Source organism: Condylostylus longicornis, unplaced genomic scaffold, assembly GCF_029603195.1.
Source record: "Condylostylus longicornis isolate FDR11 unplaced genomic scaffold, ASM2960319v2 ptg000004l, whole genome shotgun sequence".
Taxonomy (NCBI): Eukaryota; Metazoa; Arthropoda; class Insecta; order Diptera; family Dolichopodidae; genus Condylostylus; species Condylostylus longicornis.
The window spans coordinates 25,348,425-25,473,880 of record NW_026577973.1 but is presented as its reverse complement, the minus strand read 5'-3'; the positions used below and the strand labels follow the sequence as shown (position 1 = coordinate 25,473,880).

Sequence of the window (125,456 nt, the reverse complement as noted above, 5' to 3'; positions counted from 1 at the left end):
AATAATATTAATAATAATAATAATAATAATAATAATAATAATAATAATAATAATAATAATAATAATAATAATAATAATAATAATAATAATAATAATAATAATAATAATAATATAATAATAATAATAATAATAATAATAATAATAATAATAATAATAATAATAATAATAATAATAATAATAATAATAATAATAATAATAATAATAATAATAATAATAATAATAATAATAATAATAATAATAATAATAATAATAATAATAATAATAATAATAATAATAATAATAATAATAATAATAATAATAATAATAATAATAATAATAATAATAATAATAATAATAATAATAATAATAATAATAATAATAATAATAATAATAATAATAATAATAATAATAATAATAATAATAATAATAATAATAATAATAATAATAATAATAATAATAATAATAATAATAATAATAATAATAATAATAATAATAATAATAATAATAATAATAATAATAATAATAATAATAATAATAATAATAATAATAATAATAATAATAATAATAATAATAATAATAATAATAATAATAATAATAATAATAATAATAATAATAATAATAATAATAATAATAATAATAATAATAATAATAATAATAATAATAATAATAATAATAATAATAATAATAATAATAATAATAATAATAATAATAATAATAATAATAATAATAATAATAATAATAATAATAATAATAATAATAATAATAATAATAATAATAATAATAATAATAATAATAATAATAATAATAATAATAATAATAATAATAATAATAATAATAATAATAATAATAATAATAATAATAATAATAATAATAATAATAATAATAATAATAATAATAATAATAATAATAATAATAATAATAATAATAATAATAATAATAATAATAATAATAATAATAATAATAATAATAATAATAATAATAATAATAATAATAATAATAATAATAATAATAATAATAATAATAATAATAATAATAATAATAATAATAATAATAATAATAATAATAATAATAATAATAATAATAATAATAATAATAATAATAATAATAATAATAATAATAATAATAATAATAATAATAATAATAATAATAATAATAATAATAATAATAATAATAATAATAATAATAATAATAATAATAATAATAATAATAATAATAATAATAATAATAATAATAATAATAATAATAATAATAATAATAATAATAATAATAATAATAATAATAATAATAATAATAATAATAATAATAATAATAATAATAATAATAATAATAATAATAATAATAATAATAATAATAATAATAATAATAATAATAATAATAATAATAATAATAATAATAATAATAATAATAATAATAATAATAATAATAATAATAATAATAATAATAATAATAATAATAATAATAATAATAATAATAATAATAATAATAATAATAATAATAATAATAATAATAATAATAATAATAATAATAATAATAATAATAATAATAATAATAATAATAATAATAATAATAATAATGATAATAATAATAATAATAATAATAATAATAATAATAATAATAATAATAATAATAATAATAATAATAATAATAATAATAATAATAATAATAATAGTAATAATAATAATAATAATAATAATAATAATAAAAATAATAATAATAATAATAATAATAATAATAATAATAATAATAATAATAATGATAATAATAATACTAATTATATCAATAATAATAAATAATTATAATAATAATACGAAAAATAAGAAGAATAATCACAATAATCATAATAATAGTAATAGTAATACGTAATAATAATCATACATCACGAGTTTGACGTAGCTGTAATGTCATTCGTAATCTCTAGATGTGGGATGCTAGTCAGAGTTTTTGTTATCGACGGAAGTTGCCGTCAGATTGTCCATCAGATTTTACCGACGGTAGACTTTGTGTGGATCTTTGTCGTTTCTTAGCCCTCCAATTCGACCTGCCTCTTTTCCGGCACGGTTTTCGCCTACCTATAGATGTACTCATACAGTACCATGAAGGATGGTATTAGCTTTGTTGGAATTAAAATATCTCGTGATCAATAAATAAAGCGAAATACAACCATTATAAATAATTCTGTTCACCAACGTATTATGCCCAGTGCCTTAAAAGTCAATAAAGTTATGCCAACAGCTGTGGAAAAATGATGTAGCTCATAAAATACTTTTAAAATAAAAATCTTATGAATCGCCACCAATACGGTTTTACCACGAATTTAAATAAAAATTCTGCATTTTATGTAATTTCCGAGACACAGAGGGCTGTGACTGAAAACAAGAAGGTATGTGTAATATTTTTTGATTTGTCAAAAGCTTCTGATTCGGTGGACAGATCCATTCTTCTAAGAAAATTATTTTAATATGAAGTAAGAGGTGAAGAGTACTGCTTGTTTGGAAGCTACCTAAGTAACAGAAAAAATTTCGTTGAATGCGATTCTGTTATAAGTCAAACACGTGACATAAATTATGGTGTGATACAGGGTAGCTCTCTCGTCCCAGAACTATTCTCATGTTAAATTAGTACCTTTCAAAACATAAAACTTAGCGGCAAACCTTACATATGTATGTATATGCGGATGATTTGGTTGTAGTTTTCAGTGACACCGAGATTAACCTGGAACTTGCAGTTGAAAAAGATTTAGAAGAAATAATTAATTGGTGAGTTTACATAAGTTGGCGGTAAATTAATTAAAAAAAAATATATGATGATAAAATCGAAGAAACCCCCTATGCCCTCTACCATAATAACAAAAAATTTGAAAAAGTAACCGATTAACTTGAAGTAATACTTAATGCAGATTTGTATTGGAATGTACATGTAATAGATGTAATAACTAAGGCAAGGAGAGTTGCTGGAATTTTTAAGAAAATAGGTCCTCGTAGCCTCTTTAATAGCATTGTTATATACAAACTAGCAATATGGGGGAATATTTATGAAAACAACTTGAACACCATTCAAACAATCCAAAATAAATCGATAAAAAATCTATTCGTAATGCATAAAAGAACTCCCATTAACCTAATATGCAGCAACTTTAATATGCTAAAATTGAGAGATTACAGAGAAATGATTCAAGTAGTGCATGTGCATAATATTGTAAAATTTGCGCATAAAACTAGCTTAAAATTAGACAAAAACGAAGACTTCAACAAATACAATACCACAACGAAAACACATATAAGATCACATCAAAATTTCAATTTAAACGAAATAGAATCAACTTACAACTCCGGCATCAAATTACTTGTATTCAACGTGTTACTAGCTGAGATAAAAAACTTACCAGTGGCGAATTTAAAAGGTAGTATAGGATTAAGGATGGACAGATGCAAAGCAATATAATACATATGGATATATGTACATATAATGCATGTATATATATATATATATATATATTTTTTTTTTTTTGCATTGTTTTCTGTCTCTTTTTATATTCTCTTTCTTTAATGTATTACTTAAAATTTCTAATTCATAAGCATAACTTATTTTTTATTAGCATAATAAATTTTATAATTATTTAATATTAGATAATGATTGTTTTATATCCTTTGTTTGACATTAAGATCTCAGTTGATATTGTTTTTCTTGTTTTTATCTTTGCTTGCCTTAATTCTTATTAAATCGTTGTTAAAGTTTTTTAAAAAATTTTTCAGCGGTGTGTTTTGGTATCGACATAGTCATATTATTTTTCGGTTTTTGGTGAGTACCGAATTGGTTTTGTATGTTATACAAAATTAGCTTCTCCATTTCTGTTTCCACCTATTCTTCCTGCGAAGAATAGATATCCACCAAAGCAGAAATCCGATGTACCTAAACAAGGCTAAAGAATTTGGAGGGGGTCAGGTATAGGAATGCTAAGCATCCAGAATATCGTCGCGGATTATGGGGGAAAAAATGAAGGAAAATTACAAAAGAAGCATAGTTATTTTAAGATCCTAAATTTTTCCAGACTGTCATTTCTTACTTTTTACGATTTCACAAGAACGAAAATACAAAATTATAGTGCCCCTCTTCGCTGGCAAAAAATTGTTTTTTGTTACAAAAAATGTGAATTATGCTCAAGGAGCACTATAGTTAAACCCAAAAAAAAATAATAAATCAACTTTATTTTTATTTAAATAATTTATATTTCCTTAAATGGAACTTTGACAAATATTTATTACATTTATTCTTCTTTTTAAAAAGTTTTTTAATATTTTTTTTTTGTGTTCAAATATACATACGTAATATAGGTATTTTTTTATATTTCATAAGACTTAATTATAAATAAATCACAAATGCAATAGTTGATGAATTTATTTGTTTCGTTTAATTAATTATTTCATTTTTAAAATTAGCAACAAATATAGCTTGAAGAAAGTCAAAAACTTACGGTAAATATATGAACTTTTCTGTACATTGATTAATTTTTGGTTAAATTTTGATAAATTATTCGGAAAGTAGATTTTCAAAATAAAAAAGTTCTATAGTTTTAACATGTAAATGTATTGCCGCAAAAAAAGGGAAATACTGCTTTACTGTCAACTAGTGAACGAATAACGAAAAAATTTTCAGCAAAATTTTCTTGTACATAATAGACTAGGTACATAAAATAAAAAATCGATGGGATTAAAAAAATCGATTTCCAAGGTCAGACAAAAAATTTAATTGTCAAAATGAAGAAAAAAATTTTAGTAGAAATTTACTTCGGAAAAAAGTTTAAAACGAGGGAAACGACGTTATGTAATATTAATTTACATTATTAACATTTATATAACACTAATTTACGGTATTAAAAATTAAAAGAGCGTAAATCGAAATGTCGTATATCGAGGGGGCGTAAATTAAGAATTAACCGCCACTTTGCCTCATTCTATCCACTAGCATTGTTAAAAAAAGGGAGGTATGTGTATGTGCATGTGTATGTGTCCGTAACTTCAATAATGTGCTTACGACGTAAACTTTACAAAGTATCACATTCCAAAATGTTTAATAAAAGCTCTTGACGTTGTACACTTTTCCAAAATGCGTTCTATACATAGTGGATACATAAAATAAAAGTAAATTGGGTATCGAACAAATTGAGCACGCTTTTCTTATACATGTCATATAAATGTTGCCAGAAATAACCATTTAAATAAAGTAGCATTTATTTTCAGCAATAAAGTGCTAAAATTATTATTTTTTTTTTTATTGGTATGAAAATAAAATACTTTATTATTTCTCTAGAGAAGAAAATCAGCTTTGATAAAGTGCGTATGTAGCGCACGAAATATATTAGCAAAAAATAAAATAAAGTATTTTATTCCAAATAAAAGGAAGTTTTCTTTTCATACCAATAAAAAAAAAAAAAAGAATTATATTTCGGAAAAAAAATTTTTTGCTAAAATTAGTTTTTTTCCTAAATTGCAGCATAAAAATGCTATGTTTTTAAAGATGTGGTAACGTTTGTTGAAAATTAACATTTGCACAGAACATTAAATTGAAATTTTCAAACAAACGTCAAAGTATGTTTCAATATTGTAAAAATTGTATTACTGAAATTGTAGGCGTATTAATCCCGTATTTAAACTTTTTATAACATTATTGAAGTCACGGTATGTAATAAAAAATGTTCTTCCATTTTAAAATTTATATATGTATGTACAGAAACAGAATTCATTTCTGTATAGCGGAATTGATATTTACTAAGTTTCATCTGATGAGCAAAAAAGAAGATAGAATAAAGCTTCCATTAGGAATAAGCCGCTTGAGTTTAAATTTGATCTAAATCAAAGTGTCTTCGTCTTGAGCTTCAAATAACATTAACAAAGAATGCTGCGAAGGCGAGCGACCTAATGTTAAACCGCCCAAAGAGCCATCTGGAGATAAAAGACCTGTTTGCAAGCTATTATTTTCACGATAACCAGAGGTTGACGATGTCTGAGATACAGAATCCCACGATATTTCAGCTAGCGGGTTTGGCCTCTCTACAGGAGGCGGGTGGTCAACTGAATGGTTTATTACCTAAAATTCGAAGACAAATTTAATAATTTAATTTTCTAAGTATAAATATAAAGGTTACATCTATTTGAGTGTGTCGACCTCTTTTCATTCTAAACGTCTTCCGACTTGAAGCTTTGTTTGATCTTTGTAATCGTGGGCGTGAATGCTCGCCCGAGCTGTCTTCGGCAGGGCTTTCTGGCGAAAGTGGTGTTGTGGAAGTTTCACCTGATGAATGCTTAAACTCAACTGAAGAAACAAACCTCAGTTTTGGTGGTTGCACTTTATAACTGTGACTCTGTTGTAAGGACTGTGAATGCGACAAATGTGGCATAGACCCTGCAGTAGGTCCATGACGACTACTTATGTGCTGAGAATGCAAACCATCGCTGGGTACGCCACTAATGCTGCCAGTTCCCTGACTTCCACCTAATGTTTGGCTGCTGTCCATATGATATTGGGTGGTTGCTTCCACACTATGAGTTTCACTAGACAAGTGTTCTCTTACGCCACCGGAACCGCTTGAAGACGATTCACGTGGTGGATGTAATGTTTGTTGTGATAAAGTATCACTTGGGGTACAAATTCCACCAGATCCACTACGCGAATCTATTGGAGCAGCTGAAATGTGAGAATGTGGTTGTTGGCCTGTAAAAATTGATATAAGCGATGGTCGTTGTTGTTGGTGCTTTTGTGCATCTGTTGGTTGCGGTATAACTGTCGTATCACGACGATTTGGCTCTATAGAAATGAATTGTTTATAACTGTGATAAAAAACAAAATTTAAAAATATTAAAGGCACCATATCTTTTTTCTTCCAATTCTTCTCGCAAATCCCGTAACTCGCGGGCTAATTCTAACAAAAGGGCGCCTTTAGACTTCACTCCACCCGGGGGTGAACATCCACTCAATCTTTCTCTAATGACAAATTGCATACTTCTTTCGTGATCTCCAATTGGAGGTTGTGCGATCTAAAGCAAAATATGTCACAATACGTAATTTAAAATAGTGTTTTAAAATACTTTACTTTGTGCAATATAAAAGGCATTAGAACAATATAAAGAGGAGTTCTATGGGTGACTACGAATTCCAAAAAACTCCATAAATCTGGAGCAGCTTCATTTCGTCTACCTAAGTCTCTCATCACACGAACAATTCTAGGCCATTCATTACTCAATCTAGTCTCAAAGCATATGCATACAATTTTTAGTGCTAAAAATATAAATTAATGAAAAATATTGTCAATTAATAATAAGCATTAATCTTTTACCAAGAAAAGCTGCTTGATATAAAGAACCAGCTATACGAGCAGGTCTTTTTGCGTCCCTGCTACCAGTAAAAGTTAGTGACCCAGCTCTTAAATCGCCTGTTGCTCGATTTATTTGTATAACTTGTCCCGTTCTACCAGCCGGGGGGCTCATTGCATTTAAAACTGCTGTTACTAAATAATTGATATCATGTTGTTTTAATTCGCCGATGTCTAGTACACCTCGACCTGAGCAAACTTTTAAACACAAAGGCATTAACAAATGCATTAAAAATCCTTCTGCTTTTTCTTGAGTGGCGAACTCACTACTTCCGCCGCATATTTGTTCCAACGTAAAACAATCAACCGGACTTACAACTTGTAAAGCTACTAATCTAACAACAGTTGAACAGAAAAATGCTGGAGGACTTTGTGACATTAATGCAGCTCCCGCGCTGGATACTCCAGGCTCTGCAGATCCAGGTTCATTAACTATTAAATTTTGTACAGTATTTAGCAGACTTTTTATTTGTGCCCAATGTAAAACGTATGGATGTCGGACTATAGTTTCATGAACTCCTTTCAAAAGACCAGCTGCAGCTTCCCAGTCTGTATTACGTCTTATTGATGGCTTTTTTGATATTTTTAAGAAAACTTTGTCTAATCGCCGTAATATTGTAACCATAGCATTACGCAAACCATCATTTGACCATTCGGCTCTTGGCAAAATGCATTGCATATACCTTTGTAGACCTCTACATGCCATAGATTCAGGATCGTATGGTGAAACTTTCAACAATGAATGAGCAATATCAGCTAATCTAATATGGCATTTCAAGTCTAGTAACTCCACTGGTTTTCCATCATTTCCCTGTTTTTTGGATAATTCTGAGAGTCGAGTTGATGCTTTACTTAAAAAATCGCCCACAACTGATAGCAAAACATCTCTCGGTCGTCTGTATTCAGTTCGCACAACTTCAGAATCTTCAGCAGAGTCTAACAAATTTTTGTTTCTAGTATCTGTAACGTATTTGGAATGTGATTCATCTTCGAACTCCAATCCTGGGGAGCATGGTGGCCCGCGACTACAATTTCTTTGACTTGAACCTTTGTGCTCTGGACTGTTTCTAAATGGACCATTGTAGCTCTTTGCTAGTCCTTCACAATTGTGGGTCATTGTACGGATTGCCACAGCTAATTGAAGTATAATTTCACGTTCTGATTTTCCATGAAGGTGAATGTAGTGAGGTGATTGAATTTGTTGCAAATAACAAGGTAAAATAGCCTCCAAAATTATCTGGAAAGTAGTTTATATAAATTATTATAAATTAAGTTCCTGATATTTTTGTACTAGCATCTGATAGCCTCTTGTACTCTCTGCTGAGTAAGAAACGACCATCACGCATAGCGTTATACAATCAAGAACAGTGACATCGCCATCTTCATCATGGTAGCAGAAATCGATAGCTTTTAATGGTTTGGGTTCTTTAACCAGCTCGGCTATATTCAAGGGGTCTGGAGATGGATCTTCCAAACTAAGTAATAAGTTAAAAAGACAACTTGATTGCACCTAAAAGTTTGTTGTATTGCAATTTTTAAATTTCACTAAACAGAGATATTTAGCAGACCTTGTGCGCTTCTCCATATGTACCTTCTTCATCCGTATCTAGGATAGCTGATACGGATCCAAACATTTGCAATATAAACGGTTTTCGATTAAGTAAATAAAATTGTTTAACAGCGTACTCAATCGTAGTTGTAATTAGTTTGTTAGTCTGATGGAGAGAATAAACTTGCAATAAGGTTGGCATTATCATAAAATAGCTGGTGTAAAAAAAATAGGTTTTTTTCTAGTACAAATGATATTATTTCAATTCCCAACTTACCCATTGGTAGAAAAAATATTTTTGAAATTAAAAGCAGCATTAATAAATGTAGCCATAACATATCTCATTATACAAGAATCTTCAGAATGCAAAATTGCAGCTCCCGATAAAACATTTAAAAATAATTGAATATCAGCTGAGTATGCGAAATTTCCAGCCATAGCTTCGAACATTCTAGCAATTAATCTTACCCACATAAATTTGTGCAAAACGTCCAAGCCAAGTAATTCTTTACCGAATTCACCACCTTTAAACAAATCTAAATCTGCTTCCAAAGCTTTTCTTGGAAATGCAGGTAATTTCATTAGCTCTTCATGTAAAAATACAACTCGCTGAACTACCATGTCAACATTTTTTAAAATAGCCCATGTTAGATGAACTTTACCAATTTCAACAAACTTGCGAATAAGTTCTTGTTTTTGTAAAGCTAAAAATGTTTCCTCAGACTTCATTTGTATTAGACGTACTTGTGGATATTGCGATCGTTTGAAAAAATATAGATCCCTTATATGGTAGTTGGGGTTTAATACTCGTTCTAAAAAAATGTAATTTAAAATTGTAGTACATAAGTTTTGTTGAAAAATATTATGTTTTAACTCACGAGTTTTGTAGTCAACAAGACAATAATTAAGATAATTTTTTTCTTCAATTGGATAAAAATCCAATGCTTCTTTCAGTAATTGCCCGAACAAGGTATCTTCTTGCACAGGAAATTGTGACGGTATATGTCCATCATCTTCGAACGGTCCATGCACTATAATTTTTTTTGCTGCTGGGACATTGGCCGTCAATAAAATTGATGCATCGCATTGTTCTTTTCGTAAGATTTGTTTTAAATCTTTAAACATAATTCCATGTACACTATGAACAACCATCCAAAGAATAGAAAGCGCGGAGCCCACCAGCTCTTGGGCATGTTCATGGGATGATCTTACATAAAACATTACATATCCAATAATATAATTGTACAAAGCAAATGCAGCTTGCTGTGGTAATCTCGGAACAAATCTGATTAAATGTCTAAGCAACTTGAACATTTGATCTTGGCGATCGCGTGTCAAACGTTCAAGCACATATCTAAGGAAAAGAGCTGAATCCTCTACTAAACATATCCATATAACCTTGAATATCAATCAACAGTCAAAATAATGTTATCAAATGTTTATTTTAAACTACTATACTTGATATGCTATCTCGCAAACGGCATTACCATCAGAACCTACGGCCGCATCATCTAAGCAAGCGACTATTTGCATAACAGACGAGCATAAAACAGATGGAAAAAGTGAATGAGCAGCATGTAAGTGAGGTGCAACTCGAGTTCCTTCTGTATCTTCTTCTCCTTCGACATGATCTTCACCTGGTTGATGATCCAAACCTGGTTCATGGGATGCTTGTTGATTTATAGGAATTGTTGTCAGCAGAAAGCTCTGTCTTTCCGATTTCTGTTTATCTTCTTTTTGCTGAATTGCATGACGTATTGCTTCTGTTTGTTGCTTTTTACGTGTTTTTGTTGCAGTTACTAAAGCTCTCTGAAAATAAATTTTCTTGTGTTTTAGAAATGCAAAAAAAACTTAATAGACACCTTCTTACATGACGTTCTTGATTCAAAGTTACTTCCATGTCCTTAACTTGCGTAAGTGGACTCCAAGGTGGGTCAACCACTGGTAAGCTTTCGATACCGATTTTTGGTGATGGTAAAGTAAATTCAATCCCAGGAGGTGGTACTTTAAATGATATGTGAGCCCCTTCTTCCATACGAGGCCAAACTTGAAAACGTGATTTCCACAGCACTTGATACCTTCAAAGTCACATTATTAATAAAATATCAAATTAAATAGAAATATATATTACCTTAGTATGGCTCCAATTCTTATATTTGGATCTTTGTTTTTCAGTGATCTTTGCATTATATCTGAAGCAAAAGTTGGTGCCTTAATTGAACCAATTATGAAAAATGATGCAGCTAGTGCAGCTGTTTCCTATATGCATTTATCAAATATTATTCAGTATTACAATTTCCAAATTTAGAAAGGAGAATAACCTAACCTGACTAGATTCCAGAAGAAGTTCCCAAGCTGCAGGAAGTGCCTCAATCACAGTATCTTCACTTAAAACTACGGCACCTTTAACTAACACTGAAAACGGATAATGAAACAAATCTCTGACCCGATTTTTTATGAATTTCAGCATAGGGGAGACATCTTGCCTTTTTTGTTCTATTTCATTTTTTAGGACTTGGGTTAGTTTTCCAGCTATTTCTTGACCTTCAATTATTCTAAAGTTGTTATATAAATACATAGGCTGCTCTAACTTCGGGTTATTTTATTATAATTAAAGACGTGTTTTTACCTATCCTTTTTAGGAATACTATCTTTTCTTTTTGGAGAGTTTTGTGTCGAACTTTGTTCAGACACCTTTCGATACGATTTTAATTTCGGTTGTATTTTCACTGCATTTGAATTTCCGGTGTAATGATCGTCAGTATAGGCTGAAAATCCGAATGTTTCGCCATAGACCTTGCAGGAACAGTAAACATATTTATAGTATGACAAAATCAAATTGTTAAAACGAGTTGATAAATACCTTTCGTACAGCCTTTATTAAACGACAAGATGCCCTCATATGCCTTTTGTAACAATATGGATGACAATAACCTCTATGTGTGCAATAAAAATTATACGAATTTACTAAATCCACTACTGCTTTCATCCAAGGCATATTTTTAGCGGTCTCGTCCGTTTCATTCGAGTCAGTGGGCGATTCCGGGGGCTGATCATCACTATTTGTTTTTGACAAAAATGTGCCGAAATAGATTTATAAGTACATAATGTACAAATTTTGGCATATTATTTTTAATACCTTAAAATTCCTGGAGATTCCTCACCCCCACTCACAACGCCTGCTTCTGAAGTATCGCTTCGATCTGAGAGAGATGACACCTTTCTTCTTGATTGAATTGAGTCTGCTCTTTTAACTAAAAAACAAAATCAGATTTATCATAATGAAAATTAATAAAGAAAATTTTTCCAAATAATTGAGGACAGATGCATGAAGAAGGAATCAAGTCAGAAAAGTGAAAAATTATTGTAAATTAATTTTTAATAGAATTTGTAATATAAATAACCAACTATCCATGTGTTGAAATTTTGAATTTGAACTTATGTATGTATGTTGTTACATAATATATGAAATTGTACGATTTTTTTAAGAACTCACAATCAGCTTCTAAATCTTTCCCATCTTTTGTACCACGTCGCAGTTTAAGAGACCGTCTTTTGAAAGAGCCACCTGTGGTTTGTCCAACAGCGGTTCCGCGTCTTAATAAAAATGGCCTGACTGTCACGGGTCTCCTTGGCATAGCTGCGCATACAATTACATATATAGAATTGTACATAAAATAAATTTTAACAGAAAATAAGTTAAATTCAAAATATATGCATATATGTATGTGTCTCTTCTTAAACTGTTCATATATTTACCATCCTCTCCTTGTATTGTTACCGTTGTATTACTGCTATTTTCCGACTCATTGTCAGGTTCATGTAAAACAAAAGATATTTTTCTCTCAGTCTGAGCGCCTGTTACAGGAATAAAACCTTAAATTCCAAAAATATATATAGCACTTGATTTTATGAATTAATATTAAGATTCTAAGATAAATTTTAAAATATTAATTTACTTCCATCACCTCCAGCAATAGATTGTAAACTTTGAGCTGATGTTTGGGAATGACCCATTGAACTCAATGCCATCGACCATCTTCTATTTGCTTCTCTATAAACTTTTTCCCACGGAGGAACCGGTTTTTCTTTTTGAAAGTGTTTTGAAGCTTTGGGTAACGTTTGATAAGTTTCTCTTAAAAAGGTTGTTATTTCAAAAAGGAGAACACATGCTATTAATTTCAAAGCATGTGGGCAATCATTACCTTTTGAATTAACGCTCGCTAAAGTTAAAATAATTTAAATGGATTTATTCAAAAATTGAAAACTTAAAATAAAGTTACATTCGTCTAAATAATCTTCCTCCTCGTCTTGTTGCAAAAGATCCTTTTGCTTATCTAAATCATTTATACTGTTGTTAATGTTTTCAAAATGTAATTTTTCTTCAAATAGTAATTCTTCTAATCGAGATCCAAGAAGTTCAGCCCACTGAATTTATTTCAGAAAACAAGTGTATTATTTATGTATGTATCTAAGTAATAGGAATTAAAATGGACCCACATTCTGTTAGACTTATTGCGTGAAGCGAATAAATGATGTTTTTCTATTCTCATCATAGAATTTTTCAAAATTTGAAAATTTGAAAAGTATAATCATAAACAAATGAAATTTTTATTTATTCATGATATGGGCATTAGGAATAAAATTTTATATTGATTGAAAAATTAAATTTGATGCAATATAGTAAAGTATGTATCCAAAATAAGTATGTATATTCATTTTGCAAAAACTGGTGATTTTTTTTTGCTAAACCTCTCAAAATTTACATTATGTATATTTCCATAAGTTTCAAGAAGAAGATGATAATAAGATTTCTATAATATGTAAGGAAAAGGTATGATATTGCAAGCGAATGATTGCAAGAAAAATAATGAGAAAACAAAAAATCAAAAAGTTGCATCACTTTTTAAACTTTTTTTGTAATATTTAAATATATATTGTTATATTCTTTAGCAAAATCCTCGAATACCTTTTTTGAATCATATCTGTTAAAGTTCGTGTTTCTGAGATATAATTGGGGTTTTTTTTTTTCATAAAAGTGGCTATAATATAATATAATAAATAAATAAATATAACAGAGAAGGTAATTCTTTATAATGTTGTTTGAACAAACTAAAAATAAAGCAAAAAGTTTAGTATTCGTCTTGTTTCGAGCAACACTTGTTTGGTTACGATATCTTGTCTTTTCCTTACATATGAAATCTTATTACTTTAGCTAGGAAGTGTAAAAAAAATCAAAGGTTTTTAGAAAGTGAATACATATGTATATATGTATATCATTACTTTATGTATAATCACTTTAACAAATTCTATCGTGAGATTTTAAGTTTTTCACATAAATTCATTTTAATATATAATTCATGCATATATGCATTTTCAAATGTGAATACTAACAATCCGAAGCCTCTCTTTTCAATTTTAAAATACAATCGGAAATTTTTTAATGTCTTGTATGTATGCAAGTATGTACATACAAATATATATAGTTGAAAGAATGCATCATCGCTTTCATCGTATTCTACAATAAATATCTTTTTATTCGATAATAGCCTACAAATATTGCCTTGCAAAGCCTCCTAGCAGAATGTGAGTAGTAGCTGTAGTTAGTTTTTCACAATAAAATGTATACGTAATATGTACATACATATATTCATCGACATATACCTATAATAGACATATCAAGCCTAGTGTTTAAGTATAAATTTTAAAATTATAATGTAGATCAAATAATATATTGTCAATTTTACTGTAAATTTAAAATTGTTCAAAAGATAAAGTCAAAAAGAAACCAAATAAAAGAAATAAATTTATATGTACCGCAATAAAATATTTCATGATTGTTAAATTGATATTCGTAAATAATAAAAATAAATACAGCAATCCCTCCTATAACGTAATTTTTGGGACCGAAAAATTTTTTACGTTAAGTGAAATTACATTATAGGAGGTCCAACTAAACTAATATGACTAATATGTATGTACATACATATGTATGTATGTACTTGATATTTGCCTAAAATTTTAGTTGTCTGTTGGTAAAGAAAGAAATTTAAATGAAAAAAAAAATAGATTGTTGCATATTAAATTATTTTAAAATTACGTAAAACGAGGTAAAAATTACATTAAGTGAAAATAGGTAGGAAAAATAAAATTTACATACTTATATCGAAATTATATAGTAAGAGGTTACGTTATAGGAGGGATTGCTGTATTTATAAGCATTTTATTTTTTATGCATAATATTCAAACTGAAAATACATTTTTACCATAACATTTAAACTGAAACTTAAATAACTATTCAAATTTAAATTGTTGTCATACAAAAATACATGGTGTGAATTTCTACTTCTTGTATTTTTGAAGAAGTATTTTCATAATCTTCTTCCTTGTTTTCTTTTTGTTGCTTTTACAAGTTATTTTTGTGTAAAGTAGGCGGCAATAAAATGCTGAACATTGATAATTTTATGTGTTTATGATTAATAGGAATTTTTACAACTAACAATCATGTAGTAAATTATCAGTTTGTGTTGTAAATTAGTTAATTTTAAGTAGGGATAATATTTTAAGAACTTGATTATATAAAGAAGAACTTTTTGTATAATAAAATTATTAAGGTTAAAAAGCAGAGGAAGAAAGTCAAATTAAATAAGTTTTTTTATTTTCTGCTTTGATTTTAATCAATTTTGTCGTTAAAATACTGAATACAATACTGAGGGGTAGGCGTGTAGTAATCCAGGTCTACCCTATCGTGTTGTAGTATTTTAACAAAGGCTAAAGCAAAACGTAATAAACAAAAGGGTTATTACGAAGCCAATTTTATGAAGTATAGTTAAGTTCCATTTCCTTAATTGCAAGGAAATAACGAGGACTATACATTTTGGTGACCTCGACTTGAAATAGCATCAGTTTGGTTAACTTATCGTGATCATAGGAGTGGTCAAACTTCAAATCATACGCAATCATTATAGCAAGCAGCTGACGAATACACATTCGTATCAGTAACAATCAAGGCACATCCGAAATCAGGAAATCTAAGATGGATAAGCTAGTGGAAGAACAGGTGGAGAGATCAAAGTAACTCAAGAGATTGAAAACATCATACGATGAGTTGGCAGAAGAACGCAAAACCTTAAGATTAGTGGAAGAAAAAATTGTTAAAATAGATCAAATATGGAAAGAGTTCGAGTTAGGCGATTGGACGATAAGAGAACAGTATGGCACTGTGAAAAATTATCTATATTTCACACAATATTTGTTCGCAAACACTAAGTTTATGTTACATACAAAGTTTTAAAAGACTTTGACAACAAAAAAAAGACGAAATTTCAGAAATAAGAAAGGTTGATGTTAGACAAAGTACAGAAGACATTTCCAGAAGTATCGATGATGTACAAAATAAAATTAAACTCAAGAAGATGTACATAATAAAATTAAAAGATGTCATAAAATCTTAACCAAATTGAAAAAAAATGGTTTGAAATAAAAGAAGATGATCGTGAAATTTCAAACAGTATGGAAATTTCCGATTCAATAAAAGAAATAACAGAAGAAATTGATGAACTGGAGTATAGAGTTGACAATATGGTTATCAACTTAAAAGAAGAGCTTGAAGCGGTACCACCAATAAATATAGTCAACCAAGCTACTCAAGCAATAAAAGCGAACGCAATTAGCAAGCTGCCTACAATCACAAATCCGAAATTTTACAATCACCACGCGTTTGGTTTTATTTATTCAACTGATTGATATGCAGTCGTTAGAAAAAGTTGAAAAATGTGGTGTCTCAAATCAAATTTAACTGAAAAACCAGAAAAATTAATAAGATATCTGCCAGTAACAGAAAATAATTATGCAGTGGCATGGACAATTTTAAATGATTGATACAACAATGAAGGTAACCACATTTCACACTAAAAACAAATGCATCATTTGAACACTTATTGTTTAGTTGTCAAAAAATTATTAAAATGTCGCCTCAAGATAGAGAATAGCACATTAGAAAAAAAATTTATGTCTGAATTGTTTACGCAGCGGACATAGTGTAAAAACATGTTCATTAGTCGGATGTAAAAAATGTAACCAGAAACATAGCACCTGGTTGCATACAGAAAAGGTTATAACAAACAAGCCAGAAAGAAATAATGCAGGTCCTCATACACAAAAAGAAACTGAAAGATCTAATGTTCATTTAGGGTTAGTGAACGAGATATCAGAAAATTATGTTTTTCTGGGTACAGCAAATGCAACAGTAGTTCAGATAAACAAAAAGATTGTTGTATATTATTGGATCCAGGATCTTAAGTGAATTTAATATCAGAGCGACTACAACGAAAAATTGAAACTAGATACGAAATATCGAAAAATAGATATACAAGGCATTGCGGATACACAGTTTATACCTACTACAGGACAAATAAACATAAACATTAAGTCAAAGGATAAAGAATTTGAAATGAATGTTGAAGGTTTAGTTATTAAGGAAATAACAAGAATAGTGTCTCATAAATTTGTCGATGTTGAAACATGAAATATTCTCAGTCATATAAAATTGGCAGATCCACAATTTAATGAGCCACGAAATATCGATATTCTATTAGGTGCAGAAACGTTTGCTGAAATATTTCAGTATAAAAGGTTGCAGTTAAGGCCTAATCTATGTGACACTGTATTTGATGGGGTAGTACTTCGTAAATTGCAATACTTCGGAAAAGGAATCAAGTTTTTTAAATATGTCAAACCTCCAGTTGAATGATGAATTACTTAAATTTTGTCAAACCGCTTTTGACAAAGTCCGAATTAAAATGAGAGGAATTTTTTGCTCCTACAACTTATAGATCAGAAAATGGAAGATTTATAGTTAATTTGCCATTTTAGGGTCATTTAACGTATTGGGGGGCTCTAAAAATATTGCTTTAATAAGATTTCTCAATTAAGAAAGAAAACTTTCATCAAACAGAGGGTTAAGAAACCAGTATTCAGCATTCATGAGAGAATATATTGAACTTGGGCATATGTCAAAAATAAAAGATAAGAAAATTTCGCAGCCACACTATTTCTTACCGCATTATTTTGTGATTAAACAAGAAAGTAGCTCCACTTAATTAAGATTAGTATTCGATGCGTCATGCAAAACCAGTACTAACCTTTCATTAAACGATAAGATGATGAAAGGGCCCAAAATTCAGGACGATTCATTCGAGATTTTGATAAAATTCAGAACGTATAAATATATGATAACCACCGACATCAAGCAGATGTATAGACAAATTGAAATAGCAGAAGAAAGAAGAGATTTCCAATTAATCATGTGGAGATTTAATCTATCAGAAGATATTCAGTATTATAAATCCGTTAGTTGTTATAGCGAACATATTAATTCAAAAATTATCGAAGCTTCAATTAGATTGGGATGAAGAATTAAATGAAAATTTAACGAAAGATTGGATTAGACATGGATTTATACATGTTAAGAAGAATTGAAATTCCAAGATATGTTTTTAATAAAGAAATTTTCATTACAACAGAATTACATGCGTTTGGAGACGCTAGTGAAAAGGCTTATGGGGCAGCAATATACTTACGAAGTATCAACGTAAAAAATGAAATCATGTGTGAGCTTTCATGTTCAAAATCTCGGGTGGCTCCAATTAAAATTCTGAAGGCATCGGAGCTACAATTATGTGCAACACTTTTAGCAATTATACTTATGGCTAAAGTCAAACAATCATTTTCAATTAAGATTGACGAAGTTTATTTTTGGAGCGATTCCAAAAATGTATTAGCATGGATAAAGGGTGCCCTTGCATCGTATAAATGATATGTCGACAAATAAACTCCAATTCATGACAAAAGTACATCAAGTTAGTGGAATTACGTAGAATCTACGAAAAATCCAGCTGACATATTGACAAGAGATGCATCTCCAGAGTACATTCATAACTTGGAACTGTAGGATTTATGGCTCAATATATAAAAAAGAAACACTATTTTTAAATGTAAAAAAAATTAGTCTTTAATTTAATTATTAAATTATAATGAAATATATATATAATATTATTTAATTCGATCGCGCACGTCTGCTATGTATTTTACGTCTAACCGTCAAGGATGCTTATAAGCGAAGAAAAAAAATAATAGAAGCGTACGTTAAGCTGATCTTGATATATATGGCAGGTAAGTTACACGAATATAGGCGCATAATAGTTGTCTAAAGTTATGTAGTAGAACGATTAGTGTTGAGCTGTCACTTTCAATTCCTACATTCGGCCATTCTGATAATCAGGGCTCAGCACTGCCAAATGGTTTGATGTATTCGGCGCAAGTTGATGTTATATTTGGACCTTCATGGCTGCCTACCTTAGCGACATCACAAGAACCATTCGATTTCACCAGAGTAATTCTATAAGGTCCCTAATATTTGGACTTCAATTTACTTCCAGGACCCACTTGAATTCGTTTAATAGCGACAAAGTTACCTTCTTTTTCCTCTTGCACTTTCAAAATGTTTTCTCGAGCTTGTAGTCCGGATTCATCACGTTGTTGCATAAAAGTTAATTGGAATTCTTCTTCAACTATGCTTTTTAAACGAATATCCTCGGGATTTTTCATTGTAACACCAAACATTATTTCGAAAGGAGTGCTATTAATACTGCGATTATATGTGGAATTTATGACACGTTGAAGATTGTCTACATACTTGAACCATTTACTTGAATTTTCAGATGACAATTTCTCGTGGAAGTCCGATTGTTACGCAATGATGGGTAATTGATTCTTGCTTACAATATTCTTGAAATTCATGACTTGTGAAAGCAGTGCCTCTATCAGATATAATTTTCTCAGGATTACCAAAAGATTTTTTCTGGAGATCTAATTTTGTTATAACTTCTTTTAAACTAGTTGAATTCGTGGGATACAACCACACAAACTTAGAAAAATCATCCACAACTGCGAATATATGATTATACATTTTGCTAGTGCTTTTCAAAGGGCCAAGACGATCCACATGATAACAGCTCAATGGCTGCGAACTTTTCTTGATATTATATAAAAAACCTTCTTGCTTTCCGGATTTACGATTTTTTAAAATACATTCAATACAAATTTGCACGTAGCTCTCCACTTTGTCCTCATGTGTTCGAAATAATAATGTTGTTTTAATTATAACTTCTTGTTCCATAACAGCTGGTAACGAATTTATAAAGTACACCATTCCTCAATAAATATTCATCAAAAGATTCTTTTTGTACTATTTGCTTTATTGCACGAAGATGATCGTCTAACTCTTGTGCCTTAATAACTCTACATATTACCTCTTCATTTCTATTTTCTTCAATATTGAGAACCACTGGGGTAATAGGGTGCCTACTTAGAGCGTCTACATGTTTTAACCTAGTTCCAACTCTATGCTCAATCGTATAATCGAAGTCTAGCAACTCTCGGCGTCAAATCTTTTTTATTTATCGTCATGGTGAAAGCAGCGCAGTCTGTTATGATCTTAAAATGATGTCCAGCTAGATAAATTCTTAATTTTTTTAAAGCGTATATTATTGCTAGCACCTCTAGCTCATAGCTTGTATACTTTTGTTCCGCCTCAGTAGTTTTTTTACTGGCGTAATAAATAGGATGCATCAAATTGTCCTCACTCGAATGTTGAACTAAAGTGGCACCAAAACCATCTTTGCAAGCGTCTGTGTGGAGTTCTGTTACAGCACCGCGTTTAAAAATCTGTAAAACTGGGTCTGATGTCAACATAAACTTTAATTTATTGAAAGCTGCTTTTTCTTTATCTAAAAATTGAAATTTTATATTTTTCTTAATTAAATTAGTAAGAGGAAGTGCTATGATGGAGTAATTAGGGATGAACCTTCGAAAGTATCTACTCAATCCCAAGAAGCTTTGTAATTCCCTTATGTTTCTTGGTTCAGGATACGACAAAACTGTATTATTATCTGTTGACGGAAAAATTTTATTATTTTCAATTATATGTCCCAAATATTCTATCTTTTGTTTCAGAAACTGGCACTTATTAAAAATAATTTCTAAACCATACTTAGATAAAACTTCAAATACTTTTTCCAAATTACAAAGGGCTTCTTCTTCAGTTTTCGCCGCAACAACCACATCATCAAGATAAACAGAAACTATGCCTTCATTGTACAACTCCCAAAAAATTATATTCAAAAAACGTTGAAATACTGCCGGCGAATTACAGAATCCAAAAGGTACTTTTAAAAATTGATAATGACCTTTATGTGCAACAAATGCTGTGTACTTTTTCTTTCTTCTTCTATTGCAACATGAAAAAATCCATTTTTGAGATCTATGGTTGAGAATACTTGATAGCCTTGTATGATGGGTAATGGATATTTATCTTTACATACTTGCTTATTAATTTCTCGGTAATCGATACAAATTCTGTGTTGCGCGTTTTTCTTTTTCACTACAACAACTGGACTAGCGAATTCTGACACACTTGATCTTATAATTCCATCTCGTAACCATTCCTCTACTTGTTTGTCAACAATATCTCTTTCGGTGTAGGGAAGCCGTCTAGGTCTTTGAAATATAGGACTTTCATCTTTTAAAATAATTTTTATTTTAATGTCTGCTTGTTTGGTTTTCATTGGTTTGTAATTATAAACTAAAGCCTGAATTTTTTTGTTACAAATATCGTTACCAATATGATGCAAATCGATTTCATTTTTATCATTAACAGAATTTATTTGAAAAATATCTGCCTTGTTGCAGCCGTCATTAGTAAGACGTTGAATTGAAATACCATTCGCTGTAATTTTTAATTCAATAGATGATATAAATTCAATACCCAAAATTGCTTGATGTTTAGTAGAATTGGTTGGTACAACATACCAATGTACATTATAATCTTCATTATCTATTTTTGTCGTCAACATAAAAGAACTAAGAGTATGCACCTGCAAATTATTTTAACCAAATCCATTTAGCATTATACGGGAAGATTTCATGTCCAAATTTCTTATATTTTTAACAACATCCTCTTTTATAATATTCAATTCACAGCCGGTGTCAATCAATACTTCAATTTCTAACTCCTTTATTTTTATTAATTTACACATTTTTCTCATTTTTGTAGATACAATATTGTTCACATATTTATTAACTTTAGATACGCCAGAAATTTCTTCGCACTCTGTTGATTTGTGCCCAAACTTCTTACATCGGAAACATTTTAAACCCAAAGAACGTGAGCTGCAATCAACCGACTTATGTCCTTGTTCGCCACAGTTAAAACATCTAAATTTTTTTACTTCTCTTTCATCTACCTTTTTAGCACTTGTATGTGTACTAAAATTTCTAAAATTTTGTGGTGCATATCGTCTTGTGTTTTTATCAGAATTTTTTTCAAATTGACGTGTTGATTTTTTAAAGTTTTCGTAGTCCTTAATTTTCAACTTAAACTCTTTTATATTTTTTGATCCAAACAATAAAACTTTTTTTGTAGGTAAATCGCCTATTCCTTCAATAACTTTGCATTTTACGAGACGCTAACATTCGATGTAAATCCGCTAAATTCACTTTTTTTGTAAATTCACCTAACAAAGCAGATCTCAAACTTTCCCAAGAATTCAATCCGCTTTCTCCAAGAACAAATTTCTTTGCATTTCCGTCAAAATTTCTGCAATTTATTCCAATCCATTAATTGTGCAACGTCTTGAAAATCATCTACCCAAGTCTTAATGGGATAATCGTTCTTCCCATTGAACTTCCTAATAGAATCCTCTACATCACGAAACGTAATGCCAAAATTATTCGAATTGTAATTTCTCGTTATTCTTTCAACGTTTGAGTAATTCCCAGACTGTACAGAATTGAATTCGTCTTTATCTTCAACTTGGTCATCATCGTCATCACTATCGTAAAAAGCAATATCTATGTTTAGTTCTTCTATATTTATTAATTTTTGCAGTATGTGAGTTTTCAATTGGTCAGTATCTGCAATTTCAGTTTCAATTTTCAAAATATCGCATACAGCCTGCAGTTGAACATCATCAAAATTATCCTTAACAAAATTAAATTTTCTTTTATACACATCGTCATTAATTTCAAAAGTAAAACCGCTAAATTTTCGCAAATTATCCCTATTCTTACGACCAGAATCCTCTTTGAAAATATAAATGTGCAACCACTGGATTCTCTTTACCATAAATGTACTCAAATTATGTCGAATATGTTGTATATCTCCCAATTTAATTTTATTTAACTCCATGTTTGAGAACAATTGTATATTTAGTTTACCAAATTTATTATAATAATATGTCAAGTGTTATATGTATTTATATCAACATAGGTAACGTAAAATTTCTCACCATTCAGTAGAATTGTATTTTATCTAAAAAAATGCTTACACTACCAAATAAAAGCAAAACTTTTGACAAGAATATACATGAAATTTTGAATACAAATTTCACACAAACACAAACTATATATGTTATGCGTCTATAAAAATAAAATTGAAACAAATTTTAAATGTGTTTACGCGTAAAATAGAAACCAATATTATATTTGACTATTGCAAGAAAGAGTTAACCGTATGTATACATGTATATAAAAAAATATGTGTGTATGTATTAGCTTTTAAATTCTAACTGTAAACTGAAATTTTGCAAATCTAAAATTTTGTAACTCTGGTTTTATATTTTATATGCAAATATTTTCACACTATACTAATTTAAAAATTCACAATTCTTATGTTTTATCCTTTTTACCGACCGTATTGTGTATACAATAGGTAGGTTATGTGATGGCAACAAATTTTGCATATCGAGTTTTCGGTGGGAATGCACTTCTCCATAGTAGGGAAGTGTAAGTAGACTATTTTTAGCAACCTGTCGGTCTGTCGGTCTGTCGGTCTGTCCGTCTGTCGGTCTGTCGGTCTGTGTGTGCACGCGTGTATCTCAAGATCGGCTGAACCTATTTTGTTGAAATTTTATATGTAAGTTTATTTCTACCATGGCACGGATCGATCAACTTTTGGTATATATCAGGCCTCGGGAACTGCACTTTTTAGCGGGCCTGTTTTACATTTTTGAACATTTTAAAGAAAATATTCAACCGATTTACCTGAAATTTTATATATAAGCTCAGCTTGACCGTCCGCGAAAATTTCTATGTTTTGGAAGAAATCAGGCATCGGCAACTAGACGTTTACTACGGGCCAAATATACATTTTTGTGTATATAAAGAGAAATAATCAACCGATTTCATTGAACTTTAATATATGAATTCCTTGTATTAAAACAATGAACATATAAAGTTTTTGGAAAGATCAGGGCTCGAAAACTGATTTGCGGGCCGATTTTACATTTTTCACCATTTTGAAGAAAATATTCAACCGATTTACTTGAAATTTCATATATGAGCTTTGCTCCACCGTCCGTGAAAATTCCTAGCTTTTGGAGCAAATCAGGCATCGGCAACTGCACGTTTACTACGGGCCAAATATACATTTTTGTGTATATAAAGAGAAATAATCAACCAACTTCATTGAAATTTAATATTTGAATTCCTCGTATTAAAACAATGAACATGTAAATTTTTTGGAAATATCAGGCATCGGCAACTAGACGTTTACTACGGGCCAAACATACACTTTTGTGTATATAAAGAGAAATAATCAACCGATTTCATTGAAATTTAATATATGAATTCCTCATACTAAAGCAATGAACATAAAAATTTTTTGGAAAGATCAGGGCTCGCAAACTGATGTGCGGGCCGATTTTACATTTTGCACCATATCTACGGAACGAATTGATGGAATTTCTTGAAATTTGAATTCTGGTTGTTACCGAAACTTACTGGCGAGCATTTCAGGGAATTCGGGTAGCACAAAGCGAAATTTTACTAAGAGCCAGATTTACATTTTTCTAGGTATATTAACTATAAGCTTACCTAAAGCTTAATAAAGTCCTAAAAAAGGAAAAGAAGTATTTAACAGACATTTTTATAATATTCTGTAACACTTTCATTTAACTAGACAATACACAATGCGGTCGGTTATGTGCTGACCACATCAGATTTTTTTTTTTTGAGAATATTATCCACAAGGTTAAGCTTTCACTTATTTTTTAATTCAACACACGTATATGCACTAAACCACCTGATCCCGGTTCAGTCCCCAATTTGTAGGATTTATGGCTCAATATATAAAAAAAAACACTATTCTTAAATATAATAAAAATAATTCTTTAATTTAATTATTAAATTATAATGAAATATATATATAATATTATTTAATTCGATCGCGCACGTCTGCTATGTATTTTACGTATAACCGTCAAGGATGCTTATAAGCGAAGAAAAAAAATAATAGAAGCGTACGTCAAGTTGATCTTGATATATATGACATATATAAGTAAGTTACACGAATATAGGCGCATAACGGTTTTCGGAAGTTATGTAGTAGAAAGATTAGTGTTGAGCTGTCACTTTCAATTCCTACAGAACTATGGTTTCATGGACCTAGTTTTTTAAAACTGCAAGAAAAAGAGTGGCCAGTTCGAATCATATATGTAGAAAAATTTACATGTTGGACCATCAGCTTTATTAGGCAATTCCAGACAACAATTCTGGATTTTGAATGGTAAAGATCTTGCAAAAACTACAGTCCATAATTGCATACAATGTACGAGAGCAAAACCACAATTATTTCAACAAATAATGGGCAATCTTCCAAGTGAAAGAGTATTTCTTACATCACCGTTTTTGAACAGTGGTGTTAATTTTTGTGGTGTCATATGGACTCATTATCATCTAAGAGGAAAAAAACCTACTAAAAGTTACATCGCAGTATTTCGTTGTTTTTCCACTAAGGCCGTTCAAGGGAAGTAGTTTCTGATTTAACAACAGAAGCATTCATAGGTGCCTTAAAAAGGTTTATGGCTAGACGAGGCTTGTGTCAAAAAGTACTTTGCGACAATGCAACTAATTTTGTGGGGGCAAACAATAAATTAAGGGAGCTAAGAAAATTGCTAGAAACACGTGAGTGAGGAAAAATCATTAAGCATTGTAACGAAGATTCAGTTCAATCTAAATTTATACAATCACGTTCACCTCATGGAGGAGGACTTTGGGAAGCTGCAGTTAAATCGGCAAAACATTTACTTCAACAAACATTAATGTCAGCTTCACTATCATTCTAGGAGTTAACCACAGTATTTGCAGAAGCTGAGGCTGTATTAAATTCTCGACCGTTATCTCCACTTTTAAACCATCCCGGAGATTTAGAAGTATTAACTCCGCGACATTTTGTAATAGGGCAACCATTAACTACAAGACCTGAACTTAATATACCAAATAATAAATTATCAACAGTATCAAGGTGGAGGCTCGTATCCGCTATTCGTGCAGAGTTCTGGCATAAAGAATATTTAAGTGAGTTGTAAAGACGTTACAAGTGGAAAGAGGCAGTGAAAAATATAACACCTGGTTTCATGATTATTCTTAAAGAAGATAATATGCCTCCCTTGAAATGGCAAATGGGTAGAATCCAAGAAGTTTTTAAAGGAAGTGATGGACTTGCAAGAGTAATCTTAGTTAAAACTAAAATGGAATATTTAAACGTAAGTTCACAATGTGGCACCACTACCTATCGATACAGAAACCGAAGTTCAACAAGAAGTGTCACCGGAAAATAATTCAAAAAGAAAAAAAATGAAGAAGAATCAAGAAAAAGGGTTTCTTCCATTACTGGCAATATAATGCAGGTATTTATGTAAATCAATTAGGAACAAGACATCTAATCGAAACAGAGTGGAAAGTTATATTATATTACAATATGTCTAATTACTGGCAGATTTATTTATTATTAAATGAAGCTATTGAACAAATGAAACGGTTGGCTAACAAAACATTAGATCATAATTTTAGCACACTTTTGATTGGCGAATATGAACATCAATTGCATGAGGTTAGAGATAACACTCAGTTACTGTTTTATAATCAGTCATCATTAAATTGAGAAAAAAGAAGTCTTATAAATATAGTTGGGAATGTCGCTAATATCCTATTTGTAGTACTAGACGACAAGTACGCCAAACGTATAGAAGCTACAATAGAAACGGTGCAACAAGATCAAGACAAATTAATGGAATTAATGAAGGAGCACTCATCAGTAATTGAATTTAATAGAGAAATCTCATGAAAATTTACTGGCAAATTTCAAACAATTACAAATGGAAACGAGTGGAATTAACACTAAGGTGGAAAGCTTGTTAGCAAAAATGCAAATAACAAATTCTTTAATGCTTTTTTCACAATATGTACTACTGACTATTGACAAATTGGTACATATCTTGACAGATTTACATCACAGAAAGGTCAATCCATTAATATTATCACCACAACAGTTATCAGACTATCTAGAACATCTCAAAACAGAATTAAATGGAAATTTGATGTTAACCAAAATTATCAGAGATATATGGTTTAATGTCTGTAAAGAGCAAATTCAATGAAAAGCTGGCTATTTTCATACTTTCGCTGCCATTGTTATGCGCTACAGAATATATGATCTTATGCAACTCATACCTTTTCCAGTCAATTTGAACAATGTTTATATGAAGGTGAATACATCAGTTGAATATATCATGATAAATCGATATCGGGATATTACTTACACCCTTTTAAACTCTGAATGTGAAAACTGCATTAACATAGAAGGTAAAAAGTTTATTTGCCAAAGAAATCATCCATATTTCACTGAAGCTGCTAAAGAATTACAATGTGAATTCGCTATCATAAAACAGCAAACTATATCAACTGCATGTAAAATGACGCTTTTTGTCGCTAGAAATGTTTGGATCCAGTTATACCAACCGAATCATTGGTTATTTTCATTACATGATTCAAACGCATATGATATTGTTTGCAACAATTCAACGTATCGCATAAAACAGTGAAATATTGTCTTTATATGAAAATTGCGTGTTGAAAAAAAATGGAATCACTATACAATCATACAAAAACAGAACACTAGAATTTAATATAATCAAACATCCTATATTACAATTACCTAGCGATATCAATTGCACCATGTCCAAATTGAATTTGGTACAATTGTACAATAAAAGCGAAAGTCAGTTAAGCAATTTTGAGGCACATTATCAGCAAGTCAGCGAGAAAATTAAACGTGTTAAAATTAATAGTGAATCAACAATACTACATCATCACGTGCATTATTTTGTAATAAGGTATTTAAGCTTGACTTTAGGCCTCATTCTCTTCATTGTTTTGCTGCACGAGATTATGAAACAAACGGATTCCGGAATGTCAGCTAACATAATACCATCAACGGCAGCAGTTCAATTTACCGAAGGAGATTTTCAAATTGATGCATAAAGCATCAATGCTAGGGAGTGTGTTTAAGTATAAGTCTTAAAATTATTTGCAATTATAATACAGATCAAATATGTTGTCAATTTTACCGTAAATTTAAAGTTTTTCAAAAGAAAGGAATTTATATGCACCGCAATAAATATTTCATGATTGTTAAAAACTGATAAATAGTAAAAACAAAGTTGTTTATTTATAAGAGTTCTATTCTTTATGCATAATATTCAAACTGAAAATACATTTTCACCATAAACTAAAACCTATGTAAATAAATATTCAAATTTGTGAATTTCTACTTTTTGTATTTTTAAAGAAGTATTTTCATAATCTTTATCCTTGTTTTCTTTTTTTTGCTTTTACAAGTTATTTTTATTTTTGTGTAAAGTAGGCGGCAATAAAATGCTGAACATTGATAATTTTATGTGTTTATGATTAATAGGAATTTTTACAACTAACAATCATATAGTAAATTATCAGTTTGTGTTGTAAATTAGTTAATTTTAAGTAGGGATAATATTTTAAGAACTTGATTATATAAAGAAGAACTTTTTGTATAATAAAATTATTAAGGTTAAAAAGCAGAGGAAGAAAGTCAAATTAAATAAGTATTTTTATTTTCTGCTTTGATTTAAATCAATTCTGTCGTTAAAATACTGAATACAATACTGACATTAGGCGTGTAGTAATTCAGGTCTACCCTGCCGTATTGTAGTATTTTAACAAAGGCTAAAGTCATAAATAAATACGTAATAAACAAAAGGGTTATTACGAAGCCAATTTTACGAAGCATAGTTAAGTTCCATTTCCTTAATTGCAAGGAAATAACGAGAACTATACACCTTCAATTCTTTTTATTCTTGCTAAAAAATTTTATGATGGCATTTCTTTTTCAACATTAGCTGAACTTTTATTTTTACTCAAACTAAGCATTTGAAATTTTAAAGGAAAACTTTTAACGCATTGCCCTTCAAGTAAATAACTTTGATGAAAAAAACGAATTCAAAATATCAGTAACTTAAATAAACAAACCGTAAGTCATATATCTAGATACATACATAGCAAAATATACACAAAGAAATATTCTGAAGCAAATTACGCGGGTACTTGAGCTATTGTCGAAACGGCTGTAGTATTGCAGGAATAATAGATGTGAAAAATTGGACGGAGAGTCGATTTATACTTATCAAATAGATGTACTTTGATTTTTACCGAACTTAATTTAATCAAAGACATTATATTTACAAGACAGTTCAACACGAACATAAAAAATTTTTTTTTCAATTTTTATGATCGGTAGAGAAAATAAGAGTAGAGAAAATTTATGAAATTTAATAATGTTCAATCCGAGCAGCTCGATTTTATATCAATTTTCGTCAAAATGTTAGTTCACCATTTGTCCACTTATCTCTTCAATTGTAGAGCAAAAAATAGATAAGCAATGCTGTTACATATAGACTATATGTAACAGCAATGTAATGTAAATGTTCATTTAGCATAAAATGTATGTATACCTGTATTACTCGTACATGTACATAAATATACATGATAAATGTAGTTATTTTGCTTTTGATAAAGTTGGGTCGAACCAATGGTTTGTATTGTAGCACTTTTCCCTTCAACAAGTGAAAATACTGCTTTTAAAATACAGTCTATGTATACCTATCATACTATTTAAATTATTTTCATTTATACACGGAACTATTTCTATCATTGCATATATTTAGGATGAACGATTTATGCAGTCTTTGAAATAAAACAAAGATTAATAAAAAGTGGGTTTAACATAATTCTCGATTTTAAGGGTTAATTGTGTGAGTTAAGAAAAATAATTATATTTTTTAATGTCATGAATTTACCGATAGCTTTTTGCGTTCTCTGACGGACAGATTTAAACTAATAAGCACTTTTTTTTCAAAAAATTTTTGGAAAAGTGCTAAAAATGTACATCTGCTTACGTATGTTGCTATGTATGTATTCTATTGCATAACTGTAATAAGTAAAAACCAAAGTATTTAAAAATATTTATCAAAATAACTCAAATAGAAAAAAGAACAAAAACTGATTTTTTGACAATAATAATTTTTTTTTAATTTTTCAAAATATGGAGATAATTTTGAATTAAACACAGTGCTACTTTTTAAGTTATTCGTTATCCAAAAGCAGTTCAAAAAAATTTTATTTGTTATTTAAATTTTAATTTAAATTAAAATTTTAGTAAATAATTTAGTGAATAATTATTATTTGCCTTATTAAATAAATCAAATATTTATAATTTATATTAATTAAATTTTGTCTTTTGTTCGCAATATTTAGTATAAAATAAAGGTGCTTTTGAACAGCGGCGAATCAAATGAAGTGGGGGCTATGAGCGGTAAAGAGATCTGGGCCCTTAAAATCAAATTACACAAAAAAAAAAAAAGGTTTCGTGATTAAGTGAACATAACTATTTTACGAATTTATTATCTCACATTAAGAGATTTCGAAAAATATAAAAAAAAACTCCATGTTTCCAGTTTCATGTAAAAAGGATTTAAATAAATTTTGGTCTTTTTACATACAAAATTTACTTCGATATCAAATTATTTTGCATAAAATTTATTAAAAGTCAGTTCACCTAGTGAAATTATTGAAAAATTGATAACAAAATAATAAACAAACTTGACAAACCAATTTACTTGAACCTTAATATTTTTGAAATGCTTAATATTTTTCTTTACACTTTATATATGACAAAACGCTCTTGTACGCCTTTAAAAAATAAATTTAAAAAAAACGGGTAGACATCTTTTGCGTACTCTTTCTCTCTCCCAAAAATTCCTATGTGTATGAAATTGAAAATAATAAGAAATAAAATCGAACTAATTCTTAAATACGCCACGGATCTAATAATATATGGATCTATTAATCATATATTTCTCTCATACATTTCTTTAAAAAATGAAACCAACTTAAAATACACTCCCACATAACGCAGTGTACCTTGCCGTCAAAATGACAATATCAAACTTTCAATGCAACCAAATAATAGACAATTTTGAATTTTGTTTTGTGGTGAAATCGTGAACTATGCGATTGAATTCTTATACGTTTTATAAAAACGAAAGCTTATAAAATGCAATAATGCTTTGTCCAGGCAACTCATAACTGTAAAGGTAACCGGAAAAATAATTTCATAATTGTAACTATGTTAATGTTTATTCTCTGGTAAATAGGAAATAATCGCAAAAACCATTTCGTGTAAAGAAGGTATGTATGTTTTAAGCATTTTGTGATGTGTGGTATTTCCAAAACGACTGTATTCTGATGTAACTGTAACTAATGAAATTTTAAAATTCATAGAGTATATTTTATTACACCAGCTTGTGAAAAATTATAGTGTTTTTGATTTATAACACATCATACAGAGTGACTTTGTTCCTTTATCCCTTTCATTTAATTTTAAAGTTTTTAAAAAGTATTAGTAGGCGCATTTGTCCTTGTCTTTAAACTGTCACAGAATTATTGTAGTGTGAGATTATTGTAATTAGTATGAGAAGAGGTTGTTGTGTTAAAGAATGCACGATAATCACAGAAAGTTTAATAAGAATAATAGCATCTGAGTATGTAAAAATTAGACTTTATCATGAAGGAAAATGCTTATAACTTTAGATTTAAGAAAAAAAAAATATTCCCAAACATATGTATAACAAAAACTGCTTTGTGTTCCGGTCAATAATTGTATGCAATACACGTAAGCAATAATAGGTAGAAGTATTAAGTAAACATAATTTATTTTAATTTTGAAGAAATAATTATGTATGTCGTAAAAGAAATATATATATATATATATATATATATATATATATATATATGTATATGTATATATATTTTGTTAAAAAATTGTGAATGTTTTATTGAAAAATAACTTAAACCGTTTCTAGAAACCAAAGTACTCGTTACATCGCACTCATCAATATTTGTATAAAAAAAGTTCCCCTAGCTTAAAGAATTAAGCAGTACCTTCTTTTTTTCATTTTTATACACATAAGAATTTTTGGGAGAGAACACGCAATAGATGTCTACCTGTTTTTTTATAACGTGTTTTTAAAAGCGGGAGTTTCATTTTTGTAATTTATTCCAGTACAAGGTGGCAAAAATGGTGCATCAATATTATACGAGCGAAGCGATGTAAAAACAAAATTTGACTATTAAAATAAAAAAAATTGTAATTTATATGTATGTATATAATTTGAAAAAGACAAATAATATAAAAAAAAAATTGAAATTTGTAATTAGTAATTGTCATTACATTTATTGTAATATAAAATATGAATTTTTTATTTTGTTTTAAAAATTTAAAATAAATACATATTTCTTATGAATATACATACATACACACGTATCGGTAATAGGCATTTTTTTTATAAATTGCTAAATTTCTATGCCTCGTCTACATTGCGGCTTAACGTGAAAGAGTACTTGACGTGAAATCAGCTCGAAACTCAAGCTGCGTTTTTACTATGTTAGCTTAAAAGCCCAAAAACGAAATTTAGCTATTAAATTTCAAATTTATATTGACTTAATATTTCAAGTCAAGTAAGCGACTTGAGTGAAGTCGGCTTCAGGTCAAATAAAGTTTATATAGACATAATAATGAGCATGAAGCAGCCATATGAACGGGGCTACCTTGAATAGGTATGTACTGTATAACAAAGTATGGAATTTTTAATTTATAACTATTACTTTCATCTATTCGAATGTTCTTACCTAATTTTATGAAATGAAAAATAAAATATGAAAAATAAATTTTGTTATTATCAAAACAAAAATAACTAAATTTTTACCTAACTTAATTTAATTTTATTTCAGTTTGATGTTTTTGATACACTCGTTTGTTTACAAAATTTTGTTTCTTTCTTGCCTGCACAATTCTTATTACCAAGGAAGAAAAACTCTTATTACTTACTTCTAAAGCAAAATTTAAAATTTTAAGATTTTGGAAGTGGCAAGCAAACGAAAAATAACGGAATGAAACGAGTCGAACTACTTCTTTATAGATATACTTTGCTAGAAACAATTTTTATGTTGAAAAACATAAAAACAAAAAAGCAACATATTTTGTTTTGGCTTCAAAAATTATTATTTTCTAGTAATAAGTAATTATTAGTAATAAGTTTTGAACCATAAAATGTCTCTACTTATATAAACCAAAAAATTGAAAACGTAGAGAAAAATTTAAAATTTACTTAAAAAACTGTTATAAGAAATTAATAAGTAATTTCTTAAATTTGAAGAAATAAAAATTTTAAACTATTTGAGTTTAAATTTATTATTCCTTATAAGAAATATATTATCTTTATTTTTAATCCTCGAAAAAAACTGAAATCCTATTCTAAATTTTTTAAACTTTTGTTTAATTTATTTTAATATTTTATTTTAATCCCTAATGCGTTAGAATATTAACTTATAATATTTAATTTTTTTTTAGTCTTTTCTTTTAAACTTTTAATATTTAGGTAAAAAAGCTATCAAAATTATTATCCTTTTTTTTAAATTTTATGCGTAAATATAAGACATAGGCTACCAGTTAAATTTCCTTTTTTTATTTCATACAGGTAGCTTTCAATTTGAATCAACCAGTCCAATCTTTTAATTTTTTTATTTAGGTAGATTTTTAATTTGATCACTTTTATTTGTATTGCATTTATATTAGGCAATAGGCACGTGTGACGTGAATTGGTCAATTTAATTTGTATTTGTATTGCATTTTATTTATATTTGATCAGCGTTCGTTTGTTATACCCTGCACTTCGTGAAGGGTATATTAACTTTGGTATGGAGTTTGTAACTATTTGAAGGAGTCATCTGCGGTATGGACATATATATATATTCTTGCTCAGCGTAAAATTCTGCGTCGATTTAGACATGTCCGTCTGTCCGTCCGTCCGTCCGTCCGTCTGTCCGTCCGTCCGTCCGTCCGATCGCACGATAACTCAAAAACGAATAATACAATCGACACCAAACTTTCACAAGTTTTTTCTTTTGTGCCAAGGACGAGCCCTATTGTTATTGGACCAATTCAGACAACGGGTTCGGGTAGCTGCCTTACAACTCAAAGAGTTTATTTTAAATATTTCAAAAACTAATAAAGTTATAAATATAAAATTTTGTATACATGTGTCCAATTATATTCTACACATGCTCTAAAAATTGTAATGGGATAGCTGCTCCGGTTCGGGTGGCTGCCATACAACTCCAACAGCAAATTTTTTATATTCGGCAAAATAATAAAGTCAGATACATGAAACTTGGCAATTGTGTGTCGAGTTATAGGCTAGATATATTTCTGAAGTTTTGGTGAAATCGCTTGGCAGGTTCGAGTAGCTCCCATACAAGTCTAAAAGCTTATTCTCAATATTTAAAAAAATAATAAAGTCAGATTCATGAAACTTGGCAGTTGTGTGTCCGATTATAGATCAGATATATTTGTGAAGTTTTGATGGAATTTCTTGACAGGTTCATGTACGTGCCATACAACTCCAAAAGCTAATTTTAAATATTTGGAAAAAATTATAAAGTCAGATTCATGAAACTTGGTAGTCGGATGTTCAATTATAGGTCAGACATATCCGTGAAGTTTCTATAGACTGATTTCACAGGTTCGAGTAATTGCTATACAATAACGAAAGGTGTAATTCAATCGGTTTATACCGAGTGAAACGTTTTTACTTGTTTTACTTATCATTTACTTTTATCAATATTTCATAATATAGGAGTATATCGTTCGTTTTTATGAGTATTGGATTTAGTATGTCGTTCAATTTTATTAGTAATGTGTAATATTAATACAGAAAGAAATAAGGAATAATATAAAATGTATATCAATTACCAATGTATACGCAGTAATTTTTTTTAATGACTGAAAAAGAAAATTGGAATTCTTAATAAACGATGAACAGTTTATTTTTGAAGAAGTGAACTAATCAGCTAAGTTCAGCGAAGTGATTCGTTCTTTAAGATTAGTTCATTGGCGAACGACACATGGCTATACTCAAAAAAAATAATTGTAATTTTTACCAAGTATTTGGTAAAAAACGCTGTACAATCATTTTTTGGTGATATTCACAATTTTTTTGTCAAATTTACTAAATTTTATGAGAAAAATAGTAGTTTATCTGTATTTTCGGATAACGTTGTAAAGAAGCATTTATTGTATGTATTGCACAAATTTTAGTAAATAAATACATATCTATCTATCTTTCATTGAAAGAAAGTACATATGTACCATTATTTTCGCTATTTGGTACATTTCTATATGTGTTTTTAAAAAAGGTTTTAGTGACTCAAGAAAAAATGTTACTTACACGAAACACGATTTTCAAATTTCTTTCGAAAATAAATAACGTAACAATACATGCATATATACATACACATTTTATATAAAAATTAGTGTGACTCGTTTTGATCTGGTATGGAAGAATTATTATATGTGCCGTTGGTAATCAACAAGTAAGAAATACTAAAGAAAACAATAAAGCCGAATTCTTTGAATTTTGGACATCTTATATTTCCAAAATTGCGAGCTTTTCTAAATTTCTATAAATTTAAAAAGCTAACGGTAAATATCATGCTATTAAAAAATATAATTATTTTTTTTAACTCACGTGATTCCTTAAATTAATTTAATTCAAGCATTATGTTAACGCCTCTTTAAATTTTTCTTTTGTTTTCATTTCTCACTATAAATGCATGCAATCTTTGAAATGAAATTTAACTTAAGAAACTTGCGAATCATGAATTATACTTAACACTATTGAATAAATATTTAATCTAATTATTAAAATAAATATATTGACATGCATATGGAAAACATTATTTTGTTTTTTGGAACGGAAATAATAATTTGGAACTATACACTTTTTTCTCCAAAAAATTTTACTCAATTTTTGGCTTTCTATAATTGTTTTATTTTCACATTAAATAATGGTTTTTTTAACACTTTTTTCTAAATATTTTATATTTCTTTAACTACACTAATTTAAAAAAACAAGTTACAAAAATTTCTTTTACTTTTTTCACCAGCGTCGTTAATTTTTTCAATAAACAAATAACAAAATTTGACATTTAACATCGATTTCAATTTGACAATGCTTGGAACAAAGAAAGAGACCCTGAAGGTTTTGGTTTTTTTTCAAGATACGATTCTTAAGGGAGTGCAAGCGAGATAAAAACGAAATTGCTCCTTCCTTTAGTATTTCTAATTTGCTATAGTAAATTATAATTTTTGAAGCTAAAATAAAATATATTGTTTTTTTGTTTTCATTTTTTACATCATAAAACGTGTTTCTAGAAACTGTTTGAAAATATGGTTAGGAAAAATTAATATAGTTAGAAATTTATGTGAGTTTACTTTTCAATAAAAAATTTTTAATTTTCCAGCAATATTATATGCACATACATACATATTGTTATTTTAGGCATACATAATTATTTCTTCAAAATTAAAATAAATTATGTTTACTTAATATTTCTGCATATTATTGCTTATGTTACATTAAATTATTTACCGGAAAACGAAGTATTTTTTTGTTAGATGTTGGCGAATATTTTTTGTTCTTAAATCTAATATTAAGCGTTTGTGTTCATGATAAAGTCTAATTTTTGCATAATTTTCATTTAGAAAACTTTAAAATTAAATGAAAGGGATAACAAAACAAATTCACTGTGTATGGTACATAACCTAGTAAAATAAAACTAACTCATTGCATTTTGAAATTTCGTTGCTTACGTTTACATCAGGGTAAACCATACATCACAAAGTACTCAAAACATACCTGTTTTAACAGAATTGTTGTTGCGATCATTTCCTATTAAGCAAACAGGACAAACAAGTAGTTACTACTAAAAAATAATTTTTGTTTTACAGTATGCCCGATCATGCATCTCACTTTTTATTCACTTTAATGTAAGTTTCTAATGTAAGTTTCACTTTACCAATAAGATTACTCATTTCTTTAATTGGATTTTTGCATTTTTTCTCAAATTATCGACTGAACGTCACTTTCAAAAACAAAGTGAATAAGTTTTGTATACATTTCAGAAAAAACGAGATACGCAATTCCAAATCATTCTACTAACTCTAATTTTCGAGTACATGATAGTTTTTTAGAATATACTACACTTAGGCCTAACAGAGGTGACAAAATAACACTAACAGAGTACATTCATTGAGTACTCATTTAATTTAGAAATATAACATTCAACATTACAAAGCTCACAACCTTTTTCTAACATAAAGTCATTTTCATACAAAAAAATTATCAAAAGTTGTTTTGCCTTGATCACTTTCCCATTCTCTCATCTTTTGTTCTTTCTTCAAATTAAAATTAGAGAACGGAATTGTTGTTGCAATTGGTTCTAATTTATTATTTATAAGCGGAGCTGACTCTGAAAAACATACCATTTGAATAAAACAGAGTTAAAGAAAAAAATTGCAAATAAAAAACTCAAAAATGTGATATCGTGATTCGTGAGATCATAATTCATAGAGATATGTATACATTTTTTTCTCTTTCATAATGAAATGAGTGATAATATATTTCATATTTTATATAATTGTATGTAAATATTAATATTAATATAATTGGACATTTCATATTTAAATACAAAATTAATTACATAAACAAACAAACATTAACATTATCTTATTTTCCCTTTTTGTGTGAGTTGGAAATATTTTAATTCATGTAAGAAAGAGCTAAAGAAACTAAAATTGCAAGTATATAAAAGTATATATTTTAGAACAACTTTGATTCCAGTTTATCATAATGTAACACTTTTTTTACTTTTTTTTTTAGATGTAGCAGGTATTTTAAAAAGGTTTCGAAGATAGCGATCCAAACTACCTATCGCATAATTAATACCTTACCTCATCTTATTCCAATAAGTATACTTTTTCTGCTCTAATAATATACCAAAAATAAGATTTTACGTCAACTTTACTTTTTGATTTTTTGTTCATATCAAAAATAAAACGAATATCTATGACTCGTTTGAAAATAGAGTTGAGTGGAGTTACTCAGTTTCTTGAAAACTTATTAAAAATCTGTACGCATTATGTAGATACATACTAAATAAAATAATACAAGTTTCTGAAATGAAAGGACATACTTTGTAGATGTATGCATTATGAATAAGTAAAAAAGTAAAGTTGACGTAAAATATTATTTTTGGTATTACAGACTTATTTTGTTAAAAGCTGAGTTTTGCTTTATTTTTTGTATGAAAATGGCCTTATTTTTCAAAGATGTCGTTACTCTTGGAATGTGCACATTTAATGGTTGTGAGAGGCATTTTTCCAGTGCAAAATGTACATTTTTGTGCACTTTGGTTTGTGCCCCTTTTGGACGAACTGTATGCCACTCTAACCGTAGAGGTAAACGGAAAAATAATTTCTTAACTATGTTAATGTTTATTCTCTTTAGTAAATAGGAAATAATCAGAAAAACAATTCGTTTAAAGCAGGCATATTTTAAGCATTTTGTGATGTGTGGTATTTTTAAGATAACTTTACTCTGATGTAACCGTAGTCAATGAAATTTAAAAATTCAATGATTGTGTTTTATTACACTAGTTAGTGTATAAAATTATAGTGTCTTTGAGGCGACTTATATCACATAATACAAAGTGGTTTTATTCCGTTATCCCTTTCATACATAATATATACGTTCATGATTTGGATAATTGTATTTTAGATAATCACAGATTAAGTTTAATTCTTATTAATTAAGAATAATAACAACTGAGCATATAAAAAATAGACTTTATTGCAAAGGAAAACGCTTAACATCGGATTTAAGGGAAAAAAAAGTATTCGCAAGCATCTAACAAAAACTATTTTATTTTCCGGTCACTAATTTAATGTAATATACTTGAGCAATAGTATAGGTAAACAAAATTTGTTTTAATTTTGAAGAAATAATTATGTAGGCTTAAAATAAAAATATGTATGTGCCAGTGCATGTATTGTTGAAAAATTAAAAATTTACTCACATAAATTTCTAATTATATTCATTATTTCCAACCATATTTTCAAACCGTTTCTGGCAACATTTTCTATGTTGAAAAAAATAAAAACAAAAAAACAGTATATTTCATGTTGGCTTCAAAAATTATTATTTGCCAGTTATTCGTGTATTATTTGGTTTTTGAGATAAATATTTTTGAAATAGTACTGAAGAAAATTCATTTTTATTTAATTGTTAATAATAACAAGGTGAACAGAAATAAAATTCTTGTTGTGATTTTGAATAAAGTGTTGCATGTGACGAGGTGGCCGAGTGGTTAAGGCGTTGGACTGCTAATCCAATGTGCTCTGCACGCGTGGGTTCGAATCCCATCCTCGTCGTAATTTTTTTTTTAATTTTCAAGAATGTTTCTTAATTGCATACATACATATATTATAATATCTTTTATTTTTTGTGTTTTTTCTAGAACAATAATGAATGAAAAATTTTTTATTATACATAGTTGTTACATACATACATATGTATATTTTATCTAACTACTAAGTTAATTGCAATTTTCGTTGTTTTATTGGTAGAAAAACTTTGGTATACCTTTGGTCAAAATATTATTTATTATCCATATTACATATAAGTATGATATTTTACACTATTGTGCTATTATGTACGTAAGTGCATTTAATTACCTGTTTAAGCTGCTTTATTCCCCTCATACGAGTATTTTTATAATAATTCTTTGTTAGTTGAACAAATGTTGCTTGAAGAAAAATTCTCATGGTCGAATACACAAATGAGTCATTTACATTTATAAATGTAATATTTGTATGTATTTTATATATATAAATATTACATAGCCTAGCTATGCACAACGTACTTTTCGTTTATGTGAATTATCTACCAATATTAATTATTTAATTATTAAGTATAAGTAAAATAAATTGGGATAATAAAAAAAACTAAAAGGAACCTCCCCGGCGGGGAATCGAACCCCGGTCTCCCGCGTGACAGGCGGGGATACTAACCACTATACTACCGAGGACTGTTTTTAATATTTCTTTAACATCATTTTGAATCATTGCTATATTATCAGTGTTTTATTTTTATACTAAAACCTTTCACGGCCAAGTAAACGTATAGGACTTACAAATTTAAATGTATGAATAATGGACATATGTATATATGCGTTATATATATCCACTAATATAACCTATTACGCACAAATTATGTTGTTAAAAGAAATTTGTTTTTTGGAGTTCTTATTTGAAATATAACTTGGGATCATAAATACATACATATTTCTAAGATTTTTTAAATAGTTTTTTTTTACATAACATTACTTATTTCTTTTTTATGTACCTTTGTACATACATATATTATACATTATGTTAGTTTACTTATATTTCAATTTGTATTACGTAAATGTGTGTTATTATTTATAAATTGCGGCTCAATAAGTCAAAGTTATAAAAATTTGGAAAAATAGTGGAATGATTAGTTCTAATGAAGAAAGGTCTAAATAACTCAACAGTAATAAAAACTCTATGTTTTCTAATACTTTATGTTTGCTAAATATTTGAAAATAAATGTGCGATTTTTCATTTTACATTAAATTTTGAAAAAATTTAATAAAAAAAACGACGAGGATGGGATTCGAACCCACGCGTGCAGAGCACATTGGATTAGCAGTCCAACGCCTTAACCACTCGGCCACCTCGTCACGATGCAAGGTCGCTTCAAAGAAACTTTTTTTATCTTGCTAATAATCAAATTTTAAACTGTAGTTTAATATGTAGTAAATTTTGAAAAAAGTATTCAAGTATGTACAATTTATTTTAGTTCTTCTTGCATAGATCATCTGATCATTATCACAAATAGATAAATATTTCGAAAAAAGTTTGTATTTAGAATTTCACTCATACCTGATTCTGATCATTATTTGGGCTAGATAAATGTCTGTAGGCTGGTATAATAATGCATAGTGGTCTGGTATAATATACGCGGTCTTACACATAAAGTTGTAAATAATTTCAGGGACAATTTTTTGATTAATTTCCAGTAAAAAATCGAAGAAAATGAAAATTTCTGTTACAAATATTCGTAATTTCGAATATTTCAAACCGAGCGCATTGTTCTCAACCCTTTTTTTCAGTAAATGGGAAACTTTATTTTCATACAAAAATTATTAAATTTCAGACAAGTTTTTCAGTAGAAAACTCTAAAAAAACATATTAAGATAACATAATACTTGTAAAATAAAAAAAAGTAATCGGTTTTTGGCAATGTTTTTTCTATGAAATTACATAAAGTAAAAGTACTGTTCAGATCTGTTTATGTAATTTGGTGTCAAAAACTCATGGAAACTAAAAAAATTTGACTTATACAGAGCTGATGATTATGTACATACATGTATATATTGCTATTTATGAATTCACAAGTTGAGAACTTACCTGGTGAAACATTTTTCCTGCAGTTCTTTGTAAAATATGAGTTCTTCTTGCTATAGGTGCCCTCGTTGCATTTATATTAGGACCAGACGGACGATATGTTGTCACATTATGTTTCATCCATATAGGCCAAACTCCCCGATTACACATGTGAACAAAGTGGGCGCATTCTAATAATAATGCAGCTCTGGCGACTATTGGAGCTTGTGGCTGAATAAAAACAAACAAAGTTTATTTTATGCATATTTTCTGATTATATTTATAGATGGTTCCAAATACCAAATCTAAAGTAGCAGCAATTAATTGAGGATCAGGAAAAGAGCCTGGGGCAATCGTTTCCAATAAGAATGAGAATCTCAACATTCCTTCTCTTATAGGTTCGCATGGTACTAAACGCCTTTCTTTCAAAACAACAACCTCTGATTCCTTTGGACCTTCTCCAGTATCCGAAGAACTTCTGCGGCTTAAATCTAAAATATATATCTTTTGAATAAGTATTTGATTTGTCAACTAATTTTACTTTATTCAACGGAGTAGAGACTATCAAGATAAATAACCTGTTGTAACACACTTTATAATATATGATAAGTAAATTTTACCATATAAATGAAGTATGTTACAAAGGTAAACTGCTTTTTTTTCTTACCAAAATAAAATAATGAGATCTCGTCATCAAAGTTTAGTTTTTTTTATAAAAATATACCATTGAAGTTTAAAATTTAAAAATACGTAAAACAGTACAGAAAGGTGAATTTTTTTTTGTTTGACTAATGAACGACGTGAACTATGTGTGTATGTTAAATTGTACCTATTTGCAATGGGCACGGCGTTGTAATAATTTGAGATGATAATAATCGAATAAAAATATGTAAATGAATACATTGTTCATAATAAAATTTAATAGAATTTTTAGTTTGAAAGAAGAGTGAATTAAATTTTTTTTACGAAATTTGCTTCTTGTTTCATTTTTTACGATTTTTTTTTTTTGTGGTTTTGTTCTTAATATTAATTTTTTTTTTGGTCTTAATATTAAGTGTAATTAAATCGCCTAGAGACACCTAAAGCAAATGCATTAAGGTTAAATTTTATCGAAAATATTGAAACAAAACTAAGACATGAATATACATATAAACATAAATAATTAATTTAATGTAGGAAAGAAAATTTAAAACAAATCAGGTTGCAAGCAACTCCCAAAATATGAAAACTTATATCAATATACCGTCCCAGCAATAGCCTTCGCGAATTTTACATCACGTTTAGTATGTAACACTCGTTTTTTATAGTATGTTTGGTATGAAGCTCTGCAAGAATTCGTTCAAATTGAAATCAAACATTAATGGGTGGATTTCAATAATAAAACCTACAGACCTAAATAGTAAAACAATTTTTTAGTTTTGAAAACTGAAAATTTTTCAAAAAACGTTAATTTATTATTTCAAAGAAGTTTGGTTTTTTTTCTGGATGAACTGCATGTACTTCCACAACTTTGCTTAATTTTTATTGCACGCGTGCCATTTTGCAGACAATCTGATATGTAATTCGCAAAAACCTTTTCAATCCGATTTTGTTAGCCATTCAAAACTATTCCCAAACATCTGAGTCCCGCCCCCCTTCCTTCAGAAAAATTATACAAAAGTGAGAGACTTTCATTGTAATTTTAAGAAGTCATTTTAATCTAATATCTTAAATCAATTTTATTCCTTAGCTCAAAATATGGAGTAATATTAATGTATAAAAAATATTACGCCAATTAAACCAACTAAAATCTTATAAAATCAATTGATAACAAATAAAAAGACAACAATAATACGGTACAAGTTCGCATTTTTACGCATATAAAGAGAATAAAGTTGGATCAAACCAATGGTTTGTATTGTAGCACTTTTCCCTTCAACAAGTGAAAATACTGCTTCTAAAATACAGTCTATGTGTATCCACAATTAAAATTATTTTCATTCATAAACGAAACTATTTCTAGGATTGCATATATTTAGGATGAACGATTTATGCAGTCTTTGAAATAAAGCAAAAATTAATAAAAAGTGGGTTTAACATAATGCTCGATTTTAAGGGTAAAAAGAAAAGTAATTGTACTCGTATTTTTTAATGTCATGGAATTTATCGTTAGCTTTCAGAAATATAAGGCGTCAAACATTCAAATTTTACAAATTTCATGTGGCGGTAACTTGAGAGGGGGTGGAAATGGAAAGAAATTTTCTTCTAACGAAATGAAGCATTTATTAGTGTCTAAAAGCTGGGGTCTAGAAGATAAACGACATCAAAAATTTGGAAAAAACAGACTTCAGATAACGGTAAATTTGAACGGCCATTTTGTTTTTCTAAAGTTAACCTATAGTATACCGCGCTAGGGGAAGCATGGTGTTTGCAAAATTTGGAAAATGCTTATGGTTTCATTGCACTAATTAGTAAAAAAATGTCATTTTTAGCGTTTTGGGGAGGTATAACTTTTAAAGGGGGGAGATAGATAAAAATTTTGTTCTACAGAAATAAGTTTCTAGTAAAGATCTATGCAAGTATTAAATTTCAGCTTTCTATCTGCAAGGGTGTAGAAGTTTTGTAAACAGACACACGGACAAACAGACGGACGGATGGACAGACAGAGTAAAACTAATAAGCACTTTTTTTCAAAACATTTTTGGAAAAATGCTAAAAATAATGCAATCGGGGTGTCAACACTATGAGCTTATAAATTTTTTGGAAATGTTAGGGCTCGGAAACCGAACAAGGCAGTTTGTTATCATGTCTATGAAGCTAATTGATGGAATTTCCTAAAATTAGAAGTTTGAGTTCCGAAACTAACTGACGAATTTTTCAAGTACCAAATGGTTAGCATAAAATGGACCTCTGATAAGAGCTAAATTTATATTTTGCTAGGTATGTTAACTCAGAGCATACTAGTCGCCCTAAAATTTAAGAGGAGTATTTAAAAGGCATTTTCGAAGTCACATGCAACATTTCAGCTAAACTAGAAAATATCTTGCGGTCATGTGTTCGCATCAGATATTATAACTTATTATGTTAGTTAATATGTTAAGTTTATGTAGAACCTAATGTGTTTATTACATCTGTATATTTAGCTTCATTTCAATATAAATTTATTCTTACAGAGCACTACTAAATTATTCATATCAAACATGCGATTCATGCTCGTTGTACTGGTACTAGAGTCAGCCGACAATGCATTTGGTGAGTGGTGAACTTTGCATTTTTGTTTTGAAACTTAAGTTCATATTCATTTCAAATCATTACTTATCGATTTACTATAATGAGCACTTCGGGTATATGAATGTAATTTTTTATATTTTCCGAGCCAACAACAAGCCTTATCTAAGTTTTAATTTTCCTTCCTTTATTAAACGAATTACTAATATACCTGCATTCATATTTTAACACGTTGAGTCTCAATGTATTATCAGTGAGCAAATATAAAATGCCAAAAATGGTGAACATAAGAAAACCGATATGCGTTAAATCTTTGCTGAACATACGAATAACTAACGCAACTATAAGTGTCGCAGAGATAAATTCGATTTCTCCGGAAAAAAAGCTAAAATTTTATATATGTAGCTCTTTTACTTATACTATTCTGTTTATCTAAATCGTAGGAAAACTCCTGTGATATATGGACTTCACCACAGGTGAGCTCGGACTCGACGAAGTCTTTCAGAATTGCTTTTAAAAGTTTGTTTTCAAAAATATTTGAAATTAGTGCGATTCGTACTAGGGGCTTCTACTCATATTACAAAATTGTACACAAATTTGTTGTAGATTTTTTATTTTCCGTGTTGTATTTAGTTTCTCATAAGTTTAATAAGCCTATTACGCGATGCAGAGGCTAACATACGTTTCTGTATAATTTATTCTTAATATTGTTGTTTTCTTATACATTTTCTGCAAAATGAATAAAATCAACAAAGAAATATAATTCGTATCATAATAACGCATATGAAATAAAGTAATGCTCGAAAAAGAGTTTTTTTTATGTTTGATTTTACTCATAAACTTAAGTAGCGTAAATTACATGCATTTATATTACACTATAATAGATCAAGTAAAAACTTTTCAGTCGATATAAACCGATTGAATTATACCCTTCACCTTCGTTGTTTTATCGCAATATGTCGAATCTGTGAAACCATTCTATAGAACCTTCTCGGACAGACGACTGCCAAGTTTCAATCCTTGAAACTTTAAAACTACAATTTATTTCATTCCTTCATTTTAAAAATCTATACAAAAAAAAGAAGCTTCAAAGAAGGACGTTTTCTCCTATGCAACTTTCATGTAATTTTTTACATTACAAGTATTGAGTAGGAAGCATTACCATTTAAGCTTCCTGACGTGTATCGTGAAATGGCGACGAGCTCCATCAGCGGGAAAAATTTTGTTTTTGATATATTTGAATATAAATGTTTATAAATAAAACAAAAATTTAATTAAATTTTCAGTGACGTATATTTTTTTTTGTAATTTGTATGGACGTAGATATTTCATAATTGGAATTTTTATATCATTTATTTTTTATTTTAATTTGTTTTCCGCATTTTTTACTTACTCTGAAAATTTCTACCGCACGGAAAAAATAATAATACGATAATCTTATGTGATATGCCGGCTATTATATGATTCAACTTGTACTTGAATAAATAAATAAATGCATAATATTAATTTGAAGAACATTATTCAAATATTTTGTTTTATATTGCTATAAAAAATTTTTTTTAAAGAACATTGTAAAATGTTTTACCAAAGTGTAACAACACATTCAAGAAGAATCTAATTCAAATGTTGAACGAAAGAGACATTTAGATTTTACCAGAACAGAGGACTACCATGAAATTTCCACTCAGAGTCCAGCGTTGATATAAGTATAACTAAAAAAGCTTCCATCAAATAAAGATAAAAAAAATTCTTGGCCATTTTGACTCTTTAAACAACGATTTTCCCGAAAGTCATATTATAAAAACTTGTTGTTTTAAAGAAAAGTTTCGGTGGAAGTTGTAAAAACTAAAAACAACTTTACATCCTAACTTTTAAATTTAAAACTTTTATGTAGCTTTCTTTATTAGTAAACTTTGTTCCTAGGTAGTAAAATAATCAACTATTTATATGTAAAAATATTTAAGGTCATAAGTGTTCTTTTCCTTTCCTTTTACTGTATAATATAATTTAATCACAATTTGTATGTTTATATATTGCTTAAATATGTACATATTATTGTAGGACTTACTATTATTCATTTTTACTTTTGTAAATAGCTAAAAAACTGATTTCAATTTCAACAAAAAATTGAAAAAGAAATATTGTTCTCATAGTTCCAATGTGCGTAATATCTACTATTCTAAAACAAAGTAAAAATTCACAATACGGATGTATTATTTTTATTGTTCCTAGTAATAGTTGTCTAAGTATCAACAACCACACGCAACAAAAAATTTATATATATATCTAACGTCACTGATCGGTAAACTAAATTTCACCAATAATATTTATAACCGAATTTTAACATTCAAATGGTCGAGTTTATTTTAAAAACCTAAAAGGAATCCCGAAAAGAGTTGAAAGTTTGTTCTTCAAGAAATAAGTAAACAAATGATATTTCACTATACTTTATATATCATTTTACTTACAACTTCCCGCATTTTCTTCTGTTCCTCCAACTTTCTTTTTCCCTTTAACTATACCTAAGCGATTTAGCCTTCTTTCAACTCGTCTGCGGGCAATTTGAAATGATTTTCCCAGACCATCACCAGACCGTCGACTTTTTTGAGATGCATGACGAATGAAAGTTGAAGTCACAAGTTCTGGATTGATTTGTCCTGATTCTGGATCAAAACAGGGATCTTTTGATGTACTTCGAAACCAACACCGAACAAATCCACTTAAACGTCCGAATGAATTGCGTTCTGAACTAGAAGAATCTGATAAAAGTGCCCTTTCGCTATGTCGAGGTGTAAGAGATGGTTTAATGTTAGCATTTTTACGTCTTTTATTTCCAACTGGACTTTGGCAGACCTTAAGATCTTCAAACACATCTGTTTCCAATAAATTTGGGGTCTAAAAACGAACATAGATTAAAATTGAATTTAATTAAGGTATATTTTTTCGAGAGACTATTACAACTGCGCAGGTAGAGGAGGTACTTCTCTTTTTTAAAAACATTTTCCGTTGACTTTTTGTATCATCTGATTGCGGAGGAGGCGGGGCTGGTGGTGCTTGTTGTTGTTGCTGTTCCATTTGTGGAATATGTCTGTATATATATCGAAAAAAAAGAGGAAAAGAATTAATTACGATTTTAAAATTTGTAAGTTGCTCTTATATTACCTAATTACTCTTGTAGTTTGCATTACTGGTCCTTTCTTGTGTGGTCGCGGTGTAGCTGCCAAAATACCTGATAATGCCACTCTACGAAAAGGTCCCCCATGAGCACCTTTTACGTAAGTTATCATTTGACGTATTTCGCAATACAAAGCAATATTTTCTTGAACTCTCAATTCTTTTGCTGATTCGACGAATCGTGTAACTAATAATTTAAATATTGCGGACAAAATTGGTGTTTCAGCATGTGCATTCAGCCCACCACTACTGAAATTCGTTGAATATCCACCTTGACCGCCTTCGGAAGTTAGATTTTTAAATCCGGTCGATCGTTTATGATCTATATGCAACATATATGGAAAATTTGAAAAAAAAATAGCATGCAAGCGTCTACTTTTAAGCAAATGATTTTTTACAAAATTTTTAATATTTTGATGTGTGTTAACACGTGCTATGCTTGTCTCTGAACATTTGTATTACATTTGATAAATAATATACATATAAAATATTGAGGTGCTTTCAGGATAATTATTATATTCCAGTTTGTGATATTTGTGCATATTTCAATATTTTTAGCGGAAAGATAAGTGAAATGTGTAGTACAAAAGCCATTTAGAAAATAATATAAATTTATATAAACTAAAAGAAAATTTTATAAAATTCACTTTATACAAAGGACCATCGGACATTTAGAAAATATGTATAAATTGTAATTGTACTTTAATGATGAACTTTGAAAGATTTCAGAAATATATGTATGCAATTTTAGAGGAAAACATGTTCTCTCTATGGATTATTGTTTAACGACTTAATGAGTGAAAAGCGCAAAAAGCTTTTATATATTCATGTACAATATTTATTAAAATTTTCCATGCAAAAGATTTATTACTGTATGCATAATTCATTATCATATAAATAAAGGTGAACTATTCATTGGAAAATGTTTTTTGAAAGATATATTGTATAATTATTCTTATGTGTATATACTTAAAAATTGTACTCACTTAAAGGTGATAACAACGAAGAAGGATCAACGCAATACCCCAAAAATGCATGAAAAAATTCCATTAATTCGGATAATTGAGAATGTTTTACCATATTCTTTAGGAAAGCTTTGGTTGCTGAAGTGGCTTGCCTCAACATTCTTTGAAGAATTTTTTGACATTGGCCGCGTAAAAATTCGGCTGGTGGTCCCCGTATTGCTAAAGTTTTTTGCATATGAATATCATTTATCAATACTTTTATAAATTATTTTATATTTACCATCATTGCACCCATGTGGACACCCTAAATGTAAAAGTGCTCTTTTCACAATTCCCATACAAATTTCATGAGAGTGATCTCCTAATTTCATTACACCTAAATCAAGTAATAATTCACATATATTTATACCAGTTTCAAGTACACGTAATGAACATGTATTAGAATCTCGTTTAAAAATTGTGAAAACACCCAATAATACAATTTCGTAATCAATACCACCATCTCTTGTTATATAAAATGAGGATCCAGGTGCTTCTGACTCATCAGCACCACTGTAATCAATATGAGAATCAGTATGAGATCTAAGCATGTTGCTACGAAAACAACCATTTAAGCTTCCATTACTAATAATATCTAATTGCGAATCAATAGAACCCTGAATAAAACAGTTTAAGTATGATAACAAACAATAAATAAGAATTGTATTTATATGGTTATGCCAAGGGGTGTGCTGGTAAGTTGATCACAACTCGTCTGCATTTAATTAAAGCAGCGTAAATTTATAAAATATATTTTATATACATATACATGTTCGTATAAAATCAATCCAACTAATGCATATTGCTTTTGTCACTAATTTTTATTTAACATTAGCCTTCGTTTTAGCAATGAAAGTGCTATATATACCTTTTAAAAATGAATAACTATATTAAAAAAATAACACGATAATTTTTTTGGTTTCAACTTTAAAATGTTGAGTCAAAATTTTTATCATAATGTCTTGCTTGATTCATAATATTTACCTTTGTACATACATATATTTAAAATAGAATAAAATCTTAAATTATACTATCATCGATTGGGTCAACTACAACACACCTCTGGGCCCCATTGCCTCACCAACCAGTTTTACTTTTATTTTTGCTTTTACTTTTTAGTGTACTTTTTTAAAATGTTTAAAGAAGTACATTGTTTTAATAGTATATGCTTTTTACAGTTAATTAATTAAAAAATAGTGAAAAGTGGTTGGCGCAAAAGCTTCTGGTTATACAATTTTTAATGATAATTTAGTTATTTTGTTTTCTTAAAAGATAATTTGAATTTTATTGTATAGACCTGTCTCTTGATATAATCTGGTGATGGAGTTGGTGTATGTTCTGTAACTGTTATTATCGGATTTCTTGTGAAAAATGTTGTTCTTGGTCCAGTAGATTGTGATGAACGAATTGTTTTTGGGGGTTCGACATACCTGTAAAATCTTCAATAATTTTTGCATTAGCCAACAATAATAGTGCACTATTAATGAAAGCTTATTATTTAATTTAGGAGAGTTTAAAAAGCAACAAATCCGAACACAAACAAAATATTAGTTAATTTTTTTTCCGAAAGAATTTTAATAAAAGTACGGGAACAAATATTAAAATTGATTTCATTATAATAGGACTTGTTATGTTTATATTTATTATGTACATATGTATGTGAATGAAATCAAAATTATTCTATAAAAATTACAAAAATTAATGTGCTATGAAAAAACATTATTACATATTATATTGAGTACTCATTATATTATGATTTTATTATAAAATAGAATTCATGATATTTAATTTATTTTATACACACTTTTAAAATATGTATATAAATATGAAAATAAATTTAAGTACTAAATTATGTTTTTTTTAAGCGATGAGTTAAAAATAAATTACGGCTAATTAGAGAAATTAATAACCTCGACTATGCACATTAACAATATACTTGTTCTTAAGTTTCGTTTTAAACAACAAGTTAAACATACAGAGCTTTCAAAACTTGCTTAGTTGTATCAAAACCGCGTAAGTGAAAAGAAAAAACTATTTTAATGTGCATAATGGTAATAAAAAGATATGTTTGTTTACTTTTGAATTTAAATTTATAAATTAACAAATTTAAATTTATAATTAATCTACTTTTTTTTATTAATCTCAATTTCTACCTTTTTAAATCCATTTTATATTATTCGTTTATTGTAAAAAAAAAAACAAAATTTTTGTGTTGTTTTTTCGTTTGGTATTGCACTCTACTTTGATGTGAATCGTTCAAAATTCAATAAATAAGTGACAAAAAATAACAATAAAGTTGGGTCAAACCAATGGTTTGTATTGTAGCACTTTTCCCTTCAACAAGTGAAAATTCTGCTTTTAAATACAGTCTATGTATACCTATCACACTATTAAAATTATTTTCATTCATATACAAAACTATTTCTAGGATTGCATATATTTAGGATGACGCATATATGCAGTCTTTGAAATAAAGCAAAAATTAATATAAAAAGGGGTTAACACAACGCTCGATTTTAAGGGTTAATTGTGTGAGTTAAGAAAAATAATTATATTTTTTAATTTCATGGAATTTACCGTTAGCTTTTTGTGTTTATAAAAATTTGGAAAAGCTTGCGGTTTCGGAAATATAAGGTGTCAAAAATTCAAATTTTACAAATTTCAAGGGGCGATAACTTGAGAGGGGGTAGAGATGGAAAAAAATTTTCTTCTAACAAAATGAACTATTTGTTAATATCTAAAAGCTCCTAAAATTTCAAGCTTCTACAGTCTGGGGTCCAGAGGAAAAACGACATCAAAAATTTGGAAAAAAAGGACTTTAGATAACGGTAAATTTGAACGGCCATTTTGTTTTTCTAAAGTTTAACTATAGCATACCGCGCAAGGAGAAGCAAGCCACTGCCTTGCTGCGTTTGCAAAATTTCAAAAATGCTTATGATTTCATTGCAACAAATATTTAAAAAAGGCCATTTCTAGGGTTTTGGGGGGGTATAACTTCTAGAGGGGGGAGATAGGTAAAAATTTCGTTCTACGGAAATAAGTTTCTAGTGAAGATCTATGTACGTATTAAATTTCAGCTTTCTATCTTCAAAGGTGTAGAAGTTTTGTAAACAAAAAAAGTGTCCACGGACGGACGGACGGACGGACGGACAGAGTGAAACTAATAAGCACTTTTTTCAAAAAATTTTTTGGAAAAGTGCTAAAAACAGAGGAAATTTTCTTGGTGTTAATATATTCTAACGATCACCTTAAAAAAATTTGTATTCAAAAAAGAAGATAGAAATTTAATAACTACAAAACTAAAAATATAGTATATGGGAAAGAGGGACAAAACATAGTACGAGTATGAAAATTCAAGTAATGAAAGAAGATAACGACACGTGTCGTACCTACTTTCCGAATTATATGTAAAAAATTAAAATTGAACGATTTTTAGAAAAACTATGACATTGAGCTATAACCTAATAACTTGAGAAAATGTCCTTTAATGTTTTTTGTTCTTCTAGACCCACTCTATCAAACTGCTTGAGGAATACCATTGAGCAGCAAACATTTTGTAAAGAAAAATTAAGTAGTTATATTATTTTCTCACTAGCATTTGCATAAATGTTGGACTCATACTAAATTTATTAGTATAATATTTATAAAGCGTATTTTATATACTTTAAATTGTTATAAGAATATTTTTTATATTACATATATTAAGCTTAGAAAAAACAATCTGTTTACAATAAATAATCGTTGGTGTTATAGGTTTCACTTGTGTTCGTAAAAATCTTCAAATTTTTTTTTGTAAATTTATATGTATTTAAAATAATGGAATGCATTGTAATGGAACACTATTCTAATTCAGAGTTATTTAGCACAACAACGATTATAAGAAAATAAATTGTAAACTTTCAATTTTTTATCATTTTTATTTTTAGCACTTTTCCAAAAAATTTTTTGAAAAAAGTGCTTTTTAGTTTCACTCTGTCCGTCCGTCCGTCCGTCCGTCCGTGGACACTTTTTTTGTTTACAAAACTTCTACACCCTTGAAGATAGAAAGCTGAAATTTTATATGTACATAGATCTTTACTAGTAACTTACTTCCGTAGAACAAAATTTTTACCTATCTCCCCCCCCTCTAGAAGTTATACCCCTCCAAAACCTTAAAAATGGCCTTTTTTAACTATTTGTTGCAATGAAATCATAAGCATTTTTGAAATTTTGCAAACGCAGAAAGGCAGCGGCTTGCTTTCCCTAGCGCGGTATACTACAGTTAAACTTTAGAAAAACAAAATGGCCGCTCAAATTTACCGTTATCAAAAGTCCTTTTTTTCCAAATTTTTGATGTCGTTTTTCTTCTAGATCCCAGCCTGTAGAAGCTTGAAATTTTAGAGACTTTTAGACATTAACAAATAGTTCATTTTGTAAAATTTGAATTTTTGACACCTTATATTTCCGAAATCGCACGTTTTTTCAAATTTCTATAAACGCAAAAAGCTAACGGTAAATTCCATGACATTAAAAAATATAATTATTTTCCTTAACTCACACAATTAACCCTTAAAATCGAGCATTATGTTAACCCCTTTTTATATTAATTTTTGCTTTATTTCAAAGACTGCATAAATCGTTCATCCTAAAAATATGCAATCCTAGAAAGAGTTTTGTATATGAATGAAAATAATTTTAATAGTTTGATAGGTATACATAGACTGTATTTAAAAGCAAAATTTTCACTTGTTGAAGGGAAAAGTGCTACAATACAAACCATTGGTTTGACCCAACTTTATTAACTAATAATTTTAAATTTTTATTTATAAGCTCACATAATATTTATATTCTAATTAATACAAATATTATATTCGAATTTATGTTTTGTACTATTATATGTACGTATGTACTTACATAATAATATTTAAAATTATTTAAATTTTAAAAATTATTTCTATTTGTTTAGAATATAAATCTTGATAATCTCTAATAACGACACATACAATGCCCAAGAATAAGGCCACATACTGCCCTGATAAGTGTAAGACCACCGCATTGAGAAATTTATTCGGAAGGCTTCAATCAGCTCAACTACGATATTATTCGTATGTTTTTTCTCAATTTATTTTCTAATAAAATTATTTTTTAGTTTGAAAAAAACTATTGAAGAAATAGGTCCTGATAGAAATTTTTGTTTGCTTAATATTTTTGTACTTTTATTTCCAAATATTATAAGAGAAATTAGCAATCAAAGACATTTAATTATTCCTTTTGGGTTCTTCTAACTGCGTACTTATAGATCCTTAATAGTTAAAAACTTTACTTTTGTATTTTATACATACATATGTATAAACATTAATGTAACCAGCAACATCAAATTATTATTTCTATGCTATGATTTTTTTTAAACTTGAAATAATTGTTGAGCAAAATTTTTTGAATTCTTTAGAATTTTAGACATGCGACAATTTTTGAACTTATATTTTTTATCAAACATCACATTCTTGCAAATTTTACAGTTTTAATTTTTCGAAGATATTTTGTATTAATTCTAAGTTAGCACTGATTATTTAAAATATCTAATACTTTCTTCAATATAAAGATGTTTTCATTTTTTTTTTGCCGAAAAGTAAGATAAAAGTGCAAATACTTAAAACATAAAATGACGGTAAAAATTTTCTTTTTCTTTCATATACATATACAGGGTGGTTCGCATAAGGTGGCAAATAATTTCAGGGATGATTCTTTGACCAATTTTCAGCAAAATATTGTATGGGTGAAGTAGGGGCGCAGATATACTCATTTTCGAGCTACAACCTGTTTACAAAGAAATGTACCGGAGCTCAATTGGTAGAGCGTCGGAGTTCAAGAGGTAGAGCCTAGAAAGCGATATGTCACTGGTTCGAGTTCAGTTCGAGGAGAAAAATTTTTTAATGAATTTTTCTGTCTTTAACTCGTTCCTTTGATTACGTCATCCATTTGTTCTGCACTTGCATGAAGAAATTTCCATTAAGTTAAATTATTAGTGTAATAAGCACATTCTTATTAATTTCGCAACTATGATGTTGTATTAGTAAAATTCATAATATAATTAGTGGAATAGGCACAATCCTATAAATATATATGTTCTTGTTATTGTGTGTTTCAATAGTAGATTGTATGTAGCAATCAATGTAAACAAAACGAATACTTAGTAATCATGTGAATTACAGTATAAAGCAATGTAGAGAACATTTCGTCGGCAATTTCTTCATGCCTCTGTAGCTCAGTTGGTAGAGCGTCCGCCTAGAAAGCGGTAGGTCACTGGTTCGAGTCCAGTTCGAGGAGAAAAATTTTTTAAATGAATTTTTCTGCCTTTAACTCGTTCCTTTGATTACGTCATCCATTTGTTCTGCAGTTGCATGAAGAAATTTCCATTAAGTTAAATTATTAGTATAATAAGCACATTCTTATTAATTTCGCAACTATGATGTTGTATTAGTAAAATTCATAATAAAATATACCGGACTTTTCTTGCATATACAGTGGTCGAAGTGGGATACTCAAAGTGGTGGGATGGTAAAAAAAAAAGGTATTATATTAGTTATTTTTTTAAAAAATAACTAAACAAAGTTTACCAAACTTTGGAAGTAAACTAACGAGAATATTTATATTCAAAGTTAAATCAACTAAAAATTGAATCAAAAACTTTGCAAATTGTTACCAAAGAAATGCATAGACTACTATGTAGTAAGGAAAATTTCATTAATAGAAAAAAATTATACGTTACTATTTGAAATTGGTCTTATTTAAAATTACACATATTTAATTTTTTGTTAAAAAAATTTTTAAAATTCATTAGAAAATTTTCTTAAATTTTAAAAAACATGTTCCGGAACGCATTTTTCTCTCCTATTAAGTAGTGGGATGGATTTCCAATTATTTAAAAGTACTGGGATGGCATCCCACTCCATCCCGCCTCACTTCGAGCACTGCATATAAATAAATGCTTACAACTTCGGAACCATTCAATATAAAGTTATCATTCGGAAACATACAACATAGAGCTTATTTTGCAGGCGATTGATTGCTTTTTATTTTTGGTCTTACAATTGATTTGATTTGAGCCATAGCTTTCGAGATACAGGTCGTCAAAGTCAGATTTTTTTTTTTTTTGAAATTTTTTTTACAAAACTCGAAATTTTTGTCACCTTATACATTTCGTATATTTAGTATAATTTCGAGATGATTCCACCTTATACATTAAGTATGCTGTATACATTTTTTTTAAAACCCATAAAAGGAAAATGCGAGTTTCTCTCTCTACGCGGTGGTCTTATATTAACTAGGGCAGCGGTAGAAGCAAAAAAATGTTTTAAAAATAAACTATTTAAAATTAGAAAAACAATTTTTTTAGAAAATTAATTATTCAAAAGCATAAAAATATTTTTATATTTTATACTATGCTACGTATTTTACTTAAATATAAATTTGTATATATTATGTGAAAAGTTTATTGCTAAAAATTTGATAAAGTACAAATAGAACCAAAACAAACTTACCCGCTATCTACAAGACAGCTGGTAATGAAAGTAAATTATGTATAAAAAGGAAGATGTATAATATATATATATATTATTTATATAAAATATATATAATATATATATATATATATATATATATATATATATATATATATATATATACATATATATATATATATATATTTATATATATATAATATATATAAAATATACATATATATATATATATATATATACAGGGCGATTCATTAATCAGTGACATAATATATAACTTATCATAATTTAGGGCATCAAAAATGAATAAAAATTTTGTTCAGAACTAGCTGTCAAATCTCGACGGTCTCCGAGGTAAAGATTTTTTATTTAGGCAAAATTCTGTAAAAAAACCTTAAAATTTCAAAAAAAAACTTCGAAGTTTTAGCAAAAATGATTTCGTACGAAATTATCGGGTTGGAGAAAAATAAAAAAATAAGAAAAGGGAAAAATTAGATTTTTCCGAAAGTACATAAATACAAATTCAAGTACAAATATCGCTTTCAAAAACTTTTGTTTTGCTTCTTTATTTTTCGGATAAGAAGTTATGGGCATAAATATTCTTTAAAATCCCTGTACCTCAAAAACCGTTCAAATTTTACACATAGTCCTGAACAAAAATTTTACTCTTTTTTGATGCCCTAAATGGAATAATCCTGTATATACAAATATACTTACACTAAATATTACATAATATATGTATACATATATATATATATATATATATATATATATATATATATATATAGGAATATTATGTATATATATAAATATTATGTAATATTTAATGTTTAAAAATTTTATTTGAAATAAAACAATTTGTTCATATAAATATTTTGATTTAGGTTATGCTACAAATAATACATTAAGCAGTTTAAAACAAGTAAAAACGTTTCAGTCGGTATGAACCGATTGAATTATACCCTGCACCTTTCATTATTGTATAGCAATTACTCAAACCTGTGAAACCATTCTATAGAAACTTCACGGATATGTCTGACCTATAACTGAACACACAACTACCAAGTTTCATGAATCTGACTTTATTTTTTTTCCAAATATTTAAAATTAGCTTTTGGAGTTGTATGGCAGGTACCCAAACCTGCCAAGCAATTCCACTAAAACTTCGCTAATATATCTGATCTATAATTGGACACACAACTGTCAAGTTTCATGAATCTAACTTTATTACTTTTCCAAATATTTAAAATAAGCTTTTGGACTTGTTTGGGAGCCACTCGAACCTGTCAAGCAATTTCACCAAAACTTCAGAAATATCTTTGACCTATAATTGGACACACAACTGCCAAGTTTTATGAATCTGGCTTTATTATTTTTCCAAATATTTAAAATTAGCTTGTGGAGTTGTATGGCAGGTACCCGAACCTGCCAAGCAATTTCACTAAAACTTCGCAAATATATCTGATCTATAATTGGACACACAACTGCCAAATTTCATGAATCTGACTTGATTATTCTTCCAAATATTTAAAATTAGCTTCTGGAGTTGTATGGCAGGTACCCGAACCTGTCAAGCAATTCCACTTAAACTTCGCAAATATATCTGATCTATAATTGGACACACAACTGCCAAGTTTCATGAATTTGACTTTATTATTTTTCCAAATATTTAAAATTAGCTTTTGGAGTTGTATGGCAGGTACCCGAACCTGTCAAGCAATTCCACTAAAACTGCACAGGTATATCTGATCTATAATTGGACACACAACTGCCAAGTTTCATGAATCTAACTTCGTTATTTTTCCAAATATTTTAAATAAGCTTTTGGACTTGTATGGGAGCCACTCGAACCTGTCAAGCAATTTCACCAAAACTTCAGAAATATCTTTGACCTATAATTGGACACACGACTGCCAAGTTTCATGAATCTGACTTTATTATTTTGCCGATTATAAAAAATTTGCTTTTGGAGATGTATGGCAGCCACCCGAACCGGTGCAGCTATCTCATTAGAATTTTTAGAGCATATGTAGAATATAATTGGACACATGTATACAAAATTTTACATTTGTACCTTTATTAGTTTTTGAAATAATTAAAATAAACTCTTTGAGTTGTATGGCAGCTACCCGAACCCGTTGTCCGAATTGGTCCAATAACAATAGGGTTCGTCCTTGGCACAAAAGAAGCAACTTGTGAAAGTTTGGTGTCGATTGCATTATTCGTTTTTGAGTTATCGTGCGATCGGACGGACGGACGGACGGACGGACGGACGGACGGACGGACGGACGGACGGACATGTCTAAATCAACGCAGAATTTTACGCTGAGCAAGAATATATATATATGTCCATACCGCAGGTGACTCCTTCAAGTAGTTACAAACTCCATACCAAAGTTAATATACCCTTCACGAAGTGCAGGGTATAAAAAAGAAAGATACGTATGTATGTGCTTAGAATGCACACTAAAGGTTTCTTATTTAATAAACAACAAAATGAAAAGAAAAAATAATGAAACAACGAAAAATATTTGTGTAAAGACATTTAGTTTGAGAAGCGTTTCCAAAACAGTTTAAATACAATTATTTTTTAATGACATTTTATAAAAAACATAATTTTTTGTACAATATTAAGAGATGACAATTCGTATATAAAAAACACTGCATCTTTGTTTGGTCCTTGACATAATATGTTAAAAAAAGGGTGCCCAAAAGTACGCGCAAGAGTTTAATTTCGCGCCATTTATGCGCCAGCCAAAAAGCAAAAATAAAGCGTGATAGCTAACAGTTCAGGGTTATTAAAAATGGAAAGCTACACAAAATAACAATACATTTTTATTGCTGAGCCATATTTTGTATATAATGAAAGTTTGGCAGCAACAGTTCGCAATTTTTGTACAAAATATGAAGCTCATTTTCATCTTGATATTTTTGTTAATTGACAAAATTGTCGTATTTGGGGTTCAGAAGATTCTCAAACGATTGTTGAGAAAAAAATGCAATCGCAACGTGTCACTGTTTGGTGCGGATTTTGAGTTGGAGGCATCATCAGACCATTCTTTTACGAAAAGTTGCTGGTTAGACAAAAATGGTTAATGGTATTCGCCACATCATGTGGGAAAAACATGTTACAAGGAGTGTTACAATAGGAGGAACGAAAACTTAGAAAAGCAATTTTAAAAAATTTTGACTTTGGACTTGAATATCTCTGAAACTAAAAAAATCTTTGCAACCACTGGTACAGCGTTAGAAGAAAATTTCATTGGCTTTAAAATTAGGGTACAAAGTTGGATTTTCCTGTCATATTTTCCGAGTTATAACTAAAAATGTGAAAATTGGCTCCATAACTCGAAAACAAGAGCCCAAAAAGGAAAATGTCACCAGGTGTTTTTTGTTCGTTTAAATGCATTCTATCACCCTGCTTAGGGAATACCATTGAGTTCCAGACACCTGTGTAAGTGAATTTAAGCGCAAAAATCAAATTTGTTAACGTTTTATGTTAACATATTGAAAAAAATTGTATGAAAAGGACGTTCAATTTTTTAAAGTTGTGTCAATAAAACTTTCTCATCTTTTTAAATCTTACATATATGTTAGATAAGAAAAAGTTATTAAGAAAATAGATTGTTTTTAAGAAAATGTAGAAAACATCAAAAATGTAAAATCTCGCATTATATAAAGTTCGCTTACCCAACCATGATATTCTCAAAAAAATTGTAAGTTTATTGTTTTTCTAGCTTGAATTTAAGTATTAAATTTCAAAGAAATTTTTCTTTAAATTCGAAAAAATATAAATTAGGCCCGTAGTAAAATTCCGACTGCTTAATATCTGACTTCCTTCAAAAGTTAGGTGGTTTCTCGTACAGTCAAATGAACTTGTTAAATATTTTCTTAAACATAATCAAAAATGTAAAATCAAAAGATGATGACCATGAAATGTCAAAATGAACTCATTTACTAAATCGATTTAGCACAACTTGAGATACCCGCGTGCATACCGACGGAACGATAGATACATACTCCTCTAAAAATAGTGTATTTGAGCTTCCTATAAAGGAAAAATGCGTTTGCACTGAAAACTCGACATGCGAAATTTGGTACCATCACATAATTGTATGTAATGCGGACGTTAAAAAAGGTAATATTTACAAATTGTGATTGCACTGAAAATACACTTACAATGATATAGTTTCCAGACACATAATGAAATTATGCTTCAAATTTGCTTTTATAACACTGTGTACATGTACAAATATATAAAGTAAACATTTTAATTTATTTCAAACATTTTTGATTTATGTATGTTTTTATTTCCATTTTATTTTGTAGAAATATATAATTAAGGAACTTATTAAATCAAACTAAATTATTTCTCTGACTAGTTTAAAACCACCGCACAACAATGTAAATTTTTCTTTAATCAGTTGAACTTGAATATAATTCCTGTTTTTTTTAAGTAATTTTAAGATTAATTAAAAAAGCGTAGATATTTTTAAGTTTAAAGAAAATGTTAAACATTAATTTCTCAATTTGCTACTTTGGTTTCAAACAACTTTATCGTATGATTATACTAAAATTACATTTTATTTGTATTACATGAATTTGTTATCGTTTAAGCAGAATTGGACGAATAAAAACTAAAGTTTAACGTCGTTGTACTCGAAATAATTTTTTTTACAATTATAATAATAAATAGATACATTCCGGTACTTGTTTAACAAAGCGTATTTGAATATACGAGTACATACATAATATATTAATCTTGGACATTGCAAATGCGCAGCGTAGCGTATTGAAATATGATGATTTATGGAGTTGTGTGACTCCATAAATTAATATGTGACATTCAAACGTTGGATAAATATGATGAAAAGGCTTCGGTTCTAATTGTATTAGCATTAAAAGAAAATCTATTCCAGTATGTGATAAAGGCAGAAACTTCGAATGAAGCATGAGTTCATCATTGAAAAAGGTCATCACGAAAATTCGTTTAATACAAAAAACTGTTTCAAATGAAAAATAAGTCAGTTCAAACAATGACAGAGTTTTAAAGGTATTTCAAAAGCAGCTCAATTTTCAAAGCTCAAATTGAGGAGGTTGGTGTGGAGCTTCCTCTACTATTATGTTCTTTATTACCTTACCAGAAGAGTATGAACATTTTTGTATTGTAATTGAAAGCCAAGATATATTACCAAAATTAAACGTGCTGAAAATTAATTTAATTGACGAAGAAAATAGAAGGAAGGAAAATGCATTTTGTTCAAATGTACTTAGAAATATGGTTTCAGATTACTTTAACAAAAATGTGTTTACCAAAAATCATCAAGGCCAAAATAATACTGATAAAATCAAATTTAATTTTTACTATTTTTACCGTAAAAAGCATTCAATGCTTTTACATGAATCCTTATAAGATTATTTGGTTAAGTTTTATCAAAAAATGGGTCTGTTAAATTTTAAAGATTTAACTAAAGCTCAAAATATGGTAAAAGGTATGGATGAAAACATGAAATCAAATAAACTGAGACGTGTTATATGCGACAAGGCGAAAATTTCCCAATTACTTTTTAAAAATTTAAGCGAATGTAAAGGTGAATGTTTGAGAATTATACATTCCGACATATGTAGTCGAACTAACGAAAAACTAACACGCTGCAGCCAAATTTACCCAAAAGTCTATGGGCGGAAACTGTAAATACAGCAGCTTTTATTCGAAATAGCAGCCCTTGTATATTATTTTTCTGGCAAACTCCAACTGAAATGTTATTTGGCAAGATACCTGATATTAATTTTCTAAAATTATTTATTTTTGGTTGTAGGGTAGTTGCTCTTTTAAGATGTCCAAATAAATCAAAATTAGAGAAGTCAAACATTTGTTGGCTATTGCCCTGAAACAAAAGATTATCGTCTGCGGGCTACAAATCTATTATTTAAAGGCGTGTTGTACGATGTTTTGCAATATTCAACCTATATAATTATATATACCTGAAGAAGTAAATTTGTTATTGGAAAATTTGTTTTGAAATAAAAGAAAACCTGATAGACCACCTGGATATTGGTGGTGATATACAACAAAGTGAAATACAACAAAAGGAAGCTTGTGATACACAAAATAATGTTAATACTAATGACGAAGACTGCAATTTTGAAAATGTATATGAGGAATTTTTATATCCGAATTCTGAACCATACATTGAAGTATTCGAAAAATTTGAATCACCTAAAAATATAAAAAAATTAAATTCTGCTTAAAGTGGAAGAAAATGTGGCAAACCAAAAATTAATGTGGGAAATCAAAAAGGCTAAAAGAAGGTCCTAAAGAAAAAAAATACTTGGAAATCGTTAAGTATAATGCATGAAAAATTATGCGGATAGCTCTCCAAAATATAAAGCGCGTCTAGTTGTCAAACGTTGTGAGCAAACAGTGGAAATTGATTGTAACAAAGTGGATTCACCTGTTGTGAGATATGAAATTCGAACCGTATCTGCATTGTGTACTGAGCTGGAACTCTATTTGCATCAGATGGATGTGGATACGGGCTATGTTTAAGGAGATCTTGATAATGAAATTTATATGAAGTTATCTCAGATATTGAATGTTCAGCGAGATGTTTCAAAAGTGTGTAAATTACACAAAACCACTGGAATTGCTAAAGCAAGCTGCGATATTATGATACAAGAAATTAAGTACCTTTCGTTAAATATGTTGCAAGCAACTGCTGATGAATACTTTTATATAAAATACGATGGCAATTTTATTATTCTTCTTTCGATTTATGTAGATGATTTACTATTAGCATTAAACAATTTAGTAAAAGTAAATGCGATGAAGAAGCTTTTATCATCAAAATTTGAAATGAAACATATTGGAGAAACAAGGAACAGTCTTGATATAGCAGTTGAACGTAAAAATGAAACTGGAAATGTTATAACTCATCAAGAGCTATAAAAATTCGGTATGCAAAATGCAAATTCTATAACAATACCGCTAGATGCAAACTTAGGTCACGTATTGTAATCGAAGTCTACAAAGAACGAAATAAATGACAAGCCATATCGTAAATCAGTTTGTGCGTTAATGTGATGCAGTTGATGCAGTTAATGTGCTTGTAATGTAATTTACAAGTAATCACTCTTTAATTCATCGGAATGCTGCTGATGAATTTTGTGCTGTCTTAAAGATTCTTCATTTATTAATAAAGTATATGGCGCATATTTGGTGGCGGTCCAATTTTCTAGAAATTAAAAAAACAACAGGTTTAACCAAAACTGCTTAGGAAGTAATATATCAAAGCAAATTATTCCGCGATTTAAAACTTACGTTTTGCAAAGGTAAAACATTTATATTCTACGAAAATCGAAGCACAGTGAATTTTTCGAAAAATCCAACTCACCATAAGAGTTCGAAACACATAAATATCAAATACCATTATAGCAAAAAAATATAAAATTCGAAACCAAGTACATACACCAAGTAAAGTGCATTTATAAGAGGAGCCTTCAAAATTAATTCCTCAATTTTCTATTTGGATATCAAAGCACTTTATCGTATGGTTAAACTAAAATTTCTTTTTATTTTTATTAATGTATTGCACTCATTACTCGTTTTACGGAACTCTAGTATGTTCCGAAAATTTTGTCCGTGAATCGAATCTTTTTACTTACATTACGTTACGGCCACATAATTTTTTACCTAAGCTTGTATAAGTACATAATTCTTGTTAATTTGCAAAAAATATAGTAGGATTTTATTATTATTACAACATTAGACAACAAGAATCATTTTTGCATTTTAAAAATATTCCGTAAATCGAATATTTTATCCGTAAAAAGAGATTTTGGATTAATTTTTTAATTCCGTTAAACCGAAATTTCGTATATCCAACTTGCGTTAAGCGAGGGGTAAGTGTATATGATTTTGTTATTGGTTTCATTTAAGCATATTGTTTTATTCTTATTTTCTAATTAAAAACCTCAACTTAATCTTCAAACAAAATTTTCAGCAGAACTTTTCAATCAAAAAAGGGCGACATTTCCATTAATTTCTTACTGTCTAAACTACTTACATAAGGGCCGTTTAGCGGTTTCATTCGTCTAAGAGAGTCCTTTTTGAAACAACCCAAGTTCAATAACAGCTTCATCCAAAGTGCTTTGAATTTTGTGTACCGTGGATGTTCTAGAATACACTAGAGATACCAATCCTCGCCGAATCGTACCGTAGCTGTAATAGGCTTCGAAAATGTTCTTTAAAAGACTTGCGACAAGTTCAAGAATCCATTCATGCAGTTGGTCTTATCGATAGTAAGGCCAAAGCATTCTGGTTATATGCCCAATAGAACAAAAAGTTTTCTACATTTTCTATTGTATTTTGCTATCTATAGTTTTTACGAGTTTAATATCGGCCTTAACCATTTTATTTAGGTAAAAGCAAATGCATGTAAATGCATATGTTTGTGATTTTAAATAAATTTTTTTATTAAGCATTTTTTTAAACCTCTACATTGAAGTATATTTCTGGGTAGAATATTCGATGATATCATATGAAATTCCAAGTTTATAGTTTTGATCGCCGACGAAATAGGACTTGTTTGGAAGTTCAGTCAACCAGCCTTCTAATTTCAAGAATTTAGCTGTAATAAATTAGTGTGAGCAAAGAAGCAGTTGCTCGGTGGCTCATGGGATTTAAATTGCAATATATTTCCAGACGCAACGCATCACTCGACAACTTTTCCTCCAATTTCAAGTATACGACTTTATTCGATCAGCTTGGACAGAAAAGGAGTCGTTGGGCAGTTCATTAAACCAAGCTTTCCTCAACTTTTATATTGTAGTATATTTCTAGGCGCAACACTTGACAACTTTTTCTCTAATTACAAGAATGTAGCTCTAATAGATTAGCGTGAGCAGAAAAGGAGTTTTTTGAGAACAGGAGAACCGTCCTCAAACTCCACATTGTAGTATATTTGTAGGCAAAAGACTCGACAGCTTTTCAAAAAAAATTAAAGTATGTAGATTTAATAAATTCAAAATATTAGCTTTCGCTAGGGAGGAGTTCTATGGAAGCTCATGGAAACAAGCCACCCGGAAAAAACGCTAAAATATCGGACTTAGGACTCCATACAAAATTTAAAGCCAAAAGGACTTATAAAAATAGCTAAAAAATTGGTTAAAAACCCCAGACATCCGGTGTGAGTTAATACTAGGATTATAAAAAGAGGCAGAAAAGTAAAGAGAGAGAGAGGGGGAGTGAGAGAAAAAAAAGTTCAAACAAAAGTTCAAACAAGTGAAAATAATTTTTAGTAGGCATCCGACTTTTTTTTTTATGTTCTATTTTCTTTTATTTCCCCTTTTTTTAAGGGTCTCAATTTAAGTAGAAAAAGAATTAATATTTATGTAAGATCTTTCCTTTTTATTTTACCCCCTACCGGATATGTTAATCGATCAATTTTCTATTCTACTTCTCACTCAATAGTTAGTTGTTATACGAGTAATAGCGGTAATGGCAATGGCGTTGACCGTTCAAGATAATTTGCTAATAATACTTAATTGAGAATTTTTTATATTCTTAAAGAAAATAAGTGCAAGTTTGTTACAATTTTTATAAACTTTCTTAATTTCTCAGAATGAGTTATTTAAACTAATCTTTTCTCGAATAAAATCTTCCTTATATTTATTTCAAAAATTTCTGAATTGTTACAAAAACTCTTGCTAAATTATAAATCTTTATATGTTCTTAGTCATGAAAAGGAAGTGTGCCACCAGTTATAAATGTAAGGTAAGAAGTGGATCTATTTCAATCAAAACTTTAAAAAATTGCATGCTCTGAACGATACTTTTCGAAAAAATTACATATTATTCAACATACATATATCGAAATTTCCAAAAAAAAAACATTGTAGATCATAAAAATCTTTTTTGCAGTGAATAGGTTTTCTATGGGCTCGTCATATTTTAACTAGAAAGGTGGAGCTAAAATTAATAAAATTTTTGAGATTAAGTTTCCTGTAAGTATATTACTCGAAATAATTTTTTACAATATCTTTTTTGTTTCGTAGTAAAAATTTACTCATGTTATATACAATGATTGAATTTTTTAATTTATAAAATGTCATTATAGGAAAAATTACTTAAAAGTTTGATTTATTGCAATTAGGTGAGGTATTTTATATAAATGTATGTTTTGTACTTTATGTATATGTACAAATTAAGAAAAAATAATAATATGTAATTATAATTATAGTTAAATTTATTTAAAGAACTTAAAATTAAAATATTCAATACCTTAAACTTGGCATGCTTTTGCCTTTTGTCAAGTTACTTGGGGGTTCCCTTGAAATCAATGACGCTGATCTCGACAACTGTTTATCGCCAGTATCTAAACTTCTGTGGCATTCCTTAAATATAAAAACTGGTTCTTGTGAGTTTTATTTTTATTATTGTAAAAAACATTGCTACCACAGAAAGCACAGAAAATTACCGTTTGTTCTAAATGTTTCCCATTACTGCCTGGATCTAACCCAACTTTTTCTAAAGCTCTATCAGATTTTGAAAACATTTTTGTTTCGATCAAAGTCCTTAAATCAGCCATTTTGACTTTTTTCTTTTTTTCAGATCCTTTTCGTTCAGTCGTTGCAGGAGCGGCAGATACAGTTGAAATTTTACCAAGACTGCCACCCAGACTTCCGCCAGCACCATTTCCACCGCTACCAAGACTTCCATTTGCACAATTTGTACCCTGCTCAATGGTATCAACGCCGTCATTTACAAAACCAACGCTAGTTCCGCAACCAACACTTGAAGTTTCATCTAATTTTCCGATATTCGAATTAAACGGGGATTCTTTGTCAAATATTTTTTTTGTTTGGTTTTTATATGTTAGAATTTATTAAAATTTATAAGCAAAATGAAAATTAAAAACCAATGAAAAGAAAAGAAGTAAAAAAGGGAATAAATAAAAAGCAATCAAGCAATGTTTTTAATGCGTGCTGCAGTATAATTGTGATTTATACATTTCTATGTCCAAAAATAGATATTACAAGTTACCATTAATCGCAGCAACGGATGGCTCTGGAATTTCAATATAGTGTTTAGCAATTGAACTTGGACTTTCTCGATTATTACCAGTGGGTCCTTGATATAGGGAAATTTCTATTTGAGGGATAGGTAAAGAATTGGAACGTTTCCTGGGTTGTAATGGTGGTACTATGACTTCTTCAGATATTTCTCTTAATCTAAATATATTTTTTAAACAGATTTTTTTTTAAATTAATATAAAATGAAATTAACCGAATACTTATAACCTGTTATAAAGGTAATGAAGGCTCCAATAAACACCCTCTTCTTGCCAGTGCGAAATGAATAGGCATCTCAAAACGGCAACGTCCATAAATGTTGCAGCACCAACATCATATTTTCCAGTATCTTCAACTTGCATTGGTTTGTCTTGAGACATTTCAGCAGCTGAATCTTTTTCTGTTCTTTCAGTAGAAGAACTACCTTTGTGACTTGATTGCCTTTGATATTTCTGCTCTTGAATTCTTTCTTGATCAAAATCAAATTTTGTTGTTTGTTTTTCACGTGACTGAGTTGATTGTTTACTACTTCGTCTACTTGGCGATTGTTGTAAAACACTAACATCAGCCTAAAAAATTTTTTAAATAAACAAAGTAAATTATGAAATTAATGTGCTTTAAAATACCATATAAAACGATGGATCAGTTAGATGCGAGCCAGATGGAATTCTAAATATGACAACTCGTTCTTCTTCTATGCTTGATGCTTCTTCAGGTATAGTTTCAGGAAAAACACTATCTTTTGGCGAAGAAACCCAAGACCCCTTTTAAAAGATAATTGTTAAAATGAAATGATATCACAAAAATAAGACACTCTTACATCTTCATCGTGTTTATTATTATCAGAAAAAGAAACACTTTGAGGAGATTCAACATTGGGTGAGGTTACATTCTCTGAGCTGGGTTTTCCTTTAAATACAAACGAATAATTGTATTGTTACATTTTATGAATTTTATTTTAGAAAATATAACCTGCGTCTCTTCCTCCCGGTGAACTCAATAAAATTCTTGCTTTTGGTTTCACTGCTGCGCCAAAACATGGAGCACCCGGACAACGATGCTCCCACATTCCTTGCCATAATTTTATACCATTTTCAAGCCGGAAATTTTGAAAATCCGATTCTTTCAAGTGGTGAATTATAGGTGCAAATAAGTAAACAAAGAGCTTTAAATATAAAAGTATTATGGTTATAAGTAGTCTTTGTTACTTTTGACAGTTGAAAAATAATTGGAAATTTTATTAATTTTGACAGTTGAAAAATAATTGTAAATTCTATTACGTCAAAACTAGTCATTATGTTCTTCTATAATCTTATATAAAATTATTGTTTATTGTAGTAGATTGTGTATGAACACTTAAGTTATCGCAGTTAAGACGTTGTATTATATACAAACGAGTGACTTTTTTCTTGTTTGAATTTCAAAAGATTTACTTCGGAAATTTACGTGAATCATTGAAGTTTCCGTCATCAAATGAACTCAGTTTCGGTTTACTCTTTTATCAATGACATTCCAAGCACAAAATCTCATCTGAGATTGTCAAATCTAGATGAGATTAGGTGCTTTTACGTCTTAATATTACTCAATTTAGGAGTACGGGGAACTTTCTTGTTTATATCAAGTATTCGACATCGTCTATAATTTTGTAAAATAACAAAACCGTTTTGTGCTTGTGAACTTAAACGGCATAAAATATCAAACTAGAAGCTCTGTTAACATTGCGTATTTATGTTCATAAGTAAATTTAATTCAACAGGGTTAAAATACATGTCAATTGTAAAAAAATCTTATTTTGAAAAAACACAATAAAGCCAAATAATTGAAAGAGTCAACTGGAAATAGTTTGGCTTCTTTGTTATATTTAATTTATTCCAATTCGTTGTAGTATCCTACGGTAGTGGAAGTTACTCGGGAATTTTATTCATAGGATTCACAAATTGCTTTTAAATGAAACACTATGATTTTCCGTGGCGATAATATGAGAGGAGGAGGAGGTGGAGATGGAAAAAAATTTTAGATTTAAATTCAGATAACAATTTTCTACTACGGAAGTAAGTTTCTATCTATGTACTCGTACATATGAAATTTCAGCTTTATATCTCCAAGGATGTAGAAGTTTGTAAATATTTCCACGGGCGGACAAACGGACGGACGCAAGGGTCGACGAACGGACGGGCTATTGAACGGACAGAGTGAAACTAATAAGCACTTCCTTTGAAAAGGTTTTTGGAGAAGTGCTAAAAAGTAATATAAATTGGCGTTGCGATATGTGGTATAAATTTTTTTAAACGACATATTGATTACATTAAACAACTCAACCAATGAGATTACATCTATGAAAAATATTTTAATGCAAATATCTGGTAATTCTAATAATTCAAATTCTTTTAGTATAACCTCATTGAAAATTCCTAATATATAACTTTGATAATAATATTTTTGATAAAAATTCTACATTAAAAAATTTCAACTTTTGTTTTTTAAACGAAAGATTAATTTGGAAAAATATATTATTCTTTCTAAAAATTAAATAATTTAAAAAATTTTGTTGCGTAAAAACAATTATTCTAAATTCTAAATTTCTTATTATTATTTTCCCATTTATTTAATTTCCAAAATTGCTAATTTGTCAAACTTAATATTAACGCACATGTATTTGCAAACATTATATTTAGTTAATGTAAATATTTTCCTATACATAACTTTCTCACAATATTTTAGAAGGAGTCAAATTACATACATATATTCTGTTTGTTAATTTTACTTTAAGTAAATTTCAAACCTATATGATAGGTATGTTAAGTTAAAATGGGAAAGTTATGAATTTTATAAATGAATAAAATTGCTTACTAGTTTATTTCTGTACGAAATAATTAATTTTAAGTAGCATAATTTATGCATAAATAGGTCAGATTTTTAATAAATAAATTAATTAACTTCAAACCAGCCAACAAGAAGTTTTTCAATTAAACTCTCTAACATTTTGGGGGCTTAACCAAAAAATACAAAAAAATGTCACAAAACACAACTACGAACAACAGGCAAACTCCAAGAAAATCCCAGAATTGACAGCTATGTTACAACTCCTGGAAACAAGGTTTCAGGCGTTAGAAACTTTAGGGGCCCGGCAACAAGACCAAAACATGAAAAGCGAAGCAACCAAAGGTATCACAGAATGATAAAGGTAAAAGAATGTCCAATTTGTAAAGAGCAGCATAAAATTTACTCTTGTCAAAAATTCAGAGGCACGACTATTACTCAAAAATGGGCAGCTGTAAGAAGGCACAACTTATGCTCAAACTGTCTCAGCAGCAATCATGTGAGAAACAAGTGCATTTCAAAGAGCACTTTCATGAAATGCAGCAAAAATCATCACAGCCTGTTACTTGATAAAAGCAGAGTAAAAACACATAATACACCTAGTAATTCAGGTGAGCAATCATATAACTGCGTCATACCGAAGAATGCGACAGTCTTATTACCTACATCAAATGTATACGTTAAAAATATACCATTGCGAGCTTAAATAGACCAAGGGTCGCAGTCGTCGTTTATAACAAAGGAAGGCAAATCAATCACAATTCAAATGAACAAAAATTGATGCCATAACAACTGGAATCGTTGCAAAAGAAATAAGCTCTATAAAAAATAGTGTTAGCATAACAATTACATCAAAGCAATGAATTTTCGGTTACCACTACGGCTTACGTTCTGGAGAACCTGACAAAAATCCTGCTACAAGACAAAAGTACATAAAGACAAATGGGAGCACCTTAAGAACATAGAGTTAGCAGACCCTGAATTTGTAAAACCAGCAAAAGTGATCTTATATTAGGGTCAGAAGTCATTGGAGAAATATTGCTTAGTGTAATAATAAAAGGACAATCATACTATCCAATAGCTCAGCAAACAGTCTTTGGATGGATTGTAAAGCGTCCTGGAGCAATGAAAACCCTTAAAAACAGCTTGATATGTCATGTTGCACTTGATGATTGATTACATTAATGCACAAGTCAAACAATTCTGGGCCGCCGAAGAAATTCCGAAAGTTAAATGCTGAAAGAAGATGAAGAATGTGAAGCATTTTGAAGTAACTACTCAACGTAATAACGAAGGGAGAGATATAATGCCCGAATCCCCTTTAAAGAAGAGTAAAGCAGCATTGTTTAATAACGCCAGTATAAAAAGAGCAATCGCACGCCTAATTAATATAGAAAAACAGTTCGCAAGAAACCAAAAACTTGACTATAAAGCAGCATTGTTTAATAACGCCAGTATAAAAAGAGCAATCGCACGCCTAATTAATATAGAAAAACAGTTCGCAAGAAACCAAAAACTTGCCGAAAGTTACAAAGCATTTATGCCAGAATATGAGAACCTAGGCCATATGAAAAGATGTGATATAGACAAAATGAATCATACTTTTTACCACATCATGCAGCTATAAAAGAAGAAAGCGCAACCACGAAACTTTGTATTTGATGGATCCAGTAAGTCGCAAAACAATATAAGTATCAATGATGTCATGAGGACAGGGCCTTATCTTCAACAAAATTTAACTTCCGTTATAACCCGATGGAGAAAACACAAATAATTTTATACGGCAGACATTGAAAAAATGTATCGCCAGACTTTAATCAATGACGAAGACAGGAATATGCAAAAAATTGTCTGGAGATATTCACCAAATGATCCGATTCAAGAGTATACGTTAAACACAGTTACCTACGGAACCGCTGCAGCTCTATATTTAGCAATGAAAACTCTGCTAAAACTAAGCACAGATGAACAAAATACGTTTCCAGTGGGAGCAAAAATCTTACGAACCGTAGAATCTTATGTATGTAGATGATGTTATGTCAGCTAGCGATACAGTTGAACAAGCCGCACAAGGCAAATTGCAACTTGTAAACATTCTAAAAAGCGCTGGCTTTAGACTTCACAAATGGGCAGGTAACAACCCACAACTCGTAAACAATACAATCTCGACAAAATGCGTTGAAATGGGAAATATTCAAACTGGGTCACGTAAAATATTAGGAGTACGATGGTACACAAAAGAAGGCGAATTTAGAATAATAATCGCCCTGCCGAGCAAACCAAAATAAATCACAAAAAGGGTTGTACTCTCCGAAATTTCCAGAATTTTTGATCCACTTGGGTGGGTAGCTTTTCTACATTTAGCTTTTCTACATTTCAACCAAACCACTTGAACTTCATGGGTTTGTCACGTTTCAGGAAGAGCATATACCGGAGTAGTATACTCACGACTGCACCAAAACGGTTATAAATTGACATTAATCACCGGCAAAACAAAGTTGGCATCGTCTTCGCAAAAACTTTCAGTACCGCGACTAGAACTAAAGGGAGCACAATTACTAATTAAACTGCGTAATGGTTGAAGATGATTTAGAAATCAAATATAGTACTTTATGTATGGACTGAATCCCAAGTAGTACTCTCCTACCTCCAGGAAAACCCAAGTAAGTGGAAAACTTTCGTTGCCAATCGCATTAAAATCATTTAGCAATCACCAAGGAAGATTATTTGGAATAACGTTAATACGACTGAAAATCCCGCTGACTTGGCGTCAAGAGGAACCTGTCCGAAACAAATGATTGAAAACAAATTGTGGTGGTCAGGACCAGAATGAATACAAAATGATACAATAAATGTAACAGAGAAGGCACTTCAACCACAGTTGGGGTTAAAAATAAGTTCCCTCACGTTAACAAGAACACCAATCACAACTCTTTCCATTGAAAGATTTTCATTATTACCAAGGCTACAAAGAACTATCGCTTTCTGTCAAACATTTTGTTATAATACAAAAAATCCAAAAAGGAAGAATTTAGGACAACTAACAACAACTGAATTGGAAACTGTACTGTATTCTATAATCAAACTAGAACAAACTGTCCATAACACAGAAATTAGCTTTCTAATAAAAAACAAGTTACTGCCTATTAATAGCAAGGTATTAGAGCTTCGCCCATTTTTGGAAAATGGTATATTAAGAGTGGGAGGCAAACTACGAAGAGCAAATATCGACGACAACTCCAAACATCCTATTATAATACCAGGTTCTAGTCATTTAGCGTCATGAATAATAGACTACGCACACCAAAAAACACTTCATGGAGGGAAGGACTTAACCATGTCATGGATCCTGGCAAAATTTTGGATTACCAACGGACTTCACAAAGTAAAAAAACGAATAGCGGAGTGTGTCGTTTGTCGCAGATACAACGCACGCCCAAGCACACAACTTATGGGGGATCTACCTACAGCTAGAGTAACTGTTTCCTAACCGTTCAACACGGGTGTTGACTTTGCTGGCCCAATACAACTAAATCGAGCACGTTGCGTAACGCCAAGCTAATGAAAGTTTACATTTGTGTGTTTGTTTGCTTTGTAACTAAAGCGTTTCACCTTGAAGCCGTATCAGCCCTATCCAGCGAGGCCTTTATTGTCGTATTAGAGCGATTTATTGCAAGACGAGGAAATGTGGCACATATTTACAGTGACAATGGTACAAACTTTGGAGGAGCATACAATCAGTTAAAAACCAACGCGAAATTGGGGCATTTTATATCAGAACAGTCAATTAAAAGCATTTTATTCCTCTGGGCACTCTCCATTTTGGTGGACTATGGAAAGCGGGAGTCAAATAGAACACTATGTAAATAGCACCATCATTTATGTAATCATACTAGCACTTGTATTATTGTTCATTACCACAAAATGGAGAGCACAACAACAAATTCCACAGCATAAACTCGAGCTAGTAATCGTTTATCTATGACGGCTGAATTCTAAATTTCTTATTATTATTTTCCCATTTATTTAAATTACCAAAATGGCTAAAATTGCTAATTTGTCAAACTTAATATTTAGTTAATGTAAATATTTTCCCATACATACCTTTCTCACAATATTTGAGTAGGAGTCAAATTACATTTATTTTGTTTGTTAATTTTACTTTAAGTAAATTTGAAACCTATATGATGTATGTTAAGTTAATAATTTTATTTATGCCTAAACATTTTCTTTATTTGAAAAATTTATTTCTGTATTTGAAAAATTTTTTTCTGTATGTTTACCCCCATGATTTAATAATTATGTCTTTAAAATGTATTTCTATATGCCAAACCACAGTTTTGAATATTATTCTTAAAAAAAATTAGAAAGCTTTAAGAAAATATACATACATATTTATGTTCCTAAAATTTTTGCGAATTTTCCCAAACTACGAGTATCATAACAGTTTTTTTTTTGAAGTTTTCTTGAAACTTTTATAATAATATTTATCTGTTATATATTAAAAAAGGAGACAAAGGTTGGCATGGGTTCTAGTCGGTTTCACATTTTCCTAATATGTGAAGCTGTAAATGCTAAGAAAGGCCCTCTGGAAACATCAGCACTGCCAACAATCCCGACTCTCACCTCAAAGAAGGTAGGTAACATAGTTATTTGCCGGGTGTCTCCTGGGAAACTTACTTAGTAAGGCTGACGAGAGCGGGTGAAAGCGAGTACTCGGCGCTTAATCCGGGTTTCGTTGGTTAAGAAACGCGCGGGCTGTAAATCCAGAAGCGTTTGACCCGGAATAGGCGGCTCCCTGATCTGCGTCTGATCCCTGAGGGCGGCAGTTCTTGAATCCTGGCAGGAGGTGTAAAATGCAAATGTTAATCATTTGTGCAGTGGGGAAAACGAAAGGATTTAGTACCCCAGGTGGTAATCCAACTACGGTGGAGAATGCACCCTCTTCGGAGGTCGGCTCTACGGACTCTGGGGTGAGCCATTTTTTGCATTTGATTGATCAGTTCAAGAGGAACGCGAAAACCCGCCGTTCACCACCTACATCTGATGTACGGATTTTAGAAAAGAATAAAACTATACAAGGTGGACTACCGAACACTCAAGCTCCACAAACCAAGAAGGAAATGAACATGAGTAAAGCGCAAGCCAAAAAAAGTGATGATCAGAATGCTGACATATATAAAAGGATTAGCCAACTAGAATAGCTCTGCGTGGCTTTGGAAAACGAGGTTCTTCACTAGAAGACTGAGATAAAGAAGCTAAAGAAAGAAACATGGGCAAATTAAAAGGAATAAGTCTAATGATAGTAGTCACAAAGAAAAAGACGTTACATCACAAGCAAAGCAGGTGAGGTAAATCTTAGACGTCTACTCAACAGATGAGATAGCCAGGAAAACAGATTGAATCCTAAAGCAAAAGAGGCCCAGTAAACAAAGAAATCGGAATCATCTCCGGAAGTGGTCTAGGTGACGATCAACGCTGAGAAAGCGGAGTGACGTGAGTGTTTTGTATAAAATGCAAAATATGATGCAGAGCATCCTAGATATGATGGATAAAATCTCTCAGAGGTTAAGCATTTTGAAGAGCGAAGGAAAAAATGGAATACCAAAACACATATGACTTTAAGAAGCAGGATTCAGTTTCGAGGTTATAGAATTTACAACTCTAACCACCCTGGAAATATAGCGAAGGGCGGATCAGCGATAATAATAAAAGAAAATATAATGCATTGTGATGTGCACCAGATGTGCAACCGAGGGAGTGCAAATGACGGCAGTTCAGATCACTTCGACTAAGCAAAAATTTAGAGTCGCTGCATTGTATTGTCACCCCAGAATTAAAAAACGGTAGAAATGTTTCAAAACGTTTTGGACGACCTAGGCGACAGATTTATATTGGGGGGTGACTTTAATGCCAAGCACACTGATTGGGGTTCGAGACATACTTCAACTAGAGGAAGAGAACTGAGGACAGCAATTGGCGGCCCGGGTGCCTTTTTCACTCTACTTCATTGAGGTACATGATAACTATGATCTGAACTCCGATCACTCGGTGGTTATTCTTAAACTTAAGGAAAATATTGTAATGAAAAGAGTGAAACCTGCGCTGACAAATGGAACTACAGATTGGTCAAGATTTAGTTTAGAGAATGAACGACAAATGGATCTAAGGAAAAGAATAAGAACAACCCAGCATATAGATGAGGAAGCCGAAAATTTTACTAAAATTATTCAAAATGCGGCTTGGAGTTGTTCGAAAATTAATGCTATTAGAAGGGTTGGCATTAACTATCCTCCACAATTACTAGCAAAAGTAAGGCAGAGCAGGGGATAAGATATAATCGTGAATCGACGTTGTATTAGAAAATACAAGGAGGATTCGGTGGCCGTTTATGTTAAAAATTTGACGGCATGTGAGAAAACCAATTACTCACTGTGGAGGGCAACAAAGAAAATGAAGCAACCTATCAAACATCTTGCTCCTATTAAAAACAAAGATGGAACGTTGGCAAAAACTGACAAAGACAAAGCAAATGCGAATCCTTTGGCCGATATATTCTGTCCACATGACAGCCAAGTCTTGCATGAGAATGAGGAATCTGCTTTTGTTGGGGATAGGGTGACTATTACAATTGTCAACAAATGAGATATTATAGAGGAAATCAGGACTCTTAAATCTAGAAAGGCTCCGGGCTTTGACCTAATAACGGCCGATATTTTGAAAAAATTACCCAAAGGGGGTGCAACGATGCTGATGCGCTTAATAAATGCGTGTATAAGGTTTAATTGCGTGCCTGATATTTGGAAAGTTGCAGAGATAATTATGCTGCACAAACCTGGCAAACCTATAAACGATCAATTTGGTTTTCGAAAAAATCACTCAACCTTGGATCAGTTCATCAATTAACTGACCTGATAGAAATTTCACTGGAAGAGAAACATATGTTCTATCATATTTTTGGACCCAGGCCTTTGATAAGGTGTGGCATTGTGGATTAATAAAAAAAATTAAACAACTACTGCCAAGGTTAACGTGTTCGACTAACACGGTATTTCGAGTTAAACAGGAAGAGGAGTACTCTTCGCGTAGGGATATCAGAGGGGGGGGGTAAAAATGGACTAGAAAGGGGGAAAAAAACTTAACGAGGTGAAATCAGTACACGTGAATTTCACTGATAGAAAAATTGACAATTCATTTTTGGTTCAGATAAATGGCTTCTTAATTTCTTTCGCAAACGCGGGGAAGTACTTGCGTTCTTCATTATCAATATACAACAATATGCGCTTACAGTATTCAATTATGGGCCTGCGCTGTACAGATAAATAATTAAATAAGTTGTTCCGGTTCATATTTTCAAAAAAATATTTTGAACAATACGTCGATATTGATTTTTAAGGGCAAAACCTTTTAAATTCATTTAAAAAAAAAATAAAATTATCAACAAAAAAAAGTTCACCTGGCAAATCGCACTTTTCAGGGTTTGAACCTGGGACTTTTTGCATAGAAACCGTATGCTACACGCATTACCCTATATAGTATTAGTGTTAATTCATTATATATTCACGCGTTTTTAGTGGCGAATTATTTTATGTAAACTATTTTATATTCGCTTAAAGTGCTTGTTGTCAAAGGTATTTTACGATTTTATGAGACATAACTCAAAGCGATGTTCTAAAATAAATTACTCAAAAGATATTAGATCTCAAAGGAACTAATTATTTGTTTAATTATGTACTTTTTCGTAATTATTTTTAATGGTCTTATTTTAAAATTTATCTTATAAAATATTAAGAAAAAACATATCCATATGTATATTAGGAGCGTGGTTTTGAAGAAAAAAAGGAAACTGGAAGTATCTCAGGCACAGAATGGAACACAATTACAAAACTACAGACATAATACTTGCAAGAATTACAATGCAAGCACACAAGACTAGTATAGTATACACATATCTAAATATTAATAATAACTATAAGAATGATCAAATTACTTACCGTTATTGTTGGCACTGAAAATAAATACTGTTCTGTATCTTTTTTGTCAGTTATAAATGGGTTTTCTTTAGCTTCATCAGCACATTCTTCGGACGCAAATAGTATAATCCATTGCATCGTATATAATAATTTAGTTTCAGCGGCCCCAATAGGTTGCATATCCCTCACCCTAAGGTTTGAAGCAAAAAAAAAATTATTTAAAAAACATATTTTTCATAAAATTTTATTTTAACCTATTATGTAATAGTGCAGCAGCGCAGTGCATAACATGTGGTAATGCGGCTTGCAGTAAACGCCATCTTGAAATTGCTTTTAAACCGTTAGTCAAAGATGGTGATAATCCAAATTGAATATTTTGCACTAAAACTTTTTCAAACGACTTAAATTAAAACAAATGAAAATTTAATAAATTGAAATGAAATACCTTGAATTAATTTATTATGACTTTACCTTACAAGCTTCTTTTAACTCCTGTTTTTAGTTTGAATTATTTTGCACAAGTATAAGTAATGGAACGAAATAAATTAAAGAAACTTATGAATAATTTTTTTTTGATTAAAAATTAATAAATGAATTACAATCATATGAACGGGGCGATTCAGTAATTAGTGCTTTAACAATTATAATCGCTTAAGACATCAAAAAATTTAAAAATAAAATTTTTGTTCTGAACTAAGTGTCAAATCATACGGTTTCTGAAATACAGGCATTTAAAAGGATTTTCAGAAAATTTCTACTTGTCTGAGACTGTTGAAATTTCGAATGCCATGAAGTTTTGAAACCCAGTTCTCCTGAAAAGTTTAATAGTTTTTGATGCCGTAAACAATGGTGAATATTAAAGCACTGCATACTGAGTCACCCCGTATACTATACCAATATAACGGTATAACATTATATATATTGTATTTATAGAATAATGTAAAATATTCCCAAGTTTATAAAAGTAAAAGTAGAGCTTTTATATATATTTATTATTTTCATTTAAACTTAAAAAGGAATTTAAAAAAAAAATGAACCAACAAATAATATTACAATAATAACACGCCAAAAATATATGTATTTAAATTTTTCACACTGAAACAATGCCTTACTTATTAGTTTACATGTATACTCATATGACAATAATGTCACGTTGCATGATTGTTTCGTAAACGTAATTGTAGTGTTACGATAAAGCTTATGTAATTTTAATTACCTTGAAATTCGTATTGCATATAGACTATCACGCCAAAATATTATTATCAAAACTTCAAAAATGTAATTTTTTTAAGGTTTTTTAATAAAGGAAATGAATAAGAAATATTTCGCATAATACTATTGGAATCTCAAAAGAATTGTCTTAAAAAATTTCTCAATATCAGGTTAACATTATATTTTTAAATAAAATATTCTCAATATTATATATGTATTATGTGTGTGTAAAATATACATATATGTATATTATTATCCTTATTTATGTTCCAAATAAAAATATTTAACACATATATTTTTTTAATTTTAACAAGCAATCTCTAAATAATAATTTTAAGTTTAAAATTTATACTTCAACTTAAACACAACTGTTTAAGTTGTTGACGCTGTCGTTAATTTCATTGCATTATTAATAGAACTGCTTCTTTTCTCCGAAAAAAGGCTGTTAACCTTGGAAGCTCCCAAATAGTGGTGATCTTGAATTAAATGGATACCTTTACACATTGACCTCTGGAATCATACTTTTGCCAAATACTCTTAAGATAAGGAAAGTAGACATGGCGATAAAAAATTAAGAAAATGTGTTAAATGTAAACGTTCGAATCCATGAACAATATTTTATATCCTAATAGGATTAGAATAGGATTATTAAAGGAAGGAGTATCTTTGTTTTTATCTAACTTGATATGCCTACAATATTCGTATAATAAAAAAATCTTAGTGAAGGTAAAAACTTCAGGTAAGTCTCTTTCTCCTGCCGAGCATTGTCAAATTTAAATTGACATTTTAGTGCCAAATTTTCTTTTAGTTCTTTTTATTTTCGTTTAGTTCTTATAAAGACAATATTGAAATAAAATTAAAAAACCATAATTTATATTTATACTATTTACTGACAATTATTAATTATTACAAATTTAAAATTTTTTTAAATGTTATTTTAAAAATTTTAATAATTTTTTTTTATTTTAACACTCTTTTCCTTTTAATAGCCCGGCGGATTGGGTTACGAAATATCCGCAATAAGGTATGTAAAACTCCGAAATAAAACAAAACACATGCAATAAACAAAACACAAGGATTGTATACCCCAGGTGGTAATCCAGTAATGCTGGAAAATCCACACTCTTTGGAGGTTGGTCGCATGCATTCTGGAAGAGACCACTTATTGCATAGTACATCGGCGTTGATGGACCCTTTTGGAAGGAGATCGAGGGTCATGAGATCACCTCCATTGGTGATTGCCGGCAAAAATGACAGAGCTAAGGATGGTAACTCTGAGAAAAATAAGTCAGCAGAAGACAAAATAATGGAAACCTAAAAGGGTAATATAATAAAGCATCTTATACAGGAGAGTAAATTAGATACTCAGGTCTCAAGAATAACCGAGTTAGAGAGTCTTTGTAAGGTGCTATAAATCCACATCTAGTCTAGATTATGTAATTAAAATCGAAAGGAAAAAAGAAAATTAAAAATATATTTCTTTAAAAATTCCGATCTTTATGTTGTCTTTTGCCCATTCGGAAGAGATAACCAAAATCCATAAAATAGATCACTTACAGCACATTAGAGTGAAAACTGAAGCTCTTAGAAGCAGTAAGTCCATTCTGCAATGCAAAAGATGCCAGAGATTTGAGCACATATAAAACTTTTGCCAAAGAGAGGCTAAATATGTAAAATGTGCTGGTAATCCTATGACAGTAGAGTGCAACAAGAAGCATAATTTTCAGCTCAAATGTGCGAACTGCAATGAGACGCACCTTGCTAGCTATCGAGGTTGTTTGGGTGCAAAATAATTGCAAAAAAGAAGATAGGTAAAATCAAGTTAAATTTAATGAGCAAAAAGCTCCAAAAATAGCTAAAATAATAACACCATAAATGTAATAACAACATAATAAAGTGTTAAAGGGAGGTATCATATTCAAAGGCGCTTCAATGCCAAACAGGATATAGGAATAATAATAAGGAACCTGAGAACAAAATCTCACAATTGACGCAGACCTTATCCAAATGATGCATAGTATGTTGATTAGAATTGATAAGATCTCTAAAAGATTATTAAAAATAGAAAATAGATACATTGAGGTGTATACGAGAACTACAAAGAAATTAAGGGAAGATGTACGCAAATGAAATACATACAGTAACCTGGAATGCTAATGGTGTTGTTAATGAGAAACATGAATTAAAGATTTTTCTCAAAATGAGAAATACAAATATTTGTTTGCTTTTGAAGGCTCATTTGATATATAATACGGGTCATAAAATAAAGGGTTATGATTGCTATAAATCGGCACATCCTAGCAGTCAGCCGAGAGGAGGTAGTGCAATACTAATAAAATTATAAAACATAACGAGAAATTGTTTGATAGAAATAATTTTTCATTATATTCTATACTTTTATGTTCTCTGATGTTATTAACTTTTTTATAACTAAAAAAAATCAGAAAACTTTCATAGCCTTGAAGATAATTATGATTTTAATTCAGATCCTTTTGCTGTCATATTAAAACTAAATCAAAAAATAAGTAGAGCATTATATAAACCCGCTTTGACAAACAGCACTGCAGATTTGGCTTTAATAGCTTTAAATACGAAATAATAAACAATTTTGAAGTAACTAATAATATACAATCCAGAGAACAATTAGATCTTGAGCTAGAGGAATTTACATAAACAATACAAAAATGTCAAAGTACAAACCGACAGCAAATGGTTATCCTAAAGCAATAACGGATCTAATAGGTCAAAAGAGAAGTACCAGACGTAAAAGGCAACCTTCGCGTCAACCTGATGGTAAAACTGTTTTAAATAGACTTTCTCAGGTGCTTAAAAGAAAAATCCAAGAATTTAAATCGGTAACATATGAAAATTATATAAAGATCTTGTCAGTTAGTTAGAAGGAAACGAATTATTCCTAATGGAACGAATAAATGCAAACGGAATAACATCGGATGTGAGTTTAGTAAAATCTATCGTAAATGAAGCAAACAGCGTAGCTCTGCTTCCTCAAGTAGAAATTGCGGAGCAGATAAGATCCCTGAACTTGAGAAAATTGTCACGTTTTGATCTTATTACTGCGGAAATACTGAGAGAGCTACCAGACGAGGTATTGAAACATCTGATGAAAATCATGAATGCAGCTATAGATTTTGAGTATGTAGCTTGTGCTTGAAAAGTGGCAGAAGTAATTATGGCGTCCAAACCCGGCAAATCCGTGAGGGAAATAAAGTCTTACAGGCCCATATAGAAAATAGGCACCTTATATCAAACCATCAGTTTTGATTTAGAAGAAACAATTTTACAATAGATCAGGTAAATAGAATAACGATTATTCTAAAAAAAATTTTAGAAAACAAAGTAATCTGCTCTTCTATATTTCCAAACGTAGCACAAGCATTCGATAAGATATGGCACAGAGGCCTTGTATTTAAGTTAAGACAAATGATGCTATCACCATTTGTAGCAATTTTGGAATCTTACAGATAGATTAGATGATAGATTATTAAGAATTAAACAAGACCTTGAACACTCCACGGTAAGAGAAATAAGATCAGGTGTGCCTCGAAGCGGTAAACTGCGCCTAACGTTGTAATTGCTTTACTCGAGTGATCTACCACAAATAGAAAACCCTACGGTGGCCCCCTTTGCTGACGCTACTACAATATTGGAAGCAGTATCGAACATTGACGATTCGACAAAAAACTACAGGAGGCAGTGGATGAAAGATTGGAAAAGAAAGTTGAATAAAGCAAAATCGGTTCACATAAACTCACCAACCGAAAAATAGTAAATCCACCACATATTAACTTAAATGAAACGAACGTAGCAATCCATAACTCAGCAAAATAGGAATGACTTTAGATGTTAAGCTACTCCTTCGTCGGGAATCTACCTTGTCGTGGTGAAGGGGCTGAATTAGGACCACTTGCGGTCTGAAAGCGAAGAGGTTCCCAAGGACTTAGAGTATGGGAAATAGCCAATCTCTAATAAGTCCCAGACCATAGAGTAACGGCACCAGCCAATCCTTAATAAGTTTCAAACCCAAGCCATGGTGAGACACGTGCGCCGTGGGCTGATTGTCCAAGAGAACAATACATGGTCGCTAGCACGGAACTCCCGATACCGGGGGCCCTCCGGTTTAAATAAATGACTTGCCATGGTATTAGGTTTTGCCGTGGTCGACCGTCTTTCCTCATTTCAATTCCTACAGCGTACGGATAAAAGAAAACAAAACCTTCAGGGAGGTGCTCTTTTTTTAACACACTAGAACCAAACAACGAGTAGACCAACCTTCGGGTTCTCAAACTCCAGAGTCTTCAGGTTCTAAAACATTATCTAATAAGGAGTAACCTGCGGATTCTCCTATTCCAAAAATTTCAGGCCCAAACACACTTCGTGCTATCGAAAAACAGGACGAGCTTTTGTCCGTTTCCGAAAACAGATACAAAATCTGTCTCAACAACAGCTGATCTTCGTGATCGACTTTGTGATCTCCGGGTCCAGAGGTCCCTAAATGGCACAGCGAAGAGACGTCTTAGACACCTTCCTTGTACGAGGCTGCCTCGCGACAAGGTCCTCGAACTGGCCAAATTAAAAATTACCGGCAGAGCTCATGAGGCTTTAAAACACAAATCTAAAGGGAGCAGGTCAGATGACAGTTCTCCAAAAAGCAACCCCCCAAAAAAGGGATAGGAAAAGTGGAAACACTGTTCGTATTGAGTCGGAGCTTTCGGAAACTGGCTCCAATCCATCATTTACGGATATTGTTAAAACCAGTGGTCGAAGTGGGATACTCAAAAAAAAAAAAGTATTATTTTAGTTATTTTTTAAAAAAATAACTCAACAAAATTTACCAAACTTTGGAAGTAAACTAACGAGAATATTTATATTCAAAATTGAATCAACTAAAAATTGAATCAAAAACTGTGCAAATTGTTACCAAAGAAGAATGTTGAAATTTTCGTTACTACTATGTAGTAACGAAAATTTCATTAATAGAAAAAAATTATACGTTACTATTTGAATTTGGTTTTATTTAAAATAACATATTTATATAATTTTTTGTTAAAAAAATTTTTAAAATTTATTAGAAAATTTTCTTAAATTTTAAAAAACATGTTCCGGAACGCATTTTTCTCTCCTATTAAGTGGTGGGATGGATTTCCAATTATTTAAAAGTACTGGGATGGCATCCCACTCCATCCCGCCTCACTTCGAGCACTGGTTAAAACCATAAATCTAGCCATAACCGAGGAACAATATCCTCAAAAGAAATTGACCGAGGTTCAGCTTCAACTGATTCAGGATTCAATTATGAATTTAGTAGTGGATCTCCCGCTGGATGACATTAGCCCCTCTTTTCTGGGTTGTCGGAAAAGAGAAGGATGGCTCAGTATTAGTTGTGCTGACTCTGAGACATCCACTTGGCTTGGTAGCGTTGTCCCCGTTATCAACATCGGCGAAGATACCAAGCTAAAATTCATAAGGGAAGGGGACCTCCCGCCTCCTCTGTTATTCTTTGCTTACCTCCCTCATTGCTTACCGTCCTTTATGCCCGATGACGATAAGATTATCTGGCTCAAAATCCAAAACCAAGAATTCGAAAATCTGATGTAAGAATCCTTTTTCGAAAAGACAGAGAGAAAAATTTTCTCCAGGTCATCATCACCATTAACCAAAAGCTTCGGAGCTTCTGGAGCTCCAAAAATCTAGGAGGAACTTTCTTTTCGGCAACATTATCTTCAGGCGGAAGTCATGTAGCGGAGTCCTGAACGGACTCTAAGGAAACCACACCACTTTCCCCTACGGATGATGGGAATACGACCTTAAAGCCGATAACCTCTACGAAAGTCGGATCCACGGTCCGAACGATCAGGAAGAACAGAGACAAGCTCGTCTCCACTGTAGCCAAACTTCATTGTCTGGACCTAAAAGCCCAGACAACTTCTCCAGGAAAACTTTGAAGGTTTCTCTTGATAGAGTCGTGACTAATGCGGCATCTACCTTTACGGTAAGCGGTGACGGCGTCTCGGCTACTTTGGCCGATAAAGCCTCGTCTGCGAACAAGGCTCCTAGGTGCCTCAAATAAAAGACAAAATGGCGAGCAATCGCATGAATACATCGACTATCCGATGTGTTCAGATTAATCTTCATAGATCAAAGGTAGCCTCTGCCAATCTCGCAATCTTTTAGCAGTTGCTGGGGCATCGCCTTCATCTAAGAACCATGAACTCATAACGATAAAGTTGGAGGACTTCCAAATAGAAACATTATAGATGTATAACAAACATTATAGAGAGACCCAGGGCCGTAATCACGATCCGAAACGGTCAGAATGTGTTTTGCATAAATGAGCATATTTCACGAAACCTCATGATAGTCTCACTTACATTAAATCTTCCCGGTGGTGCGAATATAAACATAAACTTGGTTTCGGCCTATTTGGCCGGGGACATGGAGTATCCCCCGCATAGGGCTGATACGTTCGTAAATCACTGTAGGGTGATTCGAACGAAGTTCATAATCGGATGCAACGCCAACGCCCATCGTGTGGCTTGGGGAAGCTCCAACACAAACGCCCAGGAAGAACAACTTCTCGACTTCATTTAGCAATACGGGATGAACCTGCCAAATGTGGGTTGCGAACCCACTTTCATAAATGCCACTCGACGAGTGGTACTTGATTTCACTTTGCCAAATGAGGGGATAAGTGACATTGTCTCCGGCTGGCATGTTTCAAGGGAGCCTTTGACATTGCTTCGGTAAGGTTGGATATTGCGACTCAGCGCAGCACGGAATCCTATATAAGGTTTCTCTTTAACGAGAGACTTGGCAGTGCCTTTGCCGGTGCCCAGAACTAACTCCTAACGGTGGCGGACCTGGAAGAAGCGACAACAGAAATGAATCAGGCTATACAAAATGTATATGCCTACAGCTCACCGTTGATAAGGGTCAACAACAAAAGAGATGTTCCTTGGTGGTATTCTGAGCTCGAGTAGCTGAGGCCAAAAACACATGGGACTGGAACCCTTAAGAAGCTAAGGTTGGCCTTAAAAAGCTATTACAAAACATTACGAAGAAACAAGAGATTGACCTGGTGGAAGGTTTGTGGAGGCATCAAAAACTTCCGGCAGCATGTAGGCTGCAGAGGGTTATGTCGATGGATCACAGAAGGCCCATTGGTGGCTTCCCGGCTACCTGTACGGAAACCCTGGTGCTCATGACGAAATCAAACTTTCCTGCCTCTAGACGATCGTAAATGGGCAGGTGCGCAGGAACCATTATATCACGTAGTTCCTACGCGCGCTTACAAGGTCGCAAAGATCATTTTCACCGAAGGAAGGGTAGACTGGGCAATTGATTCGTTTGGCCTCTACAAGAGTCCCGTTATAGCGATGGGGCATGTCCAGCATTTCTGCAAAAGGCGCTAGGTGTTCTTCTGCCACACATTACAACCATGTTCAGGGTAAGTCTGGCCCTAGAGTATGTTTCGACTATTTGAAGGCACGTAAAAGTTCTTTTAACCTCAAAAGCGGGAAAATGAGAAGCAGCCGAGGTTGAATCATACAGGCCTATTAGCTTGACATCTTTTCACCTAAAGGTTATGGAAAAGGTGTTAGCTTTAGAAATCAGGGAGAAATATCTCGTTACACGTGCAATACAACTTGGCCAACATGCCTATCAGGCCGGAAAATCCACGGGCACTGAGCTTGTCAATAAGGTTGAAAGTACGCTGCTCTATAAGGAGATACTGCTTCTCCATTATTGGATGAACCCCTGGCATGCTCAGGAGTAGAAGAATCGAGGCGCTAATTGGTACTGAATCCTTGACTGCCCACAGGGTGGTGTTCTTCCCCTACTTCTGTGGCTTCTGGTTATTGACCAGCTACTTCTGAGATTGGAGCGATCAGGATTTGAATGCGTTAGCTATGCTGATGACCTGGTGGTAATGGTCCAGGAAAAGTTGGACACTACAGTGTCGGAGCGCACTCAACTGACTTTGGCTTTAGTTGAGGACTGGTGTAGGGGGGCGGATTTAAATGTGAATCCGCAACAGGTAAAGTGTGTGCTTTTCACCAACAGGAGGAGTGTGACCATCCACGCTCCGAAACTGGGCGGTGTTCCTGTTCTGATGACTGGGGACGTAAAATTTTTGGAGGTGTTGTTAGACAATCGTCCAACGTGGAATCCACACCTCAAGTAGATTGTAGATTCTTCAAGTGTTCAAGTACGCAGGCGGGTCCAAAACGGAGTCGGGTGTGGGTTCGGGTATGTGCGGTGTCCGCCCGGACACGCGTATACATGTGAGCCGGCACCCGTATTGCACAGTGTTTCAGGTCGAAATAAAATTAATAGAGATCTGTCTGAGAGTCAGTTTAGAAAGGGTTTATAGGAACCGTACCATTTATGTGTTTTCAGACAGCAGTGCGGCATTGCTGGCGCTTCGGTTGGCCCAGATTACATCCAGGCTTGTCTGGAGCTGCCTTACTGCACTTGTGGAATTGGCATCGGTAAACAAAGTGACACTTATTTTTGTACTTGGTCACAGTGGACGAGCGTGCAACGAGGCTGCCGATGGATTGGCGCGGAGGGGATCTGGGACGACTTTGTGCAGCCGCTGCCTTTCTGTGATCTGCCTTCCTCTGCCGTGCGGGCTAGGCTCGCCTGCCTGCTTGCGGCGGAATGCGGTCTGCACTGGCGGGACACGAAGAGATGCCGTCAGGCGAAGATGTTTCTTTCAACATGCTCGGGGACAGCCAGTACCATGTATATACTTTGCCACTGCCCGGTACTGGCTGTCCGGCGGCGCAATTGTTTTGGACAGGGTTTCTTAAGTGTTCGGGAACTGCTGTCTAACTCCTTTAGGGATATCTCCGGTTTCATACTTGGAACGGGGATATTGTACAATCTCCGGTTTCATACTTGGAACGGGGAGACTACAATAAGTCGCGAACGGCTGCGGTGGCCCGGGAAATACTCCTGCCCCACTCGGTTCCCTTGAAAAAAATCTACACGTCAAGTACGTGAAAACCAAGGCCACCAAGGCCTTCTTTGCCTGAAAGTCCTTATTCGGGAGGACCTCGGGCCTGAGTCCCCAACTGGTGGTGTGGCTGTACAGGACTGTGGTACGCCCAATGGAAAGGTACGCTGCTTTTGTATGGTTGCCCAAGACAAGGCAAGCGGTGGCCCAAATTGTCCTTAGCAGAATACAAATGTGGGCTTGTCTGGGCGCCACTTGTGCTCTGAGGAGTTCGCCGACGGCAGCGCTTGAGAGGATGCTGGGACTTGCTCCCTTGCATATGCATGTTGGTGGCCTTGCGGCGGCCAGGGCTCCAAAACTGAGGCTATCAGAATATATAGCACGTAGCTTGACAGACCACAACTCCGTCCTGGAGGAAGTTGGATTGGGAGCTCCTGTAGGCGCCGGACTTCTTAATCAAGACGATGAAGCTTTCTCCGTTTTTCAGGCGGAGATCTTCGTTGCCTCGTGGCTGCCTGGATGGAAAGGCGCTTTTGGGAGCTATGGCGCTCCCGTGCGTGGCTATTGCGGTCCAAATTCTTCTTTGGTCGACGGATCAGGGGCATTCCTGACACTGTAAGGCGGAGCCGCTCTTATTGAGGGTTCTATCGAAGTTTGTTATTGGGCATGGTCCCTTTAACTCATATTTACAAAAAATTGGCAGATCAAATACGCAGTGATGTAGATTCTGCGATCGGGGCATGGAGGACTCCACTCATGTCTTATTTGAGTGTGATGGCAAATATATGTTTGAGAATTATTTTGTATCTGAAATTTTTTTTTTTTTTTTTTTTTTCCTTATTCACTCCTAGAAGGAGCATAGGGCAAGTGCATGATTTCTCATGCACTAGTTTCATAGCGTCATAGAGTTTAACTAGGTAGGTGACTAATCTGCCGTAGTTTTATTTATATTAATTATTTGAGGTTATTAATATTTACTGTTTATTTTTCTTAGTTTTTTTTTTAATATGGAATATTACGAATATTTGAAAATTACTTGTATAATATTTATTAGTATTGTATATTAAGTTATAATAATATTTAATATAATTTTTATAGTGACCTGACCGGGGTTTGAACCCGAGATCCTTCGGTTAAAGGACCGGTGCCATAACCACTGCACCAATGGTCAGATATCTGAAATTTTAAAAATTAGTTAAATGTCATCAAAACAACGTCTCACATTGAAAAATGTTTTGCCAACATCATGGTTCTTGACAACAAATACATTGCAAGTAACAATTAACACAAAACAAAATCTGAAAAGATACGTCAATTTTTAAATTATAAAATAAATTTAAAATTATACTGCCTTGAAAAGATTATTTAATTTCAAATTTTAAAATAAATCAATTCGAAGAGAAAAACAAATAACGAGTTTTGTTTAAATTTGATTTTTTTTACAGATATTTCAAATAAATAAGGAGCTATTCAAAAATACTCGTATTATATAAATAAAAAAATTTTAACCTGTTTTTCAAGATGCTCCTTCCATTAATATTTTTAATTTGTCGATTGGTATTATATTTTATACTATAAATCAAGAGCGGTTGGTATTACATTTTATACTATAAATCAAGAGAAAAACTCAATCTAAAGCGCTCATCTTTAAATTTGTCTTTAAAAACACTTTTTGTCAAGTTTATGTAAAATACTTATTTGTTTTTATGTAAAAAATCTTAAATTTCATATAAAAATGTTCAGCAGTTGGATTTAAATTTTCAATGCATTTTAAATAAGTTTAAGTAAAGTATATTCAAATGTTTAGATGCACGGTTTGCTCTCTTCTTGCTTTTATTTGGTGCTTACTAAACTTTTTGGATCAGTTGCAGTTTGTGCTTTACTTGCAATGTGGATGTCACAGTCCTTTATAAATATACATACAAATAGCGTACATAAATATAGTTAACTTTCCTTTTATTTATTCTTTTGTTGTAATGACATGTTATTTAATAAATAGAAAATTTTTTAATAAACTGGTAATACATTTACATTCGAGTACACATACATACATGTGTACATATATCAAACCTAATAGACAATCATTTTTGTGTGAACTTTTCCGATAGGCTTTCCAATACTTTCCTTATTTCGAAAGCGATTCAAACTACGAATAAATTTCTATCGATTTTTCGCAAAAAAGATGTAACGAGTCTATATGAACTAAATATAGGTCTGTCTGGTATAAGAAAGTTTTTAAAAACTTTTAAAAACTTTATAAGGTGTTTGCATGCGAAAACATCTGGGATAATACTTTTTGAACAGAAATGAGAGAAAATGATGATATTCTCATTTTTTCAATGTTTGAAGTTTTGTAACTATTTTATAGACTTGGAATTCATAGAAAAAAACGTGAACATTTAATTTTTCTATTTTCAGCTTTTAAAATTCTACTTTTCAGTTTTTTTTTTTTTTTTGGATGGGAAATTTTTACTTTTTAGTTTTTTAGAAAAATATACTGAAAATTTCAAATTATATGAAAATATTCAAGTAGGCACAACAAAACCCAAATATTAAAATTATAATTGATGACTTGAATCAATATTCCTTTTAAAAAAATGAAAAACAGAAATTTCCCTTAACAAAATTTAATAAGAAGCGTTTTTATATGTGCGTATATTTATGAAAAATACAAACACAAATATACATAATTATTTTTGTTAGAAATCCACATTACCACCTACTTATAATAAATATATTATACTCGTAATTCAAAAATTTAACAAAAATTTAAAAATTTTTGAAATCTTCAAGGTATATTATTCAGTTCATCAAAATCAAATTATATGATTTTCAACCATTTTTTTCAAAAGGACACTGTGTTTTTTTTATTATTAAAAGTAATGACTGCGATAATATCTACACATTTTGTAATAGTGTGTGTAGATAGTCACATATAGATTTTTGTTTTTAATGAACAAAACAAATAAATAATCGAAAAAATTTCATATTAAAAGTAGCTAACAAAATTGAAAATGTTGGTTCAAACTTTGAATGGTTTGTTAAGTAGCAACTTTCCAAGTAAGAATACTGCTTTTAAAAAAAAATGAAGGCGTTAACATAGTGCTCCAATTCAATGGTTGATTGCGTAATTTATTGCAGTTTCGGAAATATGTGCTGCTAAAAATGCGACTTCTATAAATTTGGAGAGGCGAAAAATTGCGAGGGGATGGAGCTGAAAAACATTTTTTATTAGTATCTAAAAGCTAGAAAAGTTTCAGACTTCTATAACTTATTTTTTAGAAGGAAACCAATATAAAAAACTTGAAAAGGCACGGACTTTAGGTAACTGTTAATTTTAGCAGATATTTCTTTTTAATATTCGGTTATACCGTAAAAACGCCAGTCGCAACTTTTTCGCATTTGAATGTTTATGGTTTCTTTAAAATGGCTCTTTGAAGGGTTATAACTTTTAAAGGAAGAGGGAAGTAACTAAAATTTTTTTCAACGGAAATTTCAGTTTTCTTTCATCATGGGTTATGCAAAGGCAACATGGACAGAGAGAAACTATAAGCGCTTATTTTCAAAATTTTTGAACAGTCCAAAAAAATTAAATAGATATAAATGAAAAACAAAATTATTAATTTCATTAGCATCAAGTAGATCAGTATTCATTTTCAAAATTTAAATGTTTTTGTAAAATTCTCAAAATATTAAAATTTCAATTTTTTTTTCTTTTTTTTTCGTTTTGTATTTGTATGTTTTTGTTTATGTTTATTTTGTTCCCAAAAGAAATTTGGGAAAAGAAGAAATTTTTACCTCTCTCCCCATACCTAAAAGTTATATGCACCCCAAAACCCTAAAAATGGCCTTTTTAACTATTTGTTGCAATGAAACCATAGACATTTTTCAAATTTTGTAATCAAAATGGCCGTTGAAATTTACCGTTATCTAAAATCTGTTGTTTCCAAAGTTTTGATGTCCTTTTTCTTCTAGACCCCAGGTTGTAGGAGCCTGAAATTTTAGCAGCTTTTAGATAATAATAAATAGTTTATTTCATTACAAGAAAATTTCTTTCCGTCTCCACCCCCTCTCAACTTATCGCCTCTTGAAATTTGTAAAATTTGAATTTTTGACACCTTATATTTCCGAAAGCGTAAGCTTTTTCAAATTTCTGTAAACGCAAAAAGCTAACGGTAAATTCCATGACATTAAAAAATATAATATAATTATTTTTCTTATCTCACGCAATTAACCGTTAAAATCGAGCATTATGTTAACCCTTCTTTAAATTAATTTTTGTTTTATTTCAAAGACTGCATAAATCGTTCATCCGAAATATATGCAATCTCAGAAATAGTTTCGTATATGAATGAAAATATTTTTAATAGTGTGGTAGATATACATAGATTGCATTTTCACTTATTGAATGAAAAAGCATTACAATACAAACCTTTGGTTTGACCCAACTTTATTAATTGTTTGTTTTTAAAAAATTTGATTTTGGTGTAGGAAGATCTAACCAAAAAATGTTTCGATTCAAAATCTCTTCCTTATTTCTGGTATAACAAAAAATTATTTGTTTATGTTTGATAAATACTTTGAAATTTTACGTTTATCACATATTTATAAACTTTTTAAAAGTTTTTTCAACTTTAATTTTTTTTTATTGAGAATTTTAAATATTTAAATGTAAATCGATTTTTGAGGGAACTCTTTTTGAAGTTGAGATAATAGTCTGTAATCAATACGAACACAAGTAAAGTCTTTGTACTTATACTTATAAGAATTCAGAAGCATCGACAACTTTAATGATTAATCGTTTTAATCAATCATTGAACAAAAATGATCACTCTGATCAAATATAAAAACCATTTCCAATTTTCACTGACGTACAACAAACATACATACATTTTACAAAAAACCAAAAAGAAATATTAAAAGTAAAGAACAAATTATACATAATTATATATATGTATGTATATATGTATGTATTTTATACAAAATATTACAGTCAAACACTTTCAAATTTTCTGTTTATTTTTACAAATTATAATTTAAAATATAATATTGTTTATTCTAATGTAGAATAAATTTTTGAAAAATGTATAAGTAGTGAAAAAAATTAAAACTAAACAAGTAAACAAAAGTAAATAAATATTATTGAGAAAAATTCTGTACTTACATGATGTCCGGGGGCATGTTGGCAAAACTGATATAGCAACAGTCATAGTTAATTTTTTTTTAGTTTGATTTTGATTTTGTTTTTAATTTTAAGGATGAAATCGCATTGGTTTTGTATTAATTTTTACAATTTGAGTGTTGGTTGTGTAAGCATAAGATAAATACAAACATATCACATTTAGTGTGTAATAAAGTAATAAAAAAGTAAATACGTATCTATGAAAGAATGAAGTTCTAAGATATATGTAGATTGCAATCTGATTATAAAAAAAATTGTGTTAAAACGATTATGTTTATTACATTGTTTTTCTTTTTTTTTCTTTACGTCGTGCTCATCATAATACCTATAGATATATATGTATGTATATCTATTATGTACAATGTATTATAATTTATGTATATAAATTTTATGAAATGTCAATATAAATTAAAAATGATTTTATAAAAAATGGTAATATTAAGCCTAATACATTTTTTTAAACTTTACCCTTTCGGGAAAGAAAAAACAATAGATTGATAAAAATAAGTGCCGAGGTTGAATCGTTTTGAAAAACGGTTAATTAAAAGTATGAGTGTCTGAAACACATAATTGGTAGGATATGCAATATGCAAAACAAGTGACCAAATGAATGAATTATCGTCAATTTATTAGCGAAAGCTAAAATGAAGATATCTTTAATCAGTAGGAGAAAAATATCAATGACATAATTCATTTTTTGACAAAAGGCAATAGAGGTGGAAATATGTACACGATGTAGATATGTCAGTAACACAGGGCTTCATAGAGGTGCATGCGGATAATCACCAAGGCCGATGGAAGGTGTTAATGAAACTTGATCTTTACATTTGAATTAGAATAAGCATGAAGAAATCAACTTTATCCTACTGAAGATTTAGACAAAATGATGACAAAATTCAATTTTAAATCAATATCCATTATTAAGTTGATATTATAAAATTTACTGTATGCTAACATTAAATGTTTATAATTCAAATACTTTTCCTGAAATCTGCTTATATGAACGAAACTTATATGTATATAAAAATTATCTAAATTTTATGGATAATTTTTATTCATACAAAAATCAAATTTCTTCATGTATTGATTAATACATCTATATTTACGTTTTTACCTTTTTATTATTTCTTTAACGTTAAATGTTTAAAAGCAATCTCATTTTAATTATTTGCGCTTGGATTCTAAAAGAAAAATTACTCTTTTAAATAGTGAACTTTTAAACGTTGTGATTAATCATCAATTTTCTATATAAATTACATAATTATATGCCCCATAGAATAACATTTTTATTAAAAACTAATAAAATATTATTTCAAAAGAAAAATTTTATTAATATTACAATCCGATGCGTGTTATTTGAATTTATTTTTAACATCTAAATTATAAAATGATCAGTAACATATCACAAAATAAATATAAAAATTAAAACAAAAAAAAAGTTTCAGTCGGTTTAAACCGACTGAATTATACCCTGCACCTTTACAATCTGAGTATAAAAACTTATTTTAGAAATATTTAAAATTACCTTTCATGGCAGTATGGGAGTTACTCAAACCTGTCAAACCATTTCCCAAAATTTTCATGAATATGTCTGACCTATAATTGAACTGATTACTGCCAATCTAACCTTACTATGTTTCCGAATATTTAAACTTAGCTATTTAAACAAAATTTCATATTTGTATGTATTATCGTTTCTGAAATATTTAAAATAATCTCTTGGAGGCTTACGGCAGTTAACCGAACACGTTGGCCGAATTGGTGCAATAACAATAGGGTTTGTTCTTGGCACAAAAAAAGGTACTTGTGAAAGTTTGGTCGTATTTGCTTTACTCGATTTTGAGTTACCGTGCGATCGAGCGAACGGACGAGGGTATAAAAATAGTTTCACCCTCACGAAGGTGCAGGGTATAAAAGTAATATTCAATTAAATAGAAATGCGAAGCTTAAATTATTAACAGCATAATTTCTTTAATTTGACATTAATTTAATTGTTATCTTTATTTTTTTACTTTTTATTCTTTTAACATTTAAAAAGGCTTTTATTTACAGCAAATGCGGATTTTAATTTATATTTATATTGTTTTTAACCTTTAATATTTTTTTTTATATTTACATACATACATGACTTGTAATTGCTAATTTTTTCTAGAGGAACAGTATTGTATTATATTTTGTGAAAACTTATTTTTGAATAATAATTAATACTTTTATGAAAATAAAATATAATTGTATATAAGTATATGTATATTCACAAAATATCTTACCATACAACTCGCTTCATGTAATTTTCCTAGTTTAGGTCTTATAAAAGGTGCTATTTGTCTCCATAAAAATGTTTGGACCGATACTGGTAATCCTAAATCTTGTAAGCCGTCATCCAAAATATTTTTGTCAAACATCTCATTACTTGTAACCGTCATTTTGTTAACTATAGTTGTTAATCAATCCTTTTCCGGCAAAGTATTTTTGAAAGTTCAGTATTTGTGAAGATATTACTTGTATGTAATATGATTGACATCCGTACTGCATACAATAAAACTGGCATTAAAAATAAAAAAAAAAGTATTTAAGAAAAAAATGATAAAAAAGAGCCAGAAATAAAATAACTGATAGCTGAAACGGAGACAGAATGGTTTTCGTAATTTTTGTATTTTATTTGTTGGGTCTTCGGAAATTTTGAGTAGTAAAACTTTGGAGTGATATTTAAAGAAGTATTTTAATTCTCAAAAAAATACTCATTTTTGAGTAATTTTGTGACTTTTTTGTGTTTGTTAAATAACTTTTTAAGCACTATTTTCAATTTAAAAACCTCAAGCCACAATCTATTTTGGTGATGTAGGAGAGCTTGTCATATCGTTACAATTTTCCTCCCGAAAAAGATAAAAGGTTTACAAAAGCAATTTTTGAAAGGACTAAAAAGGGCTTGAAAGCAACATTTTACTTGATTTTGTATTTTATGTATTTTTTGAGTATATTGTGGTCAGCTTTAATTTACATAGGTCAAACTTTAAAAATCCGTTTTTAGTGAGATATTAAGAAAAACTCATCTGTATTTCAAAATTTTAAAGGCGTCGATAGAATATATAAACTAAAAAAATTATCACAAGTTTTTATTTTTATACATTTTCAGTGCTCTAAATTTCAACCACTATTAATTTTAATCAAAAATAACAATTATGTATTCTTAAAAATAGTTGACATTTTTAAAACACTTTTTAAAGAAAAAAATTTAATTTTAGAAATACAGTAAATTTTACAGAAACATTCCGAAGGGTTTCTTCCCAAATAAACCTTTTCAGGGCTACTTTGAGAAAAATAAGGTGCAGAAGGGCTAACTGTTATTATCTTGCGCACCTTTCCTGGAAGCTTGTTTGTTGGTCGAAAAGCTTCGTATATTTAAGCTAAAGTTATAGTGATATTTTGCGCAAGTTCTTGTTACGAAACAACAAAAACTTTTTAGATTTTGAAAAAAAGAGAAAAAGTAGCAAATGAAATTTTGGAAAGTGGTAATAATTTTAAAGATATTAGCAAATAATTTGTTTTGTTTGGAGAAAATTTTTTTAACCCTCCTCCCTTTCCAAATTTTTATAAAAATGTCAAATTTCTTGATTTTAAAAAATATAATTTTTATTTTTTGCCTTTTACAACAGGCAGACTAATGATCGAATCCGATCATTAGTCTGCCTGTTGTAAAAGTTTTTAAAAACTTTATAAAGTTTTTGTATGGAAAAGCACCTGGTGTAATACTTTTTAATCAAATATGAGAGAAAATGATGACGTTGTCATTTTCTTAATGCTTAAGTGGTTTCAAGGTTTAAATGAGCATTTTTTTCTTTTTTTTTCTCTTTGGAAAGTTTTTTCAAGTTGTATTCCAGACAAACCAAATGTTAACACTTCTTTTGGTAATTTTTGTAGTCATAAGTCATGATGTTTTGATTACGTCATATTAATAATCAAAATAATATGTTTTGATTATTAATATGGCAAAATTGATGTCACTTACTCATATAGTAAAAAGTGTTTTCACTTACTCTTCGAAACTATGCTAGATTAAAAACTCTTCGTTTGATTCGCATTCATTTTTATTTTATATGTAATTATGAGAACATACATATATTAAAAATGATTACAACTTATGTCTTTTAAAACAATAATAATTTATATTTAAGGTACTTAATAGTTATAAAAGACTCTTGAACTCAATACCGGAATACATATATACATATTTACATATATAAAATTACTCTTTAGTCTTTTCTACAGAAAAAATTTGTAGTCATTGTTAAGCTGCCACAAGGGTGCTATTATTATGTTTTATTAAACGTTCATAGTAAAACTAGATTTTTATGAATAGAAAATATATATAGTAACAGCTTTATTATATTATTTCTAGTTTTTGCTTCAATTTAAAAGAAAGTAATGAGATACATATAATAATGCAACATATCTGATATTAATATAATAACATACCATTATTTTGGTACAATACTTTTTTGGGAAAAAAAATTTAATTAATTGTTTAGTTCTATAAGTATGTATATTTCAAATAATTCCATGGATGATTCTTCGATCAATTTCCAGCAAAAAATTGTTAGGGCGAGGGAGGGAGGGTGTTTTGTGTAGATGTATTCGTTTTCGACCTACAGCCTGTTTTAAACAAAAAAGGTACCGGAGTTTTCTTGCATATAAATAAATGCTTGTTTTAGAGGCGATGACTCGTTCTTTATTTTTGATGCTACAATTAATTTGAATTGAGTCATAGTTCTCGAAATACAGTTCGTCAATGTCAATTTTTTTGTTTTAAATTCTTTTCGTTTTTTTTTTCGATGCGCTACGATGAGATCTAAAAGTTAACTCATATAACATTTTTCTTCTAGCTCTCATAGTTTTGCCGTTAAAAATATTAAAAGTGTTCAAAACATGCGAAAAATGCATATTTTGCATATTTTCTAAAAATTATCAAATAAACATTATGATTTGTTAATTGTTATGATAATTTCGATTAATTCATTTTTTATGACATTTATATAATATTTATACGACAACTTTGTTATTCTTAATTAAACTTTTTTCCTTATAACTTCCCTTCAGAAAAAAATAAAGGCTTGCTTCATCTGTTTTTGAAAGGGTTAGTAAAGATCTTGAAAGCAACATATTACTTCATTTTGTATTTTATGTATTTTCGGACTATCAAGCATTCAAACTATGGAAAACAACAATTTTTTCCATTTTGTATTTTAATTTTCTTCATCACCATAATTTTATGTGAAAAGTTCAGAAACTTTTAGATTTTTTTGTTTCAGAATTTTGGCCTTTTTTTAATTTAAGTCCCCAATATAATAAAAAATCTTTTGTGGTACAGGAGATATAGGATAAAAACCATTTTTATGTCAAGATTTTAAGAACCCTAATAAAATGTAAAAAATCAATTGCCACTATTTTTTATTTTTATTGATTTTAAGTACTCTATTTATCAACTATTACTAATTTTTTATCACAATCGTCACTCTGAAAAGCAGTTGATATTTTTTTTAAACCGCAATTTTGGTAAAAAAAATAAGATCTTAAGTTTTTTAATGAAATGCAAAAAATTATATTATTCTTGAATTTTTTTCAAAACTCTTTCAACAAATAAACTTAAAATAAAAAAAATCTGATGTGGTCAGCACATAACCGACCGCAATGTGTATTGTCTAGTTAAGTGAAAGTGTTGCAGAGTGTTATAAAAATGTCCGTTAAATACTTCTTTTTAATTTTTAGGACATTAGTAAGCTTAAAGTTAACATACCCAGAAAAATGTAAATTTGGCTCATAGTAGAATTTCGCTTTGTGCTACCCGAATTTCATGAAATATCAAATTTCAAGAAATTCCATCAATTCGTTCCGTAGATATGGTGAAAAATGTATAATCAGCCCGCAGATCAGTTTTCGAGCCCTGATCTTTACTATATATGTTAATTGTTGTAATACGAAGATTATTTCTCTTCTTCGAATCGGTTGACTATTTCTCTTTATATACGGAAAAATGTATACTTGGCCCGTAGTAAACGTCCAGTTACCGACGCCTGATTTCTTCCAAAAGTTAGCAGACTTCGCGGATTGTCGAGCTAAGCTATATGAGAAATTTCAAGTGAATTTCTTCAAAATGGTCAAAAATGTAAAAAGGGCCCGCTAAAAAGTGCAGTTCTCGAGCCCTGATGTATCCCAAAAGTTTATCAATCCGTGCATTCTCGAAATAGGTTTGCATATTAAATTTCATCAAAATCTGTTTAGCCGAACTTTAGATACACGCGAGTCATGTCAGTAAACTCAGGTAAGGTCAATTCGAAAGACGATACCTTATTTCCGTCGTCTTTCTTTTATAAAATTTAACAAAATTTTCCCTTAACTTAAAATAATAAAATTCTTCCCCATAAATTTCATATTTCTTATTTCATAATTCTTATTTCATTATAAATTTGCATAATAAAAAAAAAAACTCATAATCAACAGTAATTACTTTCACATACTTGTAAAAAAAATTGTTTTCACATTAAAGCTAAAATATCAAATTACTAAACTAAAATTAACACACTTAAAGTAATTACTGCTGACTAAATAATTTTATGCTTCCAAGTACCTTAAGTTAATAAATTCAATTTTAAAATCAATTATTATTAAGTTTACTCTAGAATAAATCGGTTAAATGTTATTCCGAAAAATAAAGTTAAATAAATAAGTAAGTAACTAAAATTTAAATTTTGGTGTTTTTATTTTTTTTTTTATTGCGGAAAAATAAAATAAACGTAATTGGCGCAGAACGGTAATTCTGCTATCCAAAGATAAACAGTTTAGTGATCGAACCTCACTAAGTGTTATAAATTTAAATTTATAAACAACTTAACAATTTAAACTAAAGTTTAAACTTTGCCAAATTTTTTTTTTAATTTGTAAAATAATTTAAAATTTTAAAATAGTAATAAAAAATAAATAAAAATAATTTAAAATTTTAAATAGTAAAAAATAAAAAAGTAATTTAAAGTTTTAAAATAATTAATCATAATAAATTTAAACCTGAAAAAATTAAAATAAAAACAAAAAACGAATGCCAAAAGAAAAAACAAAAATAAAAAGTGAAAGACTTAATTTACGAAATTCCTGAAAAAACACAAACAGAAATGGCATTAAATAGTGATAACACAAATAATAATAATAATAATAATAATAATCAATTTACTCTAACTGTCAGTGATTTATTAAGGGATGCTACACGCATCCACGAATTCAGAGGAGGTGACGATTATGCTTTGTCGTCATTTCTAAGAGAGGTTGATACTATATTACCTCTATTCAACAGTAATCCTGATCTAAAGCAATATGTCTTTCAAAGAACTATTATAAATAAGATACCAGAACCAGACTTAGAAGTCATAAGAACATTAGGACCAGATGCAACCTGGGATAACATGAAAGAAATCCTAGTCAACAACTTCGGCGTCAAGGAGACTTATCATCAACTGTACCAGGAGGCTCTATCTATAAAAGTTCAATCTGTAAGTTCAGTAAGTGAAGTTTTTAATAAGTTAAAAGTTATATTAGGGAAATTAAATGAAAAGTATGAATTCGATGTAAATAAACCTAAGGAATTCAGTCCTAAAACAAATGAATCCGTAATTTTAGGAATTTTCTTAAATAATATAGAAGCAAATTTGGCGTCTATCTAATATTAAATAAAAACATTCAGAGCTTAAGAGAAGCCTACAATACTTTAACTAGTTCAAATTTAATTAGAGAAAGAAATTCCAACAATAACTATGGCAATCGGTTTGATAATAAAAATAAATTTTGTAATATTCCAAAAAATAATAAAAGTTTTAATTCAAATTCAAACTATAATCAGAGAAATTTTAATTTTCGAAATAGTAATAGATATTTAGGACACTCTAACAACTCAGGACAGACTATATTTAATCGTAGCAATAACAACAACCATGCTAATAATTACAATAATAATAATAATAGTTCCAATAATTCTGGACGAACAAGATTCAATAATAATTATAGAGCTAATCACCAGGAACCGATGGAAGTAGATCATATTCAGGGTGAGGTAAATTTTAGAACTAACAATAGAGAATGAAAGAATCAGATGTTTAATAGACATAGGTTCTTCAACCACTCTTTTAGATCATAATAAACTTCCTAGATATAAGAGGTATAATATTAAGAAACCTATCCCTTTTAGCACCATAAATGGAACTATATATGTCAATAAAGAAATAAAAACAAATTTGCCATTAGAGTTTAATGAAGATGCAGAAATGATCTGGAAACTAGTTAAATTTGACAATAAGGATTTTCATGGCATAATAGGTCCGAATCTTCTTAGGCTCTAAAAGCAATAATTGATATGGAAAATGAGTTCTATTACAAATAAATAATAATAAAATTAAATTTTTAGATAGTTGTCCTTATAATATAAATGAAATTCACCAACTAGATTACAGTAGTATAAGTAACAATGACTTTGAAAATTTGAAGAAATCTCTAAACTCTGAAGAAAAGACTCATTTAAATAAATTACTAAATAACTATAGCGATCTCTTCTTTAAAGAGGGAGACTATTTAACTAACACTACAGAAATTCAACATCAAATCATAACAACTATTGACAGACCGATATATTTTAAAATATACAGATACCCTCAAATACATGAGAAGGAAATATCGAAACAAATATCTGACATGCTTAAGCAAGGAATAATAAAAGAAAGCAACTCACCTTACAATAGTTCTTTATGGATTGTACAGAAAAAAGCCGACAGTTCAGGACAGAAGAAGTGGAGAATTGTGATCGACTACCGTAAACTCAATGAAGTGACGGTTGACGACAAATTCCCCATTCCTAACATCGAGACTATATTAGACCAACTTCGCAGGACACAATATTTCACCACTCTTGATCTTGCCAAGGGCTTTCATCAAATTTTGGTAAGGGAGGAAGATAAAAAGAAAACAGCCTTTTCTACTCCTCAGGGGCACTATGAGTATATAAGGAAGCCTTTTGGCCTGAAAAATGCACCAGCCACTTTTCAGCGCCTACTGAAATCTATTCTTCGAGATTTTATAAATAAAATATGTGTCGTCTATCTCGACGATATACTAATTTTCAGTACAACTCTAGTAGAACACATTAACATTATAAAGTTGATATGTAATAAATTACGCGAATTTAATCTTAAGATTCAATTCGATAAATGCAATCTTTTTTCGAAAGAAACCGAATAATTGGGCCATATTCTAACACCCGAAGGAGTTAGACCGAATCCCAAGAAGGTTGAGGATATCCGTAAATTGAAATTACCGGAAACTCAAAAACAAATAAAATCGTTTTAAGGTATGTCTGGCTACTACCGAAAATTTATTCGGGACTACGCTAAGGTAGCCCAGCCTATGACTCAGTACCTAAAGAAAAATGTGAAGTTGGACACAAACGACTCTAACTATATAAACTCTTTTGAAAAATTAAAAAAACTGGTTACTGAAACGCCCATACTCAGGTACCCTGACTTTAACAAAAAATTTAAACTTGTAACGGATGCCAGCCAATATACTATTGGTGCTGTTCTCCAACAAGACAGCCACCCAGTATGTTTCGCCAGTAGGACCCTCAACGAACATGAGAGGAAATACTCAGCAACTGAAACTAGGGGAATACAACATTAACATTGATTACATAAAGGGTAAAGAAAACAAAGTTGCTGATTTTCTGAACAAATAAATAATGAGACTCGTGAAATAAATGCAATCGAGACGATTGACTCAGAAAGGGGCGGTGACGAAGATACAAATTCTTTACACAACAATGTTGACAGGAAGACCTTAATGATCATATACCAATACTGGAGACGGTTGTGAACCGATTTAAAACACAACTTATTTTAACAGACCAAAAATTAGAGAAATGGAGACAATACATAAGAATAGGAAAATTTATATAAATTCGCAAGACTTACAAAACAATCTCTCCGACATTCTAAGAAGATACAAAGACCGGGTAAAATAGGAATTTACACAGACCTACCTGACCATAAATATAACATTTTGCAACAAAAATTAAAGGAACTGTTTAGTGACATTAAGGGAATAAAATTTGTCAAATGTTCATTTCATGCAAAAGACATGAAGACAGAAGACGAAACTTACAAACAAATAAACAAATATCATAGACTAGAGACTGGACATACCGGAATTTTGGAAAACTACGAGGGCTTAAAACAACATATATACTTTCCGAACCTCAAAGCTCTTCTTAAAAAATACATTAACAATTGCGACACTTGTAATAGAGAAAAGTATGACAGGAATCCAATAAGAAAAAAATTCAAATTCACTGAAACTCCTGAAAATATCAAACAGATTATACACATGGATGTATACACGAATTCTAAATCAAATTTCCTTACCTTCTTAGATAAATTCTCTAAATTTGCAATCGCTTACTATCTCGAGGACAGAAACAACCAAACTATAATTGAAAAATTAAGGGAATACAAATCACAAAGAGGGTATTTTAAAAAATTAGTAACAGACAACGAATTTCGTAACGTAAATATAAAGGACTTCTTAAGAAAGGAAAATATAGAACTTCATTTAGTTAAACCGAATTCTCATACCGGGAATTCTAACATAGAACGATTACATAATAAACTTAGCGGAAAAATTAGAATGTTAGGAATTGAAAATGAGGACCTTAATATTCAAGAAAAAATTTTTAGGGTTTCGGAATGGTATAGTAATAGTTATCATTCCACAACCAGGGAAAAACCAATAAATATCCAGGAAGGTAAATGTGGCATAAAAATAATTTATAATAATATCCTTAAAGAAAAAACTAGGTCTCTAAATAAAAATAATCCTAAAAGAGAAAATTACCAAGATGATAGAGTAGAAGGTTATATAAAAAATTATAAAACAGTTAGGCACAAAGAACAACCTAAATATAAAAAACATGCTCTTGATAACATTCATTCTTCTACTATTAAGAGAAAATCAAAATTTTCAGATAAAATTAATCTTCAAAATGCTATTGCTGACAATAATACTGACATTTTGCCAGGGACATCTAACAGTAGAAAAAATTGATACAGAACTTGGTTAGATTAATCAGAATTTTAATGAATCTTTCGTGAAACTTAAAGAAGCAATAGAACAAGACAGAAATACAATTTCGAGAAAATTCAACATGATTCGAGAACATGACAAACAATTTACACTGACTATGCATTAAAATTAAAAATCTTACGGATTTGAAAAATTTAAAATTATCAAGCCATTGCTTAGTAAAAAAGAAATTGCAATAAATCATTTAATAATATATCAGAAGTTTTGGAAATTGAAAAAGGTTTAGTAATTGCCAAGAATCAAAATAATGTAAATCTTTCTAGTAATTGTGATGAAAGATCTTTTCTTCTCAAAGGAAATTATCTAATCAATTTTAATAATTGTTCTATAAATATAAATAATTATTTTAATAATTATCCTAAATCAAATTGAAAATCTTAGTAAAATTACAGAAAAAATTAAGTATAAAAGACAATCTTATTATACATATGTATATATTAAATTATAACATTTATATTTATAATTACTATTTTGATCATAATTGTAATATTTGATTGGATGTACAAAATTTTTAAAATTAAAATTAATATGACGACTCAGGAGAGTCTTCAAACAAGGGAAGGAGGAGTCATGTCAGTAAACTCAAGTAAGGTCAATTCGAAAGACGACACCTCATTTCCGTCGTCTTTCTTTTATAAAATTTAACAAAATTTTCCGTTAACTTAAAATAATAAAATTCTTTCCCATAAATTTCATATTTCTTATTTCATTATAAATTTCCATAATACAAAAAAAAATCATAATCAACAGTAATTTCTTTAACATAAAAAAAATTGTTTTCACATAAAATACCAAATTACTAAAATAAAATTAACACACTTAAAGTAATTACTGCTGACTAAATAATTTTATGCTTCCAAGTACCTTAAGTTAATAAATTCAATTTTAAAATCAATTATTATTAAGTTTACTCTAGAATAAATCGGTTAACTGTTATTCCGAAGAATAAAGTTAAATAAATAAATAAGTAACTAAAATTTAAATTTTGGTGTTTTTATTTTTTTTTTTATTACGGAAAAATAAAATAAACGTAATTCGCGTGCACTCACATACCGACAAGTTGCTAAAAATAGTTTATTTACACTTCCCTACCATGAAGAAGTGCATTCCCTCCGAAAACTAGATATGCAAAATTTGTTGCCATCACGTAACCTACCTGTTGTATACAGATACACAATACGGTCGGTAATAACCAAAATTGGTTCACAAATGAATTTTTCTAAATATCACACTTTTATAATTCGAAATCAAAATATTTGGTATAAGTAACCAAAAACTATTTGCTTATATTTGATAGATACTTTGAAATTTGATGTTTATCGCATATTTTTAAATTTTTTAAAAGTTTTTTCAAGTTATTCTAGACAGGCCTCCTATAATAACGTGAAATATATTGTTTATTTATATAAGCATAACAAGTGAGTCGTTTTTTTGACAAAATATTTTTTATAACGAAATGAAAATTCAAAATCACAAACTTTAGATACTGTTTGATTATGCTAAATCACAATGCTAATTCACAAAAATTAAAATTACCCAAAATTATCCAAAATAAAAATTGCACTAGGTATTACACGGTAGCATCAAAAATACTCCAGTTTTAGGGCAATCAGTCCAAGTTTGGAAATCCTGTTAAACCAATATTTGCAGAGATGAAACTTGAAATTAAAAAACAAATATTAAATTTTTGACTTTAATCTTTTCTTGCAAAGAAAAATTAGTCGTTTGCTAGTTTAACATAAAAGATTTTAAATAACACTCAAATAATCCCAATTAACGGAAACTTCTTTTGCAAATTTTTATAAACCCAATTTAGATATTTTGTATGTACATATGTTGGAAGTCCTTCAAAGGAAAATGTATTATTACTAAACTGTAAGTCTACTGTCCCATTTATATTTAATGTTAATTAAAAAATGCTTTTTTTATTAAATTTATATTAATATAATTTTTATCAATTGATATAAAAAATCATTAATAAATTAAAATAGATCATATAATTAATTTACAGAATCTTGGAAACATATTTTAATTTTATTAAAAAAAAATTTTATTCCAAAGTAATTTTATTTTAACGCAGACTCCGTTTAATTCAAGGACAAGTATCTTAAAGTTTTTCATTTCCGCCATTTTGAAATTATATAATGAAGTGAAAAATTATTGAAAATTAAAAAAAAGGAACCACAAATGTAAAAAACTTATTTAAAATTTATTGACGAAGTTTTTATAAAATCACTGATTATAAAATTAACATCAATAAATCAAAGCACAATGATTGAAAATAACGACTATTTTGTCACACCCAAGATTTGTTTTGATTTTCCATGATGTTTTATTTTTACATTTTCTAATATTGTAACACAAATATTATCTATTTTGATTATATAAACGCTTTTCACTTTACCTATAGGTGAGGAAAATTTTTTAACTATAATTTTTTAAATTAACTTATACTTCTTTTGCTTTTTTTTAACAATTTATTAACTCGCAAACCGAATTCATGTCTTAACTATGTCATGGCTGTCACATATATGATAGAAATGAATAATACTTACTAAAATTGCTTTAACACAGCTGTTGTTGTAGAAATGTGTGATATACAATATTGATCCATTTTTGTTTAACTAGAATGGTAGAGTATAATTTTTTATAGATAAGAAAGGACTTAAACTTGAATCAGCTGACAAATATTTGATAATTATTTGTTCAAATCAGTTGAAATATTTATCAGTTGAAATATTTGATAATTATTTGTTCAAAAAAAGAGAAACTGTGATGTGCTCCAATATATGCATGTATTTGTTTGTTAGAAAATATAAACTGAAGTTATCATATAATGCAGCGAAATATTTTTACTTTAAATATCTTGTATTTGAAGATAAATTAAACAAAGTGAACTTATAGAAACAGAGAGTTTCATGAATCTTTCTTCATTATATTTATATTTAGTTTGAAGGCATTCTTAACCTTTTGAAAAAATTTATTTATTAAAAAAAATTTTGTTATGTTATTCGGAGTGTATATTTTAAAAATTATACTTCATGTTGAGCTTAGAAATCAAAAATATTTTCTTTTATAAAAAAAATTTAGTTGTGAGAAAACAAACGATTTTGAATTAAACATTATCGATAAAATTTTTAATCGATAAAAGAAAGATGCATTCAATTTTTTATAAGGTGCAGGACAAGTAAAAACTAAATCTTTTTAATGGTATTGCAAAACATTTTCTCGCGTATAAGAAATTAAAACATGGAAAAAAAAATTAGAAAAAAAATTTCATAGCGTATTTAAACAACGCATACATCATGAAATGGTAACACAGTTGCTAAACCGACTGAATTTTACTCTGCACCCTGACAATCTGACTTCTGAATCTGACTTGGCTTGTTTTTGAAATATTTAAAATAAACTCTTTGAGTTTTATAGCAGCTATCCAGACCCATTGTCTTAATTTGTCCAATATCTATAGCAACTGTCCTTGGCCTAAAAGAAACAATTTGTTAAAATTTGAGTATGTTTGATGTATTCCTTTTTGAGTTATCATGCGATCGAACATATCTAAATCACTGACGCTGGAATATACACACATATGTATGTATATACATCTTCATACCGTAGGCGATTCCTTCAAGTGGTTGTAAGCAAGCTATGAAAATGGAATTTTACTGGCAAAAAACATATTTAAACTTTGAAATTTGTCAGCAAACAAGTTTTTAAGAGAAATTACCACGTGAAGTTTGTAAATATCTCATGCGCAGTTATTGTTTGCCACTCTGATAACAGTAGTTTTGTAAACATATTTTTATAATCTTTTTTCCAATTATTACTTTATTTTTGTTTTGGAAACACGTGATTTTTGACAGACGTTGAACCGACGCAATAATTAAGTGTTTTTTGTGTTAGTTTTTGTTTGTTCCGGATATTTCCCACGTCAAGCACTGCCAAAAGTAAAGATTAATCTTTAAAATGAGAAAAAATTTAATTTAATTGAAAAATACAATTTTTTTGGTCATATTTTTTGTGCAAAACTTCAGAATAAGATTTTTAAGATTTTTAAGTTTTCCATACGATAACATCTCTAAAATTAACGTTTTTTAATGCTACTGAAGTTTTTCACAATTGTAATTATTGCACTTTTTATATTTTCGAAAGTTCACAAAAGACATTTTGATCGAAAAGTCAACTTAATAGGCAACACATGGTAACGCTACTTCTATGGCAGAAAATTTTTGATATTCTCCGCTTCATTTAAATCTATATTAATCAATTTGGCGCAAAAACTAAATCCGGCTTATAACATCTTATGTTATTGTGCATGTCATAAATTTTGATGCTTGATTTGGTTCGAATTGAAATCGTGATATTTTGGCTTTCTGTTTTTCGCGATTTAACTTCAATTGAGGATTTCGAAGGGTTCGTGAAGATTTTTTTAGCGTATCTTCAAAATGAATGAGTTGAAATTCAATCTTTCCTATTTTACTAGTGTTTACATTCTTAAAGTTTTGTGTTATTAAAACATTAAAAAATTATTTAAAAAAGACCTTGATTTTTTAAGTAAAACTTTAATTTTTTAAGATTTCAGTAAACGCCACACTACCAGAAGTGCAATTTTTTTTTTTCGAAGTATTAAGTTGATTTTTGTCTATTTCTTCAAATTTGGGAAGATTTGAGATTAACAAGTTTGCTAATACTGTATGATACGTCTTTTTGACTTTTTATATAATCACATATGTATTTATATATTTTTTATCTGTTCGCTGTATTAGTTAAATTAATATGCTTCATAATTCATAAAAACCATTGCATTGTGTATTATTTTGTTGATTTACCAAAACTACCGTATCAAGTAAAAAGCTTATACACGTTTTTTTTATAATATTTGTATTATGTCCGTTTTTAAATAGGAGCAATCTTTGAGCGTTCAGTTTTTTATAATGATTATCAACCTACAAAAGCACTATAATAATAATTAAAATAATAATTAAAACTTAAAATTTAATAATTAGAAATTTAAATTCTAACCTTAAATCTAATAAAACTTTCGTTAACTTTATTTTATGTCGTATATTCTCTAGACACTGCTCTGGTAAGTATAAGGCCACCACGTAGAGTGAGCAACTATGTATTTCTTTTACGACTTTTGAAAAAGTGTAAAGAGTTTATATGAAGAACAAAATATTATCACCGTCCTTTTATGTTTTTAATAATTTACATATAAAAATACCTAAAAATATTTTTATATTATTAAATTTTGAATTTTATTTAATGTTTGCAAAAAAAAATTGCCAAAAGACGGAAATTTGAATTCAAAATATATTTTATTAAAAATAGGTATATTTCCTAAAATTTATAGAAAATCAACCGATACAGACCTTCCCCATTGCCATTTGAAAAGGTAATGAATTAAATTATAAAAGAAAAATCAAAATAAATTTTAAATTGAAAAATTTTCATAGGATAAATTCACCAAACTCTTCCTTTTATTACAAAACATTACTAAAAACATGTCTGTATCCAAGAAATTATTGGCTATTTTAAATAATCAGTGTTAACTTGAAATTAATACAAAATATCTTTGACAAGCCATAACTTTGAAATCTGCCAACATAGGATGTTTGATAATAAAAAAGACGTTTGAAATTCGTAGTATGTTTAAAGTTCTAAAGCATTGTTAAAATTCAGTTTACGAGCTACAAAATTATTCCAAGTTTGAAGAAAATCGTAGTATGGAAATAAAAATTTGCTGTTATTGGTTATGTTTTTGTATATACATATAACTAATATCATTTAACCAATAATTTAAACATTTTAGAATTTAAGATTTAAGTTAGAATAACCTAAAAAGGAGCAATAAATACCTTTAATTGTTCATAATGTCTCATAGTATACGAAAATAAAAATAAAAAAATATTAAGCCAACGAAAAGGCTTCTTAATAGTTCTTTTCAAATTAAATAATTTCAATAGAAAATAAATTGAGAAAAAACATCCAATTTGTATCCAAGTTGACCCGAAGTTCGGAAAATATTTTTAATCTGGTGGCCTTATACTGCAGGACAGTGTTCTAGACCAAAAAATTTAGCAAGCCCCAAATTTTCTTTTATTCAGACTGAAAAATATATTTTACAAACTGAAAAATATATTTAATCAAAATTATAGTTGAAATTTCGATTTGAAACTTGAATTTTTGATGTGTTGCTCAGAAAACTCCAAGTGTGTTTTTAATATAAAAATTGTTAGATTCTAGTCAATTTTTTTTATAGAACACTCGATATGAAAGGAGAATAAAAAAAATCAGAAAAAAAAGATGATTCACAAATATCATTTTACTGACATAATAATCACGGCTGGCAGAAATAATGATGTTTTTGTTATGTCAAGCTACAAATACATTCCCAACTTTAACACACACATTCACAAAAAAATAAGAGTCCAGTCCAGGCCTTGATATTTTTCATTCATGTCCCAAAATTCATGTAGGAAGTAATGAAAACACAGGTTTATAATAAAAAATTGTAAATTTTTTATTGATTTATATAATATACAGTAGAGGGTTAGTATGGAATAACATATCGGGTAAATGGCCTCTTTTGTTGAAATTTTTCATGATTATTTTGCACAAAATCAACGTTGCTGAATTTCGCTGATACAGCACTCAATTTCCTGCATGCAATTTCCTGCGTAGTTACCCAAAGAAAAAAATCCAAAGGCATTGAATCGCATGATCTGGGCGATCAATTCTGATCACCAAAACGGGAAATTACACGATCGTAAATGACTCATACAATAATTGAATTTTTTCTCGGGATGTATGGCATGTGGCACCGTCTTGTTGAAACCACATTCTCTCTACATCCATGTCTTGCAATTTTGGCACATAAAAGTGTATTATCATGCCGCGATAGCGAGCACCATTAATCGTTATTGTTTGAACAGCTGTATTTTCAAAGAAGAATGGTTCGACGATGCCTCCAACTCAACCAAACACTAAACCCCAAGTGCGACATTTTTATCGATTAACAAAACCATCAAGATAAAAATGAGTCTCATCGCTGAAGATGATTTGGTTCGAAAAACTTATTATCGGAAGAGAAAATTCCGGTATAACTTCGGCTCGTATTTATTCCAGAGATATCTTCCAGCAAGTGTCGATCATTCCCAAGCATCTTGCTGATGACATAAGGACCTTTGTATTTACGTTGCATTGAACAACTACTAAATCTTCAAGTTCATAAATTTTCTGCTTCTTATGTCGACTATAGTGCCGTTCTCTTCATTGTTGGCGCTTCATGTTTATATTGGCAGCAGCTTCTTTTCAAATTTCGGAAATTTATGTTAAATCGCCTCCTCATGTAATTGAAGAAAAATTTTATTTTGGAAACAGTCACATGGTTTGACGTCAAATATAATTTCGTTAGCACTTTTTTCTGTTGTTGAAAATTCTGTCGTGTTAAGTTACCATTGAATATTCTTCAATTGCTGGTTACATTTCTTTTGATTTTGTACAGTGATGGATATTGCTGTGGTTATTAACCTATTCATACCTTCGATCTGTCCTTTCGACCTAGGTGTTCAAACAGCTATTTTAATTTGTTTTAATTTGTTATCAACACAGTACCCCGGTGTGATAAAATTCGTTGTGGCTTTTCAACATAAAAAAATAATTCTTCCAAACATTTCATCTCACGTGCTGTATCGCACATTGTATAACTTATTAAAAGAATCTGATACACCAAACAGGTACATATTACTACTATTAATACTATATGAATGGTTCTAAATGGCATAGTAACATCATAGTAACAGTTCACAGCTGACGAATTTATACGTATTCTTATGGAATCTATAAAGGGCCCTTTTTAACATCATAAATCTCCCACAATTTGAACTTTTTTCAAATTTTTAATTAAAAAAAGTTTAATTCAATCTTCTTCTTTACCAGTGCTTTCATTCTAAAAGTTTTGTGTTGTTTAAACATTCCAGGCTTCGTTCATTTTTTATGACTTTAATAAATGCTACACTACAAGAATTTTTTTTTCGAAGTATTTAGTTGATTTTGGTGCATTTCTTCAAATTTGAGATTGCAATTTGCTAAATTTGTATGATGTCCCCTAAAATGCATACTTCTGATATAATACCATATATATCTATATACTTTTTATATGTATACTATATTAATTAAATTTATATGATTTATAACTCATAAAAATTATTGTATATGTGATTTCTTTTTATATTAAAAGCACATATAATTCTTTGAGTTTTATGTGATTTTAGTTTTATTAGGAAATATTTTCACATTATTAGTAAGGCTTATTTCTAAACTAATGCGGTAGTTTAAGTAAATTCACTGATTTATCTAAACTACCGCATTAGAAATTCTAAAACTTATACAAAATTCACTCTATTATAATTTTTTACTCAATTCTCTCAGATATGTCGTTTGACATTGCGGTATAAAAAAATGGAAAAAAAACTCGAAAATATATTTAATCAAAATATAGTTACAATTTTGAGATGAAAGTTGAATTTTTCATATGTTGTTCAAAAAACTCCAAATTTCACTTTAGTATAAAAATTATTAGGTTTTAGTCAACTGTTCGAAATGAAAATAGACAAAAATCATCATTTTTCCAAAAAAACAACAAAAAAAATCGTTCTTCAGAAATGTCACTTCGCTGAAAATACATATCGTCGGCTGAGTGCTTTTTTGATCCATACGCCACTTTCGAAATTTCTGACTTAAAACCACTTTCATAGGTTTCCGACGATGGTCTTTCAGCATATGTAATCAGATTTTCGCTATCCCCATTTAGTTTCGTAGATGCGCCGATGTCATTTTAATCCACCTCCACTTAAAATTCAATTTGGGATGCATTTTGATCCATATACAAAATTGTTGACGTATCGATAAAATTTTCATATAAATTTTTCAAAGAATTTTTGAGTGCTATAATGATCCATGTCATACAAAAAATTTTTTTGTATAAAACATAAACTGTAAAACATAATGAAACAATCCAATTTGGCTATTTACACAGTTCCAAATTTTTTTTTATCCGATAAATTATATTTTAATTTATTCACCTTACTTGTTTTTTTCACATACTTAATTAAATGAAAAATATTTTAAGAACTTTTAAAAGCATTAGACCACTTTGTTCTTATATTTCAAGGGGGGCTTACAAAATATCATATAGAAATTTTACTTTGGTGAAATGTTTATTTGAAACAATTTTTTATTATTCTCTTTTATAAAATACCAGTTATTTCAAATATTTGAAGGCCTTTTCTTACAAAATGGAATAGTAACGAGAATGTTCGCTATAAATTCATCTATTAATTAAATTTTGTACTTCTAAATGCAAAAATTGAGGATTCTTTGGAATAATTTTAAAAACATCAGTTTCGCTTACGATTCGCCATCAACTACTTGAGTTTATGGACCCCACTTAATACATGATTGAAGTATTTTCTTATCACATCTTAAAAGTTTTTAAAAAGTCGTTTAACACTGTATTAAATATTTTTTGAACAGATATAATTGGGTATTATATGTCAGTGTAAGCCTTTCGCTGACAAATTCAAAGCATACATAGCCTTCGTTAAAATATACTTTTGAAAACGCCTAAGCATTGCCGTACTTTAATGTCCGAATCTTTTAAAAACAAATTAAAATTTTTTAGTCAACCTTTACAGATATGAATTGCAAATATGTATATCTTGACAATCTAATTATAGAATCAAATCGTAGCGAACTAGCTGAAGAAAATTTTTGAGACATGTATAAACTATAATTTGGCACTTTGTTACCGAATTTCCTGGTGTCACTTCAATTGCTACCGAATTTTCTGGTGCTACCCTGCTACTCAGCTAACCGAAAATGCCAAGACATGTCACTAAAACTTCTAAAATATTTGCTAAAGTGCAACTCTTCATGCACTTTAAAGAGCTTTATTACTTCAAATATTTGAAATTAGTACTTAGGCTTGTATGGCAGTTATCCAAACCTGCCAAGCTATTTCATAGAAACTTCCGATACATACCTGAGCTGTGATTGAACACATCACTTTCATTAGTTTTATTAGTTTTTGAAATATTTAAAGTAATCTTCTTGAGTGGCATAAAAGCTAACCGAATCCATAGTAGGAATTTTTTCCTAAAATTAACAACAGTCCCTGGCAGCAATAAGAAAACAATTTTCGCAAGTTTGGTAGTATTTTCTCTTTCTTGAATAATTGTGCAAAGCAACAAACACACTTATCAAAATCAACACAGAATCTTACCCTTAGCGGGTATATATGTTTAAACGTCTATACAGCAGAAAAATACTCTTTCAAATGATTGTACTCTATAGTACTCTTTCAAATGATTGTGAACTTCATACCGAATTATAAGTCTGGTAAATTTCCATTTTTCCAATTCTTTCAACCTAATTAAGTTAAATGTTCATATGTTACGTACGTTTTAAATTTAAACTTCTTATTTTCGCGATAAAATCATTTTTATACCCTGCACTTCGTGAAGGGTATATTAACTTTGGTATGGAGTTTGTAACTACTTGAAGGAGTCATCTGCGGTATGGACATATATATATATTCTTGCTCAGCGTAAAATTCTGCGTCGATTTAGACATGTCCGTCCGTCCGTCCGTCCGTCCGTCCGTCCGTCCGTCCGTCCGTCCGTCCGTCCGTCCGTCCGTCCGTCCGTCCGTCCGTCCGTCCGTCCGTCCGATCGCACGATAACTCAAAAACGAATAATGCAATCGACACCAAACTTTCACAAGTTTTTTCTTTTGTGCCAAGGACGAACCCTATTGTTATTGGACTAAGTCGGACAACGGGTTCGGGTAGCTGCCATACAACTCCAAGAGTTTATTTTAAATATTTCAAAAACTAATAAAGCTTTAAATATAAAATTTAGTATACATGTGTCCAATTATATTCTACACATGCTCTAAAAATTATAATGGGATAGCTGCACCGGTTCGGGTGGCTGCCATACAACTCCAACAGCAAATTTTTTATATTCGGCAAAATAATAAAGTCAGATTCATGGAACTTGGCAGTCATGTGTCCAATTATAGGTCAAATATATTTCTGAAGTTTTGGAGGAATAGCTTGACAGGTTCGGGTACCTGCCATACAACTCCATAAGCTAATTTTAAATATTTGGAAAAATAATAAAGTCAGATTCATGAAACTTGGCAGTTGTGTGTCCGATTATAGATCAGATATATTTGTGAAGTTTTAGTGGAATTGCTTGACAGGTTCGGGTACTTGCCATACAACCCCAAAAGCTTATTTTAAATATTTGGAAAAATAATAAAGTCAAATTCATGAGACTTGGCAGTCGTATGTCCAATTATGGGTGAGACATATTTCTAAAGTTTTGGTGCGATTGCTTGACAGGTTAGAGTAGCTCCCATACAAGTCTAAAAGCTTATTCTTAATATTTGGAAAAATAATAAAGTCAGATTCATGAAACTTGGCAGTCATGTGTCCAATTATGGGTCAGACATATTTCTGAAGTTGTGGTGGAATTGCTTAACAGGTTCGAGTAGATCCCATACAAGTCTAAAAGCTTATTCTTAATATTTGGAAAAATAATAAAGTCAGATTCATGAAACTTGGCAGTTGGATGTCCGATTATAGATCAGATATATTTGTGAAGTTTTGATGGAATTGCTTGACAGGTTTAGGTACTTACCATACAACTCCAAAAGCTAATTTTAAATATTTTGAAAAATTATAAGGTCAGATTGATGAAACTTGGCAGTCGGATGTCCAATTATGGGTCAGACATGTCCGTGAAGTTTCTATAGAATGGTTTCACAGGTTAGAGTAATTGCTACACAATAACGAAAGGTGCAGGGTATAATTCAATCGGTTTATACCGACTGAAACGTTTTTACTTGTTTTAATACAAGTATATAAAAAATAATGGGACATAGAGAAGAAATTTATATGTTTAAGTTTGTGCTATTTTGATCCATATCCATGAATTTTCGATCCACGTCATAAAAACGAACATTTTGGTTCAAAAAAGTGGATATGGACCAAAATTGCACTGGACCTTCTCTAATTAATTTGCTATAACTCTCGATCCCTTTGTTAAAATGGCACAAAACTTTATAGTCAAACTCTTAAAACTACAACAAAACTAGTAACAAAAATTTAAGAAATCCCGTTTAGTTTTTAAATAAAGTGTTGTTAAGCTTCAAACGCGATTTTTTCGATTCAAAAGTCATGGCGTATGGATCAAAATAGCATTCTGCCGACGATATGCAATTTTATAAATCCATTCATGCAAAAAGCAGGGTCCAGGCCTTGATTTTTTGTAATTTCAAGATACAGAGATACAGATAAAAATGATTAAAATGAGAGGTACATATATTGCTAACAAACATGTTCTGAAACTAAAATAAGAAATTCCCGGTTTACATTAGTAATTGAATTAGTGTGTGAAACGCAGTAGTGAAACACAGAGTGGAATTACTAATCTGGAAAATTACTCAAGTTATATTGCTATCCAGTTTTCGACTTGCACACAATTGAGATTATTCCAAATATAAAGCTAAATAAAATAGGCTATATACTCGTAGCTATTTTAATCTTTTATTCCAATTAAATAGAAAGAACATTAATTCACATTAAAAAAATATAACATATTATATTAAACATTTCCATTATTTTATTTATAATAAATATATAATGTGTCAAAATGTATGAACTGTGCATATTTGATAATGCGGAAAAAAATTACGCTCATTTTTAAAATAAAGTTAAAGATCTGGGAAGAATCTACATTTGGAAAAATCTAACCAAAAGGTCAAAAATCTGGAAAGTCCAGATAAATCTAGAAATCAAGTAAAACTAATTGAGCCACCAAGCTGAAGTTATTTTCCGAAATATTGCAATCGGAGAACGTTACAAAAAGAATTTTTAATGTTTTCGAAGTATATATTCCGATTGAAATATTTTTTGATGTTCTTTGCGACCTTTATTTTTTTTAGCATGGTTAACAGTTTTGAAAGCGATCTAGATTATGATTACTTTTTTTTCTTTTTTTTTTTTTTATTAGTATGGAAAGAAAACTTCTTCTGAGAAGAAAATCAGCTTTGATAAAGTGCGTATGTAGCGCACGAAATATATTAGCAAAAAATAAAAAAAGTATTTTATTCCGAATAAAAAGAAGTTTCCTTTTCATACCAATAAAAAAAAAAAGAATTATATTTCGGAAAAATTATCAACCATTGAAAAAAATTTTTTGAGTACTTTTTTTTCCTTTTTTTTACCACTTTTGCAAAAAATTTGAAATACCGTGAACATATTCAGAAAACTTCTGCACCTTTGAAGATAGAAAGCTGAAATTTTATATGTAGATAGATCATTACTAGAAACTTATTTCCGTAGTAGAAAATTTTTACCCATCTCCCCCACTTCCTCAAAAATTCATACCATTCTTTAAACCCTAAAAATGGCATTGAACTATTTATTGCAGTGAAACTATAAGCATTTTTCAAATTTTGCAAAGCGCAGAACTATAGTGGGTGGCTTCTTCTTTTACGCAGTGTACAAGTTTTTGCTGGAAATTGATCAAAGAATCATCCCTGAAATCATTTGCCACCTTATGCAAAAAAACACCCTGTATAACTAATAATAGATGCGTAAATTATACCCTCTCTGAGGTGGCGTTATTTTTATACGTTAATAGGGGCTTGAACTAATGCTAGTTCAAAAAAATTGATGTGGATTTCGCTTTTAGTATTTATTTACATACATGGTACTTTTTTTTAACTACAAAAAAATTTTTTAAAAATATAACAGGAAATTTACAATAAGTTTTTAGTTCGACTTATTTTTGTTGATACAGCTGATATTTTTTCATCGATACTAAACCTGCGGTCTTTGCAGCTATGCAACTATAGTAAAATACAAGTGTATTCTATTGTAATAATGCAAATGACATTTTCCGAACAATACAAACCATTTGCATAAACAAGCACAAATAAAGGCATTTTTTAGTATGAATGCAAAATAGTAGTAAAAAAGGCTTTGGAGTAGTATAAAAAACTACAATTGTAAAAATAACAACACTGCTAGGTCGCCAAAGTAAGACAATTATTTGATTTTTTCTAAAGTTCGAATGTTTGGTATTCCAAAAGTATATAAAATACAAAATCAAATAATATGTTGCTTCCAAGCCCTATAAAACTTTCAGAAATTGTTCATTTGAAGCTTCTGTATTTTTGGAAAGCAAAGCTATATATAATTTAAATATATAATTTATAATCTCGGGAATCGTTCGTTTACAACTAATTCCATACATGTTTTGATGCTCGAAACAATTATATATAATATTGCACTCTTTACTGAATCATCCTGCATATGCCAGCGTAAAAATTCATTTTTAATTTTGCCCAGTAGACATCGATAAAAAAATAATAAATAAAAAACATTTTCACAAATAATACAAATTTTTTTTTTTCAAATTAGATTAAAAAATTTTTCTATTAGGTTTGTTTGTTTACTTTTGTTTGCAGAAATTTTAAATTGAGAAGATACGTAAATATTAGGTCTGTCTGATACAAGAAAATTTTTAAAAACTTTAAAAGCTTAAAAAGCATCTGGGATACTACTTTTTGAAGAAAAATTAGAGTAAATGATGATATTTTCATTTTCTCAATGTTTAACCTTTTTTCAAGTTTTGTAATGTGAAATTTAGTATTTTAAACGCTTTTAAAATTTTGAAGCTATCAAAACATATGCACATATGTATTTTTTCCTTGGTTGTGTCAGAAGGGTTTATTTTTAAAAAAAAATCTTTTTCGTCAACAATAATTTTTGGAAGGTAAGTGTCTTCGATTTTATTTACATATTATAACTCTCCCTTCGTTAAAATTAAGATTTTCCCGAATCTTTTTGTTACAATTTGATCCATCACAGTTATGTTATTAATATATCTACTTATTATCAACATCGTTATTATTATGGCTGTTAGTATAATGGTATAAATTGAGAATGATTTCTTACTATTTCTTAGTTCATTAATTTGATTTATATTTTCTCTTGTTTCTAACACAATATCATTAAATGAAATTTCTTTAATATTGGTTATTTATAGTTATGGTGCAATTATAAAATTTTATGAAGTAATTTCAATTTAAAACAATCTTTCCCTCGTCACAAAATGTTAAAATTCCTTCGTTTGATGTTAAAGTAATGCCTTTTGCAAGTTGGACTATTTTACTGCTGTCAACCGTAATAATATTTTTAAAGTTACAATTTTTTATTGTTCTACAATTTTTGTTCTGTACGCATTGTTCAATTCGTTCAGTTGGTGAAGTATTTTAGTTTTCTTATATTGATAGAGTTCATTATGAATTTCTAAGGTTCTTACTGAGGAAGTTCCTATTAGATTACAAGCATTTTCATTAGCTAATGGCACTATTGACTTTTCTTTTTATTGAGATTAAATTAAAAGACATGGTTGTGGTTCTTGAGAAACCTGCTTTTAATCATTTACAATGTTGAATAATGTTTAAATTAGTTAAGATGATAATTGTCTTGTTAATTTTCGATATATTTATTTGTTTGTTGTTTAGTAATCTTAAATCAAAAACTGCGGGTAGTACTTTTTGATTTTGATTAATACTTAGAGTGTTTTATTTCACATTATTTTTAAGCAGTCTGTCTTGTTGAATGTTTGTTAGCAGTTTGTTTATAGAATTATTTATAGAATTATTCAAGTTATTGTAAATTAACGTCGGTTAGTTCATGTTTGTTGTGATGCTATGGCCATTATATTTTATGAAGATAGGGGCAATCATTTTCAAATTTGCTTTGTCAGGAGCTGTAAGATTTTCTAATTTTGGGGTTCTGTAGGGTAAGATATTAGGTTTAATAAGGCTTGTGTGTAATGCTGAATATATTAAACAGTTTATTTTATAACAAATCATGTTATTAAAAGTCAATTTATTATGTGCAATTTATTGTCCGAAACCTGACCAATGGTGCAGTGGTTATTGCACTGGTCCTTTAACTAAAGGGTCTCGGGTTCAAAGCCCAGTCAGGTCACTATAAAAATCATATACAATATTATATAGCTTTATACACATTACATATAAAAATAAAAAAGAAATTAATATTACGTATATCTAATTACCATATTTCAATAATATTCAATATTAAAAAAATATAAGTAAAATAAAAATAATAAATATATAAATAAATCTAAAATCTTAAATATCTAATAAAAAGAAAAAAGTGACGAACCACTTACCTAGTAAACCCAATGACGTCAGAAACTGGTTCATGGTTATTTACAGTAATTATACACCAGCCCTATACTCCTCCTAGGAGCGAAGTAGGAACAAAAAAAACATTTATTTAAATGTAAAATTTACTTTTCACAGAATTTCGTTTCCCTCATTTATTGAATTAATATTATCTACCTCCATTGGTTGATTAGTTTATGTTTGAAAATTTTGCCTAAATTGTCCAGAATTATTATTTCTTAATTAAATTAATTTTTTTCTCCTTTCTTCACTCCTAGGAGAAGCATAGGGCTAGTATATGATATTATAGATAGTCATGCCCCAGTTTCATTGCGTCTTTAGACAGACTAGGCAGGTGATTATCCTGCCGTAGTTTTTTCTTTTTATATTAAATGTTTTAAGGTAATTGATATTTATTGTTCATTTTTCTTAGTTTGATATCGAGTATATCATCGATAGATATATAAAATTATAATACATGAAAATACTAATTTTTTTTTAAGTATAGTATAATAATATGGAATGCAAATTTAGGTAGTTGGCCGGGGTTAGAACTCGAGAATTTTAAATAAAATTTTGCCTAAATTGTTCAGAGTTTTGTCTAAATTTTGCAGAGTTTGTCTAAATTGTTCCGAGTTTTGTGCAACATTGTTTTGTTGAAAATTTCTAGAATAGTTTGGACTTGAGAAATTATTTGTATTACTATGCTGCGGAAAGTTATTATGTAAATGTTTCTATTAATTTGTTTTTTGCTTTGTTTTTATTTCTCACACTTTTATTATTTTAAAAATAAGGATTATTTGTTTTATCGTGATCTACACTTATGTTATTAATATTAAAATTACTTTTTTTACAATTTTCTCTTATTAATGAACAGAATTTTCCAATATATTATATGCTTCTCTTAATAAATTTATATTTCTATTTAAAAATAGGTAAGCTTAATGAGTATCTACTCCGTCTACAAATGTTTTCAATTCCAGAGATTCATTATTTTTATGGAGCAAATCCATATCCATATTTCTCATTTAGTTTTCCTATCAAAAATTCTAATCTACAATAAAATTCACTTACCGATGTATTCTTGATTAAAAATATTTGTTAATAAAAATGGTGTTATGAATACCTTACTTCAAAACTCTTTATAAGGGCTTGTTTTATTTCCTCCCAGGAATTTTAGAAGTGCATTTTCAGCTGGTTCTTTCATTTTGTTTAGGATTACTAGCTCTTAAACATAGCTCGCTGCTCCTACATTTTCACTGAGTAGGCTTGTTATTGTCTCTCCTATGAAAGACGGTAGGACATATGAATCGTCTTCTGCGTATTCATGTATTCTTTCGACATCCCTAATAAGATTTTTGATTAATATTATAAAAGTGTTTGTAGTTGTAGTTGGCGAAGTTTGTTGAGAGCTTGTCTCTCTTACTCTTTTGACTGTAGTCTGACTGCATATTTACGTCACTATCTCCACTGGTTCTAATTGCGTTGTAAATTTCCACTTTAGATTTTCTTGAAATCTTTTTCCTTTAGGCATTAACTTTTGTGGATGGTTTATTGATTTATTTTGTTATATATTGATTGTTTTTTGTTAAATATTGAAATAAAACAATGATTTAGACTTCATATATTTTTTCTTTGTAACAAATCGAAAAGGTAGTATTCAAGAAAAAACATTGCCAAAACAGTTAAAATATAAAGAATCAAGGTTGAAAGAAATCACCATGATGTTAAAATTAGTCTTCAACTCGTACAATTTGCGAAGATAAAGGGCTAGCTCCTTTTAATGATCAAGCCAGAGTATTTCGTGTTGGCTGTAAGGTAATTTCACATTTTTGGAATTTCCTTGGAATTTCCTTTTGGAATTTTTGGAATTTCCTTTTTTTTCGTCTAGATCCCCGAACTTCGGGAGACTCTAGGAGGTATGCTGCCGAATCAACGAAATAACTACTTCAGCGGAATGTAATATTTACATCGTTAATATATGAAGAAATGGAAGCCCTAGTGATAAAGCCGAAGTTAATTGAAATTCAAAACTTTAAATATATGTCAAACAACGGTAATGATTTTTTTAGCGTTAACACAAACACAATTTTTCAGACAAAAACCAAAACACAACTAGTTGATCCGGATGTGCATGTCATAAATTTGCTTGCCAGATGGAGATTGATGCAGAATCTTCGTAGATAATTTTGAAAACAATAGTTGCATTGCAGTAATATAGATTTTAAATAAGCGGACTGAAATTAACACCAGGCAGCTAGTCATAAAAGAAGATAATTAACCCCCTTTAGAATAGAACATAAGGAGGATTACATAATCCATCAATGGACTACAAAGACCACCATATTTGGTTGTAAAACTACATTGAGATCACTGTTATTTAATGACAGAAGCTGAATTTACAAAGCTTGTAGAATCGTCTGATGAAAATAGATTATGCCAACAAAATCGTCCTATCTCCCATCATGTGAGGTATGCATTATTAAACTGCAGCGGAATGGATTCAAATTTTATAAAATTAAATGCAGCAGAATGGAAATTTTATAAAATTTTTTTAATTTATCATGTGCGTTAATAGTTCTATTACAATAATTTTATATTAAAAAATATTATTTATACTTCTTCGAAGCAATTTCGAACAACCGACATATATTTTTGAAGAGAAAAAATTTAGAAACGAGGCTTAAATCTCTTAAATTGTACAAAATATAAAAAAATCAACGAAAAATTACAATCATAAATATAGATAATAACTCCACAACCAAACTAAGAACTTTAAAGCCTTAGTGTTGTCAATTCAATGTATATTGTCCAGATTAGTAAAAGTATTCCAGAAGCTTATGAAAATGCGTTTTAAGCACTTATTTACAATTTTAAGGACACTAATAAGCTTTTAGAAAAATGTGAATTTGGCTCTTAGAATAGTTTCATTTTGTGCCGTCTGAATTATACGAAAAGTTCTAAGTAACTTCTGGTAACAACCAGAACTCAAAAAATTGGCCTCCAGATCAGTATCCGAGCCCTGATCTCTCCGAAAAATTTATAGATTCATTGTTTTAAAATTTGGAATTTATGTAAATATTAAGTTTCAACGAAATCGGCTGATTATTTTCTTTTATTGATTATTCGCAAAAATGTATACTTGTAATACATAGTAAACGTCCACTTCCAAAAATTAAAAATTCCAAGTTTATCTGTAGAATTATTTTTAAAAATAATCAAAAATGTAAAACAGAATACACCAAAAGTTGATCAATCCGTATCATAGTCGAAATAAATTTAGATACATAAAATTTAATCAAAATCGGTTCAGCCGAACTGCAAACACATAGCCAAGATATATGCGTGCAAGCACAGGCAGATAGACCGACAGGTTGCTAAAAATAGTTTATTTACACTTCCCTATCATGGAGAAGTACGTTCTCACCGAAAAATCGATATGCAAAATTTATTGCCATCACAAATTTTAGTTTGTTATTCCACGTTCGCTAATTTTCATCAACATACATATATCAATGTGTCATATCAACATATTGATCATATTAATCATTTTTATAGTTTTAATTAATTTATTACTTAATTTGAAATCTCTAAACTCAAAGGCAAACGAGTTGCGTCTACTTTCATTTTTGTTAAAACATTCTTAAGGTTTTTTCTAATGTTACTTCTTTCTTAATTCAAAATTCTGTCTTTAAGAGGCGAGAACTTTTTCAAGTTTTATAAAATAGTTTCATAAAAAATAAATTTCAAACAAAAATGCTGAAGTCCAATTAAATAAAACAGAAAACAATTAAGTAATAATAAAATTTAAAAATTTAATATTATGTAGAAAAAAAAGTAAATAAATAAAAATAAACCAAAAATCAAAAAAGTTTTTGTTTTATAAAACATGAAAGCTAAAAAGAATTTGGATCTGTGTCACATGAATTAAAAATAGATAATATGTTGTGCTGTACAAATGTGATTATTTTGCCTTCTCAAATGCTACCTCTTCAAATCATTTTAGGAGTAATTTTGCTCTTAGCCGTTGGTGTTTTTTTTTCCTACAGACATAGATAAAAATTCTTTTAAGTTTATTTGAAAATTGAAATTTTATTTTAGAAAATTTTTTAATATTTTTTAAAAAAGTACACAAATTTGATATGCATATACATATGTGCATATAAGTAAAATATATGTAAGTATGTAAGTTTATATG

The 125,456-nt window shown here is 29.7% G+C and overlaps 2 protein-coding genes, 1 long non-coding RNA gene and 3 other non-coding genes across 8 annotated transcripts; 3 read left to right on the top strand and 3 right to left on the bottom strand.

The window, feature by feature from the left end:
- Positions 1-4,282: 4,282 nt before the first annotated feature.
- Positions 4,283-107,505, bottom strand: LOC129612970 (protein unc-80 homolog). Of its 3 annotated transcripts, none has more exons than XM_055526843.1 (44): positions 107,385-107,505; positions 106,517-106,638; positions 96,082-96,355; positions 93,797-93,823; positions 78,912-78,932; positions 78,695-78,840; positions 78,462-78,630; positions 68,620-68,812; positions 68,468-68,556; positions 68,274-68,411; positions 67,876-68,216; positions 67,697-67,806; positions 67,619-67,642; positions 67,053-67,414; positions 66,857-66,969; positions 56,600-56,617; positions 50,377-50,518; positions 49,321-49,696; positions 49,062-49,259; positions 48,064-48,397; positions 47,854-47,989; positions 47,370-47,796; positions 41,995-42,185; positions 41,719-41,925; positions 13,178-13,322; positions 12,854-13,117; positions 12,654-12,770; positions 12,391-12,534; positions 12,034-12,148; positions 11,758-11,953; positions 11,524-11,690; positions 11,221-11,449; positions 11,026-11,153; positions 10,765-10,972; positions 10,353-10,703; positions 9,773-10,292; positions 9,172-9,706; positions 8,914-9,109; positions 8,637-8,855; positions 7,310-8,582; positions 7,067-7,251; positions 6,842-7,010; positions 6,122-6,780; positions 4,283-6,063 (listed from the first exon to the last, which is right to left on the bottom strand). In XM_055526843.1, exons 3-44 carry the CDS (start codon positions 96,235-96,237, stop codon positions 5,824-5,826), a joined length of 9,978 nt encoding a protein of 3,325 aa, XP_055382818.1. In that variant the 5' UTR covers positions 96,238-96,355; positions 106,517-106,638; positions 107,385-107,505; the 3' UTR covers positions 4,283-5,823. The 3 variants fall into 3 exon arrangements, with proteins under 3 accessions (XP_055382818.1, XP_055382827.1, XP_055382810.1); XM_055526852.1 differs by having other exon boundaries at positions 67,053-67,381; XM_055526835.1 differs by having other exon boundaries at positions 67,619-67,806.
- Positions 37,990-67,324, top strand: LOC129613011 (uncharacterized). Its single transcript, XR_008697287.1, has 5 exons — positions 37,990-38,193; positions 38,554-38,682; positions 38,732-39,194; positions 44,847-44,925; positions 67,187-67,324. It is a non-coding gene; the product is annotated as an uncharacterized LOC129613011 (long non-coding RNA).
- On the top strand, positions 39,573-39,654 carry Trnas-gcu (transfer RNA serine (anticodon GCU)). The gene has a single exon. It is a non-coding gene; the product is annotated as a tRNA-Ser (tRNA).
- Trnad-guc (transfer RNA aspartic acid (anticodon GUC)) lies at positions 40,239-40,310 on the bottom strand. Its single transcript has one exon. It is a non-coding gene; the product is annotated as a tRNA-Asp (tRNA).
- Positions 40,907-40,988, bottom strand: Trnas-gcu (transfer RNA serine (anticodon GCU)). The gene has a single exon. It is a non-coding gene; the product is annotated as a tRNA-Ser (tRNA).
- LOC129607759 (uncharacterized protein MAL13P1.304-like) lies at positions 100,975-104,941 on the top strand. The gene is made up of 7 exons (XM_055518935.1): positions 100,975-101,466; positions 101,541-101,620; positions 101,720-101,901; positions 101,984-102,169; positions 102,297-102,843; positions 104,314-104,642; positions 104,736-104,941. The coding sequence occupies exons 1-7, from the start codon at positions 100,975-100,977 to the stop codon at positions 104,939-104,941; spliced, it is 2,022 nt and encodes a 673-aa protein (XP_055374910.1).
- Positions 107,506-125,456: the final 17,951 nt, after the last annotated feature.

What these genes read in the sequence shown, in the direction of transcription:
- LOC129607759 (XM_055518935.1), top strand. Translation starts at nt 100,975, where the DNA reads ATGGCATTAAATAGTGATAACACAAATAATAATAATAATAATAATAAT. An exon ending in GGAAGTAGATCATATTCAGG is followed by an intron (nt 101,902 to 101,983) that starts GTGAGGTAAATT and finishes CCACTCTTTTAG; the next exon opens with ATCATAATAAACTTCCTAGA. An exon ending in GGATTTTCATGGCATAATAG is followed by an intron (nt 102,170 to 102,296) that starts GTCCGAATCTTC and finishes TTCACCAACTAG; the next exon opens with ATTACAGTAGTATAAGTAAC.
- LOC129612970 (XM_055526835.1), bottom strand. Translation starts at nt 96,237, where the DNA reads ATGACGGTTACAAGTAATGAGATGTTTGACAAAAATATTTTGGATGAC. An exon ending in AGAAGAAAATGCGGGAAGTT is followed by an intron (nt 42,186 to 47,369) that starts GTAAGTAAAATG and finishes TATATATTTTAG; the next exon opens with ATTTAAGCCGCAGAAGTTCT. An exon ending in GTCGACACACTCAAATAGAT is followed by an intron (nt 6,064 to 6,121) that starts GTAACCTTTATA and finishes TTCGAATTTTAG; the next exon opens with GTAATAAACCATTCAGTTGA.